Source organism: Pelophylax lessonae (genome assembly GCF_965119305.1).
Source record: "Pelophylax lessonae genome assembly, chromosome: 4".
NCBI classification, from domain to species: domain Eukaryota; kingdom Metazoa; phylum Chordata; class Amphibia; order Anura; family Ranidae; genus Pelophylax; species Pelophylax lessonae.
In genome coordinates this window covers 554,908,888-555,030,783 of record NC_138771.1, presented here as the reverse complement: position 1 = coordinate 555,030,783, position 121,896 = coordinate 554,908,888, and the positions used below count along the sequence as shown (strand labels likewise).

Below are 121,896 nucleotides of genomic sequence, written 5' to 3'. Positions count from 1 at the left end.
TACATATACCGGCCAGGGGGGGTGATTGGAACAAGCAGCTACTCCAGCGGGAAATGCGCTGGATTGCTAGGCTTGCGGCAACCACCCCCCCTGGCCTAAATGAGGCGGAAAGTTATAGGCCTTTTCTAGAGGGATTTTCCTCGGGGAAAACAGACTGAGGGTCCCCACTCTCTATGTCCCCTCTTCTTTTGGGAAATACACTCCACACTTCATAGAAATGTGGGTAAGTTTCTCACTTATATCTCAAATACCTTCTCCTTATTCAAACTAGGACCATTACTACATTGAAAACCCTCCCCCTCTTCCCCCCTCCCCCCATCGTGATTATGTGATAGTACTAAGATACCAAACTTTATGAGATATCATATCTCTGAGTGGGTCACAAAATTATTAACATTATAATATACTAATATATCCTAAATTGGATATACATTTAAATTGTCCAAATTAAACATGTGATGCATTCTGCGATTAACATTTTTCCCTTCTGTCACAGGTTAACTGTGGGTGGGTGGATTTACAACTACAGACCGGTTTTGGGTCTCTTCTGTGCAAAGATCCCCTTATTGGGGAATTTTTGCCCCTCCTGCCCCTCTTCTCCTGTGCACCAGGGGTTTTTCCTTTCCCTCCTTTTGAAAAAACCCCCCCTTTCTAGATTCTGCTATCTCTTTTTCTTCCCATTGTGTAGGCCTACCAGCCAACTTGTATCCCTGTCCATGTAATTGACACCAACATGGCTTTTATATCATCCTTTTTCTCTTTCCCCTCGGGGGGCTCCCCTGCAAATGAGAGCCCGGCACGGGTGAGACATCTCCTATGGGGACCACTAATAGGCCCCTCAAACATCTGGAGAAACGAGCGTTTCCGGGATGTTAACATTTGGTTGCAATGCTCCATATGTCTCATCCTGAAACCCCTGGTCAATCTTTTCCAGGGGATATACGCATCACCCGTGCCTGGGGCGTTATCTTTTACAGATTTCCCCTTTTTTAAAACAAGTGTCCACTAGCAGTCTCTATATACAATATAGATAGGTATTATTTATCCCATTCAAAAGTTTATTTCACTTTTAATTAAAAATTAAATTTAATTAAAAATATCCCCCCTCTATGTATCCACCGCATGACTATACCGCTACAACTTAGGCGGACATACTAGCGGAGTCTATTAGAGAAAAGGGCGGATATTACGTCACCGCCAGTCCAGCGAAATAATCTCCGGGCACTTCAGGCGGAAATGACACACGTCGGAGCCTTTGATTTGGGCGGATGTGATGTCACCGCCAGTCCGAGGAACTTCCGGTGGCAAAAGACGGATATGACGTAACTATTTACAAAGTTCCCGCGGGAATCACCACGAGACTCTGGACATTTGGGTACTTAAGGGGACGCCGAGAGCCAGAACGGAGAGCTATCTCTCCGATGCAACACAGAACCCTATCGCTTCGATATCCATACATAACAGTGAGTACTCTGGAGGAGACCTATATAACTAAAAACTTTTTTCTTAACTACGATGGCAATTTATTAAAAGAGGGTTTTATCTTATTTTTCTCCTTATGTGACTATCAGGATCCATAGGACGAGTAACTTTAGATCACATCCTATATCTCATAGGATGATATGCCGCTGTCCTCATTGGATACGGTGACGACAGGCTTCAATCTGAACGGTATGATCTTTTCAGGTGGAATACCTATTTTTAACTAATAATAAGATATGCAAAATGTATACCTATATAGGCATATTATCCCTGTCCTATACCTTTCAGGCAAGGATTTATATTCCCATTGGGAAGATATAGGTTTCCCCAAAACCCTTGGAAACTGATGGGATACCCCACACCCTCCAATAAATTAGTGAGGTAAGAGCTATTACAATCACATTACTTAATATAATATATACATTATCTTGATCTACCAAAGCTGAAAAGATACATTCTCTTTTCCCCTGATAGGATCCCACTCTAATAAATCTGAGAGATATATACATCGGAAGATAATATTTCCTTGGGAAAAATCAGCTTTTTTCTCTTTTTTCCCTATTTTTCCTGGTTTCGTTTTTCTTTTTTCCCCTCTTTATATGTCTACATGAAAATCATCATAACAGGTGAATTTACATGAATATTTTCTGTAACAATGTTTATATACATACTTACATTAACCCTGGATCTCTGACAGTTGTAAATATACTCACTGTTTCAGATACAGAATAAATCTTTATACCTGACTCTAGCTCTCAACGCATGGGAGTTTTACCCCCCCGAAGGGGAACCTTCTTTTGGGCTCTACTGTTTTGCAGGTATGTCTTTTCAACACAAGGGGTCTTTTCATCCTTCCCCCTCTCTTTTCTTTTTCTTTTTCTTTTCCCCCCCCCCCTTCCCTCCCTTTTCTTCCTTTCCCCTCCCCTTTCCTCTTCTTCCCTTTCCCCCTCTCTCCTTTTTCCCTTTCAATCTCTGGGAGTAGGTTTCCTCTCTAGGAGTATCCTGGACTAGCAAGAGGCTTCCCAGGACCTCTTTAGGGCAACATGTGGTCGCAGATGCAAATAATATTTTTTTCATGTATAAAAAAACTTTTCATTGTAAAATGTTTATATATATTCTGTTTCTTGGAACTTATATTTAACTATGTATTTCAGGAACATATGCAGACTCCCTGAGGAAGATTTATGTACTAAAACAAACAGTTTGAAACGCGTTGGACTCTGCTATGTACCTACAACTGTATTGTATCATTCATGCTTTTTTTCGAGTCTATGACTTAAACATGTACAGTTTATGATGATTGTCTGTTACAACCACAACCTTACTAAATAAAAATTTTATAATTATTACACGTTAAAACTTCTCTTATGAGAGCCTTTACTGTTACCCTTAAAGTCCCACAAACCTAAGGGGGTTTCTTTTTCAATTTATGACGGGATTATGGTAACCAATTACCTGGTAGCTATCTATACTATTTTACATATCTCCCTATCTTTACTCTTATAAATAAAACATATCATTGTTTGATTATCATATGTTTTGTGAATTCAAACTTGTTTACTGTGTCACTCAACATTTTCCATTTTTTTGCACCTGTATATGCTATCTTTGGATATATAGTTTTACATATGATAACTATTTATTAGCGCTGCACATTGTATTATTGTCATTGTTTGCACTAGTTCAGTTGTGCTGGCTGCTTATGTAAGACACTAGTGCGGTATTTACCCGTAGTTTGGAATTACCTATAAATATGCATTGAGTTTTTGGTGAATTTTGGAAAAAAAAAAGAATATTTTCTTTCTGCCCAATCAGCTTCCACATGACCGCTAAAGAGATCCCTGGAGAAGACTGTTAAATCATGGAGCTCGGACGCACCTGCACTATCTCAAGCACAGAACTATTTTGCACTAATCAGCTAGAGGCCTTATTCCAAGATGCTGGACAAGATGGGGCATGCTAGGTCTGACTGCCGCTCAGAAAAGATAGTGAAGGCTGGAAAAGAGACTCTTTCTATACCACCCTCCTCTAACATCTAAACATGGCAAGTGAGGTATGGAAAACACCAATTTTGTTGTCCTCAGCAGGCCTCAGAAAGGTTGCATTTCTCAAACTTTTGGGCTACTTATTTTATGAAGGGTCAAGACATTACTCTAAAGCTGATCATACGCTTGTACATTTTCAAATAAACCTTTGTGTAAAAATATGTGAAAATTTTCAGTACAGTTGATGACTTGACAAATGCTGATCAGAAATACTTCAAAGTTTCTTTTAATATACCATTTTTTGATGAAATGGTCATTGTTAACTTTCTGAAAATGCTAGTTACTTGGGTGTTAGGCTATCCATACGTTACATAGTAGTTGAGGTTGAATAAAGACATTAGTCCATCCAGTTCAACCTGTGTAGGTGTGTGTGGCCGTAATCATCTCTCATACCCCTGAGTGCTTTGATCCTTGAGGTGTACATCCAAGAGTCTTTTAAAAGTAGCCATACTTCCCGCAGTTACTACCATTTGTTGTAGAGAATTCCACAGTCTAGTAGCCCTTAGAGCCCATTCACATAAGCGCGACTTGTCAGCCTGACAAGTCGCGGTATGTCGCGGTCCATTGAGTAGTACAGGACCCGTTGTAATAGGAGCGACACAAGTCGCTCCGACTTAGAAAAAGGGTCCTGTACTACTTTGGGGCGACCTCAGAGCGACTTGCATAGACTTCCATTATGTGAAGTCTCTGCAAGTCACGCCGAAGTCGCGGTGCACGCGACTTCACAGGTCGCCCCCCAAAGTTGTGTCGCACTAGTCTGAATGGGCTCTTACTGTAAAGAACCCCCTGCGTAGCCTGAGGTTAAAACACTTCTCTAATCGCATTGTATGGCCTTGTGTCCTCATGCATTCCTTGCGACTGAATAGTTTACTTTCTATGTTGAGATCACCATTGAGGTATTTATAAATCGCTATCATGTCCCCTCTCAGGCGTCTCCTCTCCAGGGAGAATAAATCAAGCGCTCTTCATAATTAAGGTCCTCCAATCCCCTAATCAGTTTAGTTGCCCTTCTCTGTACTCTTTCCAGCTCCAACACATCCCTTCTGAGGTCTCGCGACCAAAACTGGACAGAATACTCCAGATGCGGTCGGACCAGTGTTTTATAAAGTGGTGTTACCATTTCTCTTGTTTAGCCCCATGGGCTGAACGAGAGAAAACAATAGATTTCCTCATCCATGCTAAACAGTGTGGATGGAGGAATCTCTCCTTCAGGCTAATAATGTATTGTCCCAGTCAACACACACACACACACACACACACACACACACACACACACACACACACACACACACACACACACACACACACACACACACACACACACACACACACACACACACACACACACACACACACACACACACACACACACACACACACACACACACACACACACACACACACACACACACACACACACACACACACACACACACACACACACACACACACACACACACACACACACACACACACACACACACACACACACACACACACACACACACACACACACACACACACACACACACACACACACACACACACACACACACACACACACACACACACACACACACACACACACACACACACACACACACACACACACACACACACACACACACACACACACACACACACACACACACACACACACACACACACACACACACACACACACACACACACACACACACACACACACACACACACACACACACACACACACACACACACACACACACACACACACACACACACACACACACACACACACACACACACACACACACACACACACACACACACACACACACACACACTTTAGAAGTTTCAAACCGTATTTACCATAAAGACTATCATATTGCAAATTTCTTGAACGAGTGGCGGCTTAATTATATATCTAAATTTGATTGCTTACAGGAGGTTCAGCCATACCACTGACTCTGGCTATAGCCTGCATGAGACATTTGGGTTAAGTACGGTAATTTAGTTTCATTCACTTAATCCACTGGTAGCTATGTCTACAGGGTCAGGCTGCACTTCACACTGCAGCACAGTTTAATAAGAGAGTCCTCATACGTGATTGCTGTGTTTAAAATGCTACTTTAGGCATTGACATACCTCCTTAAGATTTACTTAAACTGGAGCACTCAGTCTGGTGCAGCTGTGCATGGTAGCCAATCAGCTTCTAACTTCAGCTTGTTCAATTAAACCCTCCTCTGTAACTTGTACCTATAGGTAAGCCTATGATAAGGCATAACATGTACCGTTTAGGAGATATTTACCTTAAATGCAGCCAGTGACGTCACTGGCGCATGCTCTCTGAAGGAACGGCCGCTGGTGCCGTTCCTTCAGAGCTCAGTGCCGTGACCGTCGGCTCCCACGCGCGGGAGTGACGTCACCGCAGCTCCGGCCAATCAGATGGCCGGATGCCGCGATCCCAGAAGACGGGCGACTGGACATGTCGCCTGTCATACAGGTAAGCGGATGGCACGGTGGGAGCTCGTTCTAAGGTAAGTATTTCATAATGAGCTAGTATGCGATGCATACTAGCTCATTATGTGTTTCTCTTGCAGGTTGCAAAAAGAAAAAAAAAAATTTTGGGGTTTACAACCTCTTTAAGCTTTGACAATAAAAACTGGAAGCTGATTGGTTTCTATGCAGAGCTGCACCAGATTTTGCACTCTCCAGTTTTAGTAAATCTCTGTCCGGTGGGTATGGTCACCTTCTGGCTTGGCACGTCCACAGGCAGCTTAGCACTTCAATAAGACCTATAATTTCAGTACAGAGAATTTTTTTTCAGTTCTTTTAGGTGTAACAAGACAATGACCTTCCTAAGCCCTGTCTCTGCAAAGTTCTTACTGAGGGAACATAGAAGAAACAGGGCAGATCTAGCTAGGACTGAACTAACTAGCACTAAACTAGAGGGGAGGCAAGAGGGAGAAACCAAAATCACATAGTAAAAATGCTGTAGTGGTGCAAAACCTCTCCTAGATGTCTGCATACTACTGAACAATAATAACCTGCTGCAATTCAATACAACACATAAAAACACATGTAAGTGTGACTGAATGGTGACCATAAGTGAAAATCAGTGGTCTACTGATTTGTTTGATTCATAAATCCAAATTGCCAGGATTGCAGATCTATATGATTGTCCATAGATCAGACAGATCTCTATACCAGTTTTCAGCCAGATTTAAAGTAAGTGAATCAGTGATTCGCCTCATGTTAATGGAACACTTTGACACTGGGATGTTCTGTACAGAAAGCCATCTCCTCTCAACACTTCCCGCCATCTGTAACCACTGGAGGCAGAATGTTCATTTATCCCCCCCATAATTTATTAATCTCCTAGCTTGTCTGTGCTGGAGACCACTGACAGCTGAGGAGGTCAAGGTTTGCTATTTAGATCAGCTGGGTGATCATAGAGTTCATGGTGCTGGTGGGCCATACTTCTCTGCTCTGACAGGAGAGGACCTCTTGGTTCTCCACTCCCATATGGGCAGCATGTGAATATATAACCCACACACAGTATTTTTTTTTTTACATTTCATGGCATTGATTTATGTTTTCTGGTGTCTGATCTTTGACAGATGTGTGGTGCAGCATCCAGATGTTTACAGGTTTTATGCTTTCTATGTAGGTACAGAACGGCGTGGTTGTCAACTCTGACCTTCACCAACCTCACAGTGACTTTCTGACATCTATGAAGTCCATGCCGGTGAGTGTAGTGAAGGGGGGATATCTTACATACTTGCCTAATAAGTTACATTTCTTTATTAATATTTATTACAGGAATTTGTATAGCACAGCACTTTACATATAATAATAATTTATACGTTTCTGCGAGCACTAGTTGAATTTTATTTACATATATTGTGCATTCTGCCCTCAAGGAGTTTACAAGCCACATTACTTGCATACATACACATACTAGGACCAATTTAGACAGGAGCCAAGTAATCTACCTGCTTGTCTTTGATGTGTTGGAGGAAACCCAGAGTACCCGTAGGAAACCAACACAGGCACAGAGAGAACAATCTCCATGCAGATAGTATCCTTTTTTTTTTAATGTTTCTTGGTGTAGTTTTTATAGCGGAATTCCCTTGGATTCAGCGATGATCTTTGGGCGTCTTGACTTCCAGGTCTCGATTTGCAGCCGCTTTCATTAGCTGGGCTGGGATTATATCACTCCAGCGGCAGTGCAGTCAGCTTCCACATTGCTGAATTTCTACAAAGAGCTGCGCGTGCACAGCTCACTGTACAGGGGTGGACAGGCAGGTAAATAAGTTTATTGCAGAAGAGACAGAGCAAGTCTCTTCTGCATTAAAAATACTGCCTGTTCACCCGTTTTATTTTATTTTTTAGTATTAAGTTCTACTTTAACTACACTAGCTAAAGTGTACCCATTCTCCAAATGATATAAATGATGATAAAAATAAATGTGTGCCTCCCTCAGCAGGTGGATACATTTTCTGACATGTATACTCAAAAGGGCTACTGCACTGGGCACCAGAGTTTACATAAATATGTTATACATAGGGTAGCATCATAGTCCATTTAATGGGTGCTCAACCTGTGGCCCTCCAGCTGTTAGTGGAACTATCGGTCCTATGAGGCATTACAAGCCTGACAGTTACAAGCATGACTCCCAAAGGCAGTAGCTAGCTATTAGATGATTACTGGGGGTGATGCCTGAACAAAGATGGTACTATCCATGTTCTGGTGAGAAAGGAAAATGAAGACACCTTCAGGGATGGCACTATTCCACCCACTATTATCAATGATGGGGCACTATTCCTCCCACTGATATCAATGATGGGGCACTATTCCTCCCACTATTATCAATGATGGGGCACTATTCCTCCCACTGATATCAATGATGGGGCACTATTCCTCCCACTGATATCAATGATGGGGCACTATTCCTCCCACTAATATCAATGATGGGGCACTATTCCTCCCACTATTATCAATGATGGGGCACTATTCCTCTCACTGATATCAATGATGGGGCACTATTCCTCCCACTATTATCAATGATGGGGCACTATTCCTCCCACTGATATCAATGATGGGGCACTATTCCACCCACTATTATCAATGATGGGGCACTATTCCTCCCACTAATATCAATGATGGGGCACTATTCCTCCCACTGATATCAATGATGGGGCACTATTCCTCCCACTGATATCAATGATGGGGCACTATTCCTCCCACTATTATCAATGATGGGGCACTATTCCTTCCACTGGTATCAATGATGGGGCACTATTCCTTCCACTGGTATCAATGATGGGGCACTATTCCTCCCACTATTATCAATGATGGGGCACTATTCCTCCCACTATTATCAATGATGGGGCACTATTCCTCCCACTATTATCAATGATGGGGCACTATTCCTCCCACTATTATCAATGATGGGGCACTATTCCTTCCACTGGTATCAATGATGGGGCACTATTCCTTCCACTGGTATCAATGATGGGGCACTATTCCTCCCACTATTATCAATGATGGGGCACTATTCCTCCCACTATTATCAATGATGGGGCACTATTCCTCCCACTATTATCAATGATGGGGCACTATTCCTTCCACTGGTATCAATGATGGGGCACTATTCCTTCCACTGGTATCAATGATGGGGCACTATTCCTCTCACTGATATCAATGATGGGGCACTATTCCTCCCACTCATATCAATGATGGGGCACTATTCCTCCCACTATTATCAATGATGGGGCACTATTCCTCTCACTGATATCAATGATGGGGCACTATTCCTTCCACTGGTATCAATGATGGGGCACTATTCCTCTCACTGATATCAATGATTGGGCACTATTCCTCCCACTCATATCAATGATGGGGCACTATTCCTCCCACTCATATCAATGATGGGGCACTATTCCTCCCACTATTATCAATGATGGGGCACTATTCCTCTCACTGATATCAATGATGGGGCACTATTCCTCCCACTGATATCAATGATGGGCACTATTCCTTCCACTGATATCAATGATGGGGCACTATTCCTTCCACTGATATCAATGATGGGGCACTATTCCTCCCACTCATATCAATGATGGGGCACTATTCCTTCCACTGATATCAATGATGGGGCACTATTCCTCCCACTCATATCAATGATGGGGCACTATTCCTTCCACTGATATCAATGATGGGGCACTATTCCTCCCACTCATATCAATGATGGGGCACTATTCCTTCCACTGATATCAATGATGGGGCACTATTCCTCTCACTTATATCAATGATGGGGCACTATTCCTCCCACTGATATCAATGATGGGGCACTATTCCTTCCAATGATATCAATGATGGGACACTATTCCTCCCACTGATATCAATGATGGGACACTATTCCTCTCACTGGTATCAATGATGGGGCACTATTCCTCCCACTGATATCAATGATGGGGCACTATTCCTCCCACTGATATCAATGATGGGGCACTATTCCTTCCACTGATATCAATGATGGGGCACTATTCCTCCCACTCATATCAATGATGGGGCACTATTCCTTCCATTGATATCAATGATGGGGCACTATTTCTCCCACTCATATCAATGATGGGGCACTATTTCTCCCACTCATATCAATGATGGGGTACTATTCCTCCCACTATTATCAATGATGGGGCACTATTCCTCCCACTGATATCAATGATGGGGCACTATTCCTCCCACTGATATCAATGAGGGGGCACTATTCCTTCCACTGATATCAATGATGGGGCACTATTTCTCCCACTCATATCAATGATGGGGCACTATTCCTCTCACTGATATCAATGATGGGGCACTATTCCTCCCACTGATATCAATGATGGGGCACTATTCCTCCCACTGATATCAATGATGGGGCACTATTCCTCCCACTGATATCAATGATGGGGCACTATTCCTTCCACTGATATCAATGATGGGGCACTATTCCTCCCACTCATATCAATGATGGGGCACTATTCCTTCCACTGATATCAATGATGGGGCACTATTCCTCCCACTGATATCAATGATGGGGTACTATTCCTCCCACTATTATCAATGATGGGGCACTATTCCTCCCACTGATATCAATGATGGGGCACTATTCCTCCCACTGATATCAATGATGGTGCACTATTCCTCCCACTGATATCAATGATGGGGCACTATTCCTCCCACTGATATCAATGATGGGGCACTATTCCTTCCACTGATATTGCGACGAGCCAGAACCGCAGGGGCGACACGTGAGGTGCACGGTGGGCCGATGAGAGACAGCAATAATACAGTTCATCGGTTTACTCACGGTTAGCAGAAAGCCTCCCTGGGCTGGTCGCACAGTGAAGAGGAAGACAGCACGAAATCCTCCGGGGCACGCTCTGTGATAGGGAAACGCCAGCCAAGATGGTGGTTGAGGTGCCCGTGATGACAGCGGTGTTTAGAGTGCTTGTGGTGGCTGGGTCCCTTGGTGGTATTTGTCGTGACGCCAGTACCGTTAATGGTGGTACAACCAGTTGTAATAGCAATAGTGAAGAATGAGGTAGACAGTGGTAGGATACAACTCACAACTTTTACTGTGACTGGTTTTGATTGCAGCATAAACATCCAGATAGAATACAGTCTCTGGGTAAATAGAGGAATTCTGCTTATCCACTGTTAATAGGTTTTGGTAGGTCTTGACTCAGGCTGTGGTTCAGTATAATGCTTACTTGTTTCTGGTCCCTTTAGAATCCAGTGAAATTTGGTGAGGTTGCCAGTGGCTAAGGAAATCCTTCACCTTTATTCTCAAAGGTCTTGCTGCCGTTTGGTGGCTTTTACCCTTTGATTTTAGCAGTTCCAATTTGTCCCTTCTCTGGACTGACCTTCACTAACCTCTACATTCTCCTCTGTACACTCACTTCCTGAACTGAACACTGACCACAGATAAACCTGAGCTGGGATAGATATCCCAAAGTGGTGCTATCCCCATCTTGTGGTGGGAAGTATGAAGCACACTTGACCAGCCTATGAACAGGGATTAAACAGGTGTTGCAATGCACATGTAAAATACAGCAATAACAAAGAAGTAATACATTTGCAGTTCCCACGTGTCATGAGTGGGACGCTGCATACCCCCATGGTAAAACGTGTGTCGACCTCGACACATTTTTGACTCGATGTTGTGTCTTCCTGTAAGATATAAGAGAAAGGGAAAAGCATGCATGCATAGGAAATAACATAACCCCATTCTTGTACTTCTTGTATCTGCAAGTAAAATGGGTTAGGCAAACATATCTCAGGCAACAACGAAATGTGTCAAAAGGTGACAAAAAGGGGTGTAGTTTTTCCTCTGAAGACTGGTGATGTATGGCAAAACCAGAATAGTCCATGATGAGATGGAAAAAGAAAAAGAAAACAAAAATAACATCTCAGGAGGCTCACAGGGTATGAGTCCGTTCCCTGGGCACAGGAAAAAATGTCAACAGAAGAATATCACGGAGGCTCAGGTACGTGAAAGTCTATCTCCGGGTGCAGGCTTGAACGTTGCAAAACAGTAGGTAAGTAGTCCTTTTAAAAAGTCCTTTAAAGGAAATGAACATATCACAAGTAAGTCTTCTTCTCACTCTGGAACTTCAGATGATGTAAGGATGCACTCAACGATGAGATGGCAGGGCTGGTAGTTGTCTTCTCGGCTGCTGGTGTAGGAAATCCTTAAAACGGACAGGTGGTTGTCCTCTTGTAGTCCTGTCGGATCTTCGTAGTGGCTGAGTTTCTACAGGCCTTGTTTCAAGGGAACTTGGTGTCTCTTGAGCTGTAGTAAACACTTCTTGAGATAGCTCCTCTGGTTGAAGTGCGTTTGTATTGGTCTTGGCAGGCACTAAGATATTGAGCCATGGTGTAAGGAACCATTGTAAAGGATCAGAGTCTAATAATGCTTTTCCAAAAGACTGTAGTGGACCCTCTGAATCAGATGATTTTGTAGGCTCTGGTTCTATGGATTGTGTCTCCTCTTGGACCGCTTCTTCTTGAAGAGTTTCTTCTTGAGTACTTTCCTTGAGACATAACTTAAGGCGATTGCGATGTACTACACGTGATTTGTTTTCTTTGGTGATCTCATAAGTATGAGTCTCTGGATTGCGAATAGCTGTAATGGTGTAAGGTTCTCTCTCCCATTTGCTATCTAACTTGCTGGTGCGATGGTCGTTTTTTAACCACACGTGGTCACCAATTTTGAGAGGTTCTGCTTTGGCAGATTGGTTATAATCTTTTTGTTGCTTTTCATGAGCATGTTCCATGCGATGTTGAACAATTTCTTGTGCATCAATTAGACGTCTTTGGTGCTCACTCACCCAATCAGTCTTTGGTAGAGGGTTGATTGCATCAGGCACTTGTACGCCCAAAGTATGGTCAGCAGGTAGTTTACTTGTCGGCCAAACATGAGATAGTAAGGTGTATACCCAGTAGAACAGTGAATGGTGTTATTGTAGGTGTACATCAATTGAGGCAATAGAGTAGGCCAATCACTTCTTGTAGCAGGTGGTACTGCTCTTAACATCTCAATTAAAGTTTGGTTCATTTTCTCACAAAGTCCATTCCCTTGGGGGTGGTAGGCTGTGGTCCTGATCTTCTGGCAATTGTGAAGTGTACACAGTTCTTTGAAGAGTTGCGACTCAAAGGCAGATCCCTGATCTGTAAGGATTCTTTCTGGGCATCCATATGGCAATAGGAAATGTTTCCAGAAAGCATCTGCAGTTGTTTTAGCGGTCAAGTCCTTGACAGGTACGGCTACAACAAATTTGGTATAATGATCAATGATGGTCATGGCGTATGTGTAACCTGAGCGACTTGGTTCCAGCTTCACATGGTCAATTGCAACTATTTCTAGCGGTGTTCGGCTTACAATAGGGTGTAAGGGTGCTTTTTGGTCATGTTTTTCATTTCTTCCAACAGCACAGGTGGAACATTCTCGACACCACTGTTCAATGTCTCCTCTCATCCCAATCCAATAGAATCTTCTACGGATGGTAGCTTCTGTCTTCTGCACGCCAAAGTGTCCCGATTGATCATGATACATCTCAAGAATGATCCTTGCATCTCGGCGTGGTATTAAGATTTGGTATAGACGATCCCAGGTAATTGGGTCTAAAGTTCTTCTTAATAGTAGGCCCTTCTGTAGGAAGAGATGTTTTCTGTGTCTCCATAGTTTTGACAATTCTGGATCAGCATTTCTTCTGCGAATTCTTTCAGGTGTTCTTCCGCTGGTGAAGAAATCTTGCAGTTCTCCCAACACTCTGCTTTCATTTTGCAGCTTGATCCACCTTTCTTTGTCCACTTGGGATCTTGGATCCACTTGTTGTTGAAGGTTAAGAACTTTTCTTCCTTTGATGGTGATAATGTCTTGTTGGGCAAAATTTTTGTAAAAAGCTGGCATTTCTACCTCTTCCCAAACATCTTCCTGTGTAGTAGGGTCTTCTTGGGTAGGCAGACGGGATAATGCATCCGCATTTTCATTTGCTTTTCCTGTTCTGTATTTTATGGTGAAATCGTAGTTAGCTAGGCGTGAGGCCCATCTTTGTTCCAATGCTCCCAACTTGGCGGTATTAAGATGTGCTAGCGGGTTGTTATCTGTGAAGGCTACAAATGGTGTTGCAGCAAGGTAATCTTTAAATTTTTCTGTAACAGCCCACATGAGTGCGAGGAATTCCAATTTGAAGGAACTATAGTTTTGGTCGTTTCTTTCAGTACCTCTAAGAGATCTACTAGCGTAGGAAATGACTCTTTCTTTTCCTTCTTGTACTTGCGACAGGACAGCTCCCAGACCTTTCTTACTAGCATCTGTGTAAAGATGAAATGGCTGCTGGTAATCTGGATAGCCTAGGATTGGTGGTTCTGTTAACTTCTTCTTCAGGAGCTGGAAGGCAATTTCTCTTTCTGTGTTCCATTCAACTGGTATTGGAGACTTTTGGTACCTCTTAGGATGTCCTCTCAGAAGTTCTAGTATTGGCCCCGCAATTTGGGCAAAATGAGGAATAAAGCGTCTGTAGTATCCTGCAAAACTGAGGAAACTCCTCACTTCTTTCACTGTAGTAGGAGTAGGCCAATTTCGGACTGCGGCTATCTTCTCTGGATCCGGTTTAACACCTTCAGAGCTTACAATATGCCCTAAGTATTTGACTTCTGACTTCAGTAGATAGCACTTAGATGGTTTAACTTTGAGTCCATGTTTAATGAGGATTTGAAAAACTTCGGCCAAGTGTTTCAAGTGATCTTCATAAGATTTGGAGTAGATGATGACATCATCCAAGTACAACAGGACGGTTTCAAAATTTTTGTGTCCTAAGCAACGCTCCATTAATCTTTGAAAAGTTCCGGGCGCATTGCAAAGTCCAAAAGGCATGCAGTTGAACTCAAATAGGCCCATAGGGGTGTTAAATGCAGTCTTCTCACGATCTTCAGGTGCCATTGGTACTTGCCAGTATCCACTTGTTAAATCAAGGGTAGAGAAGTAGGCTGAAGATCCTAAAGCTGTCAAAGATTCCTCTATGCGTGGTAAAGGGTAAGCATCCTTGTGGGTGATTTGGTTAATTTTTCTGTAATCCACACAGAATCTGATGTTACCATCCTTTTTACGGACAAGGACTAGAGGTGCAGCCCATGGACTATGGCTGTCTCTAATGACATTGGAGTCCTTCATCTCTTGGATCATTTGCTTTACTGATTGGTACATAGTTGGTGGTATAGGCCGATATCTTTCCTTGATCGGTGGGTGTGAACCTGTAGGGATGGAGTGCTTGATGATATCCACTTCTCCATAGTCTGTAGAATGCTTACTGAAGGCATGGTGAAGCTCCTTCACAATTTTTAGTACTCCCTCAATTTGGTTTGCTGGTGTGGAAGCATCTCCCACATGAAGTTCTTTCCACCAGGATGTGTTTACATTTTGGTCCTGTGGGTTCTGTCTCTTGGTAATTTGCTCTGTGGTAGCTGTAGCCACACTGATGATATCTTGAAAAGTGACTTGGATTAGCTGTGCAATAGGACGGTGTTTGGTTAGTGTTACACTGCTATCACTCAAGTTTAGGAGTCGAATAGGCACTTTACCTTCAGAGACGGTTACTAGGCTTCTTGCAGCTCTAACTAGAGGATAGTCTTCCAAAACAACAGGCTCTACCAGGGCTTGGTAGTCTTGACCTTGAATTCCGACTACAGCTCGGCACCACAGGAGAGTTTCGGTGTTGGGTTTGAGGATCACAGGTTGCTTATCCCGGATGCGGGCACGGCAAATTTCTCCTTTTTCGTTGGTGAATCTCTGTTGCGCATTTAGTACACGGATGGTTTGTTGGATAACCTTCTTAGAATCAGGAGAGGCAGTAGGCACTAACTGGTGCAAGGCTTCTAGCATCTCAACATAACAGTTCCTGAGGACATTCATTCCTAGGACTATTGGAGGGTTAGGGTTATTGTCTCTGACTCGTACCACAATAAGGCCTTGTCGAGGAAGTGTAGTTCCTCCTACTTGAATGGTAGGTTCCCAATAACCATGGACTGGTACGGGTTTGCCGTTACTGGCTATGAGACTCAGCCAGGATTCTGGAGGCTGGGTAAGCTGATTTTGATCCCAGTATTTTTCAAAGGCTGCTTGTTGGATAGTGGTGACTTGGGATCCAGTGTCAACTAGGGCAACAAAAGGAACTCCATTTATTTGAAGTGCCACTTCAGGACGGGATCCAACATATCTTGGCATCCAGTGGGGATCTTCTGGACCTATTGGTTTAACTCCTGAGGGGTGGTCCTTGGCCTCGGGGGTTTCCCTGTTTAACTGCCAGCAGGTTGCTTCTGTATGGCCTGGCTTGTGACAGTACGTGCAGATAGGCCGCTTAGGGGTACTAGTGCGGTCAGGGGGGCGTCCGCCAGAATTTCTGGAAAAAGTCTCTCTATAATTAGAGGGGAAGAGTCTTCTGGACACAGGTTTCTCATCCTCTAGCATTAATGGTTTCTCCCATTGTTCCAACTTTTGGTGGACTTTCTCCAGACTTTTAGTCAGGAAATGGACTTGCTCAGTCAAGTCAGCAACTGCGTCAGGAACTGGAGCTTGGGTTGCCTGACTGACTATAGGTAAAGACTTTACAGGGGTAACCAGCTGTGATACAGGCAATTCAACAGATCTAACAGGTTCTGTTGGTGGGCTTTTTCCCAGTATGCTGATAGCTAATTCTTTAAAATCTAAGAAGGTAGCTCCTGGATGTTGGGCGGCTAACATTCTTAGTTGGCTCTTTAGATTGTCTGTATGGACGCCTTCAATAAATTGTTCTTTCAGGGTTTTGTCCTGATTCTCTGCCTCACGGGGGTCTACTTGGACAACAGCTCTAAGGGATTCCTGCAAAGATAATGCAAAGTCTCTGAGTGACTCACCAGATTGCTGTTTCTTGCTGAAGAACCTCATCTTGACCTCTGACACGGTTCTGGGTTCAAAGGTGGTGTAGAGACGTTCAAAAATCTGCTCCATGGTCTTTCTCTCTGAGCTCGGCCAAGATTTCACTTCTCTGAGAGCAGCTCCTTCCAATTGCGCCAGAAGAATCTCCATCTGTTGCTCTGGGGATACAGGGTACAATCTGAACACAGCAAGAATTTTTTCTTTAAAGTCCCTTAAAGTATGAATTTCTCCAGAATATCGTGGGAACCAGGGGGCCCCAAAATAATAAGGCATGGTTAAAGGCATTAAGCTTGGTACTGCAGCGGCTGGTATTGTACTGGGACCGACTGCGGCTGCTGCAGGGGGTCCGCTGAGGTCAGGCTGCATGTTATCTTCCTGCACAGACATGGTAACAGCAGGTGAATTCTAGTTAGGTAAGTCAAATGCGTTTTTAGACACTTTTTGCAAGGTGTTGCTATGGGCGACTGCTGTCTTGCGGGTGTATGGCCCTTTAAGAATTGAATGCTGGCTGAATATAATGCTGCAGCAATGTTGATTTTGGGTCTCTGGCAGAGTTCCTGCTATTAGTGCTACTTATAGTTAGTAGAGGCAGCTGACAGGTTGCGATTACTGCTCGGACAGCAAGCAATGCGATTATTTTCTCTTCTTTTGCTCGCATGCGAAGTCTCGCGACTTCTGTGGCGTGCGCTTGTCACACTCTACTCCCAGGATTGACACAGCAAAGGTAAGGCGGGCTGGCTGGACAATTTTGCATAAATGGGTGGCACCAAACTTTCCCGCTTTCCAGGGGGTGTCACTAACTTATCCACAGTGATGGCACAGACATTTTTGAAGAAGAAGGCCTCCGGCGGCCATTTTAAGTGAAAAGAAACAGTCAATTCAAATACAGCAAGCAGTTTTGTTGACACACCAATGTCTGATTTCCTCTCTTTGGATGCTGCGATTTTTATGCTGATAACTGGGAAAACACTTCCATGCGACTTTGAAACAGTTTAAACAGTTCTGTGGACCCACACAGCATGCAATAAGTAAACAGTCTCTCAATAAAGCAAAGGGGCTTATTCTGATGCAACAGTCTTTTAGATAAGGCGCAGGGGTTAATATCCTGTTCGTGACGCCAAATTTTTATGCGACGAGCCAGAACCACAGGGGCGACACGTGAGGTGCACGGTGGGCCGATGAGAGACAGCAATAATACAGTTCATCGGTTTACTCACGGTTAGCAGAAAGCCTCCCTGGGCTGGTCGCACAGTGAAGAGGAAGACAGCACGAAATCCTCCGGGGCACGCTCTGTGATAGGGAAACGCCAGCCAAGATGGTGGTTGAGGTGCCCGTGATGACAGCGGTGTTTAGAGTGCTTGTGGTGGCTGGGTCCCTTGGTGGTATTTGTCGTGACGCCAGTACCGTTAATGGTGGTACAACCAGTTGTAATAGCAATAGTGAAGAATGAGGTAGACAGTGGTAGGATACAACTCACAACTTTTACTGTGACTGGTTTTGATTGCAGCATAAACATCCAGATAGAATACAGTCTCTGGGTAAATAGAGGAATTCTGCTTATCCACTGTTAATAGGTTTTGGTAGGTCTTGACTCAGGCTGTGGTTCAGTATAATGCTTACTTGTTTCTGGTCCCTTTAGAATCCAGTGAAATTTGGTGAGGTTGCCAGTGGCTAAGGAAATCCTTCACCTTTATTCTCAAAGGTCTTGCTGCCGTTTGGTGGCTTTTACCCTTTGATTTTAGCAGTTCCAATTTGTCCCTTCTCTGGACTGACCTTCACTAACCTCTACATTCTCCTCTGTACACTCACTTCCTGAACTGAACACTGACCACAGATAAACCTGAGCTGGGATAGATATCCCAAAGTGGTGCTATCCCCATCTTGTGGTGGGAAGTATGAAGCACACTTGACCAGCCTATGAACAGGGATTAAACAGGTGTTGCAATGCACATGTAAAATACAGCAATAACAAAGAAGTAATACATTTGCAGTTCCCACGTGTCATGAGTGGGACGCTGCAATATCAATGATGGGGCACTATTCCCCCACTGATATCAATGATGGGGCACTATTCCTTCCACTGATATCAATGATGGGGCACTATTCCTCCCACTGATATCAATGATGGGGAACTATTCCTTCCACTGATATCAATGATGGGGCACTATTCCTCCCACTGATATCAATGATGGGGCACTATTCCTTCCACTGATATCAATGATGGGGCACTATTCCTTCCACTGATATCAATGATGGGGCACTATTCCTCCCACTGATATCAATGATGGGGCACTATTCCTTCCACTGATATCAATGATGGGGCACTATTCCTCCCACTCATATCAATGATGGGGCACTATTCCTCCCACTATTATCAATGATGGGGCACTATTCCTCCCACTGATATCAATGATGGGGCACTATTCCTCTCACTGATATCAATGATGGGGCACTATTCCTCCCACTGATATCAGGTATGGGGCACTATTCCTTCCACTGATATCAATGATGGGGCACTATTCCTCCCACTCATATCAATGATGGGGCACTATTCCTTCCACTGATATCAATGATGGGGCACTATTCCTCCCACTCATATCAATGATGGGGTACTATTCCTCCCACTATTATCAATGATGGGGCACTATTCCTCCCACTGATATCAATGATGGGGCACTATTCCTCTCACTGATATCAATGATGGGGCACTATTCCTCCCACTGATATCAATGATGGGGCACTATTCCTTCCACTGATATCAATGATGGGGCACTATTTCTCCCACTCATATCAATGATGGGGCACTATTCCTCTCACTGATATCAATGATGGGGCACTATTCCTCCCACTGATATCAATAATGGGGCACTATTTCTCCCACTGATATCAATGATGGGGCACTATTCCTCCCACTGATATCAATGATGGGGCACTATTCCTTCCACTGATATCAATGATGGGGCACTATTCCTCTCACTGATATCAATGATGGGGCACTTTTCCTCCCACTGATATCAATGATGGGGCACTTTTCCTCCCACTGATATCAATGATGGGGCACTATTCCTCCCACTGATATCAATGATGGGGCACTATTCCTCTCACTGATATCAATGATGGGGCACTATTCCTCTCACTGATATCAATGATGGGGCACTATTCCTCTCACTGATATCAATGATGGGGCACTATTCCTCCCACTGATATCAATGATGGGGCACTATTCCTTCCACTGGTATCAATGATGGGGCACTATTCTTCCCACTGATATCAATGATGGGGCACTATTCCTCCCACTGATATCAATGATGGGGCACTATTCCTCCCACTGATATCAATGATGGGGCACTATTCCTCCCAATGATATTAATGATGGGGCACTATTCCTCCCACTGATATCAATGATGGGGCACTATTCCTCCCACTGATATCAATGATGGGGCACTATTCTTCCTCCTGCTGACCACGGGAGCTATGTAATTTCTTTACTCAAACTGACCATGAAGCCTGATACTACCACTGGCGCTGGGGCATTTTTACTCCCACTGACCACATTCTGGCCCCCCTGCAGTCAAAAGGACAGTAAAGTGGCCCTTTGTTTAGAAAGTTTGGAGACCCCTGTTGTAGACATTCCCTGTTTGTTAATATGAAGTGTACATTTTAGTTATAAAACCACTTTTACATCTCAAAGAGCTGAATGGCATAGCCAGATTGTTGTATGAAGTAGATCCTTAATTCAAATTTTATGTAATATAAACACAATTCCATGGAAAATAAAGTCACCAAAGAAGGAAAAAGGGAGAAAAGTTCCCTTTCACAGTGTGCCCCCTTCATTTTTATTTCAGATGTTGTCAGAGCATAAATGTGGTATTGCTTATTGTAGTTATAAGGTCGGTTCTGATATTTTCTTTTCAGATTTCTGCAGTAAAGCAGAACAGTGTGTTGCAGACTCTGGTGAGCAAAGGAGAGGAACTGAACAGAGAGACGGGTGAGGAACTGAACAGAGAGATGGGTATGTTCCAAATTTAGCATAAAGATATAATACTCTGTTCAATTTATATGTTTACTTTTGATATCCGTGGAAGCTGTTGCACTAAAAGAAGCAAGGTTCTTGCTCAACTACTGAGAGTTGCTATATATAAATTATACAAAATGAGAACCACATTATGTGTTTATATACATACAGTAACTTCTATACTTCTATGCTCTGCATTGAAAACTTTTATTTTGAAAACTCAATAAACACATTGTGAAACAAAAAGAATACTCTTTCTATGTGAATATTTTAATTAAATGAATGAATCCATTAAAATCCCCACTTTCATTCACCTTCTCACCCACTGTTCGGCCAAAACACCCTTACCTGTCTCACATTGTCACAGGCCTCTCCCCTCATCTCCTGCCTGGCCACAAAAACACCCTTACTTGGCTTACATTGTCACAGGCCTTTCCCCTCATCTTCTTTTCGGCCACAACATCCCCCCTTACCTGTCTCACATTGTCACAGGCCTCTCCCCTCATCTTCTGTCCAGCCACAACAACACACTTACCTGGTTTACATTGTCGCAGGCCTCCCCCCTCATCTGTCCAGCCACAATAACACCCTTGCAGGTCCCACCTTGCCACAGGCCTCTCCCTCATCTTCTGTCCAGCCACAACAACACCCTTATCTGTCCTACCTTGTCACAAGCCTCTCCCCTCATCTTTTGTCTGGCCACAACACCCTTACCTATCTCACATTGCCACAGGCCTCTTCCCTCATCTTTTGTCTGGCCACAACACACTCCTTACCTGTCTCGCATTGTCGCAGGCCTCTCTTCTCATCTTCTGTCCAGCCACAACAACACAATTACCTGGTTTACGTTGTCTCAGGCCTCCCCCCTTCTGTCCAGCCGCAATAACACCCTTACCGGTCCCACCTTGCCACAGGCCTCTTCCCTCATCTTCTGTCTGGTCACAATAACACCCTTACTGGTCCCACTTTGCCACAGGCCTCTCTGCTCATATTCTGTCTGATCACAACACCCTTACTGGTCCCACCTTGCCACAGGCCTCTCCGCTCATCTTCTGTCTGATCACAGCAACACCCTTACTGGTCCCACATTGCCACAGGCCTCTCCCCTCATCTTCTGTCTGGCCACAACAACACACTTGCCTGGTTTACATTGTCTCAGGCCTCCCCCCCCATCTTCTCTCCAGCCACAATAGCACCCTTACCGGTCCCATCTTGCCACAGGCCTCTTCCCTCATCTTCTGTCTGGTCACAACAACACCCTTACTGGTCCCACCTTGCCACAGGCGTCTCTCCTCATCTTCTGTCTGATCACAACACCCCTCTTACCTGTCTCACATTGTCACAGGCCTCTCCCCTCATCTTCTGTCCAGCCACAACAACACACTTACCTGGTTTACATTGTCGCAGGCCTCCCCCCTCATCTGTCCAGCCACAATAACACCCTTACAGGTCCCACCTTGTCTCAGGCCTCCCCCCCCATCTTCTGTCCAGCCACAATAGCACCCTTACCGGTCCCATCTTGCCACAGGCCTCTTCCCTCATCTTCTGTCTGGTCACAACAACACCCTTACAGGTCCCATCTTGCCATGGGCCTCTCCCCTCATCTTCTGTCCGGCCACAACAACACCCTTATCTGTCCCACCTTGCCACAAGCCTCTCCCCTCATCTTTTGTCTGGCCACAACACACTCCTTACCTGTCTCGCATTGTCGCAGGCCTCTCTCCTCATCTTCTGTCCGGCCACAACAACACAATTAACCTGGTTTACATTGTCTCAGGCCTCCCCCCTCATCTTCTGTCCAGCCACAATAACACCCTTACTGGTCCCACCTTGCCACAGGCCTCTCCCCTCATCTTCTGTCCAGCCACAACAACACACTTACCTGGTTTACATTGTCGCAGGCCTCCCCGCTCATCTGTCCAGCCACAATAACACCCTTACAGGTCCCACCTTGCCATGGGCCTCTCCCTCATCTTCTGTCCAGCCACAACAACACCCTTATCTGTCCCACCTTGCCACAAGCCTCTCCCCTCATCTTTTGTCTGGCCACAACACACTCCTTACCTGTCTCGCATTGTCGCAGGCCTCTCTCCTTCTCTTCTGTCTGGCCACAACAACACAATTACCTGGTTTACATTGTCTCAGGCCTCCCCCCTCCTCTTCTGTCCAGCCACAATAACACCCTTACCGGTCCCACCTTGTCTCAGGCCTCCCCCCCATCTTCTGTCCAGCCACAATAGCACCCTTACCGGTCCCACCTTGCCACAGGCCTCTTCCCTCATCTTCTGTCTGGTCACAACAACACCCTTACTGGTCCCACCTTGCCACAGGCCTCTCCCCTCATCTTCTGTCTGGCCACAACAACACACTTGCCTGGTTTACATTGTCTCAGGCCTCCCCCCCATCTTCTGTCTGGCCACAATAACACCCTTACCGGTCCCACCTTGCCACAGGCCTCTTCCCTCATCTTCTGTCTGGTCACAACAACACCCTTACTGGTCCCACCTTGCCACAGGCGTCTCTCCTCATTTTTTGTCTGGCCACAACACCCCTCTTACCTGTCTCACATTGCCACAGGCCTCTCCCTTCATCTTATGTCTGGCCACAACACCCTCCTTACCTTTCTCACATTGTCACAGGCCTCTCCCCTCATCTTCTGTCTGCCCACAACACCCTTACTGGTCCCACCTTGCCATAGGCCTCTCCCCTCATCTTCTGTCCAGCCACAACAACACCCTTACCTGTCTCACATTGTCACAGGCCTCTCCCCTCATCTTCTGTCCGGCCACAACCACACCCTTACCTGGTTTTTATTGTCACAGGCCTCTTCCCTCATTTTCTGTCCAACCACAACAACACCCATACCGGTCCCACCTTGCCACAGGCCTCTTCCCTCATCTTCTGTCCAGCCACAACACCCCCCTTACCTGTCTCACATTGTCACAGGCCTCTTCCCTCATCTTCTGTCCAGCCACAACACCCCCCTTACCTGTCTCACATTGTCACAGGTCTCTTCCCTCATCTTCTGTCCAGCCACAACAACACCCTTACTGGTCCCACCATGCCACAAGCCTCTCCCCTCATTTTCTGTCCAGCCACAACAACACCCTTACCTGTCTCACATTGTTACTGGCCTCTTCCCTCATCTTCTGTTCGGCCACAACAACACCCCCCTTACCTGTCTCACATTGTCACAGGCCTCTCCCCTCATCTCCTGTCTGGCCACAACACCCCCCTTACCTTTCTCACATTGTCACAGGCCTCTCCTCTCTTCTTCTTTCTGGCTACAACAGGCTTGGATGTGATAACACCCCTTCTCCAGCAGTCCTTTTGCTATAGTTTACTTTTGTATTGTGATTATTCTCCCTGTAGTGTGCATCTCCCCCTGATCGTGGGGATACAGTATAATTACTTAGTCTAGCAAAGTAAAACATATATATTTTTCATATAACGTTTGTAACCCTAAGGTAAAATTGCAAATGACACATTTTTCTGCCCTCAGAAAATGAAGATTTGCTAAAAGCGGAGCAGGAATGGGACGCACTTGAAAATATACAGACAGGTGAGTTGCCGGTCATGTGATAATGGGTGTTTTTAGAAAGGTAACAACTAAAGTGTGTCTAGGGTATGACAATAAAGGGAAACTAAAAGGTTTTTTTGGCCAACTTTATTTTTTTTTTGGAAAGTTACAAAGTTTATACACTGAGGCTTGGTTTACATTAGTGCGGGTTACGGGAAGGTGTGTAATCGCACGCCTTCCTGCACCTGCAGAAAAAATGCAGTGCAATTTAGGAGATGCGTGGGGGTATCATTAAAGGCTAAGTTCACCTTTTTTTTTTTTTTCTCTAAATTCAAGCTCCCCTATGTACCAATATAGCATTAATGTACTTATTTTTCAAAAATAAAACAGCTTTACATTAATTCTACACAGGCTTACCTAACTCTCTTCATAGCTGTTTAAACAAACTGCTCGATTACTTCTGGCTTACTTCCTGGTTACACTTTAGGTTAAGACTCAGGAAGGATCCTTGAATCCTTTCCCGCACTGTACCCTGCGGTTTCCCTTCAGCCACGTTTTCTGAAACAGTGCAAGGACCTTTTCCCTGCATTTTCAGTGGGTACAGCAGCCCATTCCAATAAATGGGCTGCTACACTCAAGCAAACGCAGCCATGGGGAAACTGTACAGATGCAAACCGGGCCTAAGGTTTTATATATTTATTTTTACAATAATTTGTATAAAGTATAGATACCTGTATATACACATTTTTGATATTTAGTGTTATTTCATTTTCATCCTCTATTCTATATATCTGTACATTCTGTAAGAGTCAGTGCAAAGTGCAGCTAAGTAAAGGTTATATATATTGAATCTCATAGTCCGGTGCTGTGTATGTTGATCAATTACCTCCCAGGGCTGTGTTTTAGACATCATAGACCCCAGACACAACAGACAGCCTGACTAAAGTGCAGATACATTGAATATTGAGCAAGAGGCTTACACTTTAGATGTCTTATTTTTGGTAGTTAGTATAATTGCTCTCCAGTGTCCGTCCCCTGGGAGAGAGGACTGCTGCTAATTGTGAGGACCTAGTTGTCTCTCTGCAACAGTCCAACATTCCCTCACTGAGTTACAGCTTGAGTTTGCTAATAAAAAAGATTATTCATGCTCCCTGCCAAATGGAGAGCTCTAACTGCCAATCATTGGTGGGGAAAATATGGGACAGCTGAAGAGAGACTGCTGCTTTCTTTTTTTTTTTTTTTATGACAACAAACGTTTATTGGGTTCACAAGAAAAATAGCACAAACAGTCAATACATCGAGTTACAACATAACAGCAGTATAAAAAACAACAAGAAAAGGGAGAGCATAGGCATCATACATAGTAATATGAGGGGGGTAGGAAGGTGCAACATCCATGAAGGGAAAGAAATACAAGCCATTATGCATTAACAAATCCCACCCAAACACCACCCAGGGTAGAGAACGAGTATGTACCGAGCAGAGCAGCTCAACTAGGGAAGACGGTCACAGTAAAAAGAGTAATCACCCGGGGGAGCAAGTATCCGAAACATGTAGCCATCTGTCCCAAACCTTGTGATAACTACCAAGAGAGCCCCGACTTTTGTAGATAACTTTTTTATAGGGTAGAGATTGATTAACATCCGACTTCCACATAGCCAAATCAGGCCACGCAGGCTGGATCCACGTGCGGGCAATTCGTTTTCTAGCACTGAAGAGGGTTTCATGGAGGAATTTAATGGTATTCTTATCGACATCCTCATCGGGAAATATACCCAGAAGGCAGATCTTAGGATCCAGCGATACAGGGGCACCCATGCGGTCATGTAGGAAGCGGACGACTTGCGCCCAGAATCCCTGGATACGGGGGCAGTGCCACATCAAATGCCCAAAGGTGCCCGGAGACAAAAGACATTTGGGGCACGTAGGGTCCCTGGAGGGAGCAAATCTAGCTATTCTATCGAGAGAGAGGTATGCTCTATGAAGTATATACACCTGAGTTAGTCTATCGGACAGTTTGGGTGAGACAAGCTTACAGGCACCAAGGGCTTCCGTAGACTGCTGCTTTCTTGCTGATAGCAGCTCTTTGCGGCATCCTGCCAAGGCAGAGATGTTGAGGAGCAGTTAGACACTTAGAATAAGGCTTCCTCCTCACAAATGGGCTTTAATGTTGCCACTTGTTTTACACTAGTTGTGCCCTTTGTATCCTGCAATTATTTAAGTAAACACAAGTCCTAGAATACAATTGAAACCCTACTGTCTGCATATAGTAATAGCTCATTTTAACTGTACAGACAAATACACAAGAGAAATTAAAGATGGTTTCAAGTTCCTTGAACTATAGAGATCCCTCTGACCCCCTCCTAATAACCCCTGCATCAATTCCTTCTACAGTAAAGTAGTTCTGCTGAATTTAGCCACAGATGTCCAAAGGTGGTCAGAAGTCAGTGCAATATTCCAGCAGGCTGATTTCCTCCCACTTGCCTCTCTCTGGCATTCTCCCCCAATTTGCCCCTGCCCATGATAACCCGTTGGCTTTCAGATGGTGGCACACAAGGGGTGTTTAAATATATCTATGAACTCCTGGCCCTTGATGGCGTTAAATCCTCTCAGTACCTTTAAGAATGTTGGCAGTTGCCAGCAGCCAAGTCTTTTTGATACAGTGGGTACGGAAAGTATTCAGACCCCCTTAAATTTTTCCCTCTTTGTTATATTGCAGCCATTTGCTAAAATCATTTAGGTTCATTCTTCTTCCTCATGAATGTACACATAGCACCCCATACTGACAGAAAAACACAGAATTGTTGACATTGTTGCAGATTTATTAAAAAAGAAAAACTGAAATATCACATGGTCCTAAGTATTCAGACCCTTTGCTCAGTATTTAGTAGAAGCCCCCTTTTGATCTAATACAGCCAGGAGTCTTTTTGGGAAAGATGCAACAAGTCTTTCACACCTGGATTTGGGGATCCTCTGCCATTCCTCCTTGCAGATCCTCTCCAGTTCTGTCAGGTTGGATGGTAAACGTTGGTGGACAGCCATTTTTAGGTCTCTCCAGAGATGCTCAATTGGGTTTAAGTCAGGGCTCTGGCTGGGCCATTCAAGAACAGTCACGGAGTTGTTGTGAAGCCACTCCTTCGTTATTTTAGCTGTGTGCTTAGGGTCATTGTCTTGTTGGAAGGTAAACCTTCGGCCCAGTCTGAGGTCCAGAGCACTCTGGAGAAGGTTTTTGTCCAGGATATCCCTGTACTTGGCCGCATTCATCTTTCCCTCGATTGCAACCAGTCGTCCTGTCCTTGCAGCTGAAATACACCCCCACAGCATGATGCTGCCACCACCATGCTTCACTGTTGGGACTGTATTGGACAGGTGATGAGCAGTGCCTGGTTTTCTCCACACATACCGCTTAGAATTAAGGCCAAAAAGTTCTATTTTGGTCTCATCAGACCAGAGAATCTTCTTTCTCACCATCTTGGAGTCCTTCAGGTGTTTTTTAGCAAACTCCATGCGGGCTTTCATGTGTCTTACACTGAGGAGAGGCTTCCGTCGGGCCACTCTGCCATAAAGCCCCGACTGGTGGAGGGCTGCAGTGATGGTTGACTTTCTACAACTTTCTCCCATCTCCTGACTGCATCTCTGGAGCTCAGCCACAGTGATCTTTGGGTTCTTCTTTACCTCTCTCACCAAGGCTCTTCTCCCCCGATAGCTCAGTTTGGCCGGACGGCCAGCTCTAGGAAGGGTTCTGGTCGTCCCAAACGTCTTCCATTTGAGGATTATGGAGGCCACTATGCTCTTAGGAACCTTAAGTGCAGCAGAAATCTTTTTGTAACCTTGGCCTAGATCTGTGCCTTGCCACAATTCTGTCTCTGAGCTCTTCAGGCAGTTCCTTTGACCTCATGATTCTCATTTGCTCTGACATGCATTGTGATCTGGAAGGTCTTATATAGACAAGTGTGTGGCTTTCCTAATCAAGTCCAATCAGTATAATCAAACACAGCTGGACTCAAATGAAGGTGTAGAACCATCTCAAGGATGATCAGAAGAAATGGAAAGCACCTGAGTTAAATATATGAGTGTCACAGCAAAGGGTCTGAATACTTAGGACCATGTGATATTTCAGTTTTTCTTTTTTAATAAATCTGCAACAATGTCAACAATTCTGTGTTTTTCTGTCAGTATGGGGTGCTATGTGTACATTCATGAGGAAGAAGAATGAACTTAAATGATTTTAGCAAATGGCTGCAATATAACAAAGAGTGAAAAATTTAAGGGGGTCTGAATACTTTCCATACCCACTGTATATCCAAATTCATTATCACGTTCATACGTAGCTTGCTTAGGCATCATGATGGCCCGCCAGAGCACCTAACTTATTTCGAGAAAGGATGCCAGAAGGATCTGCAGTTGAGAGGCATAATTTCCGATCTATATGCCTCCCTTACAAACTCGATTAATTCAGGTTCCGTTCCCTATACAGCCAAATGGGTTGCGGGCCTCAGCAGAAGCCCATTTAATGTGACTTGGGCCAAGATTTGGCTAGCCTCTCCTAAATGTTCCTGGAATATCTATGTTCAAGAAAATGCTTACAAGTTACACACCTGCTGGTATATAACCCCTGCTTGCATCTCCAAGTTTACCCCCTCAGTGTTCTTGATGTGCTTTCGGGGCTGGAGGGAATGGGGCGCTCTCCTCCACATCTGCTGGACCTGCCCTAAGGCGCTCTGGTTCTGGATGCAAGTCTACGCCATGATGTGGTCTGTTCTTGATGTCTTTTTGGCTCGCAACCCCTGGGAGGCCCTGTTACTCAAACCAATCTTGTCCTTATCAAGGAGTCAGAGGAAGCGGGTGGGGTGTTCCTAGCTGCCCGGCAAACCCTCGCTCAAGCGTGGAGACAGCCTTTCCTCAATATTGCTTTAAAGGGATTGTAAAGTCAAAAGATTTTTTTATCCTAATGCATTCTATGCATTAAGATAAAAACATTTTGTGTACAGCAGTCCCCCTCAGCTCCCCCTAATGCTTACCTGAACCCCCTCTCGATCCAGCAATGTCCATGTCTGTCTGTCTCAGCCGTCTGGGACTCCCCTCCTCATTGGCTAAGACACAGCAGCGGCACCACTGGCTCCTGCTGCTGTCAATTAAATGCAATTAGCCAATGAGGAGAGAGAGGGGGTGGGGCCAAACCGTGTCTGAATGGATACACTGAGCTGTGACTCGGCTTGGGTGTCCCCATAGCAAGCTGCTTGCTGTGGAGGCACTCAATAGGAGGGAGGGGGCAGGAGAACTGGAGACAGACCTGAGAAGAGAAGGATCCAGGCTGCCCTGTGCAAAACCTACTGCAAAGAGGCGGTAATTATAACATGTTTGTTATTTTTATTGGAAAAAAAATGAGACTTTACAATAGGGTGACCAGACGTCCCCAGACTGAGGACACTGTCCCCAGACCAAGTCTGTCCCTGGTTTTGTCCCTGGATTCAGGGCCGGATTAACGTAGACAGGGCATCCCATGCTGGTTGAGAAATAGCCTGGTGTCTCGGAATCCGACGCTCCCTGCTGGACGATTACACTGCTGCTCCTGCTGCTGTTCAGTGGAGGAGAGGCAGAGCCAAAAATTGACTGGGTGGAGGGCTGAGACCGGGAGGTGAGCAGATGGGGGGGTATGTTTGTACACCGGTGAGGGCAGTGCATGGAGAGATGGAGATTTTAGCTGGAAGGGCTAAAAGATGGCTGCAGAGATAATCTGTGAGAGAAGGGTGCAAAATTGAGCTATGGATGTGAGGGCAGAAGTGTCCTCTGTGCAAAGCAAACCTCTGAACCCTGTACTCTATGCCTAACACCCTCCTGTATATTATGTAGTCCTGTGCCCAGTGCTCTATGTATTCTGTAGTCCTGTGCCCAGCGCTTTGTGTATTCTGTAGTCCTGTGCCCAGCGCTCTGTGTATTCTGTAGTCCTGTGCCCAGCGCTCTGTGTATTCTGTAGTCCTGTGCCCAGCGCTCTGTGTATTCTGTAGTCCTGTGCCCAGCGCTCTGTGTATTATGTAGTCCTGTGCCCAGCGCTCTGTGTATTATGTAGTCCTGTGCCCAGTGCTCTGTGTATTATGAAGTCCGGTGCCAGCGCTCTGTGTATTATTTAGTCTTGTGCTTAGCGTGCTTTGTATTATGTAGTTAGGTGCCCAGCGCTCTGTGTATTATGTAGTCCTGTCTCCGGCGCTCTGTGTATTATGTAGTCCTATCCCAAGGGCTCTGTGTATTATGTAGTCTTGTGCCTGCGCTCTGTGTATTATGTAGTCTTGTGCCTGCGCTCTGTGTATTATGTAGTCATGCGCCCAGCGCGCTGTGTATTATTTAGTCCTGTGCCCATCGCTAAGTATATTATGTAGTCCTGTGCCCATCGCTCTGTGTATTATGTAGTCCTGTGCCCAGCACTGTGTATTATGTAGTCCTGTGCCCAGTGCTCTGTGTTTTATGTAGTCTTGTGCCCAGCACTCTTTGTATTATGTGGTCCTGTGCCCAGCGCTTTGTGTATTATGTAGTCCTGTGCTCTGTGTACAGTGGGTACGGAAAGTATTCAGACCCCCTTAAATTTTTCACTCTTTGTTATATTGCAGCCATTTGCTAAAATCATTTAGGTTCATTCTTCTTCCTCATGAATGTACACATAGCACCCCATACTGACAGAAAAACACAGAATTGTTGACATTGTTGCAGATTTATTAAAAAAGAAAAACTGAAATATCACATGGTCCTAAGTATTCAGACCCTTTGCTGTGACACTCATATATTTAACTCAGGTGCTTTCCATTTCTTCTGATCATCCTTGAGATGGTTCTACACCTTCATTTGAGTCCAGCTGTGTTTGATTATACTGATTGGACTTGATTAGGAAAGCCACACACCTGTCTATATAAGACCTTCCAGATCACAATGCATGTCAGAGCAAATGAGAATCATGAGGTCAAAGGAACTGCCTGAAGAGCTCAGAGACAGAATTGTGGCAAGGCACAGATCTGGCCAAGGTTACAAAAAGATTTCTGCTGCACTTAAGGTTCCTAAGAGCACAGTGGCCTCCATAATCCTCAAATGGAAGACGTTTGGGACGACCAGAACCCTTCCTAGAGCTGGCCGTCCGGCCAAACTGAGCTATCGGGGGGAGAAGAGCCTTGGTGAGAGAGGTAAAGAAGAACCCAAAGATCACTGTGGCTGAGCTCCAGAGATGCAGTCAGGAGATGGGAGAAAGTTGTAGAAAGTCAACCATCACTGCAGCCCTCCACCAGTCGGGGCTTTATGGCAGAGTGGCCCGACGGAAGCCTCTCCTCAGTGTAAGACACATGAAAGCCCGCATGGAGTTTGCTAAAAAACACCTGAAGTACTCCAAGATGGTGAGAAATAAGATTCTCTGGTCTGATGAGACCAAAATAGAACTTTTTGGCCTTAATTCTAAGCGGTATGTGTGGAGAAAACCAGGCACTGCTCATCACCTGTCCAATACAGTCCCAACAGTGAAGCATGGTGGTGGCAGCATCATGCTGTGGGGGTGTTTTTCAGCTGCAGGGACAGGACGACTGGTTGCAATCGAGGGAAAGATGAATGCGGCCAAGTACAGGGATTTCCTGGACAAAAACCTTCTCCAGAGTGCTCTGGACCTCAGACTGGGCCGAAGGTTTACCTTCCAACAAGACAATGACCCTAAGCACACAGCTAAAATAACAAAGGAGTGGCTTCACAACAACTCCGTGACTGTTCTTGAATGGCCCAGCCAGAGCCCTGACTTAAACCCAATTGAGCATCTCTGGAGAGACCTAAAAATGGCTGTCTACCAACGTTTACCATCCAACCTGACAGAACTGGAGAGGATCTGCAAGGAGGAATGGCAGAGGATCCCCAAATCCAGGTGTGAAAGACTTGTTGCATCTTTCCCAAAAAGACTCCTGGCTGTATTAGATCAAAAGGGGGCTTCTACTAAATACTGAGCAAAGGGTCTGAATACTTAGGACCATGTGATATTTCAGTTTTTCTTTTTTAATAAATCTGCAACAATGTCCACAATTCTGTGTTTTTCTGTCAGTATGGGGTGCTATGTGTACATTCATGAGGAAGAAGAATGAACTTAAATGATTTTAGCAAATGGCTGCAATATAACAAAGAGGGAAAAATTTAAGGGGGCCTGAATACTTTCCGTACCCACTGTATTATGTAGTCCTGTGCCCAGCGCTCTGTGTATTATGTAGTCCTGTGCCAGCGCTCTGTGTATTATGTAGTCATGTGCCCAGCGCTCTGTATATGAAGGTCCCCTCTTCAACGCTCCACCCCCTTTCCCCCCCCCCCCCTCTCCTCCCAGGCAACTTTTCGTTTCTCTTTATCTGTTTTTAATTCCTCCATAGCCTTTACATGGAGATGGGTGCACCTTCTTCTCCCTATCCCATCGCACTTCTTTTGCCTTGGTGGTTGCAAGAACTGGGGGACCTTCTTTTTTGTTTTTACTTTTCAGCAATGCACTTCTTACAGTTAGCGAAGAGCGTTCCTCTTATATTGCACTTGACTTATATGCAAATCTCATCCTAGATACTTTGCGGTTTTATATAATTCATCCTAGCTGATGTTCTTTGCTCGTGTACTGTGTTTTTACATTTTGCAAGCCCTATTTCTGATCCTCCATCTGTACCATTATACTGTACTACTGCTTCCGCTTTACAATTTCCTTGTAAAAACCTCAAATTTTTTGGTGAAACAAAAGTGGCTAGAAGAGGGAAACAAAATAGGAAAATCTCACAGTTTGTAAATTTTACACCTTGCTTCTGTCTCCCCTTATCTGGCCCACAATTACCATATGGTAAGTAGAGCCCAGCTGCCATCTTGTTTTATACTATATATTTGATATGTATTGATATGTGTCTTTTGTTTATTTTAGGGCTGTACTGTGAAAAATCAGGTATGTGTAAACTTTTTTTTTTTTTTTTTTTCCGTGATTTCATAGAAGGGGCAAAAGTTTTTGCAGTGACTGACAGTCACCGCACTCAGCTCCAAGTGGACTGAGAACTGAGCGATCATCGGTCATATGATCGCTCAGTCCTCTTAGACCTGGCAGGGACAGCTACAACATCAGACTGATGCAGCAGCAGTATGTATATTGTTTTGTTTTATTTTTTCATTTTTTTTATTCCTGCACTTCACTTTTAATCCAGTCACCATGGAAAGGCAGATTTTATTGTTCAAGGACAGAATGGGAGGTTTGAAAGTTGTGGACCCATCCTTTTTTTAGTTCTATAATCCCATCCTTTACATGGCTACAGGTGTGACTTGTTGCAAAATACCAGGGTCGAGGTGTTAAATCTGCATTATATGTGGAAGACCGATGCTGTCAAAATCCCAAACCTCTGTTGAAGGATAGTTGTTCCAGTTTTACAAACCAGTTGTCCTTTCCATCCAGAATATGCACCTCACTTTGCGTGGAAAAATACACAGAGCTGTACATGTGCTGTTAGCACACTGTAGATAATAATAGAGCTGCATGTTTGCCATTCTTACTTTATGTGCTTTTATCTGGCACAGCATTATTGAGATCTGTACCTATTTCACAATTTATGTAAGCAGGACTATTGAGCGACCTTCCAGGACAAACGCCTTTGATCTCCTTCAATGAAGCATTGCAATATTTCCAGACCGCAGACCTATCTGAGTACATGGTATGTATTTGATGAGCTTTTACTATATATTGTATTAGTGTGATAAAAAGATATGCATTAATAGCAGGGTCCCATTTCATTAAGGCCACAGTCCCTGACCGACCTTAAGTAGTTAAGTAATTATGAGCATACAATGTTGTAGACCCTTTCTGATACAGTCATCTTTATGTAGGCACTAGAACTGTTTTTGCTTACTTCTTGTACACACTATAAGAAAATCGGGCAGGAATTTTCATCTAAAGAACTTTTGTCCGATTTTTGTATCGTGTACGCAAGTTTCGTCAGCCAATTCCGACTTTTCGCCCGAAAATTCCCGAAGTGATAAACTCCAAACTTCTTCTCGTATGGGAACAGAACAAACAATTTTAGTTTAATGTGTACCAAGATCAGAAACCATAAACAATAACAAAAAAAGCCTTTGTTGTACATGAATTTTCGTAAAAATATTCGTTCATTCATTTTGATTTTCTGTGAAATGAGGAAAATCGGACGATCGTTCGTCCGATTTTCTTATAGCTTGTACCCCACTTTAGTTTCAGAAATGATCGTTCTTACCTTTTTTTTTACAAAGTTAAAAAATGTTGTCACATATCTTTTCTTCCTGATAATGGGGGGCAGAGTTACAGGACACTGTGCAGCCCGATACAGAGTGCATCTACTACATTGTCTGTTCAGCCTGAGACAAGATACTGTGCTGTGCTTGGGAGGGGGTGTGTGCCAGAGGCAGGCTGTGATTGGTTGGGAGTGTGGCCCGAACAAACTACCCAATACAGCAAGGGTGTTCAAGTTCTATCATGCCGCTGCCTTTGGGAGTCCTGCTTGTAACTGTCAGAGGCTTGCAATTTCCCTGGGACTTGTAGTTTCACAACAGCTGGAGGGCCACAGGTTAAACACCTATGCAGTACGGGCATGCTTTATGTCTGCAGAGTGTCCTGTACCTCTGAATGGCCAGCCAAAGGATGAAAAACAAAACATGCAAGCACAGATCAGCTTCTTTGCTTTGTGTGGTCAGTTTGGAACAAGGGAGAAGTTGATTGGCAGAATCAACCGGGTACTTCAGATGAAAGAAGTATGCGAAAATGCACATATGGGAAAACACACACAGAAGAAAAATAAATATTTAGGGTAAGATACACTTTAATTCCTCTCCATGCACATGTTTTGGCTGCCAGTTGCAGCTCAAAAACTGGCACACCTGCACTGTACCCCCATATGGGGGGGGGGGGTTGGGAACAGTTGACCATGCAGCTGATTTTCAGCCGGCAATGTTCAACCTGGCTCCTTCAGTTTTTCATTTAAAAGATCTTGGGCAGGAAGGTCCTGGCAGGACCACAGACTAAGCATCTATGCAGTACGGGCATGCCACGGACTGTGGCCTAACGGACCCACGGACCTAAAGTCACTTTGTGGGTGGCCCCGTCAGCACTGCCTACTCAACCTTTCTTGGATTGAAAAATCAAAGGAGCTAAGTGGAAAATTGTCAGCCAAAGAACAGCTGCATCCAATCAGATTCAGGCATGGAGGCTGAAACCTGTTAGATTTTCTTTCTGTCCAACCCCTAATCTATGGGTTGAAAAAATCGATGTGTGCATAAGCCAGCTTTAATCTGTGTTGTCCCAATCCACACAGGGAAAATCAGTTACTGTAGGTGACCTGGAGGCAATATTTTCTTTGGGCACATTCATGTTTCTTCATTACTCTAGTGTTTGTCTGGTTGCCAAGTTTTCCTCTCTGCCTTCACATGCACTATCTACCTTGCCTTTCTGTGGGTTATCCAACCCTCCTATCTTTCCATCTTCCATTCATCCCAATCTTCTGCAGGGTTCTATACGATTGTTCAGTCTTTGCTCTGTTTAAACAGCAGGTATGTTTTTTAAAGCGAAACCACAACCAGTGTAAGTACCTGAATTTGAGCTGGCATTAGGTAATTGCAATCCCTATACAGCAGAGTTCATGCTGGGGAAGGGAGAAGCAGCACACCAGCTATTCATTTGTCACAGTGCTCAAATGCTAGCAAGAGACATGCATATTGGAGCTAGAGCAAGGTTACAGGGAGATGACTTCTTCAGTCTGCTGCTTCTCCTTTTACTGCCAAATCACAGGTTGTGAGACAAACAAGGCAGCAGAGAAAAATCATGTACCCTGTCCTGCCAGATAGGGCTGTGCTGTGTTGTAAATCTCAGGACTGAGTGGACAGAAACACAGATCCTTTGTCAGATGAAATAACTTCTTTTGTATATATTTCATCTTCTTTTTTTTTTTTTTTTTAGCTGTGTGCCCTGAGTTTAGCTCTAATTTCTAATAGTAAATGTCACATTACATAGTAATAACCGAGAAACCCACATTGCAAAATGTTTTACTTTTCAGCAATATGTATAATGTACATAGAGAACTGTGCCTTCCATGCATACATTTTCTCACTTCCCTGTCCAAGGTCTAAGAATAAATATTACACAAAGTGAAACCAATATATCATACCTGAAAATGCTCCTTTCCTTTCCTCTTTGCAGTGTGGTGTCTCCTGTATGTCTGACCAATTGTTCATTTCCTCCTCCAGAAAAGGATCCAGCCCACGGTGCGGCGCACTGGCCTCTCTGCAATCACTCACCTTCTGTTTGGACCACCACGGCTTAATAGAGACCTCCACGCAGAGAGAGATCTAGTGCTGGCAATAGCACAGTGTAGGTATTGGTTTATTATAGGCCAGGGTTCTCTAAAATGTGGCCTGGGGTCGGATGCGGCCCTTTGCTTGCCTTTATCTGGCCCCTAAGGCATTATTCCTGTCACTGACACCAACAATTGGACACTATTCCTCCCACTGATGCCAACAATGGGAGTAATTCCTTCCACTGACACCAACAATTGGGCACTATTCCTCTCACTGATGCCAACAATGGGAGTAATTCCTTCCACTGACACCAACAATTGGGCACTATTCCTCTCACTGATGCCAACAATGGGAGTAATTCCTTCCACTGACACCAACAATTGGGCACTATTCCTCCCACTGATGCAAACAATGGAACATAATTCCTTCCACTGACACCAACAATTGGGCACTATTCCTCCCACTGATGCCAACAATGGGAGTAATTCCTTCCACTGACACCAACAATTGGGCACTATTCCTCCCACTGATGCCAACAATGGGAGTAATTCCTTCCACTGACACCAACAATTGGGCACTATTCCTCCCACTGATGCAAACAATGGAACATAATTCCTTCCACTGACACCAACAGATGGGCATGGTTTCTACCACTGGCATCAATGATGGGGCATTATTCCTCCCCCTAATACCAAAGATAGGGCATTGTCTGGCCCCCCCTAAAACTTGAACGACAGTAAAATGGCCCTTTGTTTAAAAAGTTTGGCGACCCCTGGTAAAGGCCAAAGGCTCCAACCTTTTGTTTGCTTATGCTCAGTTTTCAGATGTTACACTTGGTGATTTCCCCATGCAGGTGTGGGGAAACAAAATCCGTCTGATAACTTACGTAAAAGAGAAACACTCTATTGAACCAGTCAGGGAAAAGGGGTTAATTTATTAAAAGGGTATATTTACTTTGGAAAGTGCATTTTCCCTTAGCAAAGTAATTAGTGAATTAGTGAATGAGGTGAAGATGTGCTGGTGTCTTTTTTTAATATTTCTTGCACACGATGGGGTATCCTTTGCAAAATAAATATTCAGTTAGCCTCACCCCATTCATTCATTAGGCTAAGTGAAAATTCACTTTGCAAAGTGAACATGCTTTACTCCTTCTGTAAATCTGTGCTGTGTTTGGCTTTCAGTTTATGGGAAATGTACTTTGCAGTAAGAGTACAGACAAGCATGCACTGTGTTCCTCCTGGGAGGATACCTTGAGCAACTAATACATGAGACCCCCATGTGACAGCTGAATGTCAAATATAATAAATGAATGCTCAGTGTCCAACTTGTGTCTTGTATCGTGCAGACAGCAGATTGTGTAAGCTCAAAAGACAGAGTAAAATGCCTCTACGAACAAAAGATCAGACCAGATACAGAATTGAGACATGCGTTTGCCTATAATTAGGGTTGAGCGAACACCTAGATGTCCGTGTTCGACGGGTTCGGCCGAACTTTAAAAAAAAGTCCGGGTCCGTGTCCCGGACTTTTACCGAACTTTTCCCGGACACCGAACCCCATTGAAGTCAATGGGGACCCGAACTTTAAGGCACTAAAATGGCTCTAAAACACCAAAGGAAAGGGCTAGAGTGCTGCAAATGGCAGCAAAACGTAATTAAGAGCATGGCAAGTGCTCTGCAAACAAATGTGGATAGGGAAATAACTTAAAACAACAAAAAAAAAACAGAAAAATAAAACAATGTTCTTCTTCATCTCTGAAGGACGAGGCCCATATGGAGTAGGAGGGAGGTTGAGGTGGTGGTGGATGTGGCGGTGACATAGGCGTGCGCACAGGGTGTGCTGGGTGTGCCTGGGCACACCCTAATCACCTAGGGCACATAGCATTGCCAGTGAGGAGATGGGAAAGATCTCCCTGGGACCTGCTCTGCTCTATTTCTCCTTGCCTACAGGTACATGGCCCCGATACATTACTCTCCCTGCTGGCAAACACATGCATGTGTATTTCAACTTTGGGGTGCACACCTTAATGCAATAGGCTGCGCACACCTATGGGCGGTGTAGGTGGAAGCGGCGGTGGAGGAGGACCAGGGCCGGATTAACAGCATCATGGGCTTGGTGCTGAGGATTTTGAAGGGCCTTAAGGGCCGTGCCTTGCCATGCACCCAGAGGAGGAAGGGTGCAGCCATGCATGCCTAATTCAACATGGGATGCTGTCTCTGAAGCCCATAAACACATCCATGCATCGCCAACTGTCCCTCCTTGTCCGGCCTTCACGCTGTGTGGGGAGGTTCTGAGGGTGCTGCCTGGGGAAGCGAGCATAGAAGCCAGACTTCTGTGTTTACAAGTGACAGAAGAGCGGTAACAGTGAATATGGCCAACCCGGGGCCTATATAAAAGGTAGGGGCCTGGAGCTGCAGCTCCAATAGCCCCTACATTAATCTGGCCCTGAGGAGGAGGACGAGGTAGCCAACACTGCTTCTTTTCAAAAATTTTAAATGAGGGTACACCCCAAAAGAGTGAGAAAGAGCAAAAATGGAACAATGGGTGGGTAAGGTCGGTATCCATTGCTATTCTGCATAAGGTACGGAAAAGTCCCGTGGGATCCATGCCTGGTTCATTTTAATGAACGTGAGCTTGTCCACATTGTCTCTGGACAGGCGGCTGCGCTTGTCTGTTATAACGCCCCCAGCCGTGCTAAATACCCGTTCAGATAATACACTGGCTGCAGGGCACGCCAGCACCTCCAAGGCGTAAAGGGCAAGCTCAGGCCATGTGCCCAATTTGGAGACCCAGAAGTTGAAGGGGGCAGACCCGTCATTCACTACATGTAGGCGTGTGCACACATACTGCTCCACCATGTTGGTAAAATGCTGCCTCCTGCTAAGACGTTCCATCTGAGCTGCTGGTGCTGCTGTTTGTTGTGGCGTGCTGACAAAGCTTTTCCACATTTCGGCCATGCTAACCCTGCCTTCTGAGGTGCTGGCGGTGCCCTGGTTGCGTTGGCGACCTCCTCCTCCTCCTCCTCTGCCTTGTGCTTCCACTGTGGCCCCGCTGTCAGATGGGAATGCCAGCAGCATGGCGTCTACCAGCGTGCGCTTGTACTCGCGCATCTTGCGATCGCGCTCCAGTGAGTGAATTAAGGACGGTACGTTGTCCTTGTAACGGGGATCCAGCAGCGTGGCCACCCAGTAATCAGCACAAGTTAGAATGTGGGCAACTCGGCGGTCGTTGTGGAGACACTGCAGCATGTAATCGCTCATGTGTGCCAGGCTGCCCAGAGGCGACGAAAGGCTGTCCTCTGTGGGAGGTGTATCGTCCGTGTCCTCTGTATCCCCCCAGCCACGCACCAGTGATGGCCATGAGCTGGCCTGGGTGCCACCCTGCTGTGAACATGGTTCCATCTCCTCCTCCAGCTCCTCCTCCTCCTCATCCTCCTCATCCTCCAGAACTGTGCCCCTGCTGGACAATTGCGTCCCTGGCGTTTGCGTGTGCAGGAACCCACCCTCGGAGCCCCTTGCGAATGACTGCCCTGAAAGCCTTGGAAATGTTACCTCTTCATCCTCCTCCTCCTCCTCATCCTGTGCCACATCCTCTTCCATCATCGCCCGAATTGTTTTTTCAAGGAGGCATAGAAGTGGGATAGTTAAGCTGAGAACGGCGTCATTGCCACTGGCCATGTTGGTGGAGTACTCAAAACAGCGCAACAAGGCACACAGGTCTCGCATGGAGGCCCAGTTATTGGTGGTGAAGTGGTGCTGTTCCGCAGAGCGACTCACGCGTGCGTGCTGCAGCTGAAACTCCACTATGGCCTGCTGCTGCTCGCACAGTCTTTCCAGCATGTGCAAGGTGGAGTTCCACCTTGTGGGCACGTCACATATGAGGCGGTGAGCGGGAAGGCCGAAGTTACGCTGCAGCGCTGCCAGGCGAGCAGCAGCAGGGTGAGAACGCCGAAAGTGCGCACAAACGGCCCGCACTTTCTGCAGCAGCTCTGACATATCGGGGTAGTTTTTAAGGAACCTCTGCACCACCAAATTCAGCACATGCGCCAGGCAAGGGATGTGCGTCAAACCGGCTAGGCCCAGAGCTGCTATGAGATTTCGCCCGTTATCACACACCACCAGGCCGGGCTTGAGGCTCGCTGGCAGCAACCACTCATTTGTCTGCTGTTCCATGCTCCTCCACAACTCCTGCGCGGTGTGTGGTTTGTCCCCCAAACAGGCAAGTTGTAAAACTGCCTGCTGTCGTTTACCCCTGGCCGTGCTGAAGTTGGTGGTGAAGGTGTTACGCTGTCCGGATGAGGAGGCGGTAGAGGATGAGGAAGCGGAGTAGGAGGAGTTACGAACAGGAGGCAAACTGAAGCGCCCTGCAATCCTCGGTGGTGGAAGGACATGCGCCAAATTGCTATCCGCCTCAGGCCCATCCGCCACTGCATTTACCCAGTGTGCCGTTAGGGAGATATAACGCCCCTGACCGTGCTTACTGGTCCACGTATCCGTAGTTAGGTGGACCTTGGCACAGATGGCGTTGCGCAGTGCACACCTGATATTTTCCCCCACTTGGTTGTGCAGGGAAGGGATGGCTTGCCTGGAAAAGTAGTGGCGGCTGGGCACGACGTACTGTGGGACAGCCACCGACATAAGGTTTTTAAAACTGTGCGTCTCCACCAGACGGAATGACAGCATTTCAAAGGCCAATAATTTTGAAATGCTGGCATTCAGGGCCAGGGATCGCGGGTGGGTAGGGGGGTACTTCCTCTTCCTCTCAAGTGTTTGGGAGATGGAAAGCTGAACGCTTCCACGGGACATTGTGGAGATGGTTGTTGGTGACCCAGGTGGTGGTGTTGCTGACAGATCGTCTGTTTGCGGGGTGGCAGGTGCCGGTATCACTACAGATGTGGCTGGAGCGGCCGAGACTGCAGCAGAAGAGGAAGCAGGATGAGCCAGAGACGTTTCTTGGTTTTGAAGGTGTGTACTCCACTGCAGCTCGTGCTTTGCACTTAGATGCCTGATCATGCAGGTTGTGCTCAGGTTGAGAAGGTTCATGCCTCGCTTCAAGCTCTGATTGCACAGGGTGCAAACCACTCGTGTCCTGTCATCAGCACATTTTCTAAAGAACTTCCACGCTAGAGAACTCCTTTGAGCTGACTTTGGTGCGCTCGTTCCCTTGCTGCGTTGGGCAGTAGCGGGCGTAGTGTCTAGGGCACGGCCGCTCCGCTTCTGCACCCTGCTCCCTCTTCTGCTGTGCTGGTGGCTCTGTGCGACCACCGCCTCTTCCTCCAAACTACTCAGGTCACCTGCATGACGTTCATTCCATGTGGGGTCGAGGACCTCATCGTCCTCCACATCATCTTCCACCCAGTCTTCACCCCTGCCCTCCTTGTCGGTCTCCACAATGCTGAACGCCGCAGCAGTTGGCACCTGCGTTTCGTCATCATCGGAGACGTGCTGCGATGATCCTTGCATGTACTCATCTTGAGAAATAAGTGGTTGGGCATCGCTGCACTCAATCTCTTCCACTTCTGGGGCAGGGCTAGGTGGATGGCCCTGGGAAACCCTGCTGACAGAGTCCTCAAAAAGAATAAGAGACTGCTGTATGGCTTGGGGCTCAGACTGCTGGCCTGATTTGCAAGGGGGTGAGGTGAAAGACGGTTGGACATTGGCTGCAGGTGCCAACTCTGACCTTTCTGCAGTAGACTGGGTGGGAGACAATGTGAAGGAACTGGAGGCACTGTCAGCAGCAAACCAATCTACTATCGCCTCAACTTGTTCTGGCCTCATCACTTCTAGGGGCGTTTGATGCCCTACCAAATACTGATGCAGGTTCTGTCGCCTACTCACACTTGAGGAAGGTGTTTCACTTGTGCGTGTAGCTGGCACAGATCGACCATGTCCTCTCCTTGCAACAGGAGCTCTACCAGCAGCACCACGACCCAGGCCACGGCCCTTATTTGACGGTCTCCTCATATTTCTGTAATTTAAGATCTTGCCCTAGAAAGGTTTTTATTGAATAGCGGAATAGAAAATATGATCCAAAAAAAGTGTATGTATATCACACGTACACAACCACACTAGGCCCCAATTACTATTGTTTGTACCCCTAAAAGGCTAGATGAGGAGTAGGGGGAGTATGGAACAGGCAGCACCCTCAAACCTTCAGAAGTATGAGATTGTGTTCACTGTACCCCACAAAGATTGAGTTCACTGCACCCCACAATGATTGTGTTCACTGCACCCCACAAAGATTGTGTTCACTGCACCTCACAAAGATTGTGTTCACTGTACCCCCCAAAGATTGTGTTCACTGCACCCCACAAAGATTCTGTTCACTGTACCCCACAAAGATTGTGTTCACTGCACCCCAAAAAGATTGTGTTCACTGCACCCCAAAAAGGATGTTGTTCACTGCACCCCAAAAAGGATGTTGTTCACTCCACCCCAAAAAGATTGTGTTCACTGCACCCCACAAAGATTGTGTTCACTGCACCCCAAAAAGATTGTGTTCACTGCACCCCAAAAATGATTTTGTTCACTGCACCCCAAAAAGGATTTTGTTCACTGCACCCCAAAAAGGATGTTGTTCACTCCACCCCAAAAAGATTGTGTTCACTGCACCCCAAAAAGATTGTGTTCACTGCACCCCACAAAGGATTTTGTTCACTGCACCCCAAAAAGATTGTGTTCACTGCACCCCAAAAAGGATGTTGTTCACTGCACCCCAAAAAGGATTTTGTTCACTGCACCCCAAAAAGATTGTGTTCACTGCACCCCACAAAGGATTTTGTTCACTGCACCCCACAAAGATTGTGTTCACTGCACACCAAAAAGGATTGTGTTCACTGCACCCCAAAAAGATTTTGTTCACTGCACCCCAAAAAGATTGTGTTCACTGCAGCCCAAAAAGATTGTGTTCACTGCAGCCCAAAAAGATTGTGTTCACTGCAGCCCAAAAAGATTGTGTTCACTGCAGCCCAAAAAGATTGTGTTCACTGCAGCCCAAAAAGATTGTGTTCACTGCAGCTCACACACAGAAAAATGGATGTGGATCACTGACACCTGCCTATCTCCAATCCCACACCACACAGCAATATCGATTGTAGTTTGTAGAACACAGTTTCCCTAAAATTCAGCAGACTCTGTCCCTAACAGGATTGAGAAGAGATCGTAGATCAGGATTGAGTGCAGACCCCACCCCCCACACAGCAATATCGATTGTAGTTTGTAGAAGACACTGACCCTATAATTCAGCAGACTCTATCCCTAAAATGCCTACAACTCGCCCTGCCTAAACACTCCGACCTGTCCCTCAATTCTATCCGGACACAAATGGTTTTTTCCTGCCTATCTTTCCCTAATCAGCAGCCAGCACGTTGATGTGTGCTCTGTCCCTGAATCTAAGCAGCATAATGACGCCGCTGCGGCTGCCTCGAACTTATAAAGACTTGGTCACATGCTTCAGACGGCCAATCACAGCTACTGAGACATTTGCAGGCATGGCTGGGATGGCTTAAGGCACACCAGTTAAACGATTGTTGATTGGCTGTTGAAAGCCCGCCATGAAAAGAGCGCCAAAGCATGCAAAACCCGGAAATAAAACGACCGAACACGGATTTTTACCCGAACATACAGTAAAGTGTCCGTGTCCGTGTTCGGGTACAAAAAATCCAATTATTCGGTACGAACACGAATAATACAGTCCGTGTTCGCTCAACACTACCTATAATCAATACTTTGCACTCTGAAGACTTTTGGTTCTGGGGGCAACTGTCCTAAAAGGAAATTCTCATCCAACTTCCTGTTATGTTTCTTTGACAGGAAGTAAAGGGAATTCTCCCCAGTGGGACACAGACAGCAAAAATATTTTGTTTCTATGTGGAATTGTAATTTATATATGTAGATTGAGGCAGTATTAGTCGTATACACATCTGCTTTGCAGTGCTACACGTAAAATATCAAAAATACTGAAGAGCAAACATTTACCAAGTATTTAAAAAGTCTTAACAAAAATTACAGTAATAGATGCTGTCATCTTGCTCGATGTCAGACAAAAAAAACATTGTCTCTCGAATGGGCATCCTTCCAGCACTCATTTACTTACCTTACTCTCATTCCCTTTTGGTGAAAATACTCAGCACTTCTGGATATGGGCAGAACATGTGACCTGCTCCTGTGTGATGGTGCCAGGGCCTAGCAGCCCAATTGCTAGGCCCGAGCACTGTCACATTACTAAGGAAGTAACTTTGCTGCTCCCCCGGGTCACCAGCACAGGAGATCTCTGTACTGGCTGCAGGGCGAGCTAGGTGAGGTTGAGTATATGGGGTCAGGGAATTCCATTTACTGACACATTGTCCTCTCGCTTTGCATAGGTCAGGAGCTGCCTTATTTTCATTGGTTTCCCCCCATTTCCTGCCAGCTTTTAGTGGAAGGGGCTAGTGCTGTAGAACCGAGTGCTGATGGCATCTGCTGGGTTGAGTATAGCGAGCTGCACATGCTCCTTCCCACCATACAGAGTCAAGAAAGTATCTCGCCCATCCTGCACCTGTTGCACAGAGCCACGTATATCTTTGATCTTCAATTTATTCCCTCTGCCTGCTACAGTGATGTAGGTCACCTTTGATAATGCAGCCCTGATAGTCACTGACTCTTACCTGCTACCAGCTGTCTGTGTTTTATGAGTACATGGAGCCTTACCTCTTATCCTGAGCCTATCCACATTGTGGCTGCAGCATGTCTGATTCTAGACACGAGGAGAAGTCCCACTGCATCGGATGCCCCCAGCTCACCTTCCACTAATAGATTGGAGGTTGTTTGCAGCGCTCCCACTTATGGTGCCAACGTCTGCAGCCTGGAGTCATGTTGTCCTCTGCAATTCAAAGTCAGGTGGAGCTAGGTCCTGTGGCCAGCTTAAGCCTAGTAGTTTTCTGTCCTTTAACCCAGCAGGGCTGAGCGAAAAAAAAACTTGACAGCTAAGGAGGAGCCACTGTACTAACTACCAGACGTTTGTACAGAGGTATCCCCTGCTGTTCTATTGTGTTCTGACAGGGACTCGGGGGGGAAATCCCCAGTTCTGTTGTGTCAGCTGGGACTGCTAGCGTTTGCTGTATAGCCCACACCTCAGTTAAACTACTTTTAGAAGTTTTGAAGGTTTTTGAGACTTGAGTGGACAAGAAAAAAAAAAAAAATAACAGGATTTCTTTACTGTAAATCCCTTTTCTTGGAGTCCATTCATAGATACAATTCTCACCACTCTGTGCCCATTGCATTAGGCAGCTAATTTAAAAGGAATGTCCTGGCAAAGCACCAAAACATAGATTCTGTATGACTTTTACTCACAGGGCAACATAATTCATAAAGTATATGCATCTGATTGTTGTGTGTTATAGTGCAGGTGTGTTGCAACTCATTTTAGATGTGTGTTGGGGTGCAATTAAATGTGCAGTGCATTGCAGCGAACATCCACAATGTGTTACAATTCATTGCAGTAATACGTGTTATAACATGGTGAACGTTAAAATGGTGAGCTTTAAAATGTTACTAAACCCACAACAGTATATCAGTCTGTATATGCAGTAAAGCTTGCTTGTTATACTCACTATGGAACCTAAGGGGTAATCCTCTGCATTGTGTAAAAAGGCTGTTTGATCCTGTCTCCTCTGATCCTCCCCTTCTTTCACTGACTCCAATATATTTCCTGATAATACAGTGCCAGGGGACGGGCTGCACATGCTCAGTTTGTTTTGTTTTTTCTTGGGAGGAGGCATATGATCAGCCCAGTGCCAATCAGCACTGTCCAGATAGAGGGTCAGGGGTTCTGCATCCTGATAGGACAGTCAGTGCAGAATGAAAAAATCCCCCTATAAGCTTTAACCAGACACTAAAAGAAGTCACAAGACTGCTACCGTATATACTGCTGATGAGAAAGGGTAAATTCAGGCTCCTGGGTTTAGTAACACTTTAAGGATGTATAAGAAGCAGATGTTTTTCAATATTTGTTTCCTTTCTTCTCAGGTCCACTGGACAGCAGTCAGCAAGTTCATGTTAGAGTCCTGCAGACCATATACAAGAAGCTGACAGGCGCCCGCTTTGACTGCCCTTTATACGGATCACACTGGGAGCAATTAGGATTCCAAGGTGAAATGGCAGTTATTCTACTTATTGGTTTATATAGTGGGGTAATGTCTTCTGTAGAGCTGTACAAAGTGAGGGGCTTTAATGACAACATATGCATACACTTGAAACTCTATTCACAAATCACAGCCTGAACATCCCTTCAGTCCTTTAAATCTCAACTCCAGGCAGCATCAGAAAACACAGATCATTACAGCAATGTGTTCATAAAAAAAAAATATATATATATATATATATATATATATATATATATATATATATATAAAACTATTCTTGCTTAGTATCATCCTCCTGTAATCACCTGTACAGCAGTTGGCATAACCGAATACTCGCTAGTTTCGATGATTGATTGAGTTCAGATTAGTGGGTGGATAGTCCAAGAGGGCAATCTGGATATATGTCTGCTATTTGGAAATGCATATTTGTGAAATGGATCCAATAGAACTAAGTTTTTCTGTGTTGTTCTGATCTATGTTTAAGGGAGGCTGGGTATATAAACCTTTGACACATTAAAGAGGTGTTTTAAGGCAGCTATAGTGCTATGACAATATCATCACTATGTGCTCCTGTGAACAGTCAGTCTGTAACCATTCACATACTCTTCCCCTGCAGGTATGGATCCTGGAACAGACTTAAGAGCTGCGGGTCTGCTCGGTCTGATGCACCCTCTGTACATGGTGATGGAGCCAAAAACACTGCCCCTGGCACATGATATCTTCCGCCTGTCACAGCACCACACACAGGTCTCTATAGTCCTTACTGTGCATAGATATTGTTCAATTCCTATGACTACTAAAGCAGGGCTATTGCATATTGTTCTTTTCATCCGAGCCATAGTGAAATGTGTATATAAATGGCAAGAGGGATCATAGTTTTATTATGGGGGGGGAATCTGTGCAGGTAAATAGCACTGTGCACATCTTATTGAACAGCGATCACTGATTTGTATGATCCACCTCAGTTCTTGTGAATTGTGGTTCCCAGTTACTGGGTATGATGAATAATGAAGATGGTGGCGAATCATAAAGTTGCATTCACAGTCCAGTCATTATTTCCTCTGTGAACTGTCAGCCAGTGGTGTAGATATCAGATCATATGGTAAGAAAAACAGCAGATTGGCCAACTGTCATCTCATGTTTGCATTTTTGCATCATGTAGAAAATGATAATACACAATGTGCATTAGTACTACATGATTCTTATTTGTGTAACTCTTGTCTCTTGTCCAGAATTTTCCCTTCTGTATAATGTCCATAAACATCACCAGGATATGTATACAGACCCTGAGAGAGGAGCGGGTGTCCAGGTGAGCAGATAGGTTTAAATAGGTTTGTTAGGCCCTATTTACACTTGTAATCTGTGTCCGCTCCATTCACATGTGAGAACCCCAAGGGAGATTTCCAGAGGTTAGCTGCGGGAAGCAGACCCATTGAAAGCAATGGGAGGCTGCCGGCTCTCAATGCTAATTGTGTCCACTCGCATGTTGGAGTGATCACCTGCAAGTGTTTGGTCCTGGACACAGACAGTTTGCTTCCAGGGCCGATCACTTGCAGGTGATTACACAAAAGCAGCTGCAATTATCTGCAGAAGCCGGAAGCCTCCTATTGCTTTTATTGAACATATATGAGCTTTTGGGGGACCCCCTTCCAAAATCATGTGCATTATTATGGAGTCTTCCCAACCCTCCCCCATCCACTTATGCAACTATAACAGCCTCGGCCCGTTTGGGAGTATTTTTGGGTGTGCAGTATTTCACAAAAGTGAGTACACCCCTCACATTTTTGAAAATATTTTATTATATCTTTTAATGTGACAACACTGAAGAAATAACACTTTGCTACAATGTAAAGTAGTGAGTGCACAGCTTGTATAACAGTGTAAATTTGCTGTCCCCTCAAAATAACTCAACACACAGCCATTAATGTCTAAACCGCTGGCAACAAAAGTGGGTACACCCTTAAGTCAAAATGTCCAAATTGGGTCCAAAGTGTCAATATTTTGTGTGGCCACCATTATTTTCCAGCACTGCCTTAACCCTCCTGGGCATGGAGTTCACCAGAGCTTCACAGGTTGCCACTGGAGTCCTCTTCCACTCCTCCATGACCACATCACGGAGCTGGTGGATGTTAGAGACCTTGAGCTCCTCCACCTTCCATTTGAGGATGCCCCATAGATGCTTAATAGGGTTTAGGTCTGGAGACATGCTTGGCCAGTCCATCACCTTTACCCTCAGCTTTTTTAGCAAGGCAGTGGTCGTCTTGGAGGTGTGTTTGGGGTCGTTATCATGTTGGAAGGAATACTGCCCTGCGGCCCTGTCTCTGAAGGGAGGGGATCATGCTCTGCTTCAGTATGTCGCAGTACATGTTGGCATTCATGGTTCCGTCATTGACATGTAGCTCCCCAGTGCCAGCAGCAATCATGCAGCCCCAGACCATGACACTCCCACCACCATGCTTGACTGTAGGCAAGACACACTTGTCTTTGTACTCCTCTCCTGGTTGCCGCCACACACGATTGATACCATCTGAACCAAATAAGTTTATCTTGGGCTGCGGGCTTTCTTGTGCATCATCTTTAGAAGAGGCTTCCTTCTGGGACGACAGCCATGCAGACCAATTTTATGCAGTGTGCAGCATATGGTCTGAGCACTGACAGGCATCCCCCCCCCCCCCCGATATGACACTGAGCACGTGCACTCACTCAACTTCTTTGGTCAACCATGGCGAGACCTGTTCTGAGTGGTACCTGTCCTGTTAAACCGCTGTATGGTCTTGGCCACCATGCTGCAGCTCAGTTTTAGGGTCTTGGCAATCTTCTTCCTAAGCCATCTTTATGTAGAGCAACAATTCTTTTTTCAGATCCTCAGAGAGTTCTTTTCCATGAGGTGCCATGTTGAACTTCCAGGGACCAGTATGAGAGAGTGAGAGCGATAACACCAAATTTAACACACCTGCTCCCCATTCACACCTGAAATCTTGTAACACTAACGAATCACATGACACCAGGGAGGGAAAGTGGCTTATTGGGCCCAATTTGGACATTGCCACTTAGGGGTGTACTCACTTTTGTTGCCAGCGTTTAGCCATTAATGGCTGTGTGTTGTTATTTTGAGGGGACAGTAAATTTACACTGTTATACAAGCTGTACACTCACTACTTTACATTGTAGCAAAGTGTAATTTCTTCAGTGTCGTCACATGAAAAGATATAATAAAATATTTACAAAAATGTGAGGGGGGTGTACTCACTTTTGTGAGATACTGTATCTGTAAGAATTTGTGCCCATTCACCCAAAAGAGCATTTGTGAGGTCAGGTACTGATGTTGTATGAGAAGACCTGGCTTATATTTGACATTCCAACGCATCCCAAGGGTGTTTAGGGTTGGGGTCAGGACTCTGTGCAGGCCACTCCAGTTCTTCCACCCAAAACTCATCAAACCATCTCTTTATGGGAGCTGGCTTTGTACATAGGAGTACAGTCATGCTGGAACAGAAAAGGGCCTTCTCCAAACTGTTGTCACATGGTTATAATTGTACTATTGTATAAAATGTATGCTGTAGTATTATCAATAACCTTTACTGTAAATAACTGAGCTCAATAATTTAGACCTGGGTGCCTTGAGGTTTCTTCAGGGGTGCCTTGGCAAAATGCCTAAAAATTGCCCAAATATTGTATATATGCCGGTGTATGGATGAAGGCTGCCTTTTTTTAGTTTTCATTGTGCACTATTACAACCTTCTAGCTGCCAGCATCCTAACAATTAATGGCATCATCAGTTGGTAGGCAGGATGTCAGTCGCCTGCATAGCATCCTTGTTTGACCCTCCCCTGCCCCTCTCCATCAGCGTTGGGGTCACATTAGCTGAGTGATGGAGAAAAACTGAGGGAGAGGAGAAACATTGGAATACTAGTCAGTACCAGTTTGTAAAAGTGTATTTGCTTTGGAAAAGATTATTCACCTCTAATGCTGGGTGTCATACTTGGACTTGTAGATGTTTCTACATTATATAAAACTATTAGAATAGTTTTTACATTTTAAAATGGGGTGCCTCGAGGCTGTCCACAATTTTAAAGGGTGCCTTGAGCATGTCTATAATTTTTAAAGGGTGCCCTGACTGAAAAAAGGTTGAGAAACACTGATTTAGAGGGTTGTCCACACAGCTTTGACCATCCAGTGTCTGAATGAAGGATGTGCTGTCCATTCGGGTAAAGTTAAAGTTATCTTTGTATAAATATCACTGGGATGACATTTGAATACAGTTGAAAACAATTCCCTCCCTGTGCGACTGAAAACAAAGAGCCCCCTCTAGTGGCTAATCTTTAAATTACTCTGACACTAGAGGAACAAGCATTACTACATATGAAAGGCACATCAAACATTATTTTAAGTTAAACTCTGCAATAATAATTAAAATGATGTACATACTGAAAATACTGCAAACTAACCACTTATACAGAAATCCCTTAATGTGTGGCACATTCTATATTTATATGAATATCTGAAATTGATTTTACAGGGAGTGTAACCGGAGACAACAAGTCTTTGCTGTACTGAATGATCTCTATGTGGCCATTTTCTACCACCTCTACTATGTGTGGAAGACACAGAACAAAACCATCAGTGACTCCGGCTTCATCCTCAAAGGTGACCGAGTTTTATTGTACTGTATGGGGGTACATATCTGTGTAGGTAGTATGTGTCTACAGAAAAATATACACTGATCAGCCATAACATTATGAACACTGAGCGGTAAAGTGAATAACATTGATTATCTTGTTACAATGGCACCTGAATGTGGGTGGGACATATTTGGCAGCAAGTGAGCATGTCGTCCCTGAAGTTGATGTGTTGAAAGCAGAATAAAATGGGCATCGCAGTTTGTTGTGTATGGGGTTGCATAGCTGCACACCGGTCAGGATGCCCATGCTGAGCCGTGTCCACAGCCAAAAGTGCCTACAACGGGCACTTGAGCGTCAGAACTGGACCACAGAACAATGGAAGAAGGTGGCATAGTCTGATGTATTACATATTCTTTACATCATGTGCATTCTCGGGTGCGTGTGTGTTGCTTACCTGGGAAAGAGATGGCACCAGGATGCAGTATAGGAATAAGGCAAGTCGGCAGAGGCAGTGTGATACTTTGGGAAATGTTCTGCTGGGAAACCTTGGGTCCTGCCATTCATTTAGATGTTACTTGACATGTAACATCTACATGCTCATATCTAAAATGCTCATATGTGAACAGGGGCCATTGAAATGAATGGGATTTCGCTTGTTGGGCGTTTTACGAGCTGGAAAATGCTCAGGTGTGAACAGGGCCTAAGGCTTTACAAAATCCCATTCATTTCAATGGCCCCTGTTCACATATGAGCATTTTGTCACCTGAAGCAAAACGCCTAAAGCTCAAAAAAGTACATGAGGTTCTTCTTTGCCACATTACAGGCGTTTTTGTTAGATGTCAATGCCTGCCTCCAAACACCTCCAAAAAATGTCTGAAAACGATACGCTCAGGTGTGAATGGAGCCTTAGGAATTTTTGAAGGAGCACATCCTCAAAAGTGTTCTGACATAGATTTTACGAATTATTATAGTTACCATATAAGTAATATAAATAAAGTCATCATCATTTAAATCATGTTTGGGAGATCATTCATTCAAAATCCCGGAGTCCAATCCCTCACCTAAACCTAACCCTTAAAGGGCAACTCTACTTTTTCCCTTTAATTCATGAGTGCTGCCCCCTAGGTCTTAAGCATGCCATAGATGGTTAGTTTTTTTTTTTCGTTCATTGAGTCCGGCCAATGAAAGCGACTGGCAGTTGAGTCCCGGAAGATGTCAGTGGCAGGGAGCTCAGGGACGCCACATCGCTGGAGCCAAGGTAAGTATAGTTCCATTTTAAGTCAGCCCTAGAAATTATTCCTTAGGCCCCTTTCACACTTGTGTGAATTGTCCTGCGACCTGGGACTGCAAAGTCGCATGACAAGTCATTCTCAATTATTTCCGATGAGTACTGTTCATATTTGTGCGACCTCAAGTCGCAACGACTTCAAAGTAGTCCCTGCAATACTTTGGTCAGACTTTGATGCATTTCGAGGTCCATAGACCTCAAGATTACACAGGCATTGCTTTAAGTGCGGTCAGAATCGCGGCAAAATCACGCGACTTTTAGGTCGCACAAATGTGAAAGGGGCCTTAATAGTTTAAAGCAGGAGTTTACCCATAACAGTTTGTTAAGGACTAATGTTCTCTGGACTGGAAGGATTTGCCCCCTTAATGACCAGGCCATATTTTGCGATTCGGCACTGCGTTAATTTAAAAGACAATTGCGCGGTCATGCGACACTGTACATAAATAAAATTGATGTCCTTTTTTTTCCCACAAATAGAGCTTTCTTTTGGTGGTATTTGATCACCTGTGCGATTTTTATTTTGTGCGATATAAACAAAAGAAGAGCGACAATTCTGAAAAAAAAAAACAATATTTTTCACATTCTGCTATATAACATCCCCCCAAAAAAAAATGTAAAAATCGATTTTTTTTTTAACATTTTAGGCCAATTTGTTTTCTGCTACATATTTTTGGTAAAAAAATCGTAATAAGCCTATTTTGATTGGTTTGCACAAAAGTTATCGTGACTACAAACTACGGGAAAGATTTATGTCATTTTTATTGTTTTTTCTCTTTTACTAGTAATGGCGGCGATCTGCAATTTTTTTTGCGGGATTGCGGCGGACAGATCGGACCCCTGACTGACATTTTTGACACTTTTGCAGGGACCAGTGACATTATTGCAGTAATCAGTGCTAAAAATATGCACTGTTACTGTAATAATGACACTGGCAGGGAAGGGGTTAACACTATGGGTGATCAAGGGGTTAAATGTGTACCTAGGGGCGTGTTTCTAACTGTGGGGGGGCATGGCTTATGGAATGACCATAGAGACATGTGATCCTATATAGCAGGATCACAGGAGCTCTATGATCATTCCAGGAAGAAGAACGGTCGGCTGTGTTTACAACAGCTGCCTGTCCTTCTCTCTCATCGGGGAACGATCGTGGGTGTCAGGCGGCAATCAGAGCCGCCTGCCCGCTGCATCGGCTTCCCCGTTATAGAAGGATCACAGGCCTGAAGTGCTCTATCAGAACCTAATTTTCTCACTAAACTTCCACTTTAACATAAGTTGTCAAATATTTTTAAAAATGAACACATGACACCTCACCCTATCCTAACTGTTAACATTAACCCTTTAAATTTGTCCCTTCCCTGACCCTTATCCTATCCAAATTTATTCATTCCTATTTTAGGACCGTGAGAATGGGGAAAAAGTAATTTATTCTTTGTAGCCTTTGCCGTGGAGCTTACAGATAGTTACATCTTCTGACTCTGATGGAGTAGTGAGGCAAAGGAGAGTATTAGCAAGTGGAAGGTTGTTCTTGCAAGAGAACCGGTTTCTTGCAGTACCAATATATCAGCACTGAAAAAAAAACACTGTATCGCTATATTAATGTATATTAGGTTCTCTAATAAAAAGCCAGATTATGCAAATGTTGCACATGTTCGTCCTTCATATCATTGCTGTATATGTAACATACAGTCACAGACAAAAATATTGGCACCCCCTGCAATTCCTGCATCCAGAAAATTGTTGCAATTACAAATGTTTGGGCATTCTCATGTTTATTTCATTTGTTTGTATTGGTATGACATAAAAAGTGGAGAAACAAAAAGCCAAATCTGACACATTCCAGGCACAACTCCAAAAATGGACCGGACAAAATTATTGGCATTAATATTTGGTAGCACACACCTTGGAAAAAATAACTGAAATCAATCACTTCCTGTAGCCATCAATGCGTTCTTACCCCACTCTTCTGGAATTTTGGACCACTCTTCTTTCGCCAACTGCTCCAGGTCTCTGATTGGAAGGGTTCCTTTTCCCAACTACTGTTTTAACCACTTAAGCCCCGGAAGATTTTACCCCCTTCCTGACCAGGCCCTATTTTGCGATTCGGCACTGCGTGACTTTAACGGACAATTGCGCGGTCGTGCGACGCTGTACCCAAATTGATGTCCTTTTTTCCCCACAAAGCTTTCTTTTGGTGGTATTTGATTTTTTTTTTTTTTTTTTATCATGCGCTATAAACAAAAAAAGAGCGACAATTTTGCAAATATAACAATATTTTTCACATTTTTTTTATATGAAATTCCCCCCAAAAAATGTAAAAATCAAAATTTTTTAACATTTTAGGCCAGTTTGTTTTCTGCTACATATGTTTGGTAAAAAAAATTGCAATAAGCGTATTTTGATTGGTTTGCGCAAAAGTTATTGCATTTACTAACTAAGGGAAAGATTTTTGTCATTTTTATTGTTTTTTTTTTTAACGAGTAATGGCGACGATCTGCGATTTTTTTTTTTTTTTTTTTTTTTTTTTTTTTTGCGGGACTGCGACATTGCGGCGGACAGATCGGACCCCTGACTGACATTCTTGACACTTTTGGGGGTACCAGTGACATTACTACAGTAATCAGTGCTATACATATGCACTGTTACTGTAAAAATGACACTGGCAGGGAAGGGGTTAACTTTATTGGAGAAGGAGGGGTTAAGTGTGTCCCTAGGGGCGTGCTTCTAACTGTAAAGGGATGTGGCTGTTTGTGTAACTACAGAGATATATGATCCTACATAGCAGGACCGTATGATCTCTGCACTTACACAGGGGAGAATGACAGGCGGCTTTGTTTACATTAGCCGCCTGCCTTTCTCCCTCTGTACCGGACGATCGCGAGTGACCGGCGGACATCGGGTCCGCCGGTCACACGCGCGGACATGTTAGGGAGCGAGCGGGGGCGCGCGCTCGCCCCCTATTGGCTCGCAGGCGGTTGACGTACCCATACGTCACTTTGCCTGCACGGGGCTGACCGTCGCAGTATATGTACTTGCGTCGGTCGGCAAGTGGTTAAGATCTCTCCACAAGTGCTCTCCAGCGCTTTGTCCTAAACCTTTTCTGGGTGCATTTTGAGGTGTGCTTTGGGTCATGGTCTTACTGTAACACCCATGACCCCTGACGGAGACCCATCTTTCTGACACTGTACACTACATTGCACCCCAGAATTTTTTGGTAGTCTTCAGATTTCCTATAGGCACACCGTTAAGACACCCAGTGCCTAAAGCAGCAAAGCAATTAAAAAAAATCAGTGGACTTTCACCATTTTTTTTAATAGCCTAATTTCTATTTCTGAAAACATTAGAATGATGGGCTTTACCAAAAAGCTGTAATTTTGTTTCCTCTGTCCACAGCATATTCTTCAAAAGTATTTAGTAGAAAATATTTGCACTTCCATGGGGCTGAGCCCTGGATCCAAAGGGTGGTTGGGGTCAGCATGCACTCAGGCAGCACTTAGGAGAAGAAGAAGCTCTGTGGAATGTATGAGAAACACAAGGCACCTCTAAGTGCAGTATTGACCGTTTATTAGAAACATCAAATGGTTAATAACACTTACAAGATGATAAATGTTAAAACGTTATTCCGTGCTATGGATCTAGATTTTATGTTGGGTGTATGCATTCGGCTGCTGCCCTCACTATGAACAACCACCTGGTGGTGGTGTCCCAGTAGATAAATGGAAAGTGCTGATGTGCAAGTAAGTAGTGGCGCTATCTAGGTGAAATTAATAAATATGAGTGATGGTATAGAATAAAAATAGTCTAAAAAATTTCTTGATACGTTGATATTCAAACCATATGTGCAATTTAAAAATCAGTGGTAAACCTGTGCTAGTTTGTCAATATACCATATGATTGAAAACGACAGTGATAAAATCTGTGCTAATTTTTCAATTTTCAATTGCTCCTCTCCCCGCGTGGTCATCCACTGGAGGTTGTTCATATAAGCAAAGAGCTTTCAGAGTTGATCAGATTGCAAAAAGGAAGTCCGGGATTGTCTGTACATTCCACGGACGAGAACCAAAAGTGCCGCAGTGACGCTTGGCTTTACCCTACACGTTTCGTCACTCTGACTTCATCTGGAGCGGCGCCATGTTGCTACTCCTTCCGGTTTTTATAGTATAAGGTAACCAAGCAACCTGCCACATGTGACCCGCGGCCGTATTGGATATTCTAATTAAGTTGTCCAAATACGTCCCAGTGCCGTTATTAAAGCGGGAATCAAATTAAAAATAGAAAATGGAAAGTTTTTGGTAAGTTTTTCTTAAAAAGATTTAATAAAAAGATAAAAGTTTAATAAGAAAAACCTCTATATTGTTATAAGTGTCAAATCGAAAAGGGGAACAAGGGGATAGATCGAGGTCGTTGCCCAGGTTGCTTGTACTGCTAACTGGTATGACTGTACCTAAAGCCTGATCATGCACATAAAAAAAACCTGATCATACTTCTAAAAAACAAAAAATAGGCATATCCCAAGGAATATATATACATGTATGACCCTGATGTGGGTCTCAAAACTCATTATTATTCTTAATATTATAACTATTAAAACCTCCTAGTGGTTAAATGGGTAATACTTTTCAAAATCTCCAATCTATATGTATATTAGTGTAAATAAATTAGTTAAAAAAAACTTTTTTTATGGTGAAATATATAGTAAAGGAAATGATCTGTGGTCTAAAATGGTTTAACATATTACTTAAATTGGGAAAATATTTTCAGGGGCTTAATTACAGTGAATCAACCTCCTATTAAAAAGATAAACATTTTTTATATGTGTAGCAAGGTTTCCAGGCCTGTGGCCTGATGTAGGTCTGCCATTAGTACCGGAATCCTCTCCAGCCCATGTGAGCTGAGTCCCCTGGTGTGACAATTGAAACAGTGACATCTCCGGCTTCTTGTTTGTGGTTTTTATTATAAATTAAAGCGATGGGAGAAGGGAATGAGTGGGATACTCCTCTCGGCTTGAACTAATTACAATTGGAACTTTGATCCTGGAAAAATGCCCATTGGCACTTCCTTGACGCTAGCCAGCACCAGCCAACGCTCACTGACTCTGAGAATACTCTGTAAAACAGAGGAAGTGTTGAATCCCGACCTATAGTCCAGTAGATCCAAGACTGAGAACTGTAGAACTCCTGACACTGCTTCACTGTGTAAGCCTGTCAATACTTTTCCCCCGCCTGGCACAGCTTGAGGTAGTATTTTGTAGAACTCCAAATAGCTAACACTGTAACTGGCACAGGCAATACATTTCAGGGCCCAAACTGCAGGTGCCCCCTTTGCTTTTTGAACTCTTCACGCTCCACTGACTATGTACCCCCTTTACACTTCAGGGTCCTCAACCTAGGTACCCCCTTTACAGCTAGCTGACCTTGGATCCCCGAACCTCGTCCGGAGTGGTCCCCTCTGACTCTAGGCAGACCCCCAGGGGCAATCCTCAGTACTCACGACCTGTGTAGGCTTTGCTGGGACTGGACCCCTCTCTCTCTCCACAGGCTCTCGGCACACCGGGTCCCCTCAGCTCACTCAGCACACTCTGGACACTCAGGCGACACCCCGAGACATCCACCTTCCTCAAACAGGAGGAGAGACAGCCGTACTCTCCTTTCTGGGACTCTGCTCCCGCCAAAGACACCGTGCCACGCACTTCCCCCCAACTTATACCCACTCCTAGAATCCTTTGCAGCATAATCTGCCTTCTGGGGTAGTTACAAGCTGGGATGTGTCCTCTGATTGGGCTTCCTCCACTGCCCTATGAGAAGCCTCTCACAGGAGCCAGTGGGGATACTTCTCCCCTCAGCAGGCACATCTGGAAGCTCTGACACCCTGGCTAGATAAATCACAGCCCTGCTGTTAGGCAGACAAGGCCCACTATGGTTTCACCTACCTGTAGGGTGCTACATATGTATGCTTAGATTTTTATTTGTAGGAACAAGATTGTAGGTATTCTAGTTCAACTGGAGATAAAACAATTGATAATTAGAAGCGCCTTGTGTTTCTCATACATCCCAAAAACATTTAGGTAAGTTTTGGCAAACTCCAATCTGGCTTATTTATATTTCTGTGCCAGCAGTGTGGGTCCTCCTGAGTCTCCTACCATAGAATCCCTTTTCATTCAGATGGAAACACACAGAGCGAGCTGACACAGTTGTACCCTGTGCCTGAAGGTCAGCTTGAATTTGTCTGGAAGTTGATTGAGGTTCTTTATCCACCTTTTGAACAATCCTTTGTTGCAATAAAGGCAGCTAGGTTCGAAAATTAGAAATTATAAGGGGGTATCTATTCCTCAAGGATAATACAAAAATCCACAGTGGGACTGAAAGGGGTATTGGGACTTTACCATACCCAGGGGTAAAGGAAATTAAATAGACCCTAATACATAGAGGGTGATTCTGAAGTTGGTGGACACATAGACCCCGATGCGTTTCAACAAAAGTCTTCTTCAGAGGGTGAGAATGTCCACCTAACGGATTTATCTAAAACAGATATATAAGAAATAACATCTACAAATACATATCAGCAGTAAAATATAAGCACAAAAGGTTCATCGGAGTGCAAAACCCCAAATAACAATACTTACAGTTGACCGATCAAGCATCTAAATACCTGTATACATAAAGAAAAAACAGACTGTGTGTCTATAGCTCACAACGGTACCCCACAGACAATCCCAGATGTTCCAGAGGACAGCACAAGGGATAAAACGGCAGGAGGGAAAAGATAAAAAAATTAAAAATAGTAAGAAAAAAATGTTTTATATATTATTAATGACTAAATGATATACAGATACCTCCAAGTGAAAGAATCCTAACTAATGTCTTAGACATTTTCAGTCAGAGGCCCAGTATTTGGGCAAAGATGGAAAAAAATATAAATTCACAATAGGCAAGAAAAAAAAAGGAAAGGGGCAAAGCAAAACCATACCTGCAATTGACCAGAGTCTGACAAAACAGAGGTGAGTCTTCCTCAAATTGGGAAAGAATGAGGCTGGTATCTAGAGGCACATATATATGGCTATGCCAAAAGGTCACATGGTAATAGAATAACCAATCCAAACATAAGGGCAATTAGACACACCTGTAAATAGAATTTCCCCACCTGCCAAAGGAGACATCTAGTCTCCATACATCCCCTGCTGACATCTCCTTGTGTTGGCGCCCACGGCAGTGCAAACTGATGCACTCAGGCCCAAACACAAACTCCATTTCCAGAACTAGAAGCGACCATGCCTGAATGATGGATAAAGGTGGAAATGGAGAGCGGCGCCAACATGCGTAGACCCCGTACTCACAAATGCTGTGAAAAGCATAGAATTCCCAGGTGCAAAGAACAGGGCTAAGGGAATGGCCCTGTCCACTGCTGAGGTGCCCCTTCCGAAGAAGGAACCATGCATGTCGGGTGCCACCAATGGGACGCAGGGAATCCGGGGAGGACCAGATATGGAGCAAGAGACACACAGTTGTAAAAAAAAATGTATATGTGCTGTCCTCTGGGACATTTGGGATTTTCTGTGGGGTACCGTTGTGAGCTATAGACACAGTCTGTTTTTCTTTATGTATACAGGCATTTAGATGCTTGATCTGTCAACTGTAAGTATTGTTATTTGGGGTTTTGCACTCTTTTGTGCTAATATTTTACTGCTGATATGTATTTGTAGATGTTAATTCTTATATATCTGTTTTAGATATCTCCGTTAAGTGGACATTCTCACCCCCTAAAGAAGACTTTTGAAACGCGTCAGTCTGTGTCCACCAACTTCAGCATCACCCTCCATGTATTAGGGTTTACCCTTTATGCATTGTTACTTTGGTACCCTATGTAATCTAGTGTTTTAATTGGTTGTTAATTTATGGTTCCATTGTTTAAGATATGGGTGTCTTAAACAATGTCTGAATAAAGTTTATAATTTTTTTATATATTCACATCATTATTCTTTTTTGGTCTATTTCATTTCCTTTACCCCTAGGTATTGCAAAGTCCCATTTCCCCTTTCTGTCCCACTATGGATTTCGGTATTAATCCTTCATTGCAATCTTTGATCAAATTTTCTCTTTCGTCCACATCCAGGGAGATTGGCTACAGTACCATAGGCTGTAAACTTCTTGACAATGTTGCGCACATTGGACACAGGAACATTAAGTGCTCTGGAGATGGACTTGCAACCTTGGGATTGTCCATGCTTTTCCACAACTTTTGTTCCCAAATCCTCAGACAATTCTTTGTTGCTCTTTCTCTTTTCCATGCTCTATGTGGCACACAGAGACACACAACAGAAAGGTTGAGTCAATTTTTCACCATTTTAACTAGATGCTGGTTTATTTCAGATTCCAGGAGCATCACAAACTTGGAATGTAAATTTATTTTTTACAATTTTGAGAAGGTGCCAATAATTTTGTCCAGTCAATTTCTGGAGTTTTGCGTGGAATTTGTCAGATTTGGCTTTTTGTTTCTCCACTTTTTTGTGTCATACCAATACAAACAAAAGAAATAAACATGAGAATGCCTAAACATTTGTAATTGCAACAATTTTCTCTGCAAAGTCGTGCATACTCTGACTGAAATGCAGGGCTGACAATATTTTTGCCCTTGACTGTACATACAGAAAATGCCATCATTATCATTTCATCTGTTCTTTTCTATTGTAGAACTTGAGACATTTGCCAAGAGGAAGCCTAAAGATCTTTTACGCCAGATGGAGGTATATCTCAAAGAGCGACCTTTGCCTAAAGATCTACCCCTGGAAATCTGGGCCCAGCACTCCTCGGAGCAGCGGATCTCCAGCCATGAGGGCAGTAACGGACAGTCTGGGGGGATGTGTTTCACCGGGGTGTGTGAACAACAGGTGCAGGAGGACCGTCTCATTTGAAGCCACCTCTGAGCATGCTGAAGGCATGAGGGTGTATGTGATCACCAATGTTGGCTATGTGAGCCATGCGCCATCCATGTTGTGCATTGGGTGTGGCTGCCAGGAATGTGGACTGCAGATAAAAAGCACCATTTGTGTACTGCTTAAATAGAGCCTAGTTTATAGCTCATGTGTACCACATGTAAAACCTAAGCTGCAGATCACGTCTGACATGACTAACCTTATATGCTCAGGGCATATCACCCAGGCTGATCCCAGTATGGAAACAACACTTAGGCACAAAAAAACAGCAAGGATGCCAACATATAGAATAGAGGCCGGAGATCAGTAGTGATGCTAATAGGGTAGGCAGCGAGGCTAATGTGAGAGTGGTGTTGATGGATCAAGCAGATATTAGTAATACTGAGGCCAATTACAATACATTAACCAGTGACGATGCATGTCATACTACCATGTGTGCTGGCATTCCTGGGGTATGGTGCATGCTGTAGCCAAGCCATTCGAGTAGAGGGCTGTAGATGGCAACGCTTCCCTTGCTTCCTGTTACAGAATGGCACAAACCACTCAAAAGATGATTGGTGGAGGTGGTAATGCTTCATTTCCCCAAAATCGAATTCTATGCTACCCAAGGTCTCTTGTCTGTAAGCTTTCAGCTATTGGCATCTGTGAGAGCTGTAGTTAAGAATCCTATAGCAGACGGAATGTCAGCTAGATTAAGTACACAGTACTCTAGGGTACCAGCTAGGTGCTCCCTCTTCTGTGTTTAGGGTATCAGCTAGGTGCTCCCTCTTCTGTGTTTAGGGTTTCAGCTAGGTGCTCCCTCTTCTGTGTTTAGGGTATCAGCTAGGTGATCCCTCTTCTGTGTTTAGGGTATCAGCTAGGTGATCCCTCTTCTGTGTTTAGGGTACCAGCTAGGTGCTCCCTCTTCTGTGTTTAGGGTACCAGCTAGGTACTCCCTCTTCTGTGTTTAGGGTATCAGCTAGGTGCTCCCTCTTCTGTACAGCATAATATGTACAAAGCAGGGTGGCACAGCTTCATTAAAGCAAACCTGTCATTACAAAAGACAAGTGCAGAGTAAGCCTCAGTCACACTAGCAGCACATACCTCCATAAAGTACAGCGTACCTAAACAATGACATGTCAATGCATGCAATGTGGTGCCATTTGTATATGTAGTTATGAATAGCCAGCAGTAGTTTAAGATGTCTGGCTCTAAAGACCGCAGATAGTTAAAAACAACAAGTTACATAAAGTGATCAGAAATGTGTTATCCTTGTTGGGTCACTAAAGATCATCTCTTTCATGTCAAGATATTAATTTCTTTCCAGATCTTATGCAAAATGAGCCCATGTATGGCCAAGCTAAGTGTTGAGGGTCAATGCTGGGGAAGCATAACGCTGTCCATGTTGGTATATGACTAATCTGATAAACATAGCTAGGTATGAGAGCTTTTGATCAACCGTGCAGGAAAGACGGGACCCTTAAAAGTTCTCTTTTCATCTGCTATGCAAATATACTGTTCATTGTATGTTAGATAGTCTCCCCTTAGGATTTGATTGAGTAACTCTTACCTAACTCTAGTCTAGAGATAGGAAACGGGGATTAGCCAAAACTTTACAAGTCTGTCAATCAGTTCTGGTACTTTTTGTTATTTGCCTGATCATTTGGCTATATATACTATCAGGACTACTACAAGTTTTTGTATATTTCTATAATAATTAGGCTTGGTGTATAAATATCCTAAGCCTACCTTGGACTTGATTTGAATAACATTGCAGGTCCAGATGGAAAATCGGTAGTCAAGACAAAGTCTATCAGTTAAATAAGATCTTCAGGAATGAGACAGACGTCTAAATCTGGGCACAATGAGGGTAGCGATGTGCATTTCAGCCTAGTGATCTTTATCCCAAGCTGGCACACATCTGCTACTTGCATATTTACAGCTAGCATGTTGCTGCACAAATATGTATAGACCTCTGTGGAGCCAGCAACTAATTCTGGCCAAATGCATAGCACTGTACAAGCAGTATAAGTGTGATGGCTCTGCGACTTGAGTTCAAATCATTATGGCCTGTGCCCTGATCCAGAGATCTAGCATTCCCTGAGTGGAGTTCTTCTTTAAATGAAATCTAATTTATAAGTCAGCGTGCTGTTACGCTGGTCTGTTTTACACAATTAACAAAAATGAATTACCTTGCAAGTCCTCTATATAGTGGACTTAATAGGTCTCTTAAGAAAAGTAAAACTGGGGGGGTGTTGAAAAACTTGAATGTATGAATACATTTTTGTCCTATTTGCTGGTGTAGGGGCCAAATGTATGTATTGACACTGTAGAGTCAGTGCAAATCAGGAAAAAAATATTTTGTATACCTCTGTCATACATGCACATTCCTCATGTCTTGTTTCCCAGTGCTGCAAGTACATAAAAATACCTGTTGATCGGCCAGAAATCCAGTGAGCTCTTAGCCTTTGGCTTAAGCCAGCACTGCTCTCCTGCACTGAAATACCAGGCAGTATTGTCAGTCCTGCCTTGGTGCTCCCCTGCTGGACTTCTTCCCTCTTATATTATGGAGGGGTGTGTAGTCCAAGGGAAGAACTAAGGCAGGACTGACCATATTGCTTGGTATTTCTGTACAGCGGAGACAGTAAGCTATAATGGTACCGCTGTGTTTTGGCTGCTCTCTTCCTGTTAAAGATCTGTGTAAACCATCCATCACACTTACCTATTGCACTACTTTCATTTGTAAACCATCCATCACACTTACAGTGCATCCGGAAAATATTCACAGCGCTTGACTTTTTCCACATTTTTTTATGTTACAGCATCATTCCAAAATGGATTAAATTCATTATTTTCCTCCAAATTCTGCAAAAATTACCCTCTAATGACAACATGAAGGAAGTTTGTTTGAAATATTTTCTAATCTATTAAAAATAAAAAAAATCCCATGTACATAAGTATTCACAGCCTTTACTTAATACTTTGTTAAAGAACCTTTGGCACCAATTACAGCCTCAAGTCTTTTTGAGTATGATGCCACAAGCTTGGCACACCTATTTTTGGGCAGTTTCTCCCATTCTTCTTAGCAGAACCCCCCAGCTCCATCAGGTTGGATGGGGTCGTTGCTCAGCCATTTTCAGATCTCTCTAGAGATGTTCAATCAGGTTCAAGTCTGGGCTCTGGCTCGGCCACTCAAGGACATTCACAGAGTTGTCCCGTAGTCACTCCTTTGTTATCTTGGCAGTGTGCTTAGGGTCGTCGTCCAGTTGGAAGATGAGCCTTCACCCCAGCCTGAGGTCCAGAGCGCTTTGGAGCAGGTTTTCATCAAGGATGTCTCTGTACATTGCTGCATTCATCTTTCCCTCAATCCTGATTAGTCTCCCAGTTCCTGTCGCTAAAAAACATTCCCACAGCATGATGCTGCCAGCACCATGCTTCACTGTAGGGATTGTATTGGCCAGGTGATGAACAGTGCCTGGTTTCCTCCAGACATGATGCATGCCATTCAGGCCAAAGAGTTGAATCTTTGTTTTATCATACCAGAGAATTTTGTTTATGATCTAAGAGTCCAGGTGGGCTGTCTTGTGCCTTTTACTGAGGAGTGGCTTCTGTCTGGTCACTCCACTATACAGGCCTGATTGGTGGAGTTCTGCAGAGATAGTTGTTCTTCTGGAATGTCCTCCTCACTCCTTAGAGAAACTCTGGAGCTCTGTCAGAGCGACTATCAGGTTCTTAGTCACCTCACTGACTAAGGCCCTTCTTCCCTGATCGCTCAGTTTGGCCGGGCGGTCCGCTCTAGGACTCTTACGTCCTCCGACAGTCGCCGCCCACTCATACAGTCTTCACCAATGGGTATTGACTTCCTCTCCGCAGGAGTAGCTAGGCATAAGACTTGTTAAAAACAAAAGCATTTAACATAGACACACCCATGGGGGCTGTCCCACTGGTCATTACCCCCCTGCAGTAAGCCATCCCACTTCAGTTTGGTAGTAGAGCAGTCAGTGTACAAGAAAAACCCCAAAAGAGGGGCGGGGGCGGCGACTGTTGGAGGACTCAGAGAAAGGAATTTTACGGAAAGATTTTACAAAAATTCAGTTTTTTGTACCCTTCCCCAGATCTGTGCCTCGATACAACCCTGTCTCAGAGGTCTACAGAAAATTTCTTGGACTACATGACTTGGTTTGTGCTTTGATATGCACTGGTAACTGTGGGACCTTATATAGACAGGTGTGTGCCTTTCCAAATCATGTCCAATCAACTGAATTTACCACAGGTGGACTCCAGTCAAGTTGTAGAAACATCTCAAGGATGATCAGTGGAAACAGGATGCACCTGACCTCTGTTTTGAGTGCCATGGCAAAAGCTGTGAGTACTTATGTACATGTGATTTTTTTTTTTTTTTAATAAATTCGCAAAGATTTAAAACAAACTTTTTTCACATTGTCATTATGGGGTACTGTTTGTAGAATTTTGAGGAAAAAAATGAATTTAATCCATTGGAATAAGACTGAACCATCACAAAATGGGGAAAGAGTGAAGCGCTGTGAATACTTTTCGGATGCACTGTACCTATTGCACTACTTTCATTTGTAAACCATCCATCACTCCTACCTATTGCACTACTTTCATTTGTAACTTTATGAAATGATTCTGTAACAGTCCCCCTGTTTTCTACTTAAACATAGAAAAAGCCTTCAGTCAGTGAGCAGTGTCCTGTAGCAGAGGACCTCTTGGGCACCAATGGTGTGCATGGAACCCAGCTTAAGGGAATTTCCATGTTGTATCTTGGAAAATCCCATTCTAAGGATGAAGTCTACTAAACTTACTTTTAAGTCCTTTAATGTTTTTAAGAGGCAGAGTTTTGTCTGGATTTAATTTATGGGAAGCGCCGCTAAAAATGTTTTCCATATTGATGACACATTGCCAAATTTTCCAGGGTAGCTGTTTTTTTTTTTGTGCCCTCCTACATGCAAGTCTTTTGCTAAACTGGTGAAAAATCATCTGTACCGTTATCAACGGAAATGATTTGTATTTCTGTGCTGGGTAAGAATCAGAAATCTGTGTCTGTTGAGCTGTGAGGACAAAGATGGGGGCTCTCCAGCTTTGTGACCAATGTGTGGCAGTAGTTTCCATTTTTGCGTTTTTTTATTTTTCTATTTTTAGATAGTGGCAGTGGTTGGTAGTTTGCATGTCTGATCGTTCAAAAGTTGGGCACAGTTGCCTAAAAATTGTTGTGTGTGTGTGTGTCCAGTCTGTTGGAAGAGAAGAATGGGAAAATTAAGAGAATAATTTGATTGGTGGTAGGGACAACAGGAAGCCTGTAAAAAAGACTCAAGGCCAACAGCAACCAATCAGATTCCAGCAGTCATTTTTTAAGTGTGTTTTGGTGAATGGAATGAATGTGCTTTATTGTTACAAATATGCTGTATTTTTTTATGTACTCCTTTCAACTGTCATTTCCTGCAGCTGGAAGGTGACGAAAGCCAAAAATGGAATAGGCTACGGGGCTCATTACATTTCAGTTCTAAAATCTCGAAATGAAATAAAGTTCATAAGGCTTGTTCAATTTAATAAATGAAACTGAACACCTGATTGGTTATTGCGGACAACATCCCCGTTTTATTTATTTCTCCAGCTTTATACCATATGCCTGTTGTCTGCTCAATGTAGGCCATTTCCAGTAGTGTCCTTTGTGCCAGAAAGGTCTTTTATCAATGTAAGGGCTCTTTCACACGGTCCGCCTCCGTAGGCGGATCCGTGTTGCTCAGCGGGGATCGATCCGCGATCCCCGCTGAGCCGGGGCGGATGACAGCTCAGTCTCCGCTTGCAGAGCGGAGAGGGAGGTGTCTCAGCCCCCGCTGCCCTCTATGGGGGATCGGATGAGAGCGGACCGCCTGTCCGCTCTCATCAGATCCGCTCCGATTACTGAACGGATGGAAAAATAGGGTTTCCATCCGTCCAGATTTCAAGCACAGGATCGGATGCGGATGGCAGCGGGTGTCAGCGGAGGTGTCTCCGCTGACACCCGCTGCCCCATAGAGCTGCATGGAGGATCCGATCAGATCCGCCTAAAAAACTGACAGGCGGATCTGATCGGATCGCCCGTGTGAAAGAGCCCTAACATGTTTTAATTTGTGGTAAGATATTATGTAGCCTAAATCCACCAATCAGAATGTAAGCTGTCACTATATGGTGCAGATCAGAGAAAAGCACTTTATAAAAATAGCTGTTGCAGATAGAGGGATTGGGACCAGATTTTAAGTTAAAAAGGGGCCTTTAACATAAAGTCAGAAAAAAAAACATTTTGAACAATGTTATGGAGTTTTAATTAAATGCAAATTATTTTGGAATACTTGCTGTATGTGATCTGTAGGACATGGACATAGTAACATGATGCTATGTAATATGTGCATGTGCAATAGTGAATCTGTGCATGTTACTTTAAATGAATGCAGCTTTGTACACATTGCCAGAATAAAATGTCATACAAAACCTTGTTTTTTCTCTGTTTTTCACTCATTATGGAGTATGAATCACATATTAAAGAGACGATTTAGGGGTTGGTTTACTACAACTGGAGAGTGTAAAATCTGGTACAGCTCTGCATAGAAACCAAACAGCTTCCAGGTTTTTGTTGTCAAAGCTTAACCACTTGCGCTCTGAAAGATTACCCCCTAATGAGCGGGCCATTTTATGTGATATGGCACTGCGTTACTTTAACTGACAATTACACAGCCATGCAACGCTGTGCCCAAATAAACATTTTTTTTGTCCTTTTTTTTCCCCCCACAAATATAGCTTTCTTTTGGTGGTATTTGATCACCTTTGCGTTTTTTTTTTTCTTTTTCTTTTGTTATAAACAAAAAATAGACAATTTTGAAGAAAAAAAATTTTTTTTACGTTCTGCTATAAAACACATCCAATAAAAAAAATGTGAAAAAAAAATCTAATTTCTTCATCAATATAGGCCAATATATATTCTGCTACATGTTTTTCGTAAAAAATCAAAATAAACGTATATTGATTGGTTTGAGCAAAACTTATAGTGTCTACAAACTATGGGATCATTTTATTAATTTTTTGTACTAGTAATGGTGGAGATCAGCGACTTATAGCGGGACTGCGATATTGCGGTGGACAAATCGGACACTGACACTTTTTGGGACCAGTGACACTAATACAGTGATCAGTGCTAAAAACATGCACTTTCACTGTACTAATGGCACTGGGTGGGAAGGGGTTAAACATCAGGGGCGATCAAAGGGTTAATTATGTGCCTAGCTGGGGTTTTCTTACTGTGGGGAAGGTGCTCGTACTTGGGGAAGGCATAGATCCATGTCCCTGCTTTGTAGGAACACAAGATCTTTGCCTTCTGTACTGATGGAACAGTGATCTGCCTTGTTTACATAGGCAGACCGCCGTTCTCCCTCTCTACCGAAGGATCAGCGAGTGCCAGCGGACGTTAAGTCCGTGGTACCCAGCTATCAGTATAATCACAGCAGGAGCGGGCTGCTGGGGCCGCATGCCTGCCCCAGACCGGGAAGTGTCGGATCACGTACTAGGTTTTAGAGTGGTTAATTAAAGAGGAGTTCCAGCCTAAACACACTCACCTGTCCAACGGTCCAGCGATGCGGCCACCCGAAGCCTCGCTCTTCTCCCTCTCTCCTCTGCGGCGCCGGCATCACTGGTGTGGGCACCCGGCTGTGACAGTTTGCGGATTCACAGCCGGGTATGCACTACGCATGCGCGAGTTGTGTTATGCGTCGTGATTGGCCGACAATCTTCTGGGACCTCCGACATGTCCCAGAAGATTGCAGGGAGGTAGGGGGAGAGGAGAACTTCCGCTCAGGGTGCCGCGGCGCTCCGAGCAGAAGTAGGAGCGGGTACATGTCAAAACTAGGTACCCGCTCCCCCCCCCCCCCAAAAAAAAAATGACATGTCAAATGTGGCATGTCAGGGGGTTAGAACTACCTAAAGCGGAAGTTCCACTTTTGGGTGGAACTCCGCTTTAAGTTAGAAGCTAATTGGTTACCATGCACAGCTGTACTAGATTTTGCACTCTCCAGTTTTAGTAAATCAACCTCTTAGTGTAATTCCACTGAACATATATTTTTATACAGTATATTATTGCAGTGTTTACTGTAAAGAAATTTTTTTTATATGATTTGCTCATATTTTTAAATGCTTGTTCATTGTTTTTTATGCTCATTGCACCATTTAGTTGCATTATTTTTTATTTCTATGTTTAACCACTAGAGGGGGCCCTGTATCTGACTTGGTCTCTTTCAAACTTGCAATATAAAGAATAAGTAAACCCTGAGGTTGCATGCACACAGACACTTAGCGGCTCCTGTGTGCAGAGGCTTAAAATCCCCTGGACTTTCTAGTGTCCAGGGAGCCACACGCCTCGCTTATAGCTGCCAATACAAATGAATGGCTGCACAAGGCTATGCTTAGATAAATAGCAATTGTGTGTCTCCATGGACGTGAAAGTTTGAGGATAGGCGCTGTACACGCATGCATGGGGAAACACCTATGCAAAAGCCATCGGCGTTTATCCGAGCATGGCCGCGTATGTCCAACCCCCTTTAACTGCTAAGACAGAAGAGGGTGCTCTCATGATGTCATCAGATCAGCTTTAAAATTTTGGGAAAAAGGCATGTGTACGGGCTTAGAAATAAAAAAAAAAAAAAAAAAGACCTTGGGGTGTGATGGGAAGTGCACCACAGCTGGTGTTCTACTTTAATTTACTGTGTATGCAAATAGTGCAAAAAAGTCAAATGTGAGGTAATCTTGCAGCAGGTGAACCATAAGTGCTAGCAATCCTTAATTTAATGTCTGTGCTCCTCCACCATACATGAACTTTAATCTGCTTACCGGAGGCACAGTCCCCAAATGATAAAGAGGTCAAAAGATTGAGGGTGGGATAACCCCAACATTTACCAGGGCACACTGCAGCACGGACCACCAGTTTCTCAGTTCTTCCACCACTCCTATAAATCAGCAGTATGGAATGCTAATTCATGCCACTCACAGCCCTAGAACAGGCTCCATTGTATCGCAAAAGCGGAATGGAGGAACTTTAGCACATTACCTCTATATACCAGTTTTTTATTTGCTTAATTGTTCTTACAGAAAGACATGCAAATCAACAGCATAAAAACACAGATCTGCATGTGCTTAATGATGTCAGCACCAAAGCGCCGTCTCTACGCGTTTCGTCCAAGCAGATGTCCTAAGGGGTGAGGACAGCCTGGTGTTGATCCTGCAAGTGGGTAAAGGAGCAGCACCATCTAGTGGGTGGACTGAAGGTGAATATGGGCAATGAAAACTGTTTTTGTTTTCTGTAATTGCAGTTTTTTTTACATTTTTGTTTAAAGGGTAAGTTCACTTTTACAAAAAATCTGTAAGTTGAACTTACGATGGACCCCCTCCCCAGTCCTGCTGTACCAGTGTCCCATGATATACCGCTGTTAGACACCGGGACGCCGCTTCACCAGTCAGGCTAGACAGATTCTGATTGGTGAACGCCGTCCATGTGATGGTGCTGATCAATTAGAATGCCTCCTATACGTACACGTGGAGAGGTATGGCTGGGAGATAAAGCTGTGGGGATTGCGAAGCAGCGTCCCAGTGTCCAACATCAGGGGATCACGGGACACTAATACAGTGGGACCAGGGAGGGATGGGTGGGGAGTCCAGTGTAAGCTCACCTTACAGATTTTCTGTAAAGGTGAACCTACACTTTAAAGCAGAACTGCTGCCAAAAATAACAAGATACAAATGAATAGTCCATTAAAAAATAAAATGCAAAAGAATTTTGTTGCAGTATTCACTTTTATTCCAGAACTCTCTCTGTCAGAGCTTCTTTTCCACTGCAAGTTCACCTCAGTCTGATGGCCAGCATCATTCAACCCACTACCTCTGAGCCCATGTCATCCAGGACCTGCCCCCAGTCTGTTACTGGAGAGTATATGGAAAAGCAGCATGGTAATGAGCTTGTTTCTCTGTCGCTTTGATTTCTCCTCCTATCAGCATGTTTTTCAGCATGTAAACTGATTGGCTCCTTGTACTGCTTCTTCCTCATACACCCCACCCCCCTGTAGCACAGGGGCTGCAAGAGACTGACGCACACATGACCTGATCATTCTGATGACCCGGGACTGGACCAACATTATAACAAGTATGAAGATTCAACTAAAAAAATGAAGAAGAGAGGGAAGAGGAGGTGTACAGCTGGTTATACCGCATTCATTGCACAGTAAACACGATTCACAGTAAACCATTCTGCAGATAGGAGTGTTAATCCTAGGAATTCTGGAACTGTCACACAGTCCCTTGTTCTGCAGCTTGTGGAAGAGTAAATATATTTGCAGTAAATTTTCTGTAGAGTTCTAAATCTCCTAAGAATTGAATTAATGCAAATGTAAATCAGAAAACACAGAAGAATAGTCTACATTATATTCTAAGTTATTAATGTCAGTTTCTCTTTAAGTATGAGCTAAACACATGGAATTCTGCTTTACTGAAGTTCCGTTCCAGCCGATTATGACCTGAGAAGTTCATGTGTCAGTACAGAGAGGATACTCGGGGTTAAGTGAAAAGACACGTGTTGTGTCAGCATAATTACTATAAGAATTAGATCTTCCTAGAGACTAATAGATGATGGTGAAAAAATGGTCATTATTGGCATTGCCCGTATTTACTATATGCACTGTATATGGGCACTTGCACTTAGTTTACTGAAGTATTTGCACCAAGTGAAGCAACCCATTAGTAACTGTGAACCTTTGCCACATCTGGCATTAATAATAGACCGTAAATTAAATTCATGCATGTCAAATGCCATATTATGCCGTTCACTGGGCCAAAGGTGTAACTAAAAGCCAGAGGGCCTGCTACAGAATCTGAACAGGGGGTCTTCTTTCTAACTAAAGTCACTGGGCATCATCAGCCTTCTGCTACTTAAGGTGTCTTTTCAGGCAAAATGAAAAAAAAACAAAGTCATATGCAAGGTTTCCATTATCAGGCCGCATTGCTAGTCTAACACCTCTTTACCCCTGGAAGGGGATTAGGACCCTCAGGTTGCTCAGAGGGATAACATTTCAAGCCTTGGAGTGGAACCTTCGACTCTTTGAGGGGTGCAAGATATTGGACGCCACTTACTTTAGGATATTTAAAGAGTTTTTTTTAAGTACAATACATTAAACTTAAGGGGAGAGTGTTAAGGGCACAGGAGACCCAAAGAAGTGACACAAAATGCAGCTCCAGAACAACAGGCTATAGACCTTTAAGCCAAGATTGGCAAACTGTACTCTTTACAACAGCCTTTCTAAACTTCTTTTTTTTTTTAACATTGAGGAACCCTTGAAAACGTTTTGACCTAATGGCCCCAAGAAACCCATTGCATGTCTCTTCTGCAAAAAAAGAGCCTGCCTGTTCTTAAGTTTTGTTTTTTAAACTTAAAGCAGTCGTAAACCACCATTTTTTTTAAATCGGCAAGGAAAAGTTATAATGTTCTAGTATGCATCGCATACTAGCACATTATGTGAAATTTACCTTCAATCTAAGCCCTCCAGCGGCACGCTGTCACCGTTAACAGGGCTTCCATCTTCACTCGGTCTTCCATCTGGGTTGGCGGGCTCTGGTCCTGTGATTGGACAAGCCGTGATTACTCCACTCCCACGTGCGAGCCACTATTCATGGCAATGGGCTCTGAAGGAACAGCACGGTATGCCGGACCTTCAGAGGGCATGCGCCGGTGATGTCACCAGCGGCTTCACAAGTAAATATCTCCTTTAGGAGATATTTACTGTACCTAAAGATAAGCTTTACTATAGGCTTACCTATAGGTAAAAATCATCCATAGGCTTTAACTCCCACTTTAAAGTGGAGTTCCGGCCTCAAAAAAATTTTTCCGATAAAAATACCCCCCGGGACGGTCAGGGCTAGTGCATTCCAGCAATGATAGCCTCTGAACTGTCCCTGGGTTCACTTACCTTTTAGAATAAATACTTACCTTGAAAATGTCTTGTCCAGTGCTGCCATCTCAGGTTTGGGCAGCTAAAGCCGGAGCGTCCTCTTTGGTGTCGTCGGAGTCCCAGAATGCCCTGCTCGTCACTTCCGGTGAGGCCGCGTCATCCCTCCACAGCTTCTGGGCATGCCCAGAAGCTGTTTAGCAGGGAATGACGTGCCTGCACCAGAAGTAACGAGCGTTGCCGGTGCTGGCACATTGACTCCTGGGAGCGATGCCCTTCGGATCCCAGGAGTCAATGCAAGCAGGAAGAGACGACGTGGGCCGCGGCAGCAGAGGGAGGAAGTGGAATGAAGGTAAGTATATTTTCTTCAAAAACAAGGTAAATAAAGCAAAAAAAAAAATTGATTATCCAATTCTTTTTCAGGTTACTTAGAGCAAGCGGATGTCAAATTTTCGTTTCGAGGCTGGAACTCCACTTTAAGTTCCACTATAAAAAGTAGGACAGGCTTGAAGAAAACTTAGAAAAATACAATACAAATGTCACTATAACATTATTTTTTAGGCTGCAGTGGGAAACTTATCATTCAAATCAGATGCAGGAGTCTAGATAGTCGTCCGCCAGATTGCTCCCGTATTTGTTTTTGAAATTTTTTTTTTTTAGATTTAGTCCCCGTTCACACTAAGGCGACCTGGTCGCCTCACAGGTCGCCATAGGTCGCCTACCATAGGGAAGCTGCGGACCCGTTCTAATAGGAGCGACACAAGTCGCTCCGACTTAGAAAAAGGGTCCGGAGCTTCTTTGGGGCGACCCGGAGGCGACCGCCATAGACTTCAATGTTATGAAGTCCGTGGCGGCCGCTCCGAGGTCGCGGCACGCTGCTCGCACCGCGACCTCGGAGGTCGCCCCCCCCCCAAGTCGGATCACGGCAATGTGAACGGGCCCTTAATGCTGTGCTACTTTTTTATGAGAAAATAAGTTATTTTTAAACGAAGTACTTTTTGAAGGCCTTGTTGTGGGATACCTTTTACTGCAGTTTGTTTGAAAATGTTGACTCACAAAGGTATGTGGACACAAAGAAGGCCTGCACTGGCCAAAATCAAATGGACATACAGAGCAGACATTTCTCAAACCTCATAGGTTCAAGCTCAACAGAAGATTGATCTTTATAAAACTTCTTTCCTATTGAAGCAGATACTTATTCAACATTTATGTTTGAAAATGGAAATACTACAAACTGGTAGACAAGTTAGATTTTTCTGAAATCAGTTAAAGGTTTTGCATACTCCTCCTTCGGTGAAAAAAATAATCCTCTTCTTAGGTTACTGCAGATTTTTCTATCTGCTCTTTTAAATTTGACAAGTGCTTCAAATCTCCTTTTTTTCAAAATATTCTCCCAAGGACCATGTTTTTAATTTTTTACTTCAGAATCCAGAATATGTGTATCTGTGCCTCAAAGTTTTAGATTGAAATAATTAAAGTGTTACTAAACCCACAACAGTAAAATCAGTCTGTATATGCAGTAAAGCATGCTTATTATACTCACTGTGAAACTTAAAGGGTTAATCTTCTGCATTGTGTAAAAAGGCTGTTTGATCCTGTCCTCTCTGATCCTCCCCTTCTTTCACTGTCCATAATCCATCTGCTGATAGGACAGAGCCCTAGGAGGCACTCTGCACATGCTCAGTTTGGTGTGTATTGCTGGAGATTTTTTTTTTTTTTTTTGGAGGGGGGGGGGGGGGGGGAGCGTGCATATGATCAGCAGAGGGCCAATCAGCACTGTCCAGACAAAGTCAGGGGTCATTCAGCCTTATAGGACAGTAAGAGGAGAATGTAAACTCCTACAAGCTTTAACCAGTGCTCAGCCAGACACTGATAGAGGTCACACGACTGCTATATACTGCTGATGAGAGAGAATTTGTAGAATGAGTATTTAGCAGTTTATATTTACTAAAAGAATTGCACCTCCATGTTCACTGAAAAACGTAAAGTCATAAAGTCCCTTAGAATCTTCAAGCAACACTACAAATTTTTCTACATTAAATTCTCCAACAAATTTAATTATGATTGGCAGAAGCTGCTTGCAGTGATAGAGGACTCTTTCCAACGCATTTCATTATGGAAGGTAAATTCACCATTTCCTGCCTGGGGACCAGAGATTTTCCCTGCTTACTATTTTCTAGGACACTGCCTCCCTGAGTTCTCCTGCCTCTGGAGCCTATGACAGAGGACCCAGGCACTGATAGCATCACCACCACCAATAGGAGTTCTGAACATCATGCTGGCACTGATACACCCAAAGTAGGTCCCCAGGAAGTAAACAAAAGAAGAAAGAAGGTGCGTCACGTGACTGTGGATTTCAGGTAAGTAAAATGGGCTTTTCTTTTTTTTCTTCATACCAGCAGTTAAGAGGGTGATTGGGTTGCTAACGCAATATATTTACTTTCAGGACACTGAAAAGTGAAGCATTCTAATATACATTGCATAATTGTGAATTATCAATCACATCAACCAATTCCTCAAGTTGAATAAAAAAAAAAAAAAATAGCTGCTGTCATCCCATGTCTTTTTTTGTTGTGAATAACATCAGCTGCCATATCTTCCACTCTTCTGTTTTAGCAGAAAGTTAAGTAAGTATAAAGCGGAGTTCCACCCAAAAGTGGAACTTCCGCTTTAAGGCCTCCTGACCCCCTGACATGTCATTTTTTTTTGGGGGGGGGAGCAGGTACCTAGATTTGACAGGTACTCGCTCCCACTTCCACTGGGGCCACCTAGGTGGCTCGAGCAGAAGTTCTCTCCCCCTTCCTCCCTGCAATCTTCTGGGACACGTCACAGGTCCCAGAATATTGCACGTCCACCCAGGACACGCAGCGGGACTCGCGCATGCACAGTGCTCACTCGGCTGTGAATCCGCAAGCTGTCACAGCAGAGTGCCCACACTAGGGATGCCAGTGCCGCGGGGAGGAGAGGGAGAGAACCGAGGCTCCCGCCGGCTGCATCGCTGAATCATGGGACAGGTGAGTGTTTATTAAAGGTCAGCAGATACACTTTTTGTAGCTGCTGACTTTTAATAAACACAGAAACGGCTGGAACTCTGCTTTAATGCAGATAACATTTCTGTTTTTTAAGTTATCAAAGAGTGATAACTTAAACTTCTAAAAAGGCTTCTTTACCACCTTCCCGTCCGGCCTATAGCAAAATGACAGCCAGGCGGGGGTTTCATTGTTCTGGCTGAACGTCATATGACGTCCTGTAGAACAAGCCACTTATGCGGCCCCCAAGGGCATGCAGCACGGCGATCGGTTGTGTTTTGCTACAACACACCACATCTCCAATCTATTACGTAGGCTCCATGTGATCAGCTGTATCCAATCACAGCTGATCACAGTGTAAATAGGAAGTGTCGGTTATCGGTATTCCTCTACTCGTGCTGACAGCGTGAGTAGAGGAGAGCTGATAAGCGGCTCTCCTGACAGGGGGAGTCTGCGCTAATAATCAGTGCATTGATTATCAGTGCAGATCCATCAGCGATCCATGCCATTGCTCACCAGTGGTGCCAACCAGTGCTGCCTTTCAGTGCACATCAGTGATGCCTGTCAGTGCCGCTTATCAGTACCTGTCAGTGCAGCCTCATCAGCGCACATCAGTCAAGGAGAAAAATTACTTATTTACAATATTTTGTAACAGAAACGAAGAAAAACTTTTTTTTTTTTTTTTTACTTTTTCTGTCTTTTTTCATTTGTTTAGCGAAAAATAAAAAACTCAGTGGCAATTAAAGACCACCAAACAAAAGCAGCTCAATCTGTCTAAAAAAATTATAAAAATGTCATATTGGTACAGTGTTGCATGACCGCACAATTGTCATTTAGAGTGCGACAGTGCTGAAAGCTGAAATCTGGCCTGGGCAGGAAGGGGGTGAAAGTGTCCTGGTGTGAGGTGTGAGCGGGGGCTGAGTGCGTACAGATGTGAGCGGGGGCTGAGTGCGTACAGGTGTGAGAGGGGGCTGAGTGCGTACAGGTGTGAGAGGGGGCTGAGAGCGTACAGGTGTGAGCTGGGGCTGACCGCGTACAGGTGTGAGTGGGGGCTGAGTGCGTACAGGTGTGAGCGGGGGCTGAGTGCATACAGGTGTGAGAGGGGGCTGAGTGCGTACAGGTGTGAGAGGGGGCTGAGTGCGTACAGGTGTGAGCTGGGGCTGACCGCGTACAGGTGTGAGCGGGGGCTGAGTGCGTACAGGTGTGAGCGGGGGCTGAGTGCGTACAGGTGTGAGCGGGGGCTGAGTGCGTACAGGTGTGAGCGAGGGCTGAGTGCGTACAGGTGTGAGCGGGGGCTGAGTGCGTACAGGTGTGAGCTGGGGCTGAGTGCCCTACAGGTGTTGTGAGGGGGGCTGAGTGCATACATGTGTGAAGGGGGCTGAGTGCATACAGGTGTGAGCGGGGGCTGAGTGCGTACAGGTGTGAGAGGGGGCTGAGTGCGTACAGGTGTGTGAGGGGGCTGAGTGCGTACAGGTGTGAGAGGGGCTGAGTGCGTACAGGTGTGTGAGGGGGCTGAGTGCGTACAGGTGTGTGAGGGGGCTGAGTGCGTACAGGTGTGAGCGGGGGATGAGTGTGTACAGGTGTGAGCGAGGGCTGAGTGCGTACAGGTGTGAGAGGGGGCTGAGTGCGTACAGGTGTGAGAGGGGGCTGAGTGCGTACAGGTGTGTGAGGGTGCTGAGTGCGTACAGGTGTGAGCGGGGGCTGAGTGCGTACAGGTGTGAGCGGGGGCTGAGTGCGTACAGGTGTGAGCGGGGGCTGAGTGCGTACAGGTGTGAGCGGGGGCTGAGTGCGTACAGGTGTGAGCTGGGGCTGAGTGCCCTACAGGTTTGTGAGGGGGGCTGAGTGCATACATGTGTGAGGGGGGCTGAGTGCATACATGTGTGAGGGGGGCTGAGTGCATACAGGTGTGAGCGGGGGCTGAGTGCGTACAGGTGTGAGAGGGGGCTGAGTGCGTACAGGTGTGTGAGGGGGCTGAGTGCGTACAGGTGTGAGAGGGGCTGAGTGCGTACAGGTGTGTGAGGGGGCTGAGTGCGTACATGTGTGAGTGGGGGCTGAGTGCATACAGGTGTGAGCGGGGGATGAGTGTGTACAGGTGTGAGCGAGGGCTGAGTGCGTACAGGTGTGAGAGGGGGCTGAGTGCGTACAGGTGTGAGAGGGGGCTGAGTGCGTACAGGTGTGAGAGGGGGCTGAGTGCGTACAGGTGTGTGAGGGTGCTGAGTGTGTACAGGTGTGAGCGGGGGCTGAGTGCGTACAGGTGTGAGCGGGGGCTGAGTGCGTACAGGTGTGTGAGGGGGCTGAGTGCGTACAGGTGTGTGAGGGGGCTGAGTGCGTACAGGTGTGAGAGGGGGCTGAGTGCGTACAGGTGTGAGAGGGGGCTGAGTGCGTACAGGTGTGAGCGGGGGCTGAGTGCATACAGGTGTGAGCGGGGGCTGAGTGCGTACAGGTGTGAGCGGGGGCTGAGTGCGTACAGGTGTGAGAGGGGGCTGAGTGCGTACAGGTGTGAGAGGGGGCTGAGTGTGTACAGGTGTGTCCTACCTGAGTGTCTGTGAGTACCTATTACTACCTGAGTGTCTGTGAGTACCTATTACTACCTGAGTGTCTGTGAGTACCTATTACTACCTGAGTGTCTGGGAGTACCTATTACTATCTGAGTGTCTGGGAGTACCTATTACTACCTGAGTGTCTGGGAGTACCTATTACTACCTGAGTGTCTGGGAGTACCTATTACTACCTGAGTGTCTGGGAGTACCTATTACTACCTGAGTGTCTAGGAGTACTTAATACTACCTGAGTGTCTGGGAGTACCTAATATTACCTGAGTGTCTGGGAGTATCTATTACTACCTGAGGGCCTGTGAGTACCTATTACTACCTGTGCAACTGACCGGGCTGTGTGTCTGTGAGTGTGGTGTGACTGAACCGGCTGTGAGACTGGGAGTGTGGTGCGACTGACCGGGCTGTGCGACTGTGAGTGTTGTGCGACTGACCGGATGGTGCGACTGTGAGTGTTGTGCGACTGACCGGGTGGTGTGACTGGGAGTGTTGTGCGACTGACCGGGCTGTGAGATTGTGAGTGTTGTGCAACTGAGTGTCAAGTGAGGGTAGTGGAGTAACAGAGGGAGAGAAGGTAGAGTTAGGAAGCCAGGAAATAGCCACATAGGATAGACTTAAATCACTGAATCCCCATTAGATTAGATTAGTAGGTACAATGCCCGGCGGGTGTGGAGATGCGACTCGGAGTACATCTTGTGATATGTATGCGTTCCTCGGTCATGCGATCGAGGGCGAGTACAAATGCGCAAAATGTAAGCAAGTTGCTTCCCTGGAAGCTCAGGTTCTGAATCTAGGGATGCAGCTGGCAACACTGAGGCGAATGTACATACCGGAGGAGATCCAGGATCATACCAGTCAGGTGCAGGCAGGGGTCTGCACAGAGGTGGGCGGAGTATTGGAGGTGCAGGCATCAGAGCAGAGTAGAGGGGTGACAGTTAGGAGGGGTAGAAGGGGACAAGGCAAGGAGGCTGATCCTGGGCTGGAGCACCCCAATAGATACGCCCCTTTGTGTGATGTTGGGGAAACCAATCAGGGACCAGCATTGCTGGAGCAGAGCGACGCCCCCAGCTGCCAGGGGAAGAACTCCTCCAGTGAGGCCGGGAGAAAGGGAAAGGAAAGACAGGTGCTGGTGGTAGGGCACTCAATTAGTAGAAGGACAGACAGTGTAATCTGTGACAAAGACCGTGTGCGCCGAACAGTCTGTTGTTTGCCGGGCGCTCGGGTTCGGCGGATCGGGTGGACAGATTATTGGGTGGGGCTGGGGAAGACCCAGCTGTCATGGTACACGTGGGTACCAATGACCTAGGCAGAGGAAGATGGAGAGTCCTAAACGATTTCAGGGACTTAGGCGCTAAGTTGAGGAGTAGGACCTCCAAGGTAGTATTTTCTGAAATACTACCTGTACCTCGAGCCACACCAGAGAGGCAGCGGGAGATTAGGGAAGTTAACAAGTGGCTGAGGAGCTGGTGTAGTAAGGAGGGTTTCAGGTTCCTGGAGAACTGGGCCGACTTGCACCTAAATGGGGAGGGTGCAGCCGTACTGGGTGAAAAGATGGCCAAAAAGTTAGAGGGGCTTTTAAACTAGGTGATGGGGGGGAGGGTACAGATGTAGAATTAGCCAGTGGAAAGCAAGATTCAGAGGGCAGAAATGGGGGCATTAGCGCTAGGGTGTTCGGAGCTCCTATACCCAGGGTGGGTATGGGGAAAAATCAAGAGAGCAGCCTAAAAACATCAAATGAGGATATATGTAACCGGTCAAAATGAAGAGGTTTGTTTACCAATGCCAGAAGCCTGGCCAACAAGATGGGAGAGCTGGAGTTACTGATGTTTGAGGAGGACTTCGATTTTGTGGGGATAACAGAGACTTGGTTTGACAGCTCTCATGACTGAATGGCGACCATTCAGGGGTATTCCCTTTATTGCAGAGATAGAGAAGGTAAAAAAGGGGGAGGGGTATGTCTGTATATTAAGAACAGTATACAGATGAATATGAGGGATGATATTAATAATGGAGCTAAGGACAAGGCAGAATCCCTATGGGTAGAGCTTCAAAGGGAAGGCACGGTGGGGAAGGTAATAGGCCCCCCAACCAGATGGAGGAGGGGGAGGCGGACCTCACTTTACAGATAGGATTGGCAGCAAGGATGGGAAATGTCATTATAATGAGGGACTTTAATTATCCTGATATAGACTGGGCAGAAGGAACCGCACACTCAGCCAAGGCTAGGCAGTTCCTAAATGTTTTGCAGGACAATTTCATGGGTCAGATGGTGAATGCATCGACAAGAAACAATGCGGTACTTGACCTACTGATTACCAACAATACAGACCTGCTCACGGATATAGAAATACGGGGCAACCTAGGAAACAGTGACCATAGGTCAATAAGTTTCAGTATTAATTACAGTAATAGGAAACAGAGGGGTAATATAAGGACGCTGAATTTCAAAAGAGCCAATTTCCCAAAACTGCGCTTGCTGCTAGAAAATATCCATTGGGATAGAACCCTGGGAACAAAGAACACGGAGGAAAAATGGGAGTGCTTCAAGAGCATACTTAACAAGGGGATTGACCAGTGCATTCCAAAGGGAAATAAATTTAAAAGAGCAAAACTAAACCCTAGGTGGCTAAACTCCAACATAAAAATGCATATTAGTGCTAAAGAAAAGGCCTTCAAAAAATACAAGACTGAGGGGTCATTGGCAGCATTCAAGCATTACAAAGAGTGTAATAAGAAATGTAAAGACGAAATCGGGGCGGCTAAAATAGGACACGAGAGACATATAGCGGAGGAGAGTAAAAAGAACCCCAAGAAGTTCTTTAAGTATATAAACAGTAAGAAAGCGAGGCCAGAACACATTGGCCCCATAAAAGATGACAAAGGAAATATGGCCACTGAGGACAGAGAAAAGGCGGAAGTGTTAAATTATTTCTTCTCTTCAGTCTTCACAAAAGAATCGGGGGGCTACACGAACCTAGCTTGTAAGGCCGAACTAAACAACACACCTCAGGAAATACCGCCATGGCTAACAGAAGATAGACTTAAAACTAAACTAGAGAAACTTAACATAAATAAATCACCGGGACCGGATGGCTTGCACCCGAGGGTTCTTAAAGAGCTCAGCCAGGTGATTGCCAGACCATTATTCTTGATCTTTAAGGATAGTTTACAGACGGGTATGGTGCCAGCTGATTGGAAAAAAGCCAACGTGGTACCAATATTTAAAAAGGGGCCGAGATGTATCCCGGGTAACTATAGGCCGGTCAGCCTAACATCTGTAGTCTGCAAGATTTTGGAGGGGATGTTAAGGGACCACATACAATACTTTAGTAATGAAAACGGTATTATTAGTAGTAATCAGCATGGATTCATGAAAAATCATTCTTGCCAAACCAATCTATTAACCTTCTACGATGAAGTGAGCTGCCACCTAGATAAAGGCAAGCCTGTGGATGTAGTGTATCTGGACTTTGCAAAGGCCTTTGACACCGTTCCCCACAAACGCTTACTGTACAAACTAAGGAAGGTAGGTATGGACCATAAGGTGAGTACCTGGATAGAGAACTGGCTCCAGGGGAGAGTTCAGAGGGTGATGATTAATGGGGAGTACTCGGATTGGGCAGGTGTGGAAAGTGGGGTCCCCCAGGGTTCTGTCCTGGGACCAATCCTGTTTAGTTTATTCATAAATGATCTAGAGGAGGGGATATCTAGTACAATCTCAGTATTTGTGGATGATACTAAACTAAGCTTGCCAATATCTTCTATGCAGGATGTGGAAACCTTACAAGCGGACCTGAACAAAATAACGGGGTGGGCAACTACATGGCAGATGAGGTTTAATGTTGAAAAATGTAAAGTAATGCACTTGGGTGCCAGAAACCAGAAAGCAAGCTACTCACTAGGGGGGGAACCTCTGGGTGAGTCTAGGATGGAAAAAGACTTGGGGGTACTGGTAGACAACAAGCTTGGCAGTGGCATGCAATGCCAAGCCACTGCAAGCAAAGCCAACAGAATACTGGGATGTATAAAAAAGGGGATTCACTCCAGAAATAAAGAGAATATTCTCCCGCTCTACAAGACTCTGGTCCGGCCACATCTGGAGTATGCTGTCCAGTTCTGGGCACCGGTCCTCAGAAAGGATGTGCTGGAATTGGAAAGAGTCCAGAGAAGGGCAACAAAAATAATTAGGGGAATGGAGGACATCAGCTATGAGGAAAGACTACAAGCACTGAACTTATTCTCTCTGGAGAAGAGACGATTGAGGGGGGATATGATAACAATGTACAAATACTGTACTGGCGACCCTAGCATTAGGAACAAACTATTCAGAGTAAGGGAATACAATAAGACACGTGGCCACTCACTAAAACTAGAGGAAAGGCGGTTTAACCTTAAAATGCGTAAGGGGTTCTTCACTGTAAGAGCGGTAAGGATGTGGAATTCTCTTCCACAAACTATTAGATGGGCACCTTAGAGACCACAACATGCAGGAGTATACAATGTACAGTTAAAAGCAAACACACATCATAGGTTGAACTGGGTGGACTGATGTCTTTTTTCAACCTCACTAACTATGTAGGTGTGAGAGGGTGCTGAGTGCGTACAGGTGTGAGCGGGGGCTCAGTGCGTACAGGTGTGAGGGGGGGCTGAGTGCGTACAGCTGCTGGATTGAGATGTCTTTTTGGGCAAAATATAATTCCTTACTGCTAAATCTTGAAAGCACTGACGACTTGGAATACACTTTTAATTTTCACATATTAAGTTGTAAATTATGTCTTTTGCATATTGTAACCAGACAAGCTGTTTTACGATCTGCACCAGTTCATTACATTTCATGTTGGCTGATATCAGTAAAAGGATCATTAACGTGGTACTTTTTTGTTTGTTTGTCCACTTGACTGTTTCTGCTTCTGTACTTTCTGAGTTACTGACCCAGGACAAACAAGTAGATCAGGATTGGCAGAGAGCTTATGTTACAGCAAGAAAACAAGCATTTTCATAAATGTTCCTGCAGTTTCACAGTGTGGCCACTAGGAGGTGTCTCTATATGTGTAAATGTTAGAGCAGTCAAATAAGTATCACTGAGCAATTGTGTTATTGTATTATTGTTATCATTATTATTATTAATATTAACAATAAATGATAAGAATAATAGAAAGTGTAAGGGTTTCCTTGTGACAGATCACATTTTAGAAATTTCACTTAAGTGTGTGTCCCCATTGTAATCTTTACACCCTCAACACATATTGATCTTTTTACTTGTGATACAATTATATAATGTCTCAAACAATGATGAATATTTCACTAACTAATGGTGAAAAAAAAAGAAAGCAAGAAAATAAAGAACAGCTAAAAATAAAACAAATATTATATACGATGGCAAGAAAAAGTATGTGGACCCCTTGGAATTATCTGGTTTTCTGTCACAATAGACAAATAACAATGTTTTTAAGCTGATAACACACAAACAATTGTAACTTCGTTCTCATGTCTTTATTTAAGACTCCCATTAAAAATTCACAATGCTAAAGGAAAAAGTAGGTGAACCCTTAGGATTCTTTCTGTGCCTGAAGAGACATTACAGTCTGGCCCACATCTTCCAGGCAGGGTCCAGATACAGCCTACCACAGCTCATCTGAGAAGTCAACTGATTTAGAAAAGCTGCACGTGAAAGCCACAAAAGGCGGTGTTCCCTTCCTAGCCTATATGTCACATTCCTTCCCTGGAGCACAAGTCAGCTTCCGATCTCAGGGCAGCGGCGACCATCATAACAAAAAGCACTGTATGTACCTAGTGCCGGTCTATAGGCGCCCATACATTTAAGTGTAGTGTGATTGTAAGATTACATGTGAATGGTCAAATTGGTGACAAGATACACAGTGGGTCCTACCAAAAAAAGTGCAGTGAGACCTATCTAGTAAGAGAAGGTCCATCCATTGTTGTGAGTGTAGATCCATATGGGATCACCTGCAGCACCTGAAAGTGGTCACGTGTTTATCTGTTATTAATGGCACCAGCATCTGTTCACCTACTTTTTGTTTTTAAGCAACTATTATTAAAATGAGACTTTTTTTATACACTGGGCATTAGTTATATTTTCTGGTGTTGTTTATTTATTTTATTTACTTTTACATTTGGCAAACGGTTTAGCCATTTTGATTCACATTTTTGGCAGCGCGGTCTAAATACACATGTATAGGCTACACTATAGCTAAACTAAAAAAAAAAAAAAAAAGAAAGAAAAAAAAAGAAGTTGTAAATTTACATACACTTTTAAATGAGAGTAAACCCTCCTGTTCTTTACAGCCAAGGAAGCTTGTTGGTAGGTGTTAGTGGCCTTTTAATTGTAGCCCCTCTTGTAGTGACATAGTAGGTGGAGTTAGTGCCCCTTTATATGCCAGCTGACAGTGGGGCTCAAGGGAGTTGGGGTATGGGAACAGGACACCCCTGATCTGCCAGGATATAGGGAATCGCTAGAGAGAGCCCTCTGTGAGCCCTCTGTGAGGCTGAACGACCAGGATATACAAATTAGAACACTATGGGTGCAGAAAGAGAACTTGCCGTCTTGATCCTCTGTGAGACTGAACCACCGGGGTATACAAAGGAGATCAGTAAGGTGGAAATGTCAACCCCACGTGCATCAAATAGTAAAGGATGTCTGCTTACCAGAACCCCATGACCCCCTGTGAGGGTGGGTCAAACGAGCGTGTAATAGAGAAATCAAGGAAGGATAACATATATATATATATATTTTTGTTTTTTCAAGGTGTCCGGAGCGACGGACACCTTGAAAAAAAAAAAAAAAAAAAAATATATATATATATATATATGTTATCCTTCCTTGTGGCCTTCCCAGGTTCAGCCTCTCCTGGGTAAGAAGACCTTCTCTTATGGGCTGTAAATCTCCCTCGATGGTGGGTTCCCCTTGGTGCTGGGGGTTTGGTACTGTCACTATCTGCTGCTCTGATTAGTCTGGGTGCCGGAAGCCTGCCTGTTTCAGAGTGATCATAACGGATTGGCTACTTCTGTTAGAGGATCCCCTCCTTGGATTTCTCTATTACACGCTCGTTTGACCCACCCTAACAGGGGGTCATGGGGTTCTGGTAAGCAGACATCCTTTACTATTTGATGCACGCGGGGTTGACATTAACACCTTACTGACTCCATCTTCTGGTGGCTGGACTTTATTCTTTATTGTGGATCATCATTTGCATTTGTTGGACTTTTTCCTTATAGTGATTTTGTTCAGCATTTTATTTTCTTTGGCGCTGTACTTTGTATTTTATTTTTCTGTTAAGCATATTTTTTGTACTGGCTGCCTTTTATTCTTTATTTTTCCAGAGTGTGACCGAGCGCGGTCCTTTTTTCCTTTATTATACAAAGGAGATCACCTTGAGAGCAGAAAGAGACCTTGTCGTCTTTACCCTCTGTGAGGCTGAACCACCAGGTTATATAGAGGAGAACACTTTGGGAGCAGAAAGAGACCTTGTCACATTGATCCTCTGTGAGGCTGAACCTCCGGGGTTCACAGAGGAGAACACTTTGGGAGCAGAAAGAAACCTTGCCATCTTGACCCTCCGTGAGGCTGAACCACCGGGGTATACGAAGGAGAATACTATGGGAGCAGAAAGAGACTTTTCCGTCTTGATCTTCTGTAAGGCTGAACCACCAGGGTATATAGAGGAGAATGATAAAAATAGCATGCCTATTGCACACTTCCCACAGAGCTTGCATCACTATACAAATTATTTAATCAATAAAAAGTAATAAAACACTTAAATAGTGTACATTGCGTATTGTGAAACTGAATCAATACTAGTGCAAAAGTAATAGTCCAAAAAGTCTGTATTAGATATACAGTATATAAAGTGCATAAACATATAAAGTGCTCCGTAAAGTCCGTATTAAATATACCGGTATATAAAGTGCTCCGTGAAATTCAAAAGATGGGAAATAGATAAGCTGTCTGCCAAATTTCCTTCCAAGTGGATGAAAAAAGAGTAGGTGAAAACACCTCCGGGTGTCAATGAGATAGGTAGATTGCCAACTCACCAGATGTAGTTGATCTTTCTTGCTTTATAGTAATACGATCTAAATGGCTTGTGTAGTCACCGTGACCAGGGAGAGGTATTCCCTGGGAGAACGATCCTGCTGCTTCCTTGCCTAGTGAATCCAATGGCGTGTTTACCATGCAAAGACAAAAAAGGAGATCGGACTCCTCATAGTGAAATTCCATATGTGCTTTATTGCCTGATCACGGGCTGAAAGGCTGGATTACAGGTACAATAAGGAAAAATGCTGATATCCTCCGTGCGGTGCCCCACTTGTGTATTGGGAGCCAAAAGCTAGAGGTGGAATGCAGGGAGCTGCGGCATGCGTTCCAACCACATCTAGTGACGTCACCGTGTGCATTCAAACTTACGCGTTTCGTCATCAATAGTGACGTCTTCAGAGATTATCTGCACGGAGGATATCGGCATTTTTTCCTTATTGTACCTGTAATCCAGCCATTTAGCCTGTGATTGGGCAATAAAGCAAATACTGAATTTCGCTATGAGGAGTCCGATCTCCTGTTTGCATGGTAAACAGGCTAGTGGATTCACTAGGCAAGGAAGCAGCAGGATCCTTCTCCTGGGGAATATCTCTCCCTGGTCACGGTGACCACACAAGCCTTTTTGATTTTATTGCTATCTGGTGAGTTGGCAATCTACCTACCTCATTGACACCCTGGGGTGTTTTCACTATTTTTTCATCCACTGGGAAGGAATTTGGCAGACGGCTTATCTATTTCCCATCTTTTGAATTTCACAGAGCACTTTTTATGTTTATGCACTTTATATATATTTAATACGGATTTTACGGAGCACTTTATAGGTTTATGCACTTTATATATATATATATATATATATATATATATATATATATATATATATATATATATTGCAGGCTTTTTGGACTATTACTTTTGCACTACTATTAATTCAGTTTGCCAATACGCAATGTACACTATTTAGGTGTTTTATTACTTTTTATTGATGAAATAATTTGTATAGTGTTGCAAGTGCTGTGGGAAGTGTGCAATAGGCATGCTATTTTTATCATTCATCTAGTTTTTTTCTCCATAGTAGCCGCTCTTTAAAGGGCCATACACACTATCAGATTATCTGAAGACTTTTTCCTTCAGATTTACCTTTTCTATGTAGTGCAAGGGCCTGCCGGATTGCATACAAATTGAAAGTGTTTAGGTTTGACCTCATATTATATGGTTTTGGTAAGTCTACAGACAAAAGTCTTCAGATAATCTGATAGTGTGTATGGCCCATAACACTAATTATTTATTCACATATAGAACATTGTTTTCATATTCACTATTTCTTGGCACGAGTAGTATTCATTTTTACATATAGAGGAGAACATTTTGGGAGCAGAAAAAACCTTGCCTTCTTGACCCTCGCCCAGTGGGTCCTGTGGCATGGTTTAGAACAGCGCTTGGGGCTATTGAAAGAAGGGTGGATACTGAGTGCGAAACATCTAAATAAGGAGACTGTAACATCAGGGAAGATGGCTATAACGGTGCTCGGACACGTGAGTGTTCTGCATTTGAGTACTACTGTTCAGAATGTCATATGCTATCGATCAGTCTTCTGCGCTTCAGACTTCTGTTCATTGGGTTATGTGAATGGATGTCAAATTGTAAAGGAACTGTGTTTACAAGAAATGTACTGAACCATGAATGTGTTGTGCAGTAAAGCATTGATAAGCCTATTGGATTGGGCATTTCTTTTTTTCTGGGTAACATGCCTTAGGCCAGGAATGGGGAGGAGGCAAAGAAAAGTCTGACACAATATGGTGGAGTATCTCCTAAAACAACATGTAGGTGACCATCCCATCCAAGAAGTGGATCGGGGCCTGTGCCAGGATGGGTAAACTTCTGTCTAAACTAGTTCCCTTACACCTGGTGGACACAGCAGGATGGCATGTGTTTCGGACTACATAATTGGAGGTGTGCCAGGAGGTAAAGAGAGGCCAAAGGGTGTGGGGATGGTTTGTGACAGGAACTTATCAGTCACTGGAAGTGTAGACAGCTGTGAAGATGCAGGCCCTGAGGTATGCTGTTGCCAAGGTGGCTCCGCCACGCTTCACATCCCCACATGTCAGAGACATTTTAGCAGGTACTCAATTGCTGGGTTTTTCCTATTCAAGGACTTGCTGTGTGTCAGACAGGTACAGATAAAACTCTAGTCCGTGTCTATGTAGACTGTGGTGCCCTAAAATCTGTGCTGACACTTTGGGCCTGTTGTGGGGGATGCCAAGCATTTCTCCTTGAGGTGTTCCCTGTTGGTGAGTCTCCATGTGAGCAGTGGGTGCCATTGAAGAAATATGCCACCTGACAAATCACTGAAGGCTCCAAAGACCCCATTTAGCAACCAGAGGAGGTGCATCCAGGCAATCCAGACCGGGAACCGCAGGAGGAAGGCATTACACACAACAGCTCCACCAAGGACTGCAGGATTGAGTTGGTTCTGTTGAAAGCCTGGAGCAGAGGACCATGAAACAGCTACTCCCTTGCCCGCTGTCAACCACTCGACTGTCAGCAAGGACCACAGTGAGCCAGCAGCCGAATCCAACACCCAGCTATATCAATGGAGCAGGAGATAGTACCACCAGTGTTGGGCCCTGCGATTTTGAGGAAAAAGTACTTGTCACCACTGCAGGATGCAACAGCATCTGAAGACATTGTTAGATTCCCTAAGCAGTACAGCAGTGGCTGTGGAGCCCCCCGGAAGGAGTGAGCTTGTGTGCCCCAGAATGTGGAAGCGAGGCAAAAAAAGCATACAAGCAGAAGGTCTCTAATCTGTGGGAGGAGTGAAGCCTTTTTATCACTGTCAGTGATAAGGAGGAAGAGGATTAATCTTCCAGTGGTCCACAACCTGCCGCACAGTGACCTACATTATATCTGCCTCCAAGCTGGGGGCAAAGAAGTCACCTAACCCAGTTGTCCTGGTATGTTGTATGGCACGTGTGGGAACTATATTGGCTGGACTTTCCATATGTTTCCGAGGCTGTGTTTAGGAGACTAGAAACAGAGCGGCCCAAAATCTATGAATGAGCTGTCTGGGAGCACTTGCAGGCACCTAAACTCTATTGAACAGTGGATGAAGGATTGTATGCTACTAATGAGTTCCATTGGGTGTAACAGGAATAGAACTATGGACAGCACATTCAGTTCAACAAGGTAGTAGTGTCACAGTCTGGGAGAGAGGAGGACATGCATTATTACATTATGGGGCAGTACCCCAATCTACAGTTTTGCTATTCTGCAGACCACTGTTATATAAATCAACTGTTTTGCTGTTTAAAAGTTGTTTTATGTAACGGAGTTGAATTTAGGCACCTCAGTGTTCTGGTTGAAATTTGATCATGCATACTATGTATGTGAAGCTTCTTTTTTGTTTGCAATTGTTATGTTATGTGCCAGGCACTATTTTATTCCATGCCTGCAAATATGTTTTTGGCTGTTTATCTGTTGCGTTTTTGAAAGCCATCTTCCCTGATATAGGTACCCACTGGCAAGGGGACATGCCATCTTTAAAGAGAAACCTTTCCCCCTTGAGCCTTGGCTAGGGGGTCTCCTGGCATTGTTTAGAATGGCCCTTGGGCCTATGGAGGATCTGAGTGGGAAACGTCTGAATACGGAGACTGTAACATCTGGGAAGATGGCTGCAACGGTTCAGTGAGTTATGTGAATAGATGTCAGGTTGTAAAGGAACTGCGTTTACAAGAAATGTACTGAACCGTGATTAGGTGTGCAGTAAAGCATTAAAAAGCCTTTTGGACTGGACACTCCCTCATTCTGGGTAATAGGACTTGGGTCGGGAATGTGAAGGAGGTAGGCTACAGGTGAAGAAAAGTGTGACAGGGGCAGGACCTTGGTCAACATAGCATTGGTAGGTTTAGTTCCGCTTGAGGGATAAAAAAAAAGCTGAATTAGCAAGGGGTCAAAGCTACAGCAAGCTGTGGTTCTAGAACACAAAGGTGAATGAGGAATATGGTCATCGGTTCGAATCCCAACCACTGCACTACCTGCCTGGAGTTTGCATGTTCTTCCTGTGCCTGCTTGGGATTCCTCCGCTAGGTTAATTGGATCCTGTCTAAATTGGCCCTAGTATGTGTATGTATGAATGTGAGTTAGGGACCTTAGATTGTAAGCTCCTTTAGGGCAGGAACTGATGTGAATGTATAATAAAGATGTAAAGTGATGCGTAAATTGTCAACGCTATATAAATACCTGTAATGAGTAAATAAATAAAATATAAATATAATGCCAACATTCATGTGAACAACAAAGCAAAATCAAGACTTGACCTATGTACTAGTTTAAGTTAAGAGCAGAAGAGAAATTGGTGTAAATAAAACTTGTGTGCTTATTCAAAAATAAATAAAATAATACAAATTCAAAAAATAAAAAGAAAAGTTCTTTAAAAAACAAGTTAGGCAGCTGACACTTGGCTGGGTAGTAAAGTGCACTAAACTGATTATTGTCTCTATTGTGTTGGCCAGGCTGTATCCTGAACACGTTACACAGCCTAACTACAAACGTCTTTTCTTCTTCTTTCGAGGAGGAGAAGCATTAAACGTAGCGGCGAACATCTGCTGAATCCTTCGCACATTTTTGGCTCAGTTTCCGGCTTTCCAGGCCCAGACACACTGTTCAGGAATTTAACTCTGTCTGGTGAATGTATATATACTGTATGTCCTTTTTCCTCAAATTTCCTATAAAATTCTCACTGAGGTGAAGATCTGGGCCAGTTCTTCAGTTCTATATCAGTCCCATCATGCACTGCTAAATATATACAATATATATAATAATTGTACACCAATTCATATGAGCAAGCAGTCATTCAACATTTCTACTAGATAACAATCTACTTATGGCCCACATTAGGCACAGATCCCGCAGTTTGATGGGAACACATTATTATTTCAATATCCAGGCATTCATATCCTGAGGGCCGGTTCACACTAGTGCGATGCCAGACATCGCATGTGATTCGCACCGCATTGCTGTGCAGATCACATGCTATATCTGTGCGATCCAAAACTGTTTGGCTGAATTCACATCGCATTCGGACCAAACTCATGCAGGACCTTTTTTTTTGTCCGCACTGGAATTGGATCGCATGGGTGATCAGATTCTGCAAATCACGCTGCATTTTGCAAAGTAATTGCTGGGTGTTGTTAACTTAACTTACACTCCACAATCAGTTTGCATGAACAGGTTGCGATTTTGATGCGGTGTGGATTTGCAGCGAATTCGCTGTGATTTTGCACCACATCTAGTGTGAACTGCAACTGAGTCCCGGTTTACATACAGTATATGCGATGTGAGAACTAGTGCGATTTCAGTATGGGTTCGCATGTCACCTGCCGGTGGTCCACAGTGAGGTCTGCGAACCGCTGGGGGGTGTCAATGCAAAGTTGATGACTCCCCCAGATCGGTTCGCAGATTGCAGTGCAAACTGCCAAATGGTACAGGAATTGAATCACAAGGGTGTGAACACCCATGCGATTTTATTCCAGTGCGGACCAAAAAAAGGGTCCTGCACCTTTTTGGTGCAAATGCGATGCAAATTCAGCCAATCAAACTGTATGGCTGAATTTGCATCGCACAGACATGCCATGTGATCTGCACAGCAGTGTAGTGCGAATCACATCGCACCAATGTGAACCCATAAAAATGTATTATTTGAGTGATAAGTCCAAGTGGATTTGTCACTGATGTTTGGGATTCATTTAGCTTATAGCTTCAACTTGTGAAAAGGTCTAACATACATTACACCACCAAGCTAATGGAAAGGCGATTTGCAAATATGCATAACTAATATTTCATGGGAAGTAAGATACATCTTTTTGGTGGATAACCCGGTTCCATTCCTGCACACAATGTTTAGTACATCTTATGTTTATCCCAATGTAGTACCAAAGGCAGACTGAAACAAAAATAACATAAAATACAAGTCTTACTCAGCATGCCACCTAACAGAAAAGTTACTTTTGAAGAAAGACTTTCACATATTGTAACTGTTAAGCTTGTGGTTACCCCTTGGCATTGGTTGCTTGAACAATGTTTCCAGTTTAAATAATGGTTTTCATTTGGAGGAAATGCTAAAAGTAATGAAACTAAAAAACATTCCATGCAATAAGTAGACAAAATCTATAGGGTATAAAACTGTAAGCACTAAAAAGGTTGAAAGTACATACAGTATACCAATAAAATAGATCCAGAGATATAGTACAGATGGTAAAAAATTGTCAGCTCACAGCAACAAACACAAAACCCGTCAGTTGGTGAAGGTACCAAGGGTAAACCTCAAGCAGGTAAAGTCTGCATAAAAGGTGGCAGTATACATTGTCAGGGTATAATTTAAAGTCAAACTCCGGGTTTTTGAATTTTAGCATTGATGGATTACATAAATTACCTGTTTATCTCCTTTTCCAGAATGTATTTATTAGTTCTATAATGCCAATAATTTATGCAATGCTTTACATACTGCACAGTGAAACAATGAGACGTCACCAGCACTGCGTTGCAAACATATCCACTCTTTTTCAAAGTCATAACTCCCAGTATAATCAAATTTGTATGTATACATACATAAATATACATGCTTCATTATATTGTTACTATGTCGTCTTGGGCCGGCATGGCCCTAAAACGTTGGCTTACTTGCCTTATGTGACTTTGCAATAATAAAAGAGTGTATACAGTATGTTTATACAGTATGCAAAGTGCTGATGACGGCTTATTATTTCACTTTGGTTTTGCATGATGATCTCTGCTACCGTCACTATAAGCATGTGTTATTAAAGGAGTTGTAAAGTCTCAAGGTTTTTCACCTTAATGCATTCTATGCATTAGGGTGAAAACCCTTCTTGGTTGCAGCTGCCCCCCAGACCCCCCATTATTTTTACCTTAACCCGAACGTTCCAGCAATAGCTCCAGCCGCTGTCTCAGGTCCTCATTGGATAGATTGATAGAAGCAGCAGCCATTGGCTCCCGCTGCTGTCAATCAAATCCAGTGACATGAGAGTAGGGGGGCCGAATCCTACTGTCTGGGTCAATAGATGCAGCAGCAGGACTCAGGAGCCTGCCCACACGGGTGCCCCCATGGAAAGCAGCTCTCAGTGGGAGCCCCCGATGAAGAGGAGGGGCCAGAAGCGACGCTGAGGCACCCCAGAAGAGGAGGATCCGGGCTGCTCTGTGCAAAACCCTTGCACAGAGCAGGTAAGTATAACATGTTTGTTATTTTAAAAAAAAAAAACCTTTACAATCACTTTAAGGTTGAACACTGTAAGGAGTGCAGTCCTCATCCTCTGATTTACATACTGTACATTCACATCAGTCCCTACCCTCAAGGAGCTTATAGTCTATAACTGGCCTTAGACCTGTAGAATGTTATTCAAACAAAGTATAAAAATCGCTCATCCAACCACTTGATGTTGCCCTCATAGACTTGGCTAATTCCAAACAACGTTTTGTTCAAGAACCATGACACTAAAGAGGTTGCAAAAGAAATCCAAACTGCCATGCTCCAAGAAAGCCCAAGTGTCAGATAAATGAAAGCAGCCTCAGCCCAACTCCATCCAGGTCTTGGATGGAGTCGGGCTGAGGCTGTTTTCGTTTATCTGACACTTGGGCTTTCTAGGAGTGCGGCGGTTTGGATCTCTTCCTGCCTGACTGTCACACAGTTGTTGAACAGAGCCCAGAAAGATTTCCCTAGGCTCCTCCTTTATAATGACCAGTGTGGACAGAAGTGAAGAAGAATGAAGCAGAGAGTTGCATGGCAAGGCTGGAAGTAAAGTAGAATGTTCAGGGTGGGGAGTATGCATGTATAGAGAAGGATCACAGAAGTAGAGAAGAGTTACAGAGGGAATGAGAGTGCCTGTGGATAAAGGACTGGGGTAGAAGTTAGGTAATAAAAGGATCTATGGTGGCATCTGGACAGAAAGGGAGGTGGTGTAATAGGATCTGTGCTAGAAGGAGGTTGGGGGGGGGGAGGTAGAGGATTTATACTGGAAAGGGGGGGTTAAGGGGGTTTACAGTGGCATTTACCCCAAAAGAGGGATTTGAGTAGGGGTGGATAGGATCAGTGCTTGGGGGGGGGGGGTTTGGAAAAGGGGGGGTATAAGTGGATATGTGCGAGAAACGGGAGTTGGCGATGAACATGTCCTATGGTTAGTCAAAATCTGTCCTCTGTGTCACTTACTACTGACCCCTGAACTCTTTCTTCTCTACTACTGACCTCTGAACTCTGCCTCACTTACTACTGAACCTTTGCCTCACTTACTAATAGACCCCTGCACTCTGTGTCCCTTTAAGCCACAGCCAAAATTCAGGGTAATGAAAGCCACATCCAATATTTGTTGCTAGACTTTCTTTTTCATTTGTAGGAGAGCCCAACTTATTATCTTGCACACCCTGATAGCCAACCCTACTGAGCAGATGCAAAGGGCACCATCTTGTGTCACTCTTGCAATTTAGGAGAGCTGAACCCAGTAAAAAAAAGAATCTATGGTCCTGAGTGTATAGCTGGCTGCTATGTTTCAGTTCTGACCTGTGAAATGACCAGATCAGAATGGTAGCGCAGCTGCAGTAGCCAGCTAGACGCTGTGCTGTGGCTGTGTGTAAGGGAATACAATATCAGCTATTTGTTGCGTGGGGAAGAGAAGATCTGCTTCTTGTGCCCAGGCTGTGTGGAGTGCAGGGATAGGAGAAGGAGCATTGCTGAGTGCCCAGCCAGCAGTGACCCCTGTCATGCCAGCAGTGGCCCCTGTACACTGTCCTGCCAGCAGTGACCTCTGTCCTCCGCTCTGCTGACCCAATAAACTGCCCTTCTGACCCCTGTTCTTTACCATGCTGATCCCTGCACACTGCCCTACAAACTAATGGCCTCCATGCACTGCCCTACTGACATTTTTAGGTGCACCCCCATATCAGACAGGCTAGATCCGGCCCTGTCTGGATCCTAATTCAGCTATTAGAAGTTTGCTTGTTTCCATTAGATTGGATACAATTTTTCCATCCTTGTCCTTTGAGTTTACCGGTCACTTTGGTCAAAACTGATTTTGATTATTCTGTAAAGTAGCAGTCCAGGCAAAACCCAACTAATGCTAAACCTGCTCTGTGCCACAATCTAAACCAGGCATGTCCAACCTGCGGCCCAGAACCACAGGCAATGCGGCCCACTGCCCCCTGACAATTATTTATTTTTTTGGTGGGGAGGAAGGAAATCGAGTCGGGGGCACGGCCACAGCGGCTTGCAACTAACTGTAGGCAGAGGCTGCCTTGGAGCCTCTGTCAATGATAGAGACAGCACATTGGTGACGTCTATCATAGGAGCCGGTCCAGGAGGCAGCACTTCGTATGACAGCGGTCGCCGGGTAAGCGGGAGATCCCTGCTCTGTGTAATCCAGCGACTCTCCTCTCTCTTCATTGCAGACTGCATTGGATGGGCACGCACTGGTGAGGCTACATTGGATGGGCACCGATCAGGCTGCATTGGATAGGCATGCACTTGTGAGGCTGCATTGGATGGGCAGTGATCAGGCTGCATTGGATGGGCATGCACTTGTGAGGCTGCATTGGATGGGCACTGATCAGGCTGCATTGGATGGGCATGCACTGGTGAAGCTGCATTGGATGGGCATACACTAGTGAGGCTGCATTGGATAGGCATGCACTGGTGAGGCTGCATTGGATGGGCACTGGTGAGGCTGCATTGGATGGGCACTGATCAGGCTGAATTGGATGGGCATGCACTGGTGGGGCTGCATTGTATGGGTACTGATCAGGCTGCATTGGATGGGCATGCACTGGTGAGGCTGCATTGGATGGGCATGCACTGGTGAGGCTGCACTGGATGGACACTGATCAGGCTGCATTGGATGGGCACGCACTGGTGAAGCTGCATTGAATGGGCACTGTTTAGGCTGCATTGGATGGGCACGCACTAGGCTGCAAGTGCTGTGCGATCTCCCGTCTGCTGCGGGAGAGTTAGGATGTCTGCAGTCAGTGACAGAGCCGCTGTTTCCTGTATAGTTCCAGCTCTGTCACAGGCGGAGTGATATGAAATGCACTCCGCCTGTGACAGGAGCCATACAGGAAGCAGCAGCTCTGCTCTCTACTGCAGCCGCTGCTTCCTCCAGCAGTACCCAATGTCGTGACCAGCAGTAACCGCACAACCAGCAGTACCCGCCAGCAGTAACCACCAGCAGTCTGCAAAAAAAGGTAGAAAAGGTATGTGCATTAGCGTGTGTAAATTGTTGCAATATGTTTTTTAATAACTAGTTGTGTTTTGTCATAATATGTCATGTCCTTGTTCATATATGTATGAAGGACATTACATTTTCTGGCTGCCTAAGTCATATGTGCTAGGGGTGGAACTATCCCCCAGCACATAACTAAATATCCCAGCATGTGCAGTGTTTCTGACTCCTACCACCATGACCACTTCAAATAACTGAAGTGGTCATGGTGGTTAGAGTGCTCCTTTAATATCTCTCTCTGTCATCCTCTAGTTGTGTTAAATTAGGGGGGGGGGGGGTGCAGTGCGGGAAGGGCGCGGCAGCGTTTTATTACTTATATACCTTAACTGTAGTATATATTTTATATGCGGCCCGAGAAAATTTCTCTACACTCAATATGGCCCAGAGAAGCCAAAAAGTTGGACACCCATGATCTAAACTTAATCTATCTAACCCTATAAAGCAAAAATCACTATACTTACCTATTCTGCAGCCGACCTGATCTGGTCCCAGGCTAGCATCAGCTGTCAGTGACGGCTTTGGCATGGAGGTAGGTGCATCCAACAACGGAAGCCCTGTAGTAATTCTATGGGTGACGTCACTACCCAGGCATTTCACAGCTGTTGTCTGTCCTCTCCTGCACAGAGCCTTCGCCACTGGAGACCAGACCGGATCAGCTGCAGAATAGGTAAGTACAGCGATTTTTTTCTTTACAGCATGGGTGTCCAACCTTTTGGCTTCTCTGGGCCATATTGAGTGTAGAGAAATTTTCTCGGGCCGCATATAAAATATATACTACAGCTAAGGTATATAAGTAATAAAACGCTGCCGCGCCCTTCCCACACTGCACCCCCCCCCCTAATTTAACACAACTAGAGGATGATAGAGAGAGATATTAAAGGAGCACTCTAACCACCATGACCACTTCAGTTATTTGAAGTGGTCATGGTGGTAGGAGTCAGAAACACTGCACATGCTGGGATATTTAGTTATGTGCTGGGGGATAGTTCCACCCCTAGCACATATGACTTAGGCAGCCAGAAAATGTAATGTCCTTCATACATATATGAACAAGGACATGACATATTATGACAAAACACAACTAGTTATTAAAAAACATATTGCAACAATTTACACACGCTAATGCACATACCTTTTCTACCTTTTTTTGCAGACTGCTGGCGGTTACTGCTGGCGGGTACTGCTGGTTGTGCGGTTACTGCTGGTCACGACATTGGGTACTGCTGGAGGAAGCAGCGACTGCAGTAGAGAGCAGAGCTGCTGCTTCCTGTATGGCTCCTGTCACAGGCGGAGTGCATTTCATATCACTCCGCCTGTGACAGAGCTGGAACTATACAGGAAACAGCGGCTCTGTCACTGACTGCAGACATCCTAACTCTCCCGCAGCAGACGGGAGATCGCACAGCACTTGCAGCCTAGTGCGTGCCCATCCAATGCAGCCTAAACAGTGCCCATTCAATACAGCTTCACCAGTGCGTGCCCATCCAATGCAGCCTGATCAGTGTTCATCCAGTGCAGCCTCACCAGTGCATGCCCATCCAATGCAGCTTCACCAGTGCATGCCCATCCAATGCAGCCTGATCAGTACCCATACAATGCAGCCCCACCAGTGCATGCCCATCCAATTCAGCCTGATCAGTGCCCATCCAATGCAGCCTCACCAGTGCCCATCCAATGCAGCCTCACCAGTGCATGCCTATCCAATGCAGCCTCACTAGTGTATGCCCATCCAATGCAGCTTCACCAGTGTGTGCCCATCCAATGCAGCCTGATCAGTGCCCATCCAATGCAGCCTCACAAGTGCATGCCCATCCAATGCAGCCTGATCACTGCCCATCCAATGTAGCCTCACAAGTGCATGCCCATCCAATGCAGCCTGATCGGTGCCCATCCAATGTAGCCTCACCAGTGCGTGCCCATCCAATGCAGTCTGCAATGAAGAGAGAGGAGAGTCGCTGGATTACACAGAGCAGGGATCTCCCGCTTACCCGGCGACTGCTGTCATACGAAGTGCTGCCTCCTGGACCGGCTCCTATGATAGACGTCACCAATGTGCTGTCTCTATCATTGACAAAGGCTCCAAGGCAGCCTCTGCCTACAGTTAGTTGCAAGCCGCTGTGGCCATGTCCCCGACTCGATTTCCTTCCTCCCCACCAAAAAAATAAATAATTGTCAGGGGGCAGTGGGCCGCATTGCCTGTGGTTCTGGGCTGCATGCGGCCCTCGGGCCGCAGGTTGGACATGCCTGCTTTACAGGGTTAGATAGATTAGGTTTTGAATGTGGCAAAGAACAGGTTTAGCCTTTTTTAGGTTTTGCCTGGACTTCTCCTTTAACTCTTAGATCTAAATAACGTCCTTAAAGCAGATCTCCAGGCTCCTTCAGAAAAAAATATAAGTCAGCAGCTACAAATATTGTAGTTGCTGACTTTTAATGTTAATATTAGGGCACTTACCTGTCCACGAATCCAGCTGCGTCTTCTCCCGAGCTGATTTTTCCATCGGCTCTCGGGTGCTGCAGTCGCCATCCCGTCTAAGGGAAACCAGCAGTAAAGCCTTGCGGCTTCACAGTCGGTTCCCTACTGCGGTTTTGTGAATGGCTCGGCAGCAGGGGAAGGAGGAGGGCTGAACTTCCGGCTGAGTTTACCACAGTGTCCGATCAAACATCTTATAGGAATAGTTTTACACAAGATATAAATAAAGTGGAAAAATAAAGATAATAGACGTGCAGAATTGAAAAATTCATTTTATTTTGTTTCGGATAGAATTGGTATGTTACTAATTTTGTTTCTTTATGGAATTCATTTAGTTTGGTTTTGGAATTAGTTTAGTTTAGTTTTCGTTAAATTTCGTTTCATTTTCGTTAAAATTTGTATAATTTATTAATTTTTTAACGAATTTCAACTTTTCAGAATTAGAATTCGGATCGGTCGAAAAACGATCGATCGATTTGAATTCTGTGTGAAGAAATAGCTGGTTGTTAAGCAGTGGGCCGGGAAACCGGCCACCCGCATCTTTAAAAACCATGAGTCATCATCTGTCAGCGGGCTTCCCCATTGAGATGAATGTAAAGAAAAGAACACCGGCAATTGCCCAGCAACAGAAAAAAAATTAAAAACCGGCGTTAAATGCCAAAATTTAGGAAATAAAACGGCATGTGGTCCCCCCAAAATTCATGCCAGACCCTTATTGGAGCATGCAGCCTGGCAGGTCAGGAAAGGGGGGAATGTGCGAGCATCTCCCTCCTGAACCATACCAGGCCACATGCCCTCAACAGCCACCCCAAAGCACCTTGTCCCAATGTTGATAGGTACAAAGGCCTAATCCCGCCAACCCTGGGCTGTGGTTGTCATGGTCTGTGGGTAGGGGGCTTATCAGAATCTGGAAGCCCTTTTTAACAAGGGTGCTCCAGATCCCACCCCCCCCCCCCCTAATGCGAATGGGTATTGGGCATTCACCAAAAAAGTGTCAAAGTAAGAACCACAGAAAACTGTTTTTTACAAGTGCCTTATTAAGATATAAAAAAAATACTGTCCCTCGATGTAAATCCATCATCAATCACTACGCTCACCGTACCCAAAAAATTTGAAAAAATAAAAAATGTTTTCATCTCTTGGAAGGCCTCCCGCCATCTGTCTCCCCTCTCCGCTTTGACAGTTCTTTTATAGGCAAAGGGCGTGGCCACCTGGCTACGTCACCTGGCGACAACGCCCCCTTCTGACGTCACGTAATGTCATGTGACATCAGAAGGGGCGGTGCCACCGGGTGACGCTCCTTAACCGAATCTCTGAATAACCAAAAATTCATCTGAATTTGCATTCGGACCGAAAATGAATTGCACATGTCTAAAAGATACACCAGTAGAGCAGACAGCCCCAAGATCAATCTTCTTATATCCATTTGATAATTGATCATGTAAAAGAAAAATGGCTCACCGCAGATCTTTAATTTTGGACTCGAACTGGGTGGTTCTTCTGCTGCTGCTGTGGATTGTTTAAATGAGGCCACCATATTACTCCTCTTGTCTGTTATAACTCTTAGGATCTTCCTCTTTGGTACGTCCCACTCTTGCAAGCATTTGTCCACATTGATATAATTGACTTCGTGCAGTGTGGGTGGGCTACTTGTTCAAGGGCCAACAATATACAGTATATGTGTTCAGGTTTATTTTGTTTATTCAACAACAGAAAAGTAGTAAGGAATGAAGCTATTCAAAATAGCAATATTTTTGTAACAAAACTTGGTTTTACAGAGTAAAGACGTTATATAACGGCTAAACCTGTATACTTTGTTCAAGCCTTACCATAAATAATAACATATTAGTTGTTATTTCTTTTTGTTTTTTTTTTTTACTCCTTTTAGAGAAATGCTTAACCACTTGCCGACTGCCGCACGACTATATACTGCAGCTGTCAGCCCCCTACAGGCAAGGTGACGTAAGGGTACGTCACTCGCCCCCGAGCCTGTAGAGGGCGAGTGTGTGCGCTAGCGGCGTGCTCCCACCCCCGCTCGTTCCCTGCCTAGCCCGCGCTTGTGACCGGCGGCTCCGATGTCCGCCGGCCACTCGCTATCTCCCTCAGGTGAGGGAGAAAGACAGACGGCTGATGTAAACACAGCCGTCTGTCATTCTCCCTGAAGTAATTACAGAGGCTATGCGATCCTGCTATGTAGGATCGTATGTCTCTGTGGTTACTTCACTAGCCACGCCCCCTAACAGTTAGAATCATGCCCCTAGGGACACACTTAACCCCTTGATCACCAATAAAGTTAACCCCTTCCCTGCCAGTGTCATTTTTACAGTAACAGTGCATATTTATTATAGCACTGATTACTGTAGTAATGTCACTGGTACCCAAAAGTGTCAAAAATGTCAGTCAGGGGTCCGATCTGTCCGCCGCAATGTTGCAGTCCCGCAAAAAAAATCGCAGATCGCCGCCATTACTAGTTAAAAAAAAACAATAAAAATGACATAAATCTTTCCCGTAGTTAGTAAACGCAATAACTTTTGCGCAAACCAATCAAAATACGCTTATTGCGATTTTTTTTTTACCAAAAATATGTAGCAGAAAACAAATTGGCCTAAAATGTTAAAAAATTTTGATTTTTAATTTTTTTGAGAATTTCATATTAAAAAATGTGAAAAATATTGTTATTTTTTTCAAAATTGTCGCCTTTTTTTTTTGTTTATAGCGCAAAAAATAAAAATCGCACAAGTGATCAAATACCACCGAAAGAAAGCTCTGTTTGTGGGAAAAAAAAGGACGTCAATTTTTATTTGGGTACAGCGTCGCACGACCACGCAATTGTCCGTTAAAATCACGCAGTGCCGAATCGCAAAATAGGGCCTGGTCTTTAAGCAGCCAAATCCTCCGGGGCTTAAGTTAAATAACATTACAATTTTATTAAACACATTCGATTTTAGTCGACTAAATTGTACTGGAGATTCCAGCCAACTAAATATGACTAAAACAATTGCAGATGACTAAAATTGAACTATAACTAAAATAGCATTTTAGTCATAAGACTAAGACTAAAACTAAATCAAAATTTGCTGCTAAAATGAACACTGCTGGGTATACAGACTACAAAGATCTGATATGCAGAAAATGATTGGCTAAACCACAAAGTGCTTTTATAATGGCTTTACAAAATAGAGTTATATAATGTCTATACCAAATAAATACCACGCTTGGGTAAAAAGACAAAACATTTGCAAAAATAATCATCCAAGGTGCCTGGCTGCAGCACACCATGTCATATTTTACATAGTGGATAACATTACAGTAAACCCCCCTCCATCGTGGGGGTTAGGTTCCGGACCCACCCGCGAAAAGTGAAAATCCGCGAAATAGAAAAACCCTATTAAAATACACTGCAGGCATGTTTTTTTTTACTGTCACTGTACTTTTAAAAGCATTTTAAGGTCTTTAAACACACTTTTAAAACAATAGAAACTCATTTAAACACATAAAATTGGATTTTTGTAAGATCTTACCGTAAAATCCTTTTCTCTTAGCTCATTGACAGACGTAGTCCTCTTTGATTCTCATCAATAGGGTTATGCTGCCTCCGCAGGAGTAGGACTAGGCAGAAAGAAAAACGTTCTGGCTCCACCCTAAGGGCAGTCCTAGAGGGCATATCCTCCCTCTCTCTGCTACAGGGAATCAGTTCTGTTACAAAGCAGTGTCAGAGAATTTAACCCAACCCAACTCAATGATAGAGGGGCGGGTACTACGTCTGTCAATGAGCTAAGAGAAAAGGATTTTACGGTAAGATCTTACAAAAATCCAATTTTCTCTGTCGCTCATTGACAGACGTAGTCCTCTTTGATTCTCATCAATAGGGACGTCCCAAAGCAGTGCCACAAATGAGGGGTGGGATTGACAGAAATCAAAATCCAATCTAGAAGGCCCAACCGGTGCCAACTAGAAGTTTAAAGGCTCATTATAAACAAAGAATGAGACTCAAATAAAATTCCAACGGAAAAAAACCCTCGAGGTAGACCACTGGTCTCCTCAAATTGCGGCCTGCAAAACCTTGCGGCCAAACGAGGCATCAGACGATGCCATTACATCAACTTTATAATGTTTTGTAGAGGTATGCACCGACGACCAGGTAGCCGCCTTGCACACCTGGACCACTGACGCCTGATGGCGAAAGGCCCATGACGCACTAAGCGCCCGAGTGGAATGCGCCTTAACAGGGAACGGGGGCTCCCGACCCTTAATAGAATAAGCCTGTACCACCGTCTGTCTGATCCATTTGGAAATAGTCGCGGCAGATGCAGGCAACCCCTTTTTGGGTCCATCCGGGACCACAAAAAGTGAATCCGTCTTGCGAAACGAGTCTGTCGTTTTCAAGTATACCCTGATCGCCCGAACCACATCCAAGGAGTGTAAAGCAAACTCCCGATGATGGCTGGGCTTAGGACACAGGGAAGGTAATACAATTTCCTCATTCAGATGAAAATCTGAAATTACTTTAGGTAGGAAAGATGGATTCGGGCGTAGAACCACCTTATCTCTATGAACCACCAGATATGGGGAACGACAAGATAATGCGGCCAGTTCTGACACCCTACGTGCAGAAGTGATAGCCACCAAGAAGGCCACCTTCTGGGACAACGTAGGTAAAGGAATCTCCCTAATATCTTCAAAGGGAGGTTTCTGAAGAACCGACAATACTAGATTAAGATCCCAGGGTGGTAACGGCGCGCGCACTGGCGGAGCCAGATGTCGCACCCCCTGGATGAAATTCCGCACCAAGGAATGAGTAGCCAAAGGTTTCTGAAAGAAGATAGCTAATGCTGAAACCTGACCCTTGATAGTGCTCAAGGCCAGTTTCTGCTCAACCCCTTGTTGCAGAAAAGCTAATATTCGATTAACCGAATAAGAACGTGGGTGGAACCCCAGAGGTTCACACCATGCAATGTAGGACTTCCATGTGCGATGATAAATCTTTCTGGAAGTCGCTTTCCTTGCTTTAACTAGAGTAGGAATAACTGAAGTTGACAATCCCTTGTCCTTCAGCACCTGGGTCTCAATAGCCAGGCCGTTAAAGCCAGCGATCGTAAAGCAGGATGGAAGATCGGTCCCTGAGACAGTAGGTCTTCCCTGAGCGGAAGTCGCCACGGGACGTCCGCTACCAGCCTGACCAAGTCGGCGTACCAAGCTTGACGAGGCCAGTCCGGAGCTACCAGGATTACTGGAATTCCTTCCCCCTCTATTCTGCGAAGAAGTCTTGGCAGTAACCTGAGAGGAGGGAAGGCATACATTAGCTGGTATTGTCCCCACGGGGCGACCAGTGCGTCTGCGGTCTCTGCTAGAGGATCGCGGGAGCGAGCCACAAATCTCCTTACTTTCCTGTTGAATCGAGATGCCAACAGATCCACATCCGGGGTGCCCCAACGTAGGCACAACTGGTGGAAAACTTCTGGATGGAGGGACCATTCCCCCTGATCCAGAGTCTGACGGCTGAGATAATCTGCCTGCCAATTCTCCACCCCCAGAATGAACACCGCAGAGATAGCTGGAACAAACCGTTCCGCCCAGCGAAGAATGCAAGCCACTTCCCTGGCCGCCCGGACACTCTTGGTGCCCCCTTGGTGATTGACATAAGCCACGGCCGTGGTGTTGTCCGACTGGATCCGAACCGGGCTGCCCTGGAGCTGCTCGGTCCAGTGAATCAGACAAAGTCTGATCGCTCTCAGTTCCAATACATTTATCGGTAACCTGGATTCTTCCGGGGACCAAAGTCCCTGGACGGATAATTGACCGAGAATTCCTCCCCATCCGGATAGACTGGCATCCGTGGTCACAATCGTCCAATATATTGGCAGAAATGACTTCCCCTGGCTGAGCATCGGAGATTGAAGCCACCAGACCAGAGACTCTCTGGTCTGTTCGCTCAATCGGATCCAATTGTCCAGGGATTCCGGATTCCGATTCCATTTGAGAAGAATCTCTTCCTGAAGAATTCGGGTATGGGACTGGGCAAATGGGACTGCTTCGAAGGAAGCCACCATCAACCCCAGAACCCTCATGCAAGTCCGAAGAGAAGACCAGCTGTTGGATAGTAACAACTGGATTGCTGATTGAATCTTCCGGAGTTTCCCTACCGGAAGGTATACTCTTGCCCTGAATGTGTCTAGAATTAGACCCAGATATTCGAGCCTCCGGGTGGGAACCAGAAATGACTTTTGCCGGTTCACCAGCCACCCGAATTCCTGTAAAGAGATCATAGTAATCTCTAGGTTTTGTAGCAAGGTCTGTGGAGACTCTGCATGAAGCAGAAGATCGTCTAGGTAACCTAGAACCGATATGCCTCTTTGGCGCAGTAGTGCCAACATTGGGGCCAACACCTTCGTGAAGACCCGAGGAGCCGTGGCGAGACCGAAAGGTAACGCCGCAAACTGATAGTGGTTCTCTTCTACGGAAAAACGTAGAAACCGCTGATGTCCTGCGTAAATGGGAATGTGAAGATAGGCGTCCTTGATGTCTATGGACGCTAGGACATCCCCTTGATGCAGGGAGGCCGCTACTGTGCGAATGGACTCCATCCTGAATTTTCTTGTGTTGACAAAGGAATTGAGTGCCCTTAAGTCCAGAATTGGATGCACCTTGCCCTCTTTCCTGGGTATTGTAAATAGGTTTGAATAAAACCCTTGAAAGCGTTCTGCCCAAGGAACGTGAACTACCACTCCTTGTTGTAGTAAATCCGTGACTGCTCTCCGCAGATCTTCTAAACGATCCGGGGATAGTCGGATATTGGAAGGGAAGAATCGCGCCGGTGGGAGAGATCGAAACTCGATCTTGTACCCTGACCTTATGACTTTGCAAACCCATTTGTCCGGGATTCTGGAGAGCCATGGATCCGAGAACCGGCGAAGACATCCCCCCACCCCAGTTATGGGTGGGGGCGCACCTTCAGGCTTTAGTAGTCTTATCTTCAGGTCTGGAAGAGTCGGACTTTTGCTTGCCCGACCAACGTCCCCTGAAACCTCCCGAAGGAGCTTTGGAGGACTTAATTTTCTCACCCGCGGGACGAAAACATTTCTTATGAGCGGAGAAAGAAGGCCCCCGTTTTTGACGAGGTCCTTTACCCTTAGCACTTTGCGGTAAAAAAGTGCTCTTTCCTCCCGTGAGATCCTTAATAATCTCATCAAAGTTGGCTCCGAATAAACGCTCTCCTAAAAAAGGGAGATTAGCCAATGCTTTTTTGGAACCTTGGTCAGCTAACCAACATTTTAGCCACAGTGTACGCCTGAGAACCACTGCTGAAACTGATGCTCGCGCCAATAATGGAGTGGCGTCTAACGCCGCATCACACACAAACTGTAACCCCTGTATCATATGTTCCAACAAATCTGATACCGCCTGAGGGACCTCTTCTAAGTCCCGGCGTAACCACTTGGTCCATTCAGTTACAGTCTGCGAAACCAGCCCAATAGCAATTATTGGTCTGAAAGCTGATCCAATCAAGGAAAACATGGCGCGAGACACAGCTTCTATCTTGCGATCCACCGGATCCTTAAAAGACGGAGCGTCTTCCAATGGAATGACCGTGGCTTTATTTAATCTAGAAATTGGTGAATCCACCACCGGTGGTTCTGTCCATTTCTTAATGAGGGCTTCCTCAAACGGATAACGCCTGCTAATGCGTTTGGAAATAGCAGAAGTGCGTTTTGGCAGACTCCATTCTTCTTTGATCGGATTACCAAAACATTTGGGCAATGGAAATACCTTCGCCACTTTGATGCGTTTTTTAGTACCAAAGGGAATTACCCTGTACCCTGTAATCTTGAGGTTTCTTGAACAGATACAATTAGTGCGTTTACCAACGCTTCCTCTCGGGCTATGGCTGATGCCGAAACATCCTCCTCACTGTCTGAAGAGACAGTACCCGAGACACCAATCCCAGATGAGGTACCTGCAACTGCAGGAATAGGCTCAGATTCTGAATCCGAAGTTTCAGATAAAATGGGGGTAGGCGGGGGTCGCTTTCTTGCGCCCTGTCCCTGACAAGCCACTTCCACCCGGGATACAAAGGTCTCCATAATAGCTGACAATGATTCAATAGTAAGCGGGGTGCTGGAGGATCCTGCAGACACCTCGAGGGGATCAGGTGGAGATACATGTGTGGCAGGGTCCATGTTAATCCAGGACACTTGCCAGAAAAAAAAACTTTTTTTTTTTTTTATCTGTATCCCCCTAGCGCAATAGCGCCCCTCAGTGTACCTGCTTCTTGACCCCCACAGAGAGAGAGAGGGACCCCAAAGGCTCACCACCCGATGCAGATAAGTTTCCTATCAACTGCAGTCAGCGTTTGTCTTGTGCAGACTGGGAAGTACTGTGCTCGTTTTCCCGGGTAGAAGGAAGTGGCTCCGCCCCCTGTGTACGCCTTCCGGCGTTCCCAGCTGCTCCTCGAGGTTAGCTGGGCACTTCAAACATGGCCGCCCCCATGCAGGAGACAGTAGACTCCAAAAAAATGGCGGCCGGCGTGACCTGCGGACGCTCGTGTACCTGGTCTACAGCAAAATGGCGGCGGATTGCCGAAGTAGCGTTTTCCCAGCACAGCAACCTGCAGGCCAAGCTAATGGCGGCTTATCGACCTGCGGGAGGTCCACTACAGTCAAGGTAGGCTTATACCTCCTATGTATGCTGTAATATTGCAGTCAGTCACAAACCAAGCCTGCTGGTTTAGAATGTTAGCTCCCAAACCAAGTCCGCTTGCCCACCGAGCACATTATCACTGAGGATATGTGAACTTTAACATTACCAGGGGGACTTTTAGTGTCAGAAAGAATCCGACCATGTATGGAGGGGCCCGTATCCCAAAACGCCTCATAGAGAGGAAAGGGAAACATTTACTCACCATACCGAACCGACAGGCACCCTCTCTTCACAGTACCCTCTCCACCGAAGTGGGGGGCTGTTGACCAATCCGGACGCCTTGACTCTCTGGTTCCTGGCGTCCAAGCGAGACCTTTAACTCGCAAGGTCAGTCCCTCCAATGGGACTCTGTCGCGGCCGACCCAGCGCGGAGCTCTGGTCTGCACGCGCTCGTAGGCTGAACTGGGGTGACCACTGGATCTCAACATCCAGCCCGTCGCCCGGTCCCGCATACTTACTTGAATGTGTCGCGGCCGACCAAGCGTGATGCTATGGTCTGCGCGCGCTCGTAGGCCGGCTGGGGTGACCACTGGATCTCAACATCCAGCCCGTCGCCCAGATCCGGCGTAATTTGCTTGAAGATCTCACAGGAAAAAAACTGGAGAAACTACCTAAAAAATATTTTTTCTAAAAAAAATCTTGCCAGGACCAAAAGATCCCAGCAAGGAACTTAGGTCCTTACTCCTGACTAGACAGAAAAAAACTGATTCCCTGTAGCAGAGAGAGGGAGGATATGCCCTCTAGGACTGCCCCTAGGGTGGAGCCAGAACGTTTTTCTTTCTGCCTAGTCCTACTCCTGCGGAGGCAGCATAACCCTATTGATGAGAATCAAAGAGGACTACGTCTGTCAATGAGCGACAGAGAAACACATAAAAGATACTGAGAGACAGAGCAAAAACTATGGAAAACACAAAAATATTTAATTTTCAATGATTTAATTAGTAAAATAACATTACAGAAAAAAACGCAATATACCGGGACCGCAAAAACTGAACCGCGATGGAGCAGGGGATTACAAACTATGCCATGCTGGTACCTAGAAAACGTACTAAGCAATATAAATGACAATATTAAAATAACGAGTGCAAAGGGACAATAATAATGGCGATGTCAATCAAAGTGATATGAAAGACAGTAGCAATGTGTAAATATAAAGAGCAAATGAAAAAAAAACAAAAATTGGTGAAAAATAACAGAAAAGAATCCTCAAATAAGTCCCATATATATCAATGAGTCCACTTCCACTGGTGATCCCTTATTGTCTGAAACTTGGAAAAGAATACCCCCAATTCCGTGTGCAGTGAATCACACCACCCAATTACAGATAGGTCACAAAATGCATGTAAAAGATGTGGATGGAAGTCTCCTAAGAAGGCAATCGGTCTCCAACAGTGCTCAATTTCTCCACTCGGTAATTCCACACATTGATATATTAAAAATAAACAGAATATATTTGGTAGATAAAACAAGCGCTTCCTCAAATGGTTTCATACATGTACATAAAAAAGGCCTCCTGATTGCTTCCGGTCAGCAATGTGGTGATGTCATTTCATCATAAACTGACGTCATCTAGGGCAATAGTGCCCATTAGTAAATTTATTCTATTTTTCTTTTTATCATTGTTATTTTTGCACTTAATCCTTAATATTTATATTATTTTCATTTTATTACAGGCGTTGCTTGTAGACTTTGCCTTTGTGAAAAACAGGTTATTTTTATTAACAAACCGGCACAGTAGTCCTGCTCATTCTAGAATAATAATTGTCTCTAAACAGAAGCTGCAGTCAAACAAAACTACTTAAAATGGTTAAAGCTGTGACTGCCTTTCTGGAAGAATATATTTTATTTTTTAGGTCAGTCAGTCCATGCTCTACCAGTGCCTCTCCTTGCCAGTCCATGCTCTACTGGTGCCTCTGCCTGCCAAGCCATGCCATACTGGTGCCTCTGACTGCCAGGTTATGCTATACTGGTGCCTCTGTCTGCCAGGCCATGCTATACTGGTGCCTCTGCCTGATAGGCCATGCTATACTGGTGCCTCTGCCTAATAGGGCATGCTATACTGGTGCCTCTGCCTGCCAGGTCATGTTATACTGGTGCCTCCCCCCACCATTCCATAGTATACTGCTGACTCTGCCTGCCAGGTCATGTTATACTGGTGCCTCTGCCCACCATTCCATGGTATTCCGCTGACTCTGCCTGCCAGTGCATGCTTTACCAGCATAACCAAATTTAAAGCTTCCAATTTCTCTGCCACTATCTTGATTTTTAAATTGCACTTGTCTTCAAGCTTCTTTAGTGTCTAAAACAGGCTATACACTTTACAATATGATTGTACAGAGAGGTTGATTTACTAAAACTGGAGAGTGCAAAATCTGGTGTAACTGCATCGAAACCAATCAGCTTCCAGGTTTTTTTGGTCAAAGCTTCAAATTGAACCAGCTGAAGTTAGAAGCTGATTGGCTACCATGCACGGCTGCACCAGATTTTGCACTCTCTAGTTTTAGTAAATCAACCCCAATGTCCCTAGATCTACCACAACTGTGCTATGGTATGGCCTACCTAAGAAATGGAAAATTGTCATGGCTTCAGTGAATGGCCTACCTAAGAAATGGAAAATTGTCATGGCTTCAGTGAATGGCCTACCTAAGAAATGGAAAATTGTCATGGCTTCAGTGAAAACACAGATAAAGTATGTTGCCCACATTACTATCACTCATTTGTGAAGCCTGTTCCGGACCTGGTTTGTAGGAAAAGAGAAGAGAAATGCGAAGGATGTTGGTATAGAGATGAACATGCAATTGAACTGTTAGGGGTGAGAATTCCTCTGCACACAACAGCTCGTTTCTGGGCTCAGCTGATGCAAAGCTCCTCTTATAATCTGTTTTAATGGGGGGTACCAAGTGTAGTACCTGAAGGGCAAAGTTAAAATACATCACTTTAAGTAAACCTATCACTTTTCCCTCCATTGTACATATACATTCCCTATGCTCTGATGTAGAGAAGCTCTGCTCTGCTATCCCCTAACTAGCTAATTGCCAGGACATAGAACTGTCACCTGGAATGGAGGAAGGAACCCTAACCCTTTGTCATAAACAGACTAACATGGCACTTTGTACTTAGGACTGTGGCAGGTGAAAAGAAAGGGAGTGTGGAAAATATGAGTAGCAGTAGCAGAAGCACTTGGCAACCAAGATAACCTGACACTTTGCCCTGAATAAGCAGAGTGACCAATTCACTTTAAGATAAGAAAACAAACTGTGTTACAGGAGGGGTCTATTACTTCTTTATGTGTGTTTGATGTCAGTAATTGGGGATCATGACCATCTGGTAATTACGTTGGAGGGCACATGTGTATGGTGTAATTCCCTAAGGCTGTATTCCCACATGTTCGCTGGACGGTGGCAGAATCACCGCGATTCCGCCCCACGTTTTCAAATGGCTGCAAAACACAGGACGCGATTGTGATGCCATTACTTCTAATGGCCCCCCAATCCCACCGCAAGGCCATTACTTCTAATTGCCCCCCAATTCGGCTGCGACTTTGCCTTGATTGTGGTGCTGCAAATCGCACTGCAATCGCGGCAAGTTGCAATGCGTGACGCTGCCGCCCAAAAGAAGCTCATGTTACTTTTTGAGTGACAAGCTTTGCATGTTGCGATTGCAGTGCATTTTACCGCTTGACAGTTGCGACTAGAAGTAATGGCATCGCAATCGCGTCCCGCATTTTGCAGCCATTTGGTGGAATAATGCCAATTCCGTCCGTGATCATGTGTGAATGCAGCCTAACATTTCACGTGGCATTGCTACACAGTGGGATGCATCATTATTCTGATAAGAATTAGAAACACTGTCATTTCACTGTATGCTTTCTTTGCTAATGGCACATGGACTTCATCCATATTGAACTTTATAGACTATTTAATTCACTGTTTTATTTTACCTAGATACATTTTCAGTATTATATTTCTTGCATAGTAACAAGAAGCACACTATTATTTATTTGTACACACTTTATGTGGTAAAGAACTGTATGGGAATCATCAAAAATGTACATAGAGCACATAGGGCTTCATGTGGATGGCATGTCTTGTACAGTGTCTTGTCTGTATAATAATAGCACACATCTGTATGTAGGCTATATAAGGTAACATGCACGTAGGAGACAGTATTATTTTGGAAATGGGTTTCTGGTAGATTATTAGACTTCAGCCTTTCATGGTGTAAAAGAATAATTATAGCATTTCTTCAGATCTGTAACCCAGTCATTTTAATATAAACACCCCCTGCATAGAAATCTATAACATCTGTGTGCACGTGTGCATCATGTGTAGGATGTTGAATTTGTGTTAACATTTTGCATATTTGTGCAAGGGGGGTATATTAATGTAATGCTATAATCAGCTTCTGTAATCGTTACACTGTAGGGGTGAATGTAATTATGTCCTTTTATTAAATTCCTGAGCAGTGGGAGAAGTCGGTGCCTCTTTGTGTACAGAAGTGTTACCAACGTGGTCCAAACCCTTGGCTTTTATCATGTCAGGTCCTACTTGTCCACATACTGAATAATCCTATTATCACCCTTCTAACCTTTGTGGTTTACATCTGTATCCTATTTCTTGAGGCCAGGTGAAAATAGGAAGCTGCAGTATTAGGAATTTCATCTATATCATGCCATTTTAACTTCAAATCTTGGTACTCAGGGTCAGAAAAGGACAACAGGAAAGGAGCCATGATATCTCCATCTCCAGCTAACTTTACTAAGCTGAGGAAGTTAATAAGAGCCATGTAGAGGCCCCAAGAGTATCTACTGTAGAGTAAACTTCAAAGATTATAAGGTAGAAAGAATTTTAATTTATGAAACTTTGATCCACAGTAGGTATACTGTAGCACCCTGGAGGCATGAGCTAAATATGATTTTTCTGCCTTGAACCCAGGGCTGGACCTAAACGTGGTCCTGGGCAAACATCAAAGTGGCACCTTGTGTGATGAAAATGATTTTAATATTGACATTGCACAAAAAAAAAACTCAATGCCTTGTGGCAGGTCAAGTTAGACCCTGAATTTTTGCTACATTGTTAAAGCCAGAATCATAGCCATACATACAAGATAAAAAGTAATCACTGTTATGTCACCAGCCATACCTAGGGAGTTAACCAAACTAATAAGAAGTGATGCGCCAGATACAAATAAATGCACAATAGTGATGTAAAAAAAAAAGGAAAGTAGGTGTATAATCAGTGACAAGTGCTATACAATCAGTGAAAAATGATGATAATTGTCCATAAAGTGTCCATAAATGGTGCAAAAATATCCAAAGGGAAATCCAATAAAACACCACAGTGTGTGAATCCCTTCACCGAGTGAAATGGTCTCTCACCTCAACTTTAGACCCACAACAGGTCAGTAATCGCATTAGTCAGCAGTAGAGACATGGACCAGGGGGACTCTCTCCAGCCTCTCACCTCTCAGCTTAAGACCCACTGCGGGTCAATGCAGCATTAGCCAGCAGTAGAGACACAAACCAGGGGGGCTCTCTCCAGCCCCTCACCTCCAGATTGAAAATGGGCATATGCAGGGGGACAGATAAAGGACAAATATAGTGCTCTCTTTATGTTTTCCCACGATTTTATTAACCACTTGCCGACCGCCGCCCGACTATATACGGCGGCGGTCAGCCCCTCCCAGGCAAAGTGACGTACCGGTACATCACTAGCCTGGGAGCCAATAGGGGGCGAGCGCGTGCCGCCGGAGGCATGCTCCCGCCCCGCTCGTTCACTAGGAAGCCCGCGCGTGTGACCGGCGGACCTGATGTCCGCCGGTCACTAGCTATCGTCGGCTGTGAAGGGAGAAAGGCAGGCGGCTAATGTAAACAAAGCTGCCTGTCATTCTCCCCTGTGTAAAAGCACAGATCACTCGGTCCTGCTATGTAGGACCGTTGATCTGTGCTGTTACACACACAGCCACATCCAATTAGAGGTGGAACTTCCGGTGATAAGGTACTGAATGGTGGCATGATGTAAGACACAGGGTAATGCCACAGTACCAGACAGAAACAAGAGGACTATACGTTTTAGGGATTCATGACCATGATACCAGAGACACCGCTGCTATATTAACCACTTCTGGACCTGAAGATTTTGCCCCGGCCATTTTATGCGATTCGGCCCTGCGTTACTTTAACGGATAATGTGCGATGCTGTACCCAAATAAAATTGATGTCCTTTTTTTCCCATAAATAGAGCTTTCTTTTGGTAGTATTTGATCACCTGTGCGATTGTAATTTTTTGCGCTAAAACAAAGTGACAATTCTGAAAAAAAAAACAATATTTTTCAGATTCTGCTATATAACATTCCCAAAAAAAATGTAAAAATCAAATTTTTTCATCCTTTAAAGCCAATTTGTATTCTGCTACATATTTTTGGTAAAAAAAATCGCCCCCAGGATAGCTCCTGCGAGCCGACGTACCCCTACATCAGTTTGCGCAGCCGAGCCAGCCTGCCGCAGTGGTCGGCAAGCGGTTAACAGAATCAGTGTTGCCAAGTTACCAGAGAGCAGATAGTGTGGCCAAGGTTCAAGACGCAGTAAAGCCATTTAGAATGAGAACAGGGTTATGGGCCGTACACACAGTCAGAAAATTGTATGAAAAATACTGCTTTCGAAGGGATCGTACAATAATCTAATGGTTGGTACAGTTTTCGAGACCCAATTACAGATGCCTTTTGGGTTACAGAATGCTCCCGCCACATTTCAACGCACCATGGATAATACCCTTCGGCCTGTGGTCATCCACAGTGAGGATTGGTTTACAGCCAATCCAAAAAAATGTACCCTTGGACTAGAAGAGGCGAAGTATCTGGGGTATACCATTGGAAGAGGTCTAATCAAGCCCCAAATAAACAAAGTTGAGGCTATTCAGGATTGGCCATGTCCCACCAACAAGAAACAGGTTCGTGCATTTTTGGGGATCGCAGGTTATTATCGCCGTTTTATTCCCCATTTTGCCTCACAGGCTGCTTCCCTGACCAATTTGACCAAAGGGAAAGAGTCTGTCATGATCAAATGGACTCCCGAAGCAGAAACAGCTTTTCAGGCTTTAAAACAGGCCTTATGTAGTCAGCCAGTTTTAAATTTGCCTGATTTTTCACGGGACTTTGTGGTTCAGACAGATGCGTCAAATGTGGGTTTAGGAGCTGTACTGTCCCAGATTATCAAGGGGGAAGAACACCCTGTTACACCTCAGCCGAAAGTTGAAGGCCCATGAGGAGAATTATGCCACCATTGAGAAAGAGTGTTTGGCGGTGAAATGGGCTTTGAATTCTCTCCGGTACTACCTCCTGGGTAGACAGTTTTGAACTGGTGACGGATCATGCCCCATTAAAGTGTATGGCACAGAACAAGGAGACCAATAGGAGAATAAATAGGTGGTTCCTGGCCCTTCAGGAATTCAGTTTTGTGGTAACGCATCGCCCCGGTGTTAAAATGGGAAATGCAGATGGTTTGTCCAGAGTGCATGCGTGCCTGGCAACCTGTGTCCCAACCCTAGGGTTGAAACAAGAGGGGGGGGGGTATGTGACAGGAAGTCAGGTAAATGTGTGGGTGTTGTCACAGATGGGAGATACATTTCTGCCTTGTTTAGACAATTCACCAATTACTTTCAGGTGTCGGCTGCGGAGGTAGTCAGAAAGGTTTAAGGATGTTGGAAAGCTTCAACTATTCAGAATGAGGCAATTAAGGCCTCTATAAGTTATCCAGAGGATGACTACTAATTGCTGCATCCTGAGGCTTTGTGCGTTAAGGAGAGCAGTGAGCTGAGAGACTTCTGAAGATGAGGTGGTGTGGACTTTTTCTGTGAGAAAAGAAAAACAAATAGACTATTGGTTTACTGCTGTATGACCAGCAGTGTCTGACCAGCAGTAGGTTGTGACAGACTCCATAGGTAGGTTCCTGTGTTGTGAAGGTAGACGCCCCAAGTGGCCAGGGTTTATTTTATGTTTTGTTTGATTTATGCTGTTTGGGTGTTTGCACTTGTTCCAGCAAATTGGAACAATAAACCATAGACCTTTGTTTTCAACCACTCTTCGGCTGTCTCTCTGTGTAGCGAACCCACCCAGGGGGTCACCCACACCCGCTACCGAGCCGACCCCTTACAAGGTGTATTTAATAACGTGGCCGGTGAGTGTGTGTATATATATATATATATATATATATATATATATATATATATATATCTATATCTATATCTATAGATATATATATATATATATAATATTGCTGCTTCCATGATGTCCCTCCCTGAAGATCACCTTTCCTTAACGCGTTTCACCAAAACAGCTTGATCATAAGGATCATGGTTGTGATCAAGCCATTTCAATGAAGTGAGTTAAGACAAGGGAAGAGACAACATAGAGACAGCTATATTATGGATGGTTCAATAAACAACCCATAGAATGAAGAGATCTCTGGCATGCAGCTTCTATTCATCTATATCTTTCAATAGCTAGCAGAGACAGGCTTTTTTGAACCAGCACTTTAGAAGCCCATGGAGATTGCACAAGGAGAAGGTTTAAAGCAATGCTGTATGTGTGGAGGTCTGAACGATGTATGGGTGGCTGCAGGCCACTCCAGGTAGACCTTCTATCCTAGGCCTCAACCTACGTAGGCTATGCAATAGTGTGTCCTTGAAAAGGAACTATTTAGCGGCATCTTTGAAGAGTATGGGCTGCATTGTTGATCTTGAGGTCTTATTTTGTAAGTATTAAATTCATCTTTCATACTGACATCACAAGATGTCTTCAGTTTGAAGTTGAACTCTAAAAAACAAGAACAGCTCTTGTTGACCTCAGCAATCAGTTTGTTTCTCTATGAGGTTTTCAATACAGTATGGGAGAAAAAAAATGGATTACCATGTGCTAACAGATTTGTTTTTCCTCTGATGCTTTTATTCACATGAGGCTCAATGTTGTTTTCATAGAAAGAAATGCTGGGCCATAGACATCCTCCAAGCTTTACCCCCTGCACTAAAGTTGTGACACATCATACCTGGCTACATATAGGCAGTGGTGATGGACAGAAGGAACAAGATCTCTTGTGGTCTCTAAGTTCTTTAAACTGCCATTTGATTTCACTCAAATTTGAACAACTGAACCTTTAATACTTTTATCAGCTCTTCCCTTATGGTTGATACCTTTTGTACCACTTGCCTCACCCTATTAGATTGCAAGCTCTTATGAGCAGGTCCCTCTTGTGTTGTATTGTATTATATCTGTACCATCTCCCTTTATATTGTGAAGCACTGTACAAACTGTAAGTGCTATTTAAATCCTGAATAATAATAATAATAAATCTTCATTTGCCTTTCCCTTCCATTTATAAAAGAAGAACCCCTTTTAGTTCCTTTAGAACTATCTGGCAGTCACAAAAACACAGCTTGCCAGATATGTGAATACAAGTTAAGAAAGGGGGGAAGCCTGGAGATGGATGCACAGCAGTAAGCGGAAGGCTGGACATGACTGGGGTTTGCAGGGAAGGTTGCTACCCAGTGGGGGTTAACTTTTTTAAGGAAGAATTAAAGCAGGTGATTGGTTTTTGGGAAGGTGGGGCAGGGTGGGGCAAGGTGGGGTTAGCAGGGGCTAGTTTAGGGTGGGACCAGGGGTCCGGTCAGTTGGAGACCAGACAGCAATAGGAGAACTTCTGTACCCCCCCCCTTGTCTATCGGTATGGCAGATTTGGACTCTATGCTGGCCCAGTTACGCAGTGCGGCCATGGCGAATGGTCCGCAATGGCTTCAGGCCAATATGGATGGCCTACTACAGGGGTCGGGGCAGGTACCAGCTTCGCCTGCCCCAACTTTATCACGGCCTAGGAGGTCAAGGCCTCCTGAGCGCCTCAGCCCAGAAACGACCCCTAGGGTCCGCCGTCGCTTAGGGAGCCCCCCTAGGGACCCTTCGACCTCGGCTGTCAGTGGGAAGCCTCCTACAGGTACAGCGGGGGTCGGGAGGAATCCTCGACACAGACGGGGCCCTGGCAAAGTGAGCGCAGCCCCCTCCAGCTCCGTTGCCCCCTCACCTGCAGCTCTGGAACATCCGACTGGCTCCCCGGGTCCCTCCGGTGGCGGCGCGGTCCGGCGTGGGAGTGAAGTGCGGGGTCCGGGTGCGGGCCTACTTCCGGGTACGGCCGCGGCCTCTCGTGGAAGAAGTCGAGGCTCCAGGAGGGTCCCCTGCGTCCCATCGATGGTTCCGGACCGGATCTCGGCGCCCGCCGCTGTCCCATTGCGGCGGGGCGTTCGGCGGGAAGAAGAGGAGGCGGGAATGAGTGGCGGTGCTCGGCCGGAGGCGCCCGTCTATGACGTCACGGGCATGCGACCTTCGGATGGAAGCCTGCTGAGGACAAGTGCTACAGCGTCGCAGGGCAGTGACGTCACCGCCCAGCGCCAGACCTACGGAGGCCGCTCTGTTCCCTGCAGAGTGGCAGCTCCCAGCGATGGAATCTTCAGCCTGTCCGGCTGCAGCGGTGGCTCTTCAGGGACTGGCCTGGTGTCCCACTCGGCGGAGGTGGATGAGCGCTCTGAAGGGGAACTGTCGGCATCGGATGAAGAGGATACTCTGGATGTCGGGGCGGCTCCTCATTCGGGACACGGACGGACGGCTGAGCGGAGGCTTTCACCGGGTCAGCCAGGTAAGTCAGTGTCCTTTGCCTCTCCTTCCCTTCTGTTTTCTGCTCCTTCTGTACCTGCCTCTCCTCCTGTCGGGTCTTCTGTGGTATATTCCTCTGGTGTGTCTGCTCTGCCTGCTGTCCAGGCTCCATCTACGCTGTCTGCACTGCTTAGTTCGTCTTCTCTCCCAGCAAGGGGGCCCTCTTCACCTGTTATTGGCGCGGGGGTCCTAGGTAGTGGTGGGGGGACGCAGGTTTCAGGGGGTCCGGGTGCACAGGCAGTCCCGGACGGCATAGGGGGAGTGTCTTTGCTGCATACTCTTTTGTCCGGGTTTAAGGATTTGTTGTCCAGGTGCGAGCCGGCTTTAGCGGCTGCACCCGCGGGGGCGCCGATACATGCATGGGCTGCTGCAACAGGGGGGGTTACGGAATCAGTGGGGTCAGCAGCGGGCTGTTCTTCTGTTTCACGGCCGCTGGCGGAATCCACTGGATCAAAAGAGGTGAGTTCGGTGACGCCGGTACCAGCTCCTTCGGTCCAGGTCACAGGTGGGTTGGCTGATGCAGTAGAGGTAAGTTCTGGGGTGCCGTCGTCTTCTCCTGGGGTGACGCCGGTGACAAAAGGGTCGGGTTCAGCAGATGGGGACAAGGAGATTGTGCGCATGGCGGATTCTGCGAAGTGCGAAGTTTATGTCTGCTTCGAGGGACCTCTGGGTGCTCATTTGAAAACGGAAGTGAGGGAAAAAATTTGGCGGGGTGAGTATGTTGAGATTTTTTCTCTGCTACCGTTGGAAAAATTCAACTTGGACAGGGTCAAGCCTGATGAATCTAAAAAGGAGGAGGAAGAAAAGCGCCGGTATCGTTTGATTCCGCGGTCATTTACCAACTGGTTGCAGGCTTTCACAATTCTGGCCAGTGTAATAGGGGAAAAACATTCTGATCAGTGTTCCCCCCTATTTTGTTATTTAGATTCCATTGGGGAAGCTTATCGGGTCTACGGTGGTACGGCCTGGTTGCGATACGACGAACATTTTCGTCAACGCAAGGCCGTCAGACCATCTTTGCGCTGGGATCATAAGGACATCAGTCTTTGGATGCGCCTCATGACCCAGGCTAGATCTACCGGTCACCCCTTTCAGGGTGGGGTCGGGGGGGCGGCTTCCTCGCCTTCTCCGGCCGCAAAACGTAAAGGCTTGTGTTGGCAGTTTAACGAGGCCACTTGCAAGTTTGGAACCTCCTGTCGCTTCAAGCACGAGTGTTCCAACTGCGGCGGAAATCACTCGTCGGCGCGATGCTTTAAGCATGGGGGAGCAAAACATGCCGACGCTGGTAAGAGGGCGGACGCCGGTGAAAGTGGAAAGGTTGGCCAGGTTCCTAAGTAGGTACCCTGATCGGGAAGCTGCCGCTCTTTTGCTGGGGGGGTTTTCGCAAGGCTTTCGCATTCCTTGTTCTTTGTCTGTGGTTCCTCCTCCCGGGGGCAATTTGAGTTCCGCTAGGGCGCATTCGTCGGTGGTCTCGGCGAAGCTCCGGAAGGAAGTGAGGTTGGGCAGAATGGCGGGCCCTTTCTCATCTCCGCCTTTGCCGAATCTGGTACTCTCTCCTCTGGGTGTGGTTCCAAAAAAGGAACCTAATAAGTTTCGACTCATTCACCACCTGTCTTACCCCCGGGGGGTTCGGTGAATGACGCTATAGCGGACGACTTATGCTCGGTTTCATACGTTTCGTTCGATAAAGCGGTGGCCTGGGTGCGTCGTTTTGGGCGGGGGGCCCTTATGGCGAAAACTGACATTGAAGCTGCGTTTAGGTTGTTGCCGGTGCACGCGGACAGCCTGCATCTTTTGGGTTGTGAATGGCAGGGTGGAATTTTCGTTGACCAATGTTTGCCTATGGGCTGCGCCATTTCTTGTTCGCTGTTTGAAACATTCAGTTCTTTTTTGGAATGGGTTGTTAGGGATGTTTCTGGGTTGTCTTCCATAATTCATTATTTAGACGATTTTCTGGTGATAGGTCCTCCGGGGGAGGTGATGTGTGCGACGCTCTTGGCTACGGTCCAACAGCTGTTTGATTATTTTGGAGTCCCATTAGCCCCTGACAAGACTGAGGGGCCGTGCATGGAACTGCGATTTCTGGGCATTGTCATTGATACGATGGCAATGGAATGCAGGCTTCCGGTTGACAAGCTAATGGACCTACGCAGAGTTATTGCAGGGTACTTGGACACGCGAAAAATTCAGCTGCGTGCCCTGCAGTCTCTGCTGGGAAAATTGAATTTTGCCTGCCGCATCATGCCCATGGGGCGGGTGTTTTGCAGGAGGTTGGCGGCTGCCACGGCGGGAGTCAGGGCGCCGCATCATTACATTCGCCTATCTAAAGAGCATCGGGATGACTTGCGGGTTTGGGATTTGTTCTTGAGCTCCTTTAACGGCCGTTCGGTTTGGTTGGAAGCTCCGGTGTCAAACTTTG

The 121,896-nt window shown here is 45.0% G+C and overlaps 2 protein-coding genes across 2 annotated transcripts in view; both read left to right on the top strand.

Annotated features, from left to right (window-relative positions):
* Positions 1–3,523: 3,523 nt before the first annotated feature.
* Positions 3,524–62,545, top strand: ELMOD3 (ELMO domain containing 3; the record flags this gene model as incomplete). Its single annotated transcript, XM_082253680.1, has 12 exons — positions 3,524–3,535; positions 7,180–7,257; positions 20,893–20,965; positions 24,495–24,554; positions 33,418–33,438; positions 34,098–34,192; positions 36,750–36,873; positions 46,802–46,924; positions 47,534–47,664; positions 48,150–48,226; positions 51,437–51,564; positions 61,512–62,545. The coding sequence occupies 12 exons, from the start codon at positions 3,524–3,526 to the stop codon at positions 61,730–61,732; spliced, it is 1,143 nt and encodes a 380-aa protein (XP_082109806.1). The 3' UTR covers positions 61,733–62,545.
* A 59,041-nt stretch (positions 62,546–121,586) lies between these two features.
* LOC309552765 (uncharacterized protein) overlaps positions 121,587–121,896 on the top strand; it is a gene marked incomplete at both ends in the record, with an annotated part of 774 nt that continues 464 nt past the window's right edge. Inside the window, one exon of the mRNA XM_082253679.1 lies at positions 121,587–121,896. This exon is cut by the window's right edge and continues 464 nt beyond it. Within this exon, the coding sequence (XP_082109805.1) occupies positions 121,587–121,896 (310 nt within the window).